This window comes from Pleurodeles waltl, chromosome 2_2 (genome assembly GCF_031143425.1).
Source record: "Pleurodeles waltl isolate 20211129_DDA chromosome 2_2, aPleWal1.hap1.20221129, whole genome shotgun sequence".
In the NCBI taxonomy this organism is placed as follows: domain Eukaryota; kingdom Metazoa; phylum Chordata; class Amphibia; order Caudata; family Salamandridae; genus Pleurodeles; species Pleurodeles waltl.
In genome coordinates this window covers 663,680,791-663,824,969 of record NC_090439.1, presented here as the reverse complement: position 1 = coordinate 663,824,969, position 144,179 = coordinate 663,680,791, and the positions used below count along the sequence as shown (strand labels likewise).

Below are 144,179 nucleotides of genomic sequence, written 5' to 3'. Positions count from 1 at the left end.
GGCAGAAGGCCCACCAGAGACCAGGGAAGATTTTTTTTCAAAATAAGAGGGTGGGGGTATGGCCATACCCCCATCCCAAATAAATGTGGCCAAAGTTGTTCCAGTGGGCAGATGGGGCAATTACCCCCGATCCACCCCCAGGGGGGGTAAAAAGTCTACTAGATTCCAGGGAATTATAGTGTGGTGGTGGCTACCAACCAGTATGCGCATGGTTATGCCCCCACCGCAAATAAAGGGGTGACATTCCTTTCAGCTCTCCCCCTGCTGTGCCAGGCCTATTTGGGGCAGTTCGTGCTTAGGCCCTCATAACTTTTTGTCCACATAAGCTAGCCAAGCCAAATTTGCGTCCTTTTTTGCCAACATCCTAGGGATTCTAGAGGTACCCAGACTTTGTGGGTTCCCCTGAAGGAGGCCAAGAAATTAGCCAAAATACAGTGAAAATTTCGTTTTTTTTAAAACAAATGGGAAAAAGTGGCTGCAGAAGAAGGCTTGTGTTTTTTCCCCCGAAAATGGCATCAACAAAGGGTTTGCGGTGCTAAAATCACCAGCTTCCCAGCTTTCAGGAACAGGCAGACTTGAATCTGAAAACCCAATTTTTCAACACAATTTTGGCATTTTACTGGGACATACCCCATTTTTACAATTTGTTGTGCTTTCAGCCTCCTTCCAGTCAGTGACAGAAATGGGCATGAAACCAATGCTGGATCCCAGAAACCTAAACATTTCTGAAAAGTAGATAAAATTCTGAATTCAGCAAGGGGTCATTTGTGTAGATCCTACAACGGTTTCCTACAGAAACTAACAACTGAAAAAGAAAAATATTGAAATTGAGGTGAAAAAAACAGCAATTTTTCTCTACGTTTTACTCTGTAACTTTTTCCTGCAATGTCAGAATTTCGAAAGCAATATACCGTTACGTCTGCTGGACTCCTCTGGTTGCGGGGATATATAGGGCTTGTAGGTTCATCAAGAACCCTAGGTACCCAGAGCCAATAAATGAGCTGCACCCTGCACCTTTGTATTTCCAAAATGGGCGCAAGATAAGGTGTTGAGGAGCAGTGGTTATTTGCACATCTCTGAATTCCGGGGTGACCATACTAGCATGTGAATTACAGGGCATTTCTCAAATAGACGTCTTTTTTACACACTCTCTTATATTTGGAAGGAAATAATGAAGGAAAGACAAGGGGCAATAACACTTGTTTTGCTATTCTATGTTCCCCCAAGTCTCCCGATAAAAATGATACCTCACTTGTGTGGGTAGGTGTAGCGCCCGCGACAGGAAGTACCCCTAAACACAACGTGGACACATCACAATTTTTGGCAGAAAACAGAGGTATTTTTTGCAAAGTGCCTACCTGTAGATTTTGGCCTCTAGCTCAGCCGGCACCTAGGGAAACCTTCCAAACCTGTGCATTTTTTTAAACTAGAGACCTAGGGGAATCCAAGATGGGGTGACTTGTGGGGCTCTGACCAGGTTCTGTTACCCAGAATCCTTTGCAAACCTCAAAATTTGGCTAAAAAAACACTTTTTCCTCACATTTCGGTGACAGAAAGTTCTGGAATCTGAGAGGAGCCACACATTTCCTTCCACCCAGCGTTCCCCCAAGTCTCCCGATGAAAATGATACCTCACTTGTGTGGGTAGGCCTAGCGCCCGCGACAGGAAATGCCCCAAAACACAACGTGGACACATCACATTTTTTCATAGAAAACAGTGCCTACCTGTGGATTTTGGCCTCTAGCTCAGCCAGCACCCGGGGAAACCTAGCAAACCAGCGCATTTTTGAAAACTAGAAACCCAGGGGAATCCGAGATGGGGTGACTCGTGGGGCTCTGACCAGGTTCTGTTACCCAGAATCCTTTGCAAACATCAAAATTTGGCCAAAAAAAACACTTTTTCCTCTCATTTCGGTGACAGAAAGTTCTGGAATCTGAGAGGAGCCACTAATTTCCTTCCACACAGCGTTCCCCCAAGTCTCACGCTAAAAATGGTACCTCTCTTGTGTGGGTAGGCCTAGCGCACACAAAAGGAAATGGCCCAAAACACAACGTGGACACATCACATTTTTTCACAGAAAACAGAGGTGTTTTTTTGCAAAGTGCCTACCTGCGGATTTTGGCCTCTAGCTCAGCCGGCCCCAGGGGGGGGGGGGGGGGGGGGGGGGGGCAGAAATGGCCTAAAATAAATTTGCCCCCCCACACCCCCCAACCCCTCCCCGGGAGCGACCCTTGCCTACGGGGTCGCACCCCTTGCGTGACATTGGCACAAAAAAAAAAAATCCCCAGTGCCTAGTGGTTTCTGCCCCCTTGGGGGCAGACTGACCGAAAATCAGCCAATCTGCCCCCAAGGAGGGCAGAAATGGTCTAAATACAATTTGCCCCCCAGGGGAGCGACCCTTGCCTAATGGGTCGCTCCCCACCTCTAAAAAAAAAAAAAAAAAAAAAAAAAAAAAAACACAAAAATAACATTTGCCCTGGCACCTAGAGGTTTCTGCCGCCCCCCCCGGGAGCAGATTGGCCTAATAACAATAGGCCGATCTGCCCCCAAGGGGGGCAGAAATAGTTTAAATACAATTTGTCCCCCCAGGGGAGCGACCCTTGCCTAATGGGTCGCTCCCCATCTCTAAATAAAAACAAACAAACAAAAAAAAAAAATTGCCCTGGCGTCTAGAGGTTTCTGCCCCCCCCTAATAATAGGCCGATGGGGCAGATATGGCCTAAAATAAATTTGCCCCCCGACACCCCCCCCCCCCGCCTGGGAGCGACCCTTGCCTACGGGGTCGCTCCCCCTGCGTGACATTGGCGCAAAAAAAAAAAATCCCCGGTGCCTAGTGGTTTCTGCCCCCCTTGGGGGCAGATTGGCGTAGCAAAAATCGGCCGATCTTCCCCCAAAGGGGGCAGAAATGGCCTAAACACAATTTTCCCCTCCAGGGGAGTCGCTCACCATCTGTAAAACAAAAAAAAAAAAAAAAATCCCCGGTGCCTAGTGGACCGCCTAATCAAAATAGGCTGATGGCCTAAAATAAATTTTCCCCCCAGGGGAGCGACCCTTGCCTTTGGGGTCGCTCCCCTTGCGTGAAATTCACGTAAAAAAAACAACAACTCCCTGGTGTATAGTGGTTTCTGTCCCCCTTGGGGGCAGATTGGCCTCATCAAAATAGGCCAATCTGCCCCCAAGGGGGGCAGAAATGGCCTAAATATAATTGCCTAAGGGGTCGCTCCCCACCTAAAAAAAAAAAGATCCCTGAAGCCTAGAAAAGGCCTTCCAAAAAAATGCCCCCCCTGGGAGCGACCCTTGCCCAAGGGGTCGCTCACCTTATGTCCATTTCAAAAAAAAAAAAAAAAAAATCCCCGGTGTCAAGTTTGGTTTCAAAAGCCGGATTGCAAGCAATCCGGCTTTTGAAACGCTCAGAGAGACTTCAAAGGGAAGGAAATACATTTCCTTCCCTTTGAAGCCTCTCTGGGCCTCCCCCACGTGATCGAAAGAGAAATGCAAAGCATTTCTCTTTCGATCGCGCTGGGGGGGGAGGCCCTGTGACAAATCAGCGCGCGCTTGCGCGCTGACGTCACACGGGGGTGGGAGGGCTTCCCCTTCCATCCCTGCCTTGGGGGGGGTGGGTGGGGAGCACAGGGGGGGGAGCGCTAGCGCTCCCCCCAGGTAAAACAGCAAGTGATGGTGCACCGTGAGCTATGGTATAGATTGCAGTACAGACTGCAGAGACTGTACCCCATGCGGCACAGTCATCCATGGAGGGTACCATCCCACGTGGCAAGCACATTGTGAGAATTCTATGTTTATCTTGGGGTCCTGTGTGTTAAAACACTGCTTCACACTGGTTTGTCTTTTGAGCAGTCCAGAACGGAACTTCCTCCCATCTGGTTGGTACTTTTCCCATATTATTATTAATGGCCACAGGGTTAATGCCAGGCGTAGGCAACTACGGTTGGTTAGCCGCAGCAGGCCTCACTGGGGCAGCTGTTAATGTATGCATAAAAAACTGCATAAAATAATTGATTAGATAAAGACATAAATCACCCACAGCTAAACTCTGTATGTTAGGATATGGTGTTTAGTCAGCTAAAACTAAATGGTGATATGGTCTGTATTGGTACATTGGCTGCTGTATGTGTGTGATATGTGTTTGTGATAGCATCAATTGAAGGAAAAGTGAACCATGAGTAAAATACTTCAGGTTTGTATGCATCATGTGCTTCAACCACGAAGGTAACCTCTCCACACCCATTCGGCAGCCCATGTAATTTTAAATGTGCTGTACCACTATGCCTACAGTTAGTAGGAATATTAAGTGGATTGGCCATTTTAATATATCAAATGCAGAATGGGAATTACTAAAATGGGGTATCTTTTTAAAGATTCAAGCTTGAACAACCTACAGACAAATATAGGTGCTTCCTATACTACTGCGGAGGATTTGATCCCCAACACCACCGATGTCTTCATTTTTGGGTGAATACGGCACACAAGAGAAACTATTCAGGAGACCAGTTCAATAAGTACCCTGTATATATGTTGGAGGCACAGTGTTATATGGTTCCTACTAAGATAATAGGACTGTGTATTAGGACAACAGAACTTCAGAATGTAGGGGACTGAGTCCTTCCACACCATCAGAGTCTGTCGGACCAATTCCTGGCCAGCTCACATTTTCTCACCCAAACTCCTAACCTTACCAGGGTGGAAGGTGATTTCGGCAACCTAAACATGACGCTCTGAGTCCCAAGGAAGTAGTTGAAGCAGATCTCACCCTTACGTTGTTTCACTCAGGCATGCCCAGGTGAAAACACAAGATATACAAAATATGTTTTCAATACATTTATTGAAATAATCATCAGCTTGCATAGAGAGAATGAGCTGTGATGATTAAGCAGATGAAACAGCAAAGTTACCAGCCTTATGAATATGGTAAACATAATGATAATAAAACTATGGTAAATGATTTGTAAGGGTTCCTACCTAACCCTAAATCTATACCAAGAGCACAGCGGATGTACCCCCAGCCTTTGCCTGATCTAACAGATTAGCCTTAGCCCTATACCTGGAAACTGCATCAGCAGTCAGCCTGTAGTGTGGATGGCAATCCTTGCGGGAAGCTGGAAGATCAGTGCCAGCAGAACTGCATATTGAACACAGCATTTGTCCTAGGATGGCCACAGCTGGAGTGCCCCTCTGACCTTCTGGGTCAGTCTACCATTTATGTAATAAAAGCAATACTGTGTTAGAAGCACAGCTGTGATGCAATGTTAAGGTGTTATAAGCTGTCTCCTGAATGGGGAACGCAAGCACTAGGATGTCATGTACTGTGTTCCTAGTCTTGAACAGAACTTGTACTGATTATATAATATATAAAAGGCAAACTAAAACAAACAACTCATACAGTATATTCCTAGAATCATATCATGCGAACAGGTGTGTAAAATGTCACTTCGAAAAGCTGTGCTTAAAAGCAATGCAGCTAAAACTTGTAGAATGTAAAATAAAAAAGAACCTAAAATAGACAACAAATGTGAGGCCAAGAGAGCCTTATTACAGGAGGTTATTTAGTAAAGTTAAGAGATTTTTGATTCGAGCCAGAGTCGTCTAGGGAGGTCAATCTGCAGCACTATACAATAAAAACAGATGCTTACAGGGTAACATTTTCCATTTGTCCCATGTGTTGGTGTAGATACACATGCTCTATATATACTGCAAAGCAATACTATAAGTGACAGCTAGCATGTGGATAATGCCGACATCTGAAATAAGGTCCTAAGGACCTTCTGGCCAACCATGCCCTGCTTGGCTAGGATTCACAGAATAGTGTTTAGTGAATGTGTTGTTTTGACAGGGTAGCTGCTTTACATCTGCCAGTCAGTGAAATATTTCCCAAGAAAGTCATAATTGCAATCCTTTTCGGTGCAGAGTGACCCCTGGTGCGGCAGGGAGCACTTGCTTGGCTTCATGATAGCAAGTACTTGATTATCCATCTATTAACGCCGGATTTATATTATGAGGCTTAGCTGGTCTGCTATGCTCTGTCGAGTACTGTTTAACATCTAGGGTGTGGATAACGCACTCTCTCTGCAGCCAAGTCTGGTTACTGAAAGAATCCTATCAGCTCTATTGTTTGATTAAGGTAAAACAAAAAGGCATATCACTTTAGGGAGGAACATAGGTTAGTTATAAGTCCTACACTGTCCTTGTGAACCTGAATGAAGGGTTCCTGTAGTATGAGGGTTTGCAACGCATTAATGCATCTAAAAGAAGTTATTGCAACAGGGAAAACCACTTTCTATGAGAGGTGCTGGATAATGCAAGAGTCTAAAGGCTCAAAACGGCGACCTGTAAGACTAGTGAGGGCATTGTTAAGATTCCACACCTGGATATGGTGGACCCTGGTAGAAATGACCCTCTGAGTCCTTTACATAAAGGCTTTAACTACAGGTAGGCAGAAGAGGGAGAAACATTCCCTGTTTTGCATGTAACTTGTTATGACTGCTTCATGGGGCCATATGGAGGTGGAGGCTAGGCCTGACTTTTGAAGACAGACCAAGTAGCAGATTGTATCCTGGACTACATGTCTTAGGAGATCTGGGTGCTTGGCGATGTAGTAGTGGACAAATCTTTTCCACTCTGTAGCATAGACTGCTTTGGTGTTTAGTTTGTTGCATTCTTGTAGGCTGTCTATGCATTACTGTGAGAGACACAGGCAACCAAACTCTACGACTTCAGGTGTCAAATAATTAGATTCAGCTGTTCTGATCTGGTCTTGGGTTCTGATTAGAATGCCCAGCCTGCACTGACAGAGATCTTGAGAAGTGCTGTGTGCTAGGGCCCCCTTGTCAAGGGAGGGGGGGGGGCTACGAGGATAAGACGTTTACTGCACCTTCCACACCACAAAGGGAAGGAGCTGGAGAGGTAGAAAACCATAAGCAAAGATCCATGATCAGTTCATCTATAGTGTGGAACCCATGGAAAGTGGGTGTGGCTACCTGGAGGCAAATCTTGCACATTTTACACTCTGGATGGCAAAGAGGTTGATGTGTGGAGTGTCCCAACATTGAAAGTAGTAGAGCAGGACCTGTGGGTGGAATTCTCACTTGTGGGCTTGTTGATATTTCTTGGTGAGCAAGTCCACCAGGTCATTGTGTGCCCACAGGAGGTACTCCGCCATCAAATGGATGTGATGACAAAGCACCAAATGCCAGATGGTTTGTGCTAGCAGGGAGAGAGATGGAGTGCAGCTCTGCTTTTGTAGGGAATACTAGACGGTCATGCTGGTTGTTCTGTGTAGGACTATCGTGTCTTCAATGAGTGATCAAAAGACCTTGAAAGCCAGGCAAATTGCCAAGAGCACGAGGTAGTTGATGTCGTACCCTGCTGATGGGAGGGTCACACTCCTTGTAATGTGGTCTGATTGACACGAGCCTCCCAACCATGATGAGAAATATCCGTGGTAATGGGGACTTGCAGAATGGGGTCTAGAAAAGGCCTGCTCTTGCTGTTCTTCCATTGTGCAAAGCAATGTGCACTAGCGTTTACCAGCAATAGATCCTCCATCTGACCCTTGTCTATGACAATTGTGCTGAGAGGTAATGCTACAGCGCACACTCGTGTAGCTGGTCTTGGGACACAGTAGCGATGAAAGAGGCCAGCTTGCCTAGGAGGCTCATTACATTTGTGACAGAGATGACTGTGGCTGAAAAGGAGGTATGAGCTACTAAAATGCAAGACTCTGTGGGCTGGGATAGACTGCCTGTAACCTAATTCAGTACCGCCCCTAAAAAGGGTTGGATTTGAAGGGGTTGTTGGTGGAATTTAGTGGCATGTATTGTAAACTTGAGGCTGTGAATAAACCAGATGGTTGCTTTGGTGTGCGCTAGGCTCTGAAGCCTGCTTGTCCTCTTGATTAGCCACCTCTCTTGGAAAGAGAAGACGTCAATGCCTACCCTTCCTTAAGTGGTGAAAACACTTCGGGCAGTGGCGACGCCAAACATGAGTACTTTAAACTGGAAATCACAACCACTCACCATGAAGGGTAGGCAGCTTCAATGGACAGGATTGAAGGAGCACTTGGACATCTTTTTCATGAAAGCAGAAAGGTTTCCAACAGATAATGTGACTGTGGGTAGGATGTTTGGTGGGGGGGTTGAGACATTCTAGGCAGCAGGCATGGCAGATCACTGCTAAGACCCACCTGTCTGATGTGATATTGTGCCAGCAAGGAAGGGAATTTTGCACCCTATCCTGAATGGGTGTTATTTATGTGCACAGGGAAGGGGAAGAGAGTCAATGTTTGGAGGTGGAGGCACTTTACCAGACCCTCCATGATGTTGTTTGCTCTGGAGCACCATGGTGTACTCTCTTGGTTACTACTGTTGATAGGTCTGCTGCTTCCTCGGTAGGATGCAGTAGAGTATGGGGCAGTGGTCTTGGAGCTTGCCCTATACACGCGTTTCTGACTGGAGTCTTCAGGAATTGAGGTCTGAGGATACCCAAAGCTTTTGTGGTGTCTGTGTCATCTTCTCATGCATATGGTCAACCTATGGGCCAAAGATGTTTTTGCAAATGAAAGGCAGTTTGAGAAGATGTTGAAATGTGGAAGGTCTAATAAGTACATTAGTGTTAACCCCTCGGGACATAGTGTTAGCCATGCCTACAGTGCAGCAGATGGTGGCACTGGAGATGGTCTTTACTTCTGCCACCCACTCTCCCCTTTTCTTATTTTCATCTGGGAGATGCTTAATCAGCTCCTGCATTTTATCCCAATATGCTCTTTAGTATCAGAAGTGCAAGTCGGCAGAGTTGGCAATCCTCTGGAAAGTGGTAGCCCTACCTTGACCCTCTATCCAGCAGCGGATAGCTTCGTGCTCTTCTGTCTGGCAGGGAAGCACCACCCATGGCCCGAGCATTGGTGTGAAAAACCACAACGGAATCAGGAGGGAAGTGGCCCTTGATTTAAGGTGGGTAATTGGGGGAGGGTTTATATTTTTTCTCCTCCTAAGAAGTTAACACTCTTACCTTGAACAGTTCCCTCAAGGTGTCTGTGTTGGACTTTAACATACCCTTCTACATAGAGAGGAACTAGAGTGTCTTCACCAAGAAGCAATCTTCCTCATGGAGGGTGTGCAGGTCAACCATATGAAGTGTAGCTACTCTCCTATTCGGATAGTAATTCAGGTCAGGATGAACATCGTAATCGCACGGTTCATTGGTGGGTACCGGATCAAGCAGTGCATTATAAGGGTCATAAATGTTCGGGCAAAGATAATAATGGACATATGCTACCAGTGCCCAGCCAGGTTGATACCTAAAACTCAATATCATTTTGCTAGTAGGGAATAATTGCAAAAACAAAAATGTCACAAACAGACATACAATTTCCAAAAATGATATTTCGTTATGGCTTATCAAAAGTTTTATCTTAACATTCGTATTTCATATCATGGCATGAATATTTTGCAATTAAATCAACAGTAGCCATAATTACGAGAACTTTCAGCCAACTCAATTCAGTTAGCAGCTGTCCAGTTCAGTATAGTGAGCAGCTCTCAGGATTAGAAAAACTTTCAGCCAGCACGTGTTTTGCATTGACACAGGCCGCTTCTTCTTACTAATATATTCCTTTGTATTATCATATTTTCGATAGGCATTTGTATATTCTCTACTTAGTGATTACGCAGCCATTTATTCTGCTGTTTGCAGACATTACAAAATTACAAATTATAACGGTCTCATACCAAGTAAAGACCCATTAGAAGTATATAGACTTATTATTCCAAAGAAAAAACATTTGACATATTTATATTAGTGGAACAAACACATTTTTTTAAACAAAAACATTCATAAAACCCAGCACTACACACCCGCCTTTATTATGTATGATCCAAGTTCTTGCAACACTTAAAAGTATAGCACTGACTAATAATTAGATAATTCAAAAGTTACCAACTTCTAATGTGGTGAATTGATCCGTTTAATCTATATTATTAGATTATTTACTAAATACTGTCCCTACTCGCTTTTTTCTTAGTCAAACTTAAGGTGATGTATAGTTGCAAACATGATCCTCTGCTAACTGTGTAGGTAAGGATCCCTAAAATAGTTCACAATTTCTTGATTCTTGTGCTCTTGATTTCTTGAGCGTTCCCTACAGCTTGAACTTTTTATCTTCTGTATACAACGATTACATTCTAAATTATTCAAGTAAAAAAAAAAAAACACACACAATTAACAGTTTTTCTTACTTTGTCCCATAAGTATCTCAAATATTTAACCAATACACCCATAGCTTCCCAATTCCAGATAGATGCATTCCACTGATTATACGACCATGCTGTGACCATCAACCCTTTCACAAAAATACACCATTTCAAATGTTGTTGAGTTATGTACTTATATACTTGAATAGAAAGCACAAACACTGTAATTCAAAATTTCAAAGTAAGAGTAATTATTTTAAATTCCTGAGATATTCTCTCATACAAACACAAAGAGCTAATGAAAGTAAAAAAAATATCATGCTATTATACCATGAGAAGTAAGTAAAGGACAGCCTTCCACATTGCATATTATTTGATTTACATTTAGCCATGCGGATCCTCTATATTAACAAATCTATAGAACTTTAATAGGTGCTAAGTTTGCTCCCTCGTATGTCAACCTATTCATGGATTTGTAGGAGAGGAAGCATGCATGGAATGAGGGGACCTATTATGGATACCAATGTGGCCCTATGGGTCAGATATATAGATTACATATTGACTGTATGGACAGAAGAGAAGGACAACTTGAGTCCTATCACAAATACCTGAATTCCAATAAAATCAATGTTGAACTGTCCTTGCAATACAGCAAATCTTCAATTACCCTCAGAAATAACACATTACATACATTATTGTTTCACAAGAGTACAGTCAGTAATTGCATTTAACACTATGGATTATGACATCCCTTGAACTAGAAAAATAATATTCCCTATGGGGAACTTATTACATTTCAAAGGAATTGTTCCAATGTGAGGAGTAGAACACTGAGAAGTCTAAAAAGACTAACGGCAAGGGGTTATCCTCGAACTACTCCGATATAATCAGTGAATAGAGCAAAGAAGGTCTCAAGAGAATCTTTACTTGAATTAACTGATTAATTTTTTTTTATTCATCAACAAGTCAGATTTATCACCAAAGTTTGTGCTGAAAACGGCAACATGGACATCCTCAAAAAAACATTGGGACATTTTGAAAGTGGACAAAGATCTGAATAACATTATTAGCCAGTATCATCTGGTAAGCTTTAGGAAAGCAGAAACCCTGAAAACTATTTTGAGTTCAAGTGACACACACAGATTTGTTTAAAAAAAAGCCCAGTGAACTGGTTAAGAGAAAAACATGGTGGATAATTCTGTTGCAAAAGTTTTTGTAGGTTGCAAGTTCATATTAGATAAAATGAAAGAGTTTGCTAATCACGGTAGGAACAGGAATTTCACAATCAACTCTTATCAATGGCAATACTACCTTCTGTGTCTACATGACCACGTGTCTATCAAAAACAATATGTGGGCTCTACCATTCGCCCTGTGAAGGAGAGAATTAAGGAACACAAATGGCATAATAAAGTGTGATGAAAGATACCCTCTAGGCAAACATTTTAAAGAACTATGTGATGTGTAATAAGATCACGAACTGTGGCTGTGTATAAGTGGTGCCCACTTCCAACGTATGCGCTCAGTGTTGGATTCGAAAAGTGATTCGTTTCAAGAGTCCATTAGATGTTCGAGAGAGTGCCCAAACGGTTTAAACACCTAGCCACAAGGTGTTGTGACTGTGAGCCAGAGCGGTCCACAGTTATTTAAACAGCAAAGACAAAACCACTGCACATCCTGGTTTCCATATTAGTGTCTTTTAATTCTCCATGGTAAGTCAAAAATGGACGTTCAAATAAATGTAGTATCAGTAAGTTTATTGTCGAGAAAGACGTCGCCAAGTTGAGACAATTCGTAGAATCAAAACATCGAGAGTCAAACAATTTGTAGAATCAAACATCGACAGCCGACACGTGTTTCGTCATTACATTACTTTTTCAAGGCTAAAACGTATTTGCTTGTATAAGGCTCAGATCCAGGATGGGCCTCCACAAACAGGACTTCTTTCTGATGAGGAAGAACAGAGAATAAAAAACGCTTCCTCGTTGCAAAGAGGGGACTACCTCTCTCGCCCCTTTGGATAACATACCCTCTATCTCAGGGGGGAGATGATGTAGATATTGTTGATGCTCCCGGGAAGGTAGAGTTTCGGGAGGCTTGCAAATGAACTCTAGCAGGTGACCATAAGTTATGATATCCAGAACCCACTTGTCGCTTGAGATCTGCCTCCAACGTTGCAGGTGACAAGTCAAGGAGGGAGAGGTAGCTGGCCCCTGGAGGTTGTCGTTGCCTACGCGAGGCGTCCTTAGACTGTCGTCCAGATCTTCCTCTAGACTGAGGTTTGCTGTATGCCGCCGCTGGAGGCTGTCTTTGATGGTATTGGGGTCTGGATGATTGGTACTGGGAGGAGTAGGCTGGATACCGAAACGATTGGTAGCCACCTCGAAAGTGCGCTTATACTGTAGGGACCCCAAAGACATGGCAGTATCAGTATCAGCTTTAATCGCCTCAAGAGCATCGTTGACATGCTTGCCGAACAGGTCTTGGCCAATCGTACGGAGGTCCAGGATCTTGGTTTGGCCATCCGGTCTGAAATTTGTGGCTTTAAGCCATCCCTGGCGCCTTAGAACGGCTGAACCAGCCAGAAGCCGAAATCCCATGGCTGCAATGTCCAGCTTGCAGTCAATCACCTCTGCAGAGGTCCGCTGACCCTCAATAAGGATCTTTTTTGCTTCCGACTTGCTGGAATCCTGAAGATCATCCACAGAGTGCGCAATGTCGGACCACAGCTGCCTGTCGTACCTGCCCTGTAGCACCAAGGAATTTGCAGCACGGACTACAATTGCAGACACAGATGAGAACCTCTTTCTGATGTTGTCCAGGCGCCTTCCGTTTTTGTCTGGAGGAGCCGATAAAGGCGATGAAGGGTTCTTGGGAGCGTCCCTGGGCAGCTTGGGAAACCACCAAGTCTGGCTTTGGGTGACCCACCAGGTACGCAGGAGCGTCCTCAGTCGCCTTATATTTTTTGTCAAGCTAACACCGATGGCACGGTCGCTGGGTTCTTCATTATCTTAAGCCCTTGATCACAGACATGGCCAATGATCGGTATAGCCCTGACCAATTTTCTGTGCGGCTCTTTGAAATCATATAGAAAGCAGTCCTGCTGCGTAGATGGCATCTGCAGCTCAAACATCGCTGCAGCTTTTTCCAAGAGGTTATGGAAAGAGCCAATATCCTCAGGAGGAGACCAGACTGCCAAAGGCTCCGGAGAAGGGGGTGCTGGAAGTACATACTCATTCCATTCATACTGGTCTGAGGGAACGTCCCCTTCCTCTGCTGCCTCATCCGAAGAGGCCTGGACTTGGGGACTCTGTGGAGTCTGATGAGGAATTTGTGGAGTCGCAGGAAAAACTGGCAGAGGTGCCGGAGTACCTGGTGCAGTCACTGCTGGCATGGGGTCCTTCCCCAGCTGAGGGTAGAAGCGCTCTATAATCTACCAGCATAGCTTGGAGATCGGACACAAGACCGGAAGGCAAAGATATCGTTCCCTGTTGTTGTGGTACTGGGTGATAATACTGTTGACCATAATATAAATCTGCATCAGAGTACTCCTGGCATTTGACGTGCAGCTGCGAAGGACTCCTAGCCACTCCATACATGGCATCCTGATCCGAGTCCTCATCATCATCATCCAAAAACCTAGATGGCAAGAACCTTGAAACCTTGCTTGGTGACGTGATGGAAGGTGTCAAACGAGCCTTTGAGAGCCTTTTGAGAGTAGTATGCTGCGCAGATTGACTCAAAGGAAATGTAAATCGTCTTTGCCTCTTTGTTGGAATTTTTTTTTCAGTTGAAGACAAGAAACCAGCTGTCGTCGACGGGGGCGTTGACGATATTGTTGTCACTGGAAACATTGTAGCCGACGACAGTTGTGTCGACAAGAGCGTCGTCAACGGAGGCGTTGTCGGAATCATCGTCGGAGATGTCGTCGACGAGAGCACTGTTGATGGGGGCGCAGTCGACAGGAGTGTGGTAAGATCAATCGTTGCCGGGAGTGTCATCGGCGAGAAAAGCGTAGATGAGATGGGGCACCCTGTCGACGAGGATGATAATGTCGATAATGAGGATGACAGCCGCAGCTGTCGACATGGAGATAGTTACCACCACCGGTGTCACCGATGAAACAATCGTCAACGAGGGTACCTACGACGATGGCGTCGGCGGCGGTGCTGAGCTAGGCTTCTTAAACTTGTGAAGCACTTTAGGAGGAGGAGCCAGTTCTGAAGCAGTTTTCTTTGCTTTCTTGAGGTATTCTGCGCCCACTTTCTTTTTCTGCGGAGAGCCATGACTTCTAGCAGAGGCCCCTGCGGTCTTTTGCGCCATTTTTCTAGGTAGCTCTTGAACCTCAGAGCTTTCCTGTTTTCTCATCACAGGTGTTTTAGGGGCAGAAATAGAAGAAGAGGCACTGTCCTCATCAGAGCCAGAGTGTCCAGTCTTACCTCTTTGAAGCCACAACAAAAGGCGATCCTCCCTGTCCTTGAGGGTCTTTGTAGAAAATTTCTTGCTGATTTTGCAGTCCTTAGTCTTGTGGCTGGGGTACAGGCAATAAATACACTCCTCGTGTGGATCCTCTACATATAACCTTTTCTTTAAACATTAGGCACAGGATCTGAAAAGGCCTTTCTTTGGTGTCTGACATGGCAGCCAGTTTGAACCACCAGAGTAGACTGAAGTGTCCAAAAGCTGTAGAATGAAAATGTCACTTACCCAGTGTACATCTGTTCGTGGCATCAGTCGCAGTAGATTCGCATGTTCTGCAATAGCTCGCCATCTGGTGTTGGGCCGGAGTGTTACAAGTTGTTTTTGTTCGAAGAAGTCTTTCGAGTCACGGGACCGAGTGACTCCTCCTTTTGTCTCCATTGCGCATGGGCGTCGACTCCATCTTCGATTGTTTTTCCCCGCAGAGGGTGAGGTAGGAGTTGAATTGTAGTAATAGTGCCCATGCAATGGAGTGACTAAGTATGCACCTATTTAAGGTTGAGATGATACATATATAAATAATTGAAGGTAACTTCCAAACTGCTACAGGCTCCCGGGGAGGCGGGTGGGCACATGCGAATCTACTGCGACTGATGCCACGAACAGATGTACACTGGGTAAGTGACATTTTCAGTTCGATGGCATCTGTCGCTGTAGATACGCATGTTCTGCATAGACTAGTAAGCAGTTATTTCCCCAAAAGCGGTGGATCAGCCTGTAGGAGTGGAAGTAGTCTGAAATAATGTTCTTAATACGGCTTGACCTACTGTGGCTTGTTGTGCGGATAACACGTCTACACAGTAGTGCTTGGTGAATGTGTGAGGCGTAGACCATGTGGCTGCCTTACATATTTCTTGCATTGGGATGTTTCCTAGAAAGGCCATGGTAGCATCTTTCTTTCTGGTTGAGTGTGCCCTTGGTGTAATGGGCAGCTGTCGTTTAGCTTTAAGGTAGCAGATTTGGATGCATTTAACTATCCATCTGGCTATACCTTGTTTTGATATTGGGTTTCCTGCATGAGGTTTTTGAAATGCAATAAATAGTTGTTTAGTCTTTCTGATGTTTTTTGTTCTGTCAATGTAATACATCAATGCTCTTTTGACATCTAATGTATGTAGTGCCCTTTCAGCTACGGTATCTGGCTGTGGAAAAAACACTGGAAGTTCCACTGTTTGATTTAGATGGAACTGTGAAATAACCTTTGGCAAAAATTTAGGATTGGTCCTTAGGACGACTTTATTTTTGTGTAGTTGTATAAAAGGTTCCTGTATTGTAAACGCCTGAATCTCGCTTACTCTTCTTAGGGAAGTAATGGCGATGAGAAATGCCACCTTCCAGGTTAGGAATTGTATGTCGCAGGAGTGCATGGGTTCAAAAGGTGGACCCTTAAGTCTAGTTAGGACAACATTTAGGTTCCATGAAGGAACAGGTGGTGTTCTTGGTGGTATAATTCTCCTAAGGCCCTCCATGAATGCTTTAATGACTGGTATCTTATTTAGGGAAGTTGAATAGGTAGTCTGCAGGTATGCAGATATTGCTGCAAGGTGTATTTTAATGGAAGAGAAAGCCAGGTTAGATTTTTGTAAGTGAAGCAAGTAACCCACTACATGTTCTGGAGTTGTGTGTAATGGTTGTATTTGATTAATATGGCAGTAGCAAACAAACCTCTTCCATTTACTTGCATAGCAGTGCCTGGTGGATGGCCTTCTGGCTTGTTTTATGACTTCCATACATTCTTGGGTAAGTTGTAAGTGCCCGAATTCTAGGATTTCAGGAGCCAGATTGCTAGATTCAGCGATGCTGGATCTGGGTGTCTGATCTTTTGGTTGTGCTGTGTCAACAGATCTGGCCTGTTGGGCAATTTGATGCAGGGTACCACTGATAGGTCTAGCAGCGTTGTGTACCAGGGTTGCCTTGCCCAAGTTGGTGCTATCAATATGAGTTTGAGTTTGCTTTGACTGAGTTTGTTTACCAGGTAAGGAAGGAGAGGGAGAGGAGGAAAAGCGTAAGCAAATATCCCTGACCAGTTCATCCATAGGGCATTGCCTTGGGATTGTTCGTGTGGGTATCTGGATGCGAAGTTTTGGCATTTTGCGTTCTCCCTTGTCGCAAACAAGTCTATCTGAGGTGTTCCCCAGAGTTTGAAATAAGTGTTCAGAATTTGGGGGTGAATTTCCCATTCGTGGACCTGTTGGTGATCTCGAGAGAGATTGTCTGCGAGTTGATTTTGGATCCCTGGTATAAATTGTGCTATTAGGCGAATTTGGTTGTGAATTGCCCAACGCCAAATCTTTTGTGCTAGCAGGCTTAACTGCGTGGAGTGCGTCCCCCCCTGCTTGTTTAGATAATACATTGTTGTCATGTTGTCTGTTTTGACGAGAATGTATTTGTGAACTATTATTGGTTGGAAAGCTTTTAGTGCTTGAAAAACTGCTAGAAGTTCTAGGTGATTGATATGCAGTTTTGTTTGATGTACGTTCCATTGTCCTTGTATGCTGTGTTGATCGAGGTGTGCTCCCCACTCTGTCATGGAAGCATCTGTTGTTATTACGTATTGTGGCACTGGGTCTTGGAAAGGCCGCCCCTTGTTTAAATTTATGTTGTTCCACCACAGAAGCGAGAGGTAAGTTTGGCGGTCTATTAACACCAGATCTAGAAGGTGACCCTGTGCTTGAGACCACTGTGATGCTAGGCATTGTTGTAAGGGCCTCATGTGCAGTCTTGCGTTTGGGACAATGGCTATGCATGAAGACATCATGCCTAGGAGTTGTAATACCATCTTTGCTTGTATCTTTTGTGTTGGATACATGCGTTGTATGATGGTGTTGAAATTTAGAATTCTTTGTGGACTTGGAGTGGCTACTCCCTTTGATGTGTCTATTATGGCTCCTAGGTATTGTTGTACCTTGCGCGGCAGAATGTTGGATTTTGTAAAGTTGACGGTGAACCCGAGTTTGAAGAGGGTTTGTATGATCTGATTTGTGTGATTTGAGCACTCTATGAACGAATGGGCCTTGATTAGCCAGTCGTCCAAATATGGGAACACATGTATTTGCTGCCTTCTTATGTGTGCAGCGACTACCGCTAGACATTTGGTAAAGACTCTTGGTGCGGTTGTTAATCCGAAAGGCAGTACCTTGAATTGGTAATGTATTCCTTTGAATACAAACCTTAGGTATTTCCTGTGCGATGGGTGTATTGGTATATGGAAATAAGCATCCTTGAGGTCTAAAGTTGCCATGTAGTCGTGTAGTTTTAGCAATGGCAATACTTCTTGTAGTGTGACCATGTGGAAGTGGTCTGATTTGATGAAAGTGTTCACTACTCTGAGGTCTAGGATTGGTCTCAGCGTTTTGTCCTTCTTTGGTATCAGAAAGTACAGTGAGTAAACTCCTGTGTTTATTTGTGTGTTTGGCACTAATTCGATTGCATTCTTTTGCAATAGTGCCTGCACTTCTATCTCCAGGAGATTGGAATGGTGTGTTGTTAAATTTTGTGCTTTTGGTGGTATGTTTGGAGGGAATTGTAGAAATTCTATGCAATAACCATGTTGGATAATTGCTAGAACCCAAGTGTCTGTAGTGATTTCCTCCCATGCTTTGTAATAATGACCTATTCTTACCCCCACTGGTGTTGTGTGGAGGGGGTGAGTGACATGTGAGTCACTGTTTAGTAGTAGGGGTTTTGGGGCTCTGAAATCTTCCTCTATTTCTAGGGAATTGCCCTCCTCTATATTGTCCCCGAAAACCTCCTCTATACTGTCCCTGGTAACTGGACGGTGTTGCTTGTGAGGTGCTGGCTTGTGTGCTTTGACCCCGAAACCCCCCTCGAAAGGGCGTTTTATGGAATGTGCTGTAATTCCCTCTGCTCTGCGGGGAGTAGAGTGCGCCCATGGCTTTGGCAGTGTCCGTATCTTTTTTGAGTTTCTCAATCGCTGTGTCCACTTCTGGACCGAACAGTTCTTTTTCATTAAAAGGCATATTGAGAACTGCTTGTTGAATCTCTGGTTTAAATCCAGACGTTCGGAGCCATGCATGCCTTCTGATAGTTCCAGATGTATTAATTGTCCGTGCAGCTGTATCTGCAGCGTCCATGGAGGAGCGGATCTGGTTGTTGGAAATGGTCTGTCCCTCCTCAACCACTTGTTTTGCCCTATTTTGTAAGTCCTTGGGCAGATGTTCAATGAGATGTTGCATCTCGTCCCAGTGGGCTCTGTCATAGCGCGCAAGTAGTGCCTGGGAGTTCGCGATGCGCCACTGGTTTGCAGCTTGTGCTGCGACTCTTTTACCAGCTGCATCGAACTTGCGGCTTTCTTTATCTGGGGGTGGTGCATCTCCAGATGTGTGAGAGTTGGCCCTTTTCCTAGCTGCTCCTACAACGACAGAGTCTGGTGGCAGCTGTGTAGTGATGAAAACCGGGTCTGTAGGAGGCGCCTTATACTTTTTTTCCACCCTTGGTGTGATTGCCCTACTTTTGACCGGCTCCTTAAAGATGTCTTTTGCGTGCCGGAGCATACCAGGGAGCATAGGCAGGCTTTGGTATGAGCTGTGGGTGGAGGAGAGTGTATTGAATAAAAAATCATCCTCGACCTGTTCTGAGTGGAGGCTTACGTTGTGAAATTGTGCTGCTCTAGCCACCACTTGAGAATACGCGGTGCTGTCTTCTGGTGGAGATGGCTTCGTAGGGTATGCCTCCGGACTGTTATCTGACACTGGGGCGTCGAATAGGTCCCATGCGTCCTGATCTTGGTCACCCTGGCTCATGGTGGTGTGAGCTGGGGAGTGTGATGGAGTTTGTGCTGGTGAGACGTTAATCACGGGCGGAGGAGAGGGTGGTGGGGTAACTCTTTTCACCACTTTTGGTTGTGGTGTCTGTTCAGTCTGGAACTCCAACCTTCTCTTTCTCCTAATGGGGGGAAGGGTGCTTATTTTTCCTGTCCCCTGCTGTATGAAGATACGCTTTTGCGTATGGTCCACATCAGTTGCTTGTAGCTCTTCCTCAAACCTATGCTTTTGCATTTGGGAGGTTAGCGAGTGCTCTTCTGTATAAGAGCCTGAAGCTGGGTCGCTTGCAGTTTGTTTCGGCATCGAAACCCTGTCTGCGTGTTTTTTCGGCTCCGAGGTGACTTTTTTCTTTTTCGGGGCCGAAACCTCTCGGTGTCGATCTGCTTCGGTGCCGCTGTCTCGGCGTCGAGCCGTGTCCACACCGGCATCTCGGTGTCGAGGCTTGTCTCCAGCACTTTCTCGGTCCCGAGAAGGCTGCGTGCCGGTGTCTCGACCGGAGTCGGACGACCTCGGCACTGTTTGGGCCTTTTTCGGTGCCGACGGTCGGTCACCGAATTTATGGGTGGAGCCATGGCCGGATGGCAGTGGCGTCCCCTGGGCCTTGTAAATGTTTCTCTGTGTGGTTTTCGACGTCTTACTCACGGTTTGTGTATCGTCGAATCCTTCGGAGTCTGAGTCTTGGATCGAGAAGGTACCTTCCTCTTCCTGTTCCTCGAACTCCCGTTGGGCTGTCGGTGCGGACGCCATCTGAAGTCTTCTGGCTCGACGGTCTCGGAGTGTTTTTCGGGACCGGAACGCACGACAGGCCTCGCAGGTGTCTTCGCTGTGCTCAGGTGACAGGCACAGGTTGCAGACCAAGTGTTGGTCTGTGTAGGGGTATTTATTGTGGCATTTGGGGCAGAAACGGAACGGGGTCCGTTCCATCGGCGTTCTTCAGCACGCGGTCGGGCCGACCAGGCCCCGACGGGGGATCGAAAAACTACCCCGAAGGGCACCGGAGCTCTTCGATCTTCGATGCGGTGTGGAATCTAAGTACGCCGATCCCGAACGCAACAATACCGACGAAAATCTTCCGAAATTAGCTAATTTTCCGTTCCGAAACTCGGAGCGACAGGAACACGTCCGAACCCGATGGCGGAAAAAAAACAATCGAAGATGGAGTCGACGCCCATGCGCAATGGAGACAAAAGGAGGAGTCACTCGGTCCCGTGACTCGAAAGACTTCTTCGAACAAAAACAACTTGTAACACTCCGGCCCAACACCAGATGGCGAGCTATTGCAGAACATGCGTATCTACAGCGACAGATGCCATCGAACACAGATCTTCTGAGAGAAAATCTTGAGCAGAGCTCAAAGGAGACTCCTCAGCACCACGTGCGGTGGAAAATCTGAGGGAAGCCAGCTCCTCACAGGAGGTTCTAAAGGGGTGAGGCAATCGGACTGGTTCGAGTTTGGGTCTGTTTTACAAAACGACTATTATAGGTTATTGTATTAAGTCCTATTCCATGTATTGTGTGCATACATTTTCAGGCCTGATTTTATATTCCACCGGGGACTCCCATCTCGATGACTGGGAAGTATACAAGCATATGAATCTATGAAAGTTCCAATACTGGAGTAAAAGCACTGCACAGGTAAATTTAACAGTGAATCCTGGGGGTCCCCTTGGAGTGGGGGACCCTTAGGGTACTGTTGGTTCTTCAGTGCAGAGCGAATCAGTAAGCCAGGAGCTGGCACAAGAATGCCCTCAGGAGCAGGAGGTAAGTTGGTTCAAGAGTATGTTGCAGGGGTACTCTGGTGTGAGGTCCAGGTTGCTTCTGAAGTCCCTTGATTGGGGCTTTCTCTGGGTCCTTTTGCAACCCCAGATGGGCTGTTTTTCTTGGTGTTCAACTTGGACTGAGCAATACTCAAGGTATTGGCACAGTTTAGCCGCTAGAGGACGCAGTGCCACCAAACTTGGCACACTGGCAGGCTTTGGGTGCAGTTTGGTCCGGCTGCGACGTCCGGTTCTGGACTTAGTGGCTGGTCAGTGAAGGGACCCTCACTGGTTTGTTGGTTTATTGTGGGTTTAGATTTGGACCTCCACTCTGGAGAGAATTCTCAGGCAATTTACGAAGCCTGGAGGTCCTCTGGGGTTTTTGTAGACTTGTCCAGTAGCTCCTCAGTGGCGATTGTCCGGTCCTGGGTGCAGCAGGCAGAGTTTGGTGTCTTTTCTTTGCTGCAGCAGGTCCACAGTTCTCATGCTTCAGTGCTTCTTGGTGGTGGTCTTCTTTTGACTGTCAAATAAGATTTCTGGGTCTATGGATGTCCACTAAATACAGTATTTAGTCAGTGTTTTAGGGGGAACCTGGTAGTGACCAATTGGTCATCTACCTTAGAGTGGCTACACCCACTAAGTGACCACTTCCTGCGGGTAGGGGATTACTTCCCTTCACCCAATTGCTTATTTTCCTTCCATCCAAAATGGAGGATGAATGAAATGGAGCGTCCACCCCGCATGCAACACCTAACGGGTGGTGCATGACAGGTAGGGCCACTCCCCCTACCCTTTGTTTGAATTTCCCTCTGTTGCTTCTGCCAAAAGTGAGGGGTCTGCAACAGGGCAGCCATCTGCTGCTATCAGCAGGCCTGGAAGTAGAGTATCAAAGGCGGTAAGCCCTATGAAGCTTGCCAACAGGGCAGTGCACATACCTGAGGGTGGGGGTGTTAGCACCTCCATACAAGAAGGGCTTTGTTCTACATCCCAGAGGGCAGAGGCCCTCACCCCAGGGGAGAAGAATTGTGTCTTGAGGTGGCAGGGTCGAAGTGACCGGCCAGCAACAATGCCAGGGTAGTTAGCTTTTGCAGGGGGCACCTCTAAGGTGACCCCCTGGGTACATTTGGTACTAAATCCAATACTGGTACCAGTTTGGATGTATAATTCTGAGTTGTTTGATACCAAACAACCCAGGGTTTAGAGCGGCCATCATGTAGCTGTGAAACTCGTATTGACCAGTGTCCAGCACCTGTATAAAAATGGCTATTCTGTTCACTCACTATGTCCGAGGTTTGGCAAGGACACAGTGGGGGCATATTGCTCATGCACCTATGCCCTCAGATACAGTATAGTGCACCCTGCCTTAGGCCTGCCAGAGGAGTGTCTTACCCGTGATGCATGCAGTTGATAGTGGACAGGGCATACAGGCAGTGCACCATGTCGAGTTTGCATTTTAGGTTTGCATCTGGACACTCAGCCTGCAGTGGCAGTGCTGGGTGCAACTGAATGCATGGACCTGGAGGGTGGCACAATCAGTACTGATGCCCTCAGGGGCCTACATTTAGTATCTCCTGCCCTGGGTACCCAAGTACCATTTACTAGGGACTTAATGGGGGTAGCTAAAGGTGTCTCCAATTGTGCCAAGGCATCAGAACAGTTTAGGAAAAGAGTTCTGGCCTAGGGAACCTGGTTAGCAGGGGCCCTGGGCACTAACAACTTCTAGGCTACATGATACACCAGTCAAAAAGCGGGGGCTAACAATGTAAAAAAGAGACCTTTTCTCACAACTGTGTGCTGTGCTAATGGAATTTCCTGATTGTGCACGGTGATCTTGGAGCCCGATTCGGAGTCTGCAATAGAAAAGGCCTCTTCCTCTGCCACGGAAGTCACATGAAGCTCCTCCTGAAGTTCGATGTCTTGGAGACTGAAGATCTCCGGTGTCTCTTCCAACTCCTTGCACTGCAATTCTTCTCTATGCGCCAGACGAGCCTGCAATGTTTTCTTTGATCAAAACAATCAACAGGCGTCACAGCTCTCCTAGTCGTGTTCAGGAGATAAATAGAGGTTGCTAACTGAATGGAGGTCTGCGCGCAGGTACTTCGCGTGGCAGCTATGACAAAATCGGAATGGTGTCTGTTCCATCAGCAGCACATTCTTTACCTGTACCCATACTGTGAAAATAAAGAGAAGCCTGACCGGTCAAGGCCTAAAGGCCGGGAGTGAAACTTGAATTGATGAAGAGGGATTTTCTTCCTATTCTCGATGTATGTGAATGGAATGTGCATGAAAACAATACCAACAAGTGTGGAGATGTATAATGATCTGAAGGGAGCCTGAAATTGTCTCAAACCGGAGCACTTAAGAACATGTCCGAACCAGAAGGCGGAAAGAAAACAATCTAACAATGGAGTCGATACCCATGCGCAATATCACCAAGAGGAGAGGACACTTTACCTCGTGACTCTAGCTGCTTCTTCAAAGAAAAACAACTTGCCCACATCCGGACCCAACACTAGATGGCTTAACTATGCAGGGCATCTGTATTTACAGCCACACATGCCATCTGTTTTCATCAGCAAATAGGAGGTGATACAAATCCCCATCTTCCCGATTATCGCCTCCATATGGCTGACTCTGGTCAGAGTCTGAGCTAAAAAGTTGGTGCAGCAGAGCCCTAAGTGGGTTTGTGGGGCACAGACAGCACAGATAATTAATTTGCCAGCATTAACCTGACTAGAAGCCCCTGTGGATCCTTGGGGCCCAAAGCACACCAGAACTATGCCAAAGATGTGCAGCATAGCCTCCCTGAAAAAGGCTTTGATCTGGTGCATTGTCATCAATAGGCCCAGAAGGTAAGGGGTCAGCTCCTTCATGGAATGGGACCAAGGCAATGTAGTATGGTAACACCCTAAGACCTTCTCAGGTCATCAAGAGTGGCAGAATGGGGCAGAGTCCTGCTTGGAATTAAGTTTTTTCTTGGACTTACCCAAAGGCTTTGATCGCGATGAACATGTGGCGGAAATGTCAACACAAAATTGACCATGAGTGGGCCTGCGAGGAGTCTTGAAGTGTTTTGCTACGTAGAGCTTCGCTCTGCAATCTCGGATGGCCTTCGGTTCAATCGGCTATAGCCCTCGCAGGCCTTAGAGTCATGTGTCTTATCCAAACAGAGGCAAAACCTCGTGGGGGATCTGCGACAGGCATCTGTTTGGTCCAAACCCTATAGTTTTAGGAGGCAAAATTATTTTGCACACTGGCAGATGAGCCAGATGAGAAAAAGAAATCTCTTCACCCTGCCCTTTTATAAGCAAAGGAAGACACTTCATCACACATCTCATCAACACCTTAATATCACACAACTGACCACCTATCTACAATCACACTCCTTCCACAACATACCACCAATTTTTAAAGCTTCCCTCCAGTGTACATCTGGCTATTTGATTTAGATCCACACTACAAAGTACACGCATACAATGTGGGGAAAAGACTATGACTATACTTTAGCAATAACAGTCACTCATCCTTCTCTTAATGGCAGAAGTGTGGTATGAAGTACTAGATATTATCTGTATGTTTCCTGTTAAAGTAAACTTTTCACCAGCTGGTGAGACCCCCCTAAAGAACAAAGGAAATGGCCTATGAAATTGCAAGATCTACTTTAATTAACTAAGCACTAATAGCTGGTTAGGTTTTAAATAGCTTGTTATGTTATTTCCGAAAACTTGCATAATGATGTGTATCTGAATTCAGAATTTAATACCAAATGTAATAATTTTTAAACTCTGCTAATAAAGTAAAAATGAAGCTTAAGCTGAATATTGAGTATTTTTATAGAAACATTCACATACAGATTACACTATATTAGGCTACAGTTTAACACTTGATTGGCTCAAGCTATCAAATGATAGAGGTTTGTTACGCAAAATATGATAACAAAATGGCATTATAATAAGACAACAACAAAATTCTACTTAAATGATAAAACATGATTGAAATATGAAAACCAAGATAATACTGACTTCACAATAATTCTGCTGTTCAAGTTTTCAGCTAGTGATCCAAGAGCTGTTGAATGCTATTTGGGATGTATATAATTAAGGTGCTTTTCATTCTAAATAAAGTTTAAAATGTCAGTCCCAGTGGGTGTGGAAAGAACATTCACACAACTACACACTGGAATAACACCACCATTATTTCAGAGTATGGAATGATTGGCTTCTCAGAGAATGAGACTAGGCCAGGAAATTGAAAATGTTTGTGGGTGTCTTGTTTCACCAGACGCACATTTTTTTTCAATAATATACAGTGGATAAGTCACAACAATATACTTTTATAACCAAGTCAAGACAAGACCTCTTTGAAAATGTCCAAAACAATCTCATGTGCCACATATGAAGTATTAGAAGAACAATTACATTTTAAAAATGACAATGTGCCAAGATCTTCAACCATTCGTTATCTGAGTGAATCTCACAAGTCCGCTCTGGCTACATACAGCCCATTACAGCCAGATCAGCATCTTCCAAGTTCCAGTTTTTATGGCTTGAAATTACTTCTTTTTGTGTGTTGTAAGAGTTGACAATCATAGGAATGTTTACATTTTTACAGTATCATATAACAACAATCATTTTTTGTACCCATCAGGTACATAAATGCAAAATGTATGCGCAACTTATCACAATGATTTGCGGTGAATCAGTACAAAAATGCATGCTGTAGACTGGTCACTGCAAAACAGTGCTGCGTGGCTAAGACTGAGTAACACTGGTAGGTTAATTGAATTAAACTGTAATAATTCCACCATCTATACATTGCAAATACCATCATGCAACTCTTTATGTTACAACAAACTAGTTGTATCCATGAGCCAAATATCAAGAGACATGGAAAAAGTCCACAGGATTAAACTTCTGCAACACTATGATCCATCAGATTCTTCATAATGCTGGAAGCCATTCTATGAAATAAGAGACTATAATTAGTACTCTAGACATAAGCTTGAAAAAACAATATTTTAAATATTGCGGTCTAAATGCACAATAAATGTACAATCAACTAAATTGGTATTTATGCACAACTACTAATAATAATAATCAAAGATCCAAAATCAAGTAAACTCCATCTTGCATGGAATGCTGGCTCAAGAGATCTTAAAGCACACAAAAGGTGGAGGTAATTCAGACAATGCGTACATCTTGTTACTTGGTTAGTGCTCAATCTCACCAAGTAATGCTTGAGAAGAGTGAAGATCAGGTTCCAAGTCAACAAGAGATACAGGATATAAGGGGTGGGGAAAGAGTGTAATGCCACCCAGACAACCTGCCCATTAATTCTATAAACAGAGCTGCTTCAGTGTTCACATAAAGCGAAGAGGTCAAGTCACAGCTCCAAAGAGCTCTACTAAAAAAAACTTGAAATGAATAACCCCAGCACCACACAGGCTTAGTTGACCAACATGACCAATTTACCTTATCCAAAACTTAATTTGTAACAAACTATCAGCTCTCATCAAGTATAAAAAATCCATTGGGCAGAGATTTCATACAGCAGTGGAAATGAATAGTCAAAATGATTTCAAGTTCACATGATCATTTCAAACAAAATTTGGATGGCGAATGCCAACATTTAAACGGTACAAACAAATATTGGTTAAAACCTTAGAAATTTGAGTTAGCTAAACACCACCTTTTCTATGTAAATCATACCAAACAAGTCATTTTAGCTTTCCCTTTTTCTCGGATGTCTGCGATGTTCCGACAAGGTGACAAAAATGGGCGGAGGAGAGGCTTCCAAACGACCTGGCCAACTCCCAGTTAACAGAGTACACTACACAAAAAGGAAGGATACTTCCCACATGACCTATTCGGATATAGTGGTTAGTGTTAGGAAGGGGCTGGTCCTGGGTAGCCTGCCAGAATAAGCAGAAGACACTCCTCTATAGTGGAAAAGCTGGACAATTGGGATGTGACATTAAATGGTGCCGTCTATGTTTCAGGCAAGTGGGAAAACCCTGGAAGAGACCTAAATCCTTTTCAGGCAAGAGGAATGAAGGAGAATCTGATGGTCTGTTGGGATGTGCCACTAGTTGTCTTCTATATTTTGGGTGGATGGAAACTTCCTTCAAAAACACAGCCAGGGCGTAACCAAATACAGAGCAATCTTCTTTCCTTTCCACCAAAAGGATGAGGAATTTATTTGTTTACATTGTTATGCCCACTGGCACTGAGAGAAGGGTGCCATGTGAAGTGTGGTGGATAAATAAATAACATGTTACCCAGTTTGTAGCTCCTAGCGCTGTCAATTCACATGATCCTCATACTCTTGCCATCTAGTACTGGGTGTGGACATGTGCAAATTGTTTGTATTCAAAGCTGCATCCGAGCCACAAGACCAGTTTGGTCATCACTTAGTCGACAATGCACCTCAAAGACTCCACATAGGATTATTTTCCAGTCAGCAAATAAGTAGCATTAAAGAGATTGGTAAGTACTGTACATTGTGAGAAGAAAGGGTTGAGAGCATCTGATCACTATTTGCTTCTGGGGAGGAGAAAAGTCACGTGACTCGAAAGTACTACGAGCTACCAACAGATGTTAAGTAACATTCGCTTTTGTAGCATGTGTGTCTATAGATGCACATGCTCTGTCCAGACTGCAAAGTAGTTCCTCTCTTGCATGGTGGTTAGAGAGCAAATGTTTGAAATAAATTTCACAATACCTTCTAGCCAACTAAAGCCTGATGGGCGTGGATGTCCACAATTTAGCGTTTGGTGAACTATGTGGTATAGACCATGTAACAGCTTTACAGAAGTCTTGTAAAAGGAATATTTCCCAAGAAAGTTAGAGTGGCTGCTTTCTTATATGTGGAATGCACTGTGCGCTTGGCATTCACATTTCAAGTCCATATGCATGTAAAAATCCATCTGGCAATGCATTCCTTGGAAATAGGATAACATAAGCATGGCTTAGCAAAGGCAACTAACAGTTGCACTGTTGTGAGAATACGTTTGGTTCAGTCAAGGTAGCACGAGTTCCCCTTTTAACATATATAACACTAATTTCTCTACAGTCTCTGGCTGCAGGAAGATGATGGGCAACTTAACAGTTTGGTTGATATAAATTTGGGCTAGCCACCTTTGGTAGGCATTTTAGGTTAGTTCTCAGGCCTACCGTATATTCATGAACTAGAATAAAATGTTTTTGTATAGTTAAGGTCTGCAACTCATTAATTTGTTTAAGGGAGGTGATAGGAACTTAAATGTAGTACTTTTTGTGGCAAACAGGTGCTTAAGGTGTCCTTAGAGAGAGGGATCTTTTGTGTCCTTGCAAGAAGATACTAATGACAGGGCGCTAAATATTCCATATTTTGCAGGTAGGCTACAACTGCACCCAGATGCAGATAATGTCTTGCACAGATTTTTAAGAGTTTCCATGTGCAGGCTAATGCAGTAGTGGACAAACGGTTTACATTTGGCAGCATAGCAGGTGTGCATGTGAGGGAAGGTGGAATCTTTGTCCTGGTGCATTGTAGACTATGTCGAGCCACAACAGGTCTTGTGACTGGAAAACAACTTTGAACAAAAACATCTCTCAAATGTCCACAGCCAAGACTAGATGGCAGGACTTACAAACGTTTATCTGGATGTTTGAGGTAACCAAACTCTTTAAGACCTCAGGTGCCAGATCACTAGAATAAGTTGCTTGATGTCTGAATGCCTGAGCTGACCAGTGTGTGGGATAGAAAATATGGCCCAAAGGAATGTTTTCGTGTGCATGAACTGACCACTCTAGAAACATGGAGTGCCATTATTACATCCATGTTGTTGCCACCAGAATGAGGGTCACGGACACTTGCCGCATTATCGTGGCCAAACGGTGAATTAGGGGAAGTATAGAAAAAGGATAGACAAATACCCATGACCAGCAGACAGCAGAGCCCATGGACTGTGGGTGGGGGTTTAGGTACCGGGGGGTCGAAGTTTTGACATTTTGAGTTTTTTGCTGGCACGAGCAGACCTATGGTGGGAGTATCCGCGTCGGAAAGCACAGTCCAAAAACCTGGGGATTCATTACCCACCCATGAATTTGTGATGTATCCTAGTAGTAGGCCCACAAAGTTGCTGTCCTCTCTTGGAAGATATTCGGTTAGAAGCAGAATCGAATTGGAAATGGTCCAGTGACATATATTCTGCACCCACACATAGGGGAGGTGTGTTCCTCATTTCTGGATATAGTACATTGTTGTCATGCTGTCTGCCTGTATGGGAATTATTTTGCCTTAAAATAGCTTACATAAAGCTCCAAGCGCCAGAGGGATGCCAAGAGTTCCAAGTGATTGATATGGAAATCCTGTTGTTGTGGTATCCAGGTCCCATGTGCAGTGCAGTCATGTCATGGAGATGTGCCCCTCCAACCAAAAAGCGAAGCATTCATGGTAATGTTTACTTGAGGAACTGGATTAAGAAAAGACTACACCAGGACCAAGTTCCTGCTGTTCCACCATAAGGGAGAGTGTTGCATTTTGGCTGTTAGCAACACTAGATCACTAGATCCTCCTAATGACCCTCCACTTATGACCATTGTCTCATTAGGCACTCTTGCAAAGGACCCATGTGCAGTTTGGTGTGTGATACTACTGCGATGCTTGAGTCGTTATCCTAAAAAATCTCATCACAGTCTGTACAGTGAGAAGAAGCCCTATCTCAAAAATAGGCATAAGGTTTTGGAATGTCAACAACCTCTCCTGGCTGCTAGCTGGGGTAGGGTTTTCCTGTGACATTGCTAAAGATCAACACCAAAAAGTGCTAGATCTGCTGGAGCTGAATGTGGGGACATTTTGGTATTGATGGTGAATATTTGCATTGTGGCGCAAAGATACTGATGTTGGAGTGTTTGAGCTAGGCAACATTGTCTGCTGCAACTCTTGACCAGCCAGTAATGCAGATACAGGCAGACATAAGAAAAATGTTACTTAGCGCAGCGTAGTATAGTAAGATGTCCATGCTAAACGAATGTGTGGTAACCTATAAAATTAACTGTAACGCACAGGTGCCCAGTGAGGAGGGTGGGCGCATGTGAATCTACAGCACTACATGTGCCACAAACAGATGCCTACTGGGTAAGTAACATTTTCCCTTCGAGGCACGTGTGGCTGTAGGTATACATGCAAAGCAGTGATTAACCTGTGGGAGTTACAGTTGTTTGAAATAGTGTATGTAGAACCGCTTGGCCAACATTAGCTTTTTGTCTGGCCAGCACATCTACACAGTAACGTTTGGTAAATGTATGTGGTATAGGCCATGTAGCTGCCTCACACGTCAGCTATAGGTATGTTTCCTTAAAAGGCCACTGAAGATCCTTGTTTACGAGTGGAGTGAGCTCCAGGTGGGATAGGTAAATTTCTTTTAGCTTTAGCATAACATGCTTGAATACATTTGTTAATCGAACATGTAATGCCCGATTTAGAAATGGCCTTTCCTCTGTGTGATTTTGAAAGGCAACAGAGTTTGATCAATCAATATATTACACAAGGGCTAGTTTGAAATCTAAGGTATATAGAGCTCTTCCCATAACTGACTCAGGTTGGGGAAAAATACTGGCAGTTCAATAGACCGATTTAGGTGGAATTGAGACACCACCTTTGGAAGAAATCTGAGATTGGTATGTAGTACCACCATATCTCTGTGTAGTTGGAAGAAGGGTTAATGTCTGAAGCTCACGGATATGTCTGAGTGAAGTGGTATCAACTCAAAATTATAATTTCCAGGATTAAAACTGGAGGAGGCAGGAGTGGCGGGGCTCAAATGGAGGTCCCATTAATCTTGTTAGTACAATATTTAGATTACAAGTAGGGGCAGGAAGCACTCTATGAGGAATAACTCTTGTAAGCCTTTTTAGGAAAGCTTTAATGACAGGAATCCTGAATAGAGAAGTGCGCTGTCTTATGTAGGTAAGCAGCTACCGCTGCTAGGTGTAGCCTTATGGATGTAAAAGCTAGACCAGTGTATGCAAATGGAATATATAACAGACTTAGGGCCTGATTACAACTTTGGCGGAGGGTGTTAATCCGTCCCAAATGTGACGGATATCCCGCCCACCGTATTACGAGTTTCATAGGATATAATGGACTCGTAATACGGTGGGTGGGATATCTGTCACATTTGGGATGGATTAACCCCCTCCGCCAAAGTTGTAATCAAGCCCAATGTCCTTAACATTGGGGGTTAAAGGGTGTAGTTGTTTGGAATGACAGTAGTAGGCAAATCTATTCCACTTTGCTGCATAACAAACTGCATGTAGTTTGTCTACATGACTCTAAGATATCCATACAGGGTTGTGGTACGTTCAAATAACCAAACTCTAATGCTTCAGGAGCCAGATCCCAAGGTTGAGGGATCTGGGGTCAGCGTGTCTGATTTTTCCATGATTCTGTGTTAGAAGGTCCTGCCTAGTAGGAGAACTGCTGAGAATGCTAGCAGGTTGGTGAACCATGGTTACCATGCCCATGTGGGAGTTAAAAGGGTGAGGGTTAGAGTTGTCTGCCAAAGTTTGTGAACCACAAACTGCAGTAATAGGAGAGGTGGAAAAGCATAAGCAAACATCCCTGACCAACTACTCATCCATAGTGTGTTGCCCTTTGACTGTGTGTGTGAGTATCTGGAGGCGGAATTTGGACGTTTTGCGTTTTCTACTACGGACAAAAGTAGATTTCTTGGTGACCCAAAACATCGGAAGCATGGGAGGAGGACTAGTGGGTGGAGCTCCCATTTGTTGACTTGCTGACACCTTCTCCTGAGGAGATCTCCAAACTTGTTGCCCGCTCCTAGAAAGTACTCTGGAACAAGTGAACTGTGTATCTGAGAGCCCATCTCCAAATGGTTTGGGCTACGTGAGAGAGCTGGGGTGGGGAGGGGGGAAATGTAATGCCCCCCTGCTTTCAGAGGTAGTAAATAGCAGTCATGTTGTCTGTTTTGACGAGGAACACCTTGTTGATCAGTTGAGGAAGGAAGGTTTTTAGCACTAGATGAAAAACTAGAAACTCCAAGTAAGTGATATGGAGATGTTTCAGGCTGAGCACCCAGTGTCCCTGCACAGTAAGATCTTGTGAACACGCTCCCCAGCACTCAAGGGAGACACCAGTTATGGTTCTCTGCTGAACTGGGTCCATGAAAAGCCATCCCTTTAAGAGATTGTTGGTGTTCCATCGCTGCAGAGAGTGTTAAACCAGAGGGCTGACCAACACTAAATCCTCCATCTGACCCTCTACCCAAGACTATTGGAGCGCTAAGCACTCATGTTGAGTGCAGTATGAGGTACTATGACTATGCATGAAGCGATCACACCAATGAGACGTCCTCACTGCTATCTGCTGAAGAGGTTGAAAAAGGTGATAAGCCTTTGGAAGGACTGAATCCTGGCAGCAAAGGCGTAAGCTATATCTCGTTGTGCATCGAGGATTGCTCCTTGGTAGGGTTGTATTTGGAGAGGCTGCACATGGGATTTGACTGCACGGATGATATGCCTAGTTGATTAAGCAAATGTATGGTGGCTTGAGTGTGTTGGAAACACTGTTGACTAGCAGCGCTGCAAGGCATTTGGTGAAGACCCTGGGGGGCAGTTGTGTAGGTTAGCGCCTTTATAGGAAAGTGCCACTGTTGCCATGGTTACCCACCCTTCTTTTTGCCTAGTGTTGATGGCAATTTTGATTGCAAGTGTGCTGGGATCATGCTGACCAGGCCCCAGCACCAGTGTTCTTTCCAAAAATCTGTATCTTTTTTTCCACAACTGGCACAACCCTGGCACACAGTTATGTCCCATGTAAAAGGTACCAATGGTACCAAGGGCCCTGTGGCCAGGGAAGGTCTCCAAGGGCTGCAGCATAGATTATGCCACCCTAGGGGACCCCTCACCAAGCACATGTACTCTTCCCTTGCAGCTTGCGTGTACTGGTAGAGAGAAAAAGGCAAAGTCGACATGGCACCCGTCTCAGGGTTTCATGCCCCCAAACCAATGCCTGTGGCATACCTCTCTAGCAGGCCTTACAGCCCTAAGGCAGCGTACACTATAGGGCAGGTGAGGGCATAGCTGCATGAGCAATACAGGGAGTGCAGAATTATTAGGCAAATGAGTATTTTGACCACATCATCCTCTTTATGCATGTTGTCTTACTCCAAGCTGTATAGGCTCGAAAGCCTACTACCAATTAAGCATATTAGGTGATGTGCATCTCTGTAATGAGAAGGGGTGTGGTCTAATGACATCACCACCCTATATCAGGTGTGCATAATTATTACGCAACTTCCTTTCCTTTGGCAAAATGGGTCAAAAGAAGGACATGACAGGCTCAGAAAAGTCAAAAATAGTGAGATATCTTGCAGAGGGATGCAGCACTCTTAAAATTGCAAAGCTTCTGAAGCGTGATCATCGAACAATCAAGCGTTTCATTCAAAATAGTCAACAGGGTCGCAAGAAGCGTGTGGAAAAACCAAGGCGCAAAATAACTGCCCATGAACTGAGAAAAGTCAAGCGTGCAGCTGCCACGATGCCACTTGCCACCAGTTTGGCCATATTTCAGAGCTGCAACATCACTGGAGTGCCCAAAAGCACAAGGTGTGCAATACTCAGAGACATGGCCAAGGTAAGAAAGGCTGAAAGACGACCACCACTGAACAAGACACACAAGCTGAAACGTCAAGACTGGGCCAAGAAATATCTCAAGACTGATTTTCTAAGGTTTTATGGACTGATGAAATGAGAGTGAGTCTTGATGGGCCAGATGGATGGGCCCGTGGCTGGATTGGTAAAGGGCAGAGAGCTCCAGTCCGACTCAGACGCCAGCAAGGTGGAGGTGGAGTACTGGTTTGGGCTGGTATCATCAAAGATGAGCTTGTGGGGCCTTTTCGGGTTGAGGATGGAGTCAAGCTCAACTCCCAGTCCTACTGCCAGTTCCTGGTAGACACCTTCTTCAAGCAGTGGTACAGGAAGAAGTCTGCATCCTTCAAGAAAAACATGATTTTCATGCAGGACAATGCTCCATCACACGCGTCCAAGTACTCCACAGCGTGGCTGGCAAGAAAGGGTATAAAAGAAGGAAATCTAATGACATAGCCTCCTTGTTCACCTGATCTGAACCCCATTGAGAACCTGTGGTCCATCATCAAATGTGAGATTTACAAGGAGGGAAAACAGTACACCTCTCTGAACAGTGTCTGGGAGGCTGTGGTTGCTGCTGCACGCAATGTTGATGGTGAACAGATCAAAACACTGACAGAATCCATGGATGGCAGGCTTTTGAGTGTCCTTGCAAAGAAAGGTGGCTATATTGGTCACTGATTTGTTTTTGTTTTGTTTTTGAATGTCAGACATGTATATTTGTGAATGTTGAGATGTTATATTGGTTTCACTGGTAATAATAAATAATTGAAATGGGTATATATTTGTTTTTTGTTACGTTGCCTAATAATTATGCACAGTAATAGTCACCTGCACACACAGATATCCCCCTAACATAGCTAAAACTAAAAACAAACTAAAAACTACTTCCAAAAATATTCAGCTTTGATATTAATGAGTTTTTTGGGTTCATTGAGAACATGGTTGTTGTTCAATAATAAAATTAATCCTCAAAAATACAACTTGCCTAATAATTCTGCACTCCCTGTATGCCCCTACAGTGTCTAAGTCCATACTTAGACATTGTAAGTGCAGTGTAGCCATATTGAGTATATGGTCTGGGAGTTTGTCATTACGAACTCAACAGCTCCATAATGGATTCACTCAATACTGAGAAGTCTGATATCAAACTTCTTAGCACATTAAACCCCCACTGATGCCAGTGTAGGATTTATTTAAACATGCACACAGAAGGCATCTTAGAGATGCCCCCTGTGTGTTAGCCAAAATGCTAGTATAGGAGTGACCAGTCTGTGCCAGCCTGCCACTTTCAGACAAGTTTCTTACCACATGGGGTAAGAGCTTTTGTGCTCTCGGTGGTCAGAAACAAAGCCTGTCCTGGGTGGAGGTGCTTCAGACCTCCCCCTATAGGAACTGTAACACCTGGGAGTGAACCTCAAAGGCTCAAGCCTCGGATTAAAGTGCCCCAGAGCACTCCAGCTAGTGGAGTTGCCCGGCCCCCGGACAAAGCCACACTTTTGGCAGCAAATCCGGCAGGAAAATTAGGGAAAACAAGTGAGGAGTGACCACCCCAATCACAACCACCCCTAAGGTGTCCAAAGCTGAGGTGATCTCCTCCCTGCAGAATCCTCCATCTTGGTTTGGAAGACAGAGACCAATAGGATTAGGTTTGTGCCCTCCTTCCCAAAAGGAGTGGGAACATGGGAGGGTGCAGCCACCCTCAGGGACAGTAGCCACTGGCTACTCCCCTCTGACCCCTAAACTCTAGGATTTAAGTGCCTCACTGAACCCAGCTCACCAGATTCCTGGTGACCTGACAAGAAGAATGACTGCTCAGCTGAAACCCCTGAAAGAGAAGAAGGAAGACAACTGCTTTGGCTCCAGCTCTATGGGCCTGTCTCCTGCTTCAAAGAACCAGCAAAAGAACAGCGACGCATCCAGCGGGACCATCGACCTCTGCCAAGCTCCAGAGGACTGCCCTGCATTCAAAAGGACGAAGAACTCCTGTGGACAGCGGCCCTATCCAGTTGCATTTATAACTGGAATGCAAAAACACAATCTGCACGTTTCACTAAAGTGATTAATCTTCAATATACTATTCTAGAATGCATTGAAACATGCAATTAGTTTTTAACCTGTGCTCTAATACAGTCAAGTATAGCTCAATGGATAGCAAAAAAATTATCAGACCTACAAACTGTGTCCAAATGGAATTCACTTCACACCCTCAAACATACCTCTTTATCATATGCTCGTAAATGAAGGAAGGCATTATTGTAATGGTCACCACATTCCCGGCTGTTGCCAGTATGTCTGCTGTTTGAGAGTCCTGTTAAAACAAAAGAAACATAGGTGGGGCTAAAAACTGCATTCTATTTGAAAAAGTGCACATTGACAGGTACCATTCTTCGATTTCTAAATGATTGGGTATTTTTGAATACCATACATTTACCCTACTATGTGTGAAAGTTGTCATCACCATTTATATGAAACAGATGGCACTAGCCTTTAACTTTGTGGCAGATCAGACAGAGATACTGACATAGATCAGGTAATCTACAGACACCATCTCAATTTTCAGAATATAAACCAGTTTTTCATGCAGCATAATAAACTAAAATGAAAACAAACAGGCTGCCCAAGTGGCTGAGATGTGTTCATTCTGGCCATTAAAAGTACTTCAATTCTAAAGATGAGGTAATTCAAACAAAAGGCATATCAAATGTAAGATCATGGCAGACAAAATAATACAGTCCATGGAAAACAACTGGGAAAAACTTTCCAAAAGACAGAGAATATCATCCATTATACTCCCGACAAAGGTCATGGCTTCATGGTAGGTAGTAGACTGAAGGAGCTGAAACTGTTACTTACCCAGTAACCATCTGTTCGTGGCATGTAGGTGCTGTAGATTCACATGCTCTGCACACTTCTGCCATCTAGTGTTGTGTCTAGAGTGTTGCAAGGTGTTTTTCTTGGAAGAAGCATTTTCTAGTCACCGGATCGCGTGACTCTTCCTTCTCGGTGGTACTGTGCATGAGCATTGACTTCTTTGGTAGACTGTTTTCTCACATGTGGGTGAGAAAAGGAGTGTAGAAGAAGTAAAGAAAAAGAGATGTCCACACAATTGTAATTACATATGTAGAGAAATATACAAATGTAAACTAACTGGAGTGGCCACAGGCGTCCGGGTAGGAGGGAAGGGACATGTGGATCTACAGCACAACATGTCATGAACAGATTCTTAAGGGTAAGTGACATTTTCTGTTCAATGGCATGTGTGTCTGTAGATACACATGAAATAAACAAGATGAAGGGGACCAGGATATTTAATAAGGTCCAGTGTACAATCTCCCAAATCACAAAGACATAAAAAAAAGGTACACTGTTCCTAGGAAAAGTTGTGTGGACACAGGTTCAACTCCGGTACTCATAATATTTAAGAATGCAAGCCCTCACACATCCATTGGATGTCATGCTTAATCATAGGGCCCGCACCACGCCAGACCAGCACTGCAATATCTGGCGGGCCCCCCAAAAAAGGGGACACTCAGCCGGAGATCTTCAGTGACAGCGTATGCCAAAAACCAGGGTTGGGAAAGTATTCTGTAAAGCTGTCTATCCATAAAAGCAGTGGCTTGCCGGTGGGAGTTGTAGTTGATTGGAAAAGTTGTCCTAGAACAGCTTGACCTATACTGGCTTGTTGACATGCTAGTACATCCACACATTAATGCTTTGTAAATGTATGTGGTGCAGACCACGTAACAGCCTTACAAATTTCAGCTATAGGTATGTATCCAAGAAAAGCCATAGTGGCCCTTTTCTTCCTATTAGAAAGTGCTCTAGGAGCAACAGGTAACTGTTGCGTTGCTTTAGCAAAGCAGGTTTGTATACATTTTGCTATTCATCTAGCTATGCTGTTTTTGGATATTGGACTTCCCTGTCAATGTAAAACATAAGTGTAGGAAAGTGTCCCTTTCGGCATGGTTAACCCCCACTTTTTCTCTGATATCTGATGCTAACTTGACTGAGTGTGAGCTAAGATCCTGCTAACCAGGCCCCAGCACCAGCGTTCTTTCCCTAAACTGTACCATTAATTCCACAATTCCCACACAGCTAAGTCCCCTGTGTCCAGGGAAGGTCCCTAAGGGCTGCAGCATGTATTATGCCACCCTAAGGGACCCCTCACCAACACATGCACACTTCCATTGCAGCTTGTGTGTGCTGATGGAGAGAAAAAGGTAAAGTCGAAAAGCTATCCCCCCGGGGTGCCATGCCCACAAAACACAGCCTGTTGCGTAGGTAAGTCACCCCTCTAGCAGGCCTTACAGCACTAAGGCAGGGAGCACTATACCACAAGTGAGGGCATAGCTGCATGAGCCATACATCCCTACAGTGTCTAAATCCATTCTTAGTCATTGTAAGTGCAGTGTGGCTATATAGAGTACATCAGCTGGGGGTCTGCCATTACAAACTCCACAGCTCCATGATGGCTTTCCTGAAGACTGGGAAGATTGGTATTAAACTTCTCAGCGTAATAAACCCACACTGAAGCCAGTGTTGGATTTATGGAAAAATGTACTCAGAGGGCATCTTAGAGATGTCCCCTGTATTTCACACAATAGTCTAGTGTAGGGCTGAACGGTCTGTGCCAGCCTGCCACTAAAATACAAGTTTCTGACCCCACAGGGTGACAGCCTTTGTGCTCTCTGGGGTCAGTAACAAAGCCTGCTCTGTTACACTGCCCCAGGGCACTTCAGCTAGTGGAGATGTCCTCCTAGCACCCTGACCAGGCCTGATTTTTGGCAGCAGGAAAATTAGTAAACACCAGGAGGAGTGCCCATCCCCTAGGGTGCCCAGAGCGGAGGTGAGCCCCTCCAGGCAGAATCCTCTATCTTGCTTGGCAGGGTATTAGCCAATAGGGTTAGGAATGTGCCCCTCCCCAAAGGTAGTGGGCACAGGAAGGGTGTAACCACCATGAAGGACAGTAGCAATTGGAATTTAGGGGCACCCCTGAACCTTGCACTTCATGATTTCTGGCGACCTAAAGAAGAAAAAGGACTGAAGAACTGCACCATGAGAGAAGACTCCAGACAACAACTGAATTGGTCTCAGACCTACCAGCATCTCTGCAGCTTCAAGACTCCTGCTACAAAAAGACGACTCGTCCTGCAGGACCAGAGACCTCTACAAACTCCCAGAGGACTGCCTGCCTACCTAAGGACCAAGATCGCCAGGGAACAGCGGCCCTGTCCACAAAGAAACCTCCAAGAAGGACTCCAGAACCTTCAGGGATCTTCTAGTCCTACACCCACTGGACCACTGGGCCAGAGAACGCCTGTGGTAGGTTGAGCAGTGAGGGTAATTCTATGCAAGAGTTCTGATGTCACACATGATGTCAGATGAGAGTGTTGGTGGGAGAGAATTCTGAGGGTGACTATTTGGGCCACAAAATATCATCGTGTGGTGTGCATCCAAAGAAGGATCTGGTGGAAAACATTCTGAAGCTGAGAGATCCAGAAAAGAAAGAAGAACTTTTGTCTTTTCTTGGGATGATAGAATTTCATGCCAAATTTTTACCAAACTTGGCATCTAAAACTATACACATGCGTAACTTACTTAAGAAGAGGTGTGAATATATGTGTGGAGTGATGCTTGTAAAGAAGAATTTGAAGATCTCAAGAGAGAGTTATCAAATGCTGAGTGTTTGAAATCCTTTGATCCAAGAAGGACAGTGTTGTAATGACTGATGCTAGCATGAAAGGTCTTGGTGCTGTCCTGTTGCAGGAAACAAAGGAGGGAATGCTTGAACCCATCGTTTATTGTTCTAGAACATTACGAGGAGCAGAAATCAACTACTCTACTACAGAAAAGGAAGCCTTGAGTGTTCATTGGACGATTAACAAACTAAAAAAAATTCTGTGGGGAAGGTGGTTTCGCATTATAAATTAGGTTTTAAAAAATATATATATTGTTTTAATATTATTTTGTATAGACTTGTATTCTTTATGTAAATTCAAAGTTTTTGGTTCATTTTCAAGGTAGAGTTGCTCTTGTTGGTATAATAGGTCCATTACACTTTTCTCCTGTCACATCAACCAGGAAGATCAGGTCTGAAATTCTTCTTTTTATCTACTTATATTTTATTTACAGTTTTCCACAAGTTTAATTAAAAATGCTCTAGTTGGACGGACAGGGTTTGTTTTGAAGAACGCGATAGTTAAAAACTACTTAATCGCGCTAACGCGTTGTTATTTTCATAGTATACAGCGTTACACAAGAAACTTCCTTAGTGCGAGTTTGTTTATACGTAAAAAAAATTGGCAATAAATTAAGCAACGCGTGTCACTTCAAAGCGCGAGTTAGAAAGAACACAACTCAGACTGCACGAGCTTACACCATTGAATTTTAAATCAATATACGCTAAGTTGCCCAGACGTGTTTAATACGAAAGTTTCCAAGACTCGTTTAATACGAGTTACTTCTTCTTGAACCCGCGTTTGTTTACACTTCAGACAGAAGTGGCAATAAATTCAACAGCGCAAGTTAGATTTGAACAACACACTGCAGACTGCACGCGCTAGCAGCGTTGAATTAAGACAAGACGTGTTTAACACGGATTACTTCTTTATCGCTTGTTTGTTTACACTTCAGACAGAAGTGACAATAAATTCAACAGCGCCTCAAAGCGAGAGTTGGATCTGAACATCACACTGCAGACTACACGCGCTAGTAGTATTGAATTTTGAAAGTACACGGAGCAGTTTGACATTGAAGACAAATTATAAACACTAGATAAACAAGTCAAATTCTTACTCAGTGCTTCAGGAGTACGAAGAAATGGTTGTCAGATTAGATTCACCACAATGTTAATCTTCAGTTTTAAATCCATTACATGAAAAACGAGGTAGCCATACGAAGTAGATGTTTCAAATATAAAACTTCTTACATCCCATCCTCGTCGCCAAATGTAATAAGGATGAAGTCCAAAAGCTTGAAAGTAGGTTCTTTATTGGAAGTACCTTATCCACAACACAGCAAAACAGCTTCTCTCCAACAGCCCTTCTCCACCCTCAGAAATCTCTCCTACCAACACTCTCATCTGACATCATGTGTGACATCAGAACTCTTGCATAGAATTACCCTCACTGCTCAACCTAACACAACGCACCCACCTTCCGACCTCAAATCCACCCTGGGATTACCTCTCCTGACTGCAACCGGGTCCGGTGAAGATTTCCCGATGCCTAAAGGTAACATTTGCACCTGTTCCACTGAGGGTGTGTTTGGTGCTAACCTGTGAACCCCCCCAGGGGTGCTGATCTGAACCTCCCCAGTCTGTGCCCCAAAGTCAGGGGGGACTTACCTGCAAGCCATTTCTTTCTAAGTGCCCTCTGCCACAATAGGATTCCACATTGGGTGCCCAACACCAACTCTGACCTCTGCACCCAGCCAGCCCCTTGTTGCTGGTGGTGCACCCTTGGTGTCTTCCTAAACTTTGCCCTGTGGGCAACTTAACCCCCGAAGACTGGGATTGTAAGTCAAGTACTTACCTGCAATTTGTGTTACGTTTCCTTCCTGTAGGAAGTTGGCTCTGTATGTGCTATTTCAAAGTAAGGAATAGCATGCACAGAGTCCAAGGGTTCCCCTTAGAGGTAAAATAGTGGTAAAAATAGATAATACTAATGCTCTATTTTGTGGTAGTGTGGTCGAGCAGTAGGCTTATCCAAGGAGTAGTGTTAAGCATTTGTTGTACATACACATAGACAATAAATGAGGTACACACACTCAGAGACAAATCCAGCCAATAGGTTTTTGTATAGAAAAATATATTTTCTTAGTTTATTTTAAGAACCACAGGTTCAAATTCTACATGTAATATCTCATTTGAAAGGTATTGCAGGTAAGTACTTTAGGAAATTCAAATCATCAAAATTGCATGTATACTTTTCAAGTTATTCACAAATAGCTGTTTTAAAAGTGGACACTTAGTGCAATTTTCACAGTTCCTAGGAGAGGTAAGTATTTGTTAGGTTAACCAGGTAAGTAAGACACTTACAGGGCTTAGTTCTTGGTCCAAGGTAGCCCACCGTTGGGGGTTCAGAGCAACCCCAAAGTCACCACACCAGCAGCTCAGGGCCGGTCAGGTGCAGAGTTCAAAGTGGTGCCCAAAACACATAGGCTAGAATGGAGAGAAGGGGGTGCCCCGGTTCCGGTCTGCTTGCAGGTAAGTACCCGCGTCTTCGGAGGGCAGACCAGGGGGGTTTTGTAGGGCACCGGGGGGGACACAAGCCCACACAGAAATTTCACCCTCAGCAGCGCGGGGGCGGCCGGGTGCAGTGTAGAAACAAGCGTCGGGTTTGTAATGGAAGTCAATGGGAGATCTAGGGATCTCTTCAGCGCTGCAGGCAGGCAAGGGGGGGGTTCCTCGGGGAAACCTCCACTTGGGCAAGGGAGAGGGACTCCTGGGGGTCACTTCTCCAGTGAAAGTCCGGTCCTTCAGGTCCTGGGGGCTGCGGGTGCAGGGTCTCTCCCAGGTGTCGGGACTTAGGATTCAAAGACTCGCGGTCAGGGGAAGCCTCGGGATTCCCTCTGCAGGCGGCGCTGTGGGGGCTCAGGGGGGACAGGTTTTTGTACTCACAGTCTTAGAGTAGTCCTGGGGTCCCTCCTGAGGTGTTGGATCGCCACCAGCCGAGTCAAGGTCGCCGGGTGCAGTGTTGCAAGTCTCACGCTTCTTGCGGGGAGCTTGCAGGGTTTTTTAAAGCTGCTGGAAACAAAGTTGCAGCTTTTCTTGGAGCAGGTCCGCTGTCCTCGGGAGTTTCTTGTCTTTTCGAAGCAGGGCAGTCCTCAGAGGATGTCGAGGTCGCTGGTCCCTTTGGAAGGCGTCGCTGGAGTAGGATCTTTGGAAGGCAGGAGACAGGCCGGTGAGTTTCTGGAGCCAAGGCAGTTGTCGTCTTCTGGTCTTCCTCTGCAGGGGTTTTCAGCTAGGCAGTCCTTCTTCTTGTAGTTGCAGGAATCTAATTTTCTAGGGTTCAGGGTAGCCCTTAAATACTAAATTTAAGGGCGTGTTTAGGTCTGGGGGGTTAGTAGCCAATGGCTACTAGCCCTGAGGGTGGGTACACCCTCTTTGTGCCTCCTCCCAAGGGGAGGGGGTCACAATCCTAACCCTATTGGGGGAATCCTCCATCTGCAAGATGGAGGATTTCTAAAAGTTAGAGTCACTTCAGCTCAGGACACCTTAGGGGCTGTCCTGACTGGCCAGTGACTCCTCCTTGTTGCTTTCTTTGTTCCCTCCAGCCTTGCCGCCAAAAGTGGGGGCCGTGGCCGGAGGGGGCGGGCAACTCCACTAAGCTGGAGTGCCCTGCTGGGCTGTGACAAAGGGGGGAGCCTTTGAGGCTCACCGCCAGGTGTCACAGCTCCTGCCTGGGGGAGGTGTTAGCATCTCCACCCAGTGCAGGCTTTGTTACTGGCCTCAGAGTGACAAAGGCACTCTCCCCATGGGGCCAGCAACATGTCTCTGGTGTGGCAGGCTGCTGGAACTAGTCAGCCTACACAGACAGTCGGTTAAGTTTCGGGGGGCACCTCTAAGGTGCCCTCTGTGGGGTATTTTACAATAAAATGTACACTGGCATCAGTGTGCATTTATTGTGCTGAGAAGTTTGATACCAAACTTCCCAGTTTTCAGTGTAGCCATTATGGTGCTGTGGAGTTCGTGTTTGACAGACTCCCAGACCATATACTCTTATGGCTACCCTGCACTTACAATGTCTAAGGTTTTGTTTAGACACTGTAGGGGTACCATGCTCATGCACTGGTACCCTCACCTATGGTATAGTGCACCCTGCCTTAGGGCTGTAAGGCCTGCTAGAGGGGTGTCTTACCTATACTGCATAGGCAGTGAGAGGCTGGCATGGCACCCTGAGGGGAGTGCCATGTCGACTTACTCGTTTTGTCCTCACTAGCACACACAAGCTGGCAAGCAGTGTGTCTGTGCTGAGTGAGAGGTCTCCAGGGTGGCATAAGACATGCTGCAGCCCTTAGAGACCTTCCTTGGCATCAGGGCCCTTGGTACTAGAAGTACCAGTTACAAGGGACTTATCTGGATGCCAGGGTCTGCCAATTGTGGATACAAAAGTACAGGTTAGGGAAAGAACACTGGTGCTGGGGCCTGGTTAGCAGGCCTCAGCACACTTTCAATTGTAAACATAGCATCAGCAAAGGCAAAAAGTCAGGGGGCAACCATGCCAAGGAGGCATTTCCTTACACTTCCCTAGGACTGCATTGCTTTCTGTGAGAAATTGCACTGTCTACTTTTGAAATTGAAAAGTATTACTTATTGTAGGAGGCTGGCCTGGCTTGTAGTGGGTACCAGAGGTACTTACACCTTGTGCCAGGTCCAGTTATCCCTTAGTTGTGTAGAAGAGGTGTTTCTAGCAGCTTAGGCTGATATAAGGTAGCTATGGCAAAGCAGCTCAGGCTGAACTACGAGACATGCAAAGCTCCTACTATACCACTTATATCATATGCACAATATCACAAGAAAACACAATACACAGAGTTACTAAAAATAAAGGTACTTTATTTTTATGACAATATGCCAAAAGTATCTCAGTGAATACCATCAGTAAGAAGGTAAGTTATATACACAAGTTATATGTACACAAACCCAAATCAGGTAAGTAAGAGCAAGAAAACTAATGCAAACAGTGTAGAACTACAATAGGTTGCAATAGGAGCACATAGGTATAGGGGCAACACAAACCATATACTCCAAAAGTGGAATGCGAACCACGAATGGACCCCAGACCTATGTGAGCTTGTAGAGGGTTGCTGGGACTGTAAGAAAACAGTGACGGTTAGAAAAATACCCCACCCCAAGACCCTGAAAAGTAGGAGTAAAGTACACCTACTACCCCCAGAGAGCACAGAAGACGTGATAGGGGGATTCTGCAGGAAGAACAAACACCAGCAGTGCACTGACAACGGATTTACGGACCTGAGTACCTGTAAGACAAGGGGACCAAGTCCAATAGTCGCGACAGTGTCCAGGGGGGCAGGAGCCCAGGAAACCCCAGCTGAAGGTGCAAGGAAGCTGCCACGGTTGGAAGAAGCTTGGAGTTCTGCAAGAAAGAAGAGGACTAGGAACTTCTCCTTTGGAAGACGGATGACCCACGTCGCGATGAAGCTTGCAGAGGTCTTCCCACGCAGAAAGACCGCAAACAAGCCTTGCTAGCTGCAAGGGTCACAGTAGAGGTTTTTGGGTGCTGCTGAGGACCAGGATGTCATCTTTTGGAGGAAGAGAAAGAGGGGGCGCTCAGCAACTCAGAGAGCCCTCACCGAAGCAGGCAGCACCCGCAGAAGTACCCCAACAGGCACTTAGAAGAAGAGTGAACCGGAGTCCACGCGAAGTTACAAAAGTGAGTCCCACAATGTCGAAGGACAACTCAGAAGGATGTGCACTGCAGGACGGAGTGCTGGGGACCCAGGCTTGGCTGTGCACGAAGGAAATCCTGGAAGAGTGCACAGGAGCCAGAGCAGCTGCAGTCTTTTGGTGTCTGCGTTAGCAGGGGGAAGATTCCGTCGACCCACAGATTTCTTCTGAGTTTCTGGTGCAGGGTGAAGGCAGGCTACCCCCAGAGCATGCACCACCAGGAAACAGTTGAGAAAGCCGGCAGGATTAGGCGCTACAATGTTGGTGGTAGTCGTTGTAAGGAAATGCCTCCTTGGCATAGTTATCCCCTGACGCCAAGTTATGATTTGAAAATGTGCTGAGGCCTGCTAACCAGGCTCCAGCACCAGTGTTCTTTCCCTAAAACTGTACTTTTATCTCCACAATTGGCACACCCTGGCATCCAGCTAAGTCCCTTGTAACTGGTACCCCTGGTACCAAGGGCCCTGATGCCAGGGAAGGTCTCGAAGGGCTGCAGCATGACTTATGCCACCCTGAGGACCCCTCACTCAGCACAGACACACTGCTTGCCAGCTTGTGTGTGCTGGTGGGGAGAAAATGACTAAGTCGACATGGCACTCCCCTCAGGGTGCCATGCCAACCTCACACTGCCTATGGCATAGATAAGTCACCCCTAAAGCAGGCCTTACAGCCCTAAGGCAGAGTGCACTATACCACAGGTGAGTGCAAAGGTGCATGAGCACTATGCCCCTACAGTGTAGTGTCTAAGCAAAACTTTAGACATTGTAAGTGCAGGGTAGCCATAATAGTATATGGTCTGGGAGTCGGTCATACACAAACTCCACAGCACCATAATGGCTACACTGAAAACTGGGAAGTTTGGTATAAAACTTCTCAACACAATAAATGCACACTGATGCCAGTGTACATTTTATTGTGAAATACACCAAGAGGGCATCTTAGAGATGCCCCCTGAAAACATACCCGACTTCCAGTGTGGGCTGACTAGTTTCTGCCAGCCTGCCACACACCAGACATGTTGCTGGCCACATGGGGAGAGTGCCGTTGTCACTTTGTGGCTAGTAACAAAGCCTGTACCGGGTGGAGGTGCTTCACCTCCCCCTGCAGGAACTGTAACACCTGGCGGGGAGCCTCAAAGCTCACCCCCCTTGTTACAGCGCCACACGGCATCCCAGCTAGCGGAGATGCCCGCCCCCTCCATCCACTGCCCCACTTTTGGCGGCAAGGTCGGAGGAGATAATTAGATAAACAAGGAGGAGTCACTGGCCAGTCAGGACAACCCCTAAGGTGTCCTGAGCTGAGGTGACTGACTTCTAGAGCTGAGGTGACTCTGACTTTTAGGATTAGGGTTGTTCCCCCCTCCCCCAGGGAGGATACACAAAGAGGGTGTAGCCAACCTCAGGGCTAGTAGCCATTGGCTACTAACCTCCCAGACCTAAACACACCCCTAAATTCAGTATTTAGGGGCCCCCAGAACCAAGCAAGATAGAGTCCTGCAACCTGAAGATGAAGAAGGACTGCTGACCTGAAGCCCTGCAGAGAAGACGGAGACACCAACTGCTTTGGCCCTAGCCCTACCGGCCTGTCTCCCCACTTTGAGAAAAACTGCAACAGCGACGCGCCCCCCAGGGTCCAGCGACCTCTGAAGCCTCAGAGGACTACCCTGCATCTAAAAGGTCCAAGAAACTCCAGAGGACAGCGGCCCTGTTTCACAAAGACTGCAACTTTGCAACAAAGAAGCAACTTTTAAAGACCACGCGTTTCCCGCCGGAAGCGTGAGACTTTCCACTCTGCACCAGACACCCCCGGCTCGACCTCTAAACTAACTCTACAGGGAGGACCCCCCGGCGACTGCGAGCCTGTGAGTAGCCAGAGTTGCCCCCCCCCCCCCCCAAGCCCCCACAGCAAAGCCTGCAGAGGGAATTCAGAGGTTCCTCCTGACCGCGACTGCCTGCTTCAAAGAACCCGACGCCTGGTAAATCCACTGCACCCGCAGCCCCCAGGACCTGAAGGATCCGACCTCCAGTGCAGGAGCGACCCCCAGGCGGCCCTCTTCCTAGCCCAGGTGGTGGCTACCCCGAGGAGCCCCCCCCCCTTGCCTGAATCGCTGAAGAGACCCCGGGTCTCACATTGAAACCTATTGCAAACCAGACGTCTGTTTGCACTCTGCACCCGGCCGCCCCTGTGCCGCTGAGGGTGTCTTTTTGTGTTGACTTGTGCCCCCCTGGTGCCCTAAAAATCCCCCTGGTCTGCCCTCCGAAGTCGCGGGTACTTACCTGCTGGCAGACTGGAAGCGGGGCACCCCCTTCTCCATTGAAGCCCATGCATTTTGGGCACCACATTGACCTCTGCACCTGACCGGCCCTGAGCTGCTGGTGTGGTAACTTTGGGGTTGCCCTGAACCCCCAACGATGGGCTACCTTGGACCCAACTTTGAACCCTGTAAGTGCTTTACTTACCTGAAAAACTAACAAATACTTACCTCCCCCAGGAACTGTTGATTTTTGCACTGTGTCCATTTTTAAAATAGCTTATAGCCATTTTTGCCAAAACTGTACATGCTATTGTGAAGATTCAAAGTTCCTAAGATACCTGAGTGAAATACCTTTCATTTAAAGTATTGTTTGTAAATCTTGAACCTGTGGTTCTTAAAATAAACTAAGAAAATATATTTTTCGATATAAAAACCTATTGGCTTGGAATTGTCTTTGAGTGTGTGTTCCTCATTTAGTGCCTGTGTGTGTACAACAAATGCTTAACACTACCCTCTGATAAACCTACTGCTCGACCACACTACCACAAAACAGAGCATTAGAATTATCTCTTTTTGCCACTATCTTACCTCTAAGGGGAACCCTTGTACTCTGTGCATGCTATTTCTTACTTTGAAATAGTACATACAGAGCCAACTTCCTACAGTCGTCTTGCTACTTTGTTGTGGTTTTGCAGGCGTCCTGGAGCAGTCAGCGGTCGACCCTTGGTAGAAGAGGGAGATGCAGAGGAACTCTGGTGAGCTCTTCCATTCGTTATCTGAAGAATTCCCCAAAGCAGAGACCCTAAATAGCCAGAAAAGGAGGTTTGGCTACCAAGTTAGGAGGATCGGCTACCAAGAGAGGTAAGAGCCTATCAGAAGGAGCCTCTGACGTCATCTGCTGGCACTGGCCACTCAGAGCAGTCCAGTGTGCCCCCAACACCTCTGTTTCCAAGATGGCAGAGGTCTGGGACACACTGGAGGAGCTCTGGGCACCTCCCCTGGGAGGTACTGGTCAGGGAAGTGGTCACTCCCCTTTCCTTTGTCCAGTTTCACGCCAGAGCAGGGCTGGGGGATCCCTGAACCGGTGTAGACTGGCTTATCCAGAGATGGGCATCACCTGTGCCCATCAAAGCATTTCCAGAGGCTGGGGGAGGCTACTCCTCCCCAGCCCTTCACACCCATTTCCAAAGGGAGAGGGTGTAACACCCTCTTTCAGAGGAAATCCCTTGGGACATCTGAGTCCTGGATGGAGAAGGCCTCCTTTTGTTCTGGCTCCTCCTGGTTGTGCGCCTCCCTAAAGATGTCTGGGATGTCATCAGGAGTCTTGTGCGCCATCTCCAACCGACAAGCTCTTTTGTCTCGAAGGGTCTTCTTTGACCAGAAGGATTTGCAGGCATCTCAGGTAGGTTCCTGGTGATCAGGGGGAGAGGCACAAATTACACATCAGATGTTGGATGTGTGGGGGAATTTTGAGTGGGACCGAGGACAGAAATGAAACAGTATCTGTTCAATTAGCTCAGCATATTCTTCGGTGCTATGTGGTGAGGTAGGCCTGAAACGAGCTATGTCTCCCCGGAGGGTGCGCTGTTGGTGCCCGGAACGAGTGAAAACGAACACAAAGATGGAAATATGTGATCGAGAAAACAATATCGAATATGAAGGAAAACCAAAGGAAAATTTAGAACTGGGGAGACACACGTCCAAACCAGACGGAGGAGAGAAAACAATATAACAAAGGAGTCGATGCCCATGAACAGTATCAACGAGATAAACAACTCGCAATATTCCAGATCCAACACTAGATGGCAGGAGCATGCAGAGCATGTGTATATACAGCCACACATGCCATGAAACACATAATTACCTTCAATCCAATTACATTCTGCCCATTAACTTCGCAGATGTTGTGCTCAGTCAGAAGACCATTTCTAGCAGCAGAACTGTCTTTGACTATTGAGGTTATCTTTCCATTTTTGAAAATAAATCCAACGTGTCCTGTGCTGTCTTTGTGCATGGTGATGGTTCGCTCAAAAGGCCTGTAAAAAAAACAGAAGAAATAATTCATGTCTGAAATAACCATCTACTGTTTAATCTCAAAACGTATATTTACTAAAACATCAAGCTATAAAAGTTGCTCTCTCAGACAACGTGCCAGCTTTATACAAATTATAATTATAGAAAATGAATGGTTTGAGTTATTATTTCAGTCAATGGCCTGATTTGGAAAAGGCAAAATCCATGACAACAACAGGCTAAAAAAGCATGGCAGCATTCAAGACTTCAAAACAGCAATTTAACTATACTTCCCAACAACGGTCAGTATTAGTATGACCAGCGTGGTGTTCTTCAAACGATTAATGAAATCCTTCTCGTTATTACACGGTCACAGGGTTTACAACAAATTTCAGGATATTGTTCCAAAGTCTTTGAAAAAGCATGCTCCACTCGGGTTTCTGGTTATTGGTTGCAGAAAAAAACATGTATACCATATATGCTTGTACCCTGTTCATTTTGAAAACGATCGTCACAATATAAAATGGGTAGTGGGGCCTTTTCTCCGTGAGTCCTACTACTCTTGCAAAATTTCTGCTGTTAATGTTGTCCTTAAAAGTGATATAATAAATCTTGTATTCAACAGAACGATACAGGGGTCCTACTTTAACAGCTGTCTTCTTCTGATCATGCATCAGCGCACAGCAGAATTCAAACGTTGGTGATATTCATGAGATTGCCGGTTTCTAAAGTGATATCATGAAAACTGAAATAATATTTAGAACCCAATGTCAGGAGCTTGATCAGGAGTGTACTATTCTTGAATAAAATCTAAACAAGTGGAGGCATAACCAATGAAAGAACAGGTCTGTTCTTTAGGCCAACAGTGCCTACCTCAAAGAAAGCGGTTGCTGCTTCTAGAGTATACCAATGAGACTTGTAAGAACATTTTAACAACGGCTGAAGATTTCACAAAGCAACTGAGGGTAGCTCTTCTTCGGATCTCCGGATCTGTGCGTAGGCTGGCGCGGAAAGAAAAAAATGACGTCATCACACTGGGGTGATGATTATGTACGACCCCCGTTGTCCTATCCGGTGACCATGACGCCACTGACGGACGTAGAGTCAACCAATGACACCTGACAATGTGCAGAGGTACTGTTCGAAGAAAAGTCTCTGCCTCCAGACTGACGCTTTGGGCAAATTCTGAGGTAGGGCAACAGCAACTAGAAGTCTCTATCAGATGAGAGGATATTTCGTACAGGCTGCTTAATTCTGTGCATTTAAAAGCTTTTCTTTTCTGAAATCAAAACACAAATGTTACTGTGGTCTTTCCCCTGATGGGATGTGCCATTCATGCATTTGTAGTATCATAAACCTTTCTCCTGTCGTTTCTTTCCAAAATGTACAGAAGATTAGTTTGTCTTTCAGTGTAACATGATGCTATTATATGATAAATCCTGTGGGATAAAAGACTGTGCAAGTACTGTGACTTGTTTGAGAAAACTGACAAAGCCACATTCCATTATCTTTCCTCGACTTTAAAAATAGCACCACATTCGACGATGGGGTTAGAAACGTGACTATTCTGTTATTTGGGTAATGACTACTGATGTTCTCAACTTTTTTTTAATGTTAATTTCTCTAATTAATTTGACATTTTTTGTATTTTCTTTACTTGGTTTGATATTTTTTTCAGAATCTATCTTTGGGATTTCCAATGTGTACATGGCTTTCCAAATGCAGAGATCGTTTATAATATTTAAGCTGAAACAAAATATAAAAGTACAAAATAAACGAAGGTGGAAGTTCTGAATACGTATGCCGACCCAGTTTTACAGCATAACTCAATGATTTCTTTACTTTCGAGGGCTCTAATTTCTCATCCTGTTCACTGAAGCGGTCCGTTTCAACTTCTACTATCCTGTAGATATCACACAGTCCTTTATGTACCTCATGGCTCGTTCAATTCAAAATTATGTCCCTAGTGCACTGAAGTGTCTGTTTTTGCACCTGCCTGAACAACAGTGTACGCTCACTGAATTGAGCAGGAAACAGTGGTTGATGGTAAATGCCTTTCTATGCAAGTCTATAGAAATATTAAAACATAAAACTGCTTATTCTCCATTTTCAGTTACATTGCTTGCTCACGAACCTTTAGCGTGAACATACCAATGACAGTCTATGCACAATTTAAGAAGAGTTACTTTTTGGGGGGCATAAGGGCACAGGGTGTTTGTTACCGTTACCTTTTATTTCACTGACTGCACCACTCTGCATGTTCGGTCTGCTATATTACTTAATAGTTTTAAACTAAGTGAAAGATTTTATAGCGCCTGAAGAAAGAACTTCACAGGTTATCTTTCTCCTGCTGGAAAAATATATTTGAGAGGAATACTGACCTGGTCTATGAAATAATTCATAACACTTGGATGAAGTTATTAAATAAATTATATGTTAATGGAGGCGCGATTTGCAGCTTTGAAGAAACTTCCTTAATAATGCAATGTTAAAAGTAAAACTAACCCAGGCAAAAACATTGACCATTCTTTAATGCACAGAAAAGTCTTAGCACTGCTTTTAGTAGACCGACATCTTACCTATCACGTACCACCATGGTAATTTTATCTCCGGCAGCCTGTGCAAGTATTTTGTGAGACTTGTCAGAACTCCACCCAGCACAGTTTTCACCATTTATTTGTAAAACCTGATCACCAAACTTCATACCGACTAAAGATGCCGGGGAGTTAGCTTGCACCAATTGAACAAATATTCCCTGTTCAAAAGGCAAAAAAAATGCAGTTAATACACTTTACGTAAGTACATAAAAAAAAAAATTGTGTCAATCATCATAGATACATCCAAAACTAATTTGACAATATATATGTCCCACAGGTTGTCTCATAAAATCAAGTATGACAAATAAAAAGGACGTAAAAAAATAAAAATAAAAAAATAAATACATTTCTAAATCTATATACACGTTTAGAATCAAGGTAGACTTTTTCCATCGTGTTTGACTTAATGCAGGGGTTTCTTGACAAAACTGCAAACTTCTATCCAATAGCATGCACACAAATAACTGCGCAATAAAGACGAGTCAGTCAGAGAAAAGATGTCAACGTTTGGCCTATCCTATTAAGAGGTAATTCAGGAATGTATACAGGCCACTTCTTAGCCTATCCCATAAGGGTTTGGGGGAGGGGCTTTTATACGCGCATGCATGATCGGGAAGATACAGTTAGGTGTATTGAGTGTTTGCTTGGAAGAGGAGGGGACGGTAGATTATTGATAGTTAACTGCAGCTGTGAGGAGCCCAGCCCGGGGGGCTGCGCGTGTCTGTGTGTGCGCGTGTCACCACAGATGCGTAGTAATGCAGAATGCCAGATTCCATTATGTTGGTCACAAAGAATGCGTGTGGCCTCAATTAATTTATTAAGCGGTACAGGGCCCACACTTTCATTAGGTGACGCAATGTCCGCATCGATTTCCCCCACGAGACACACTGATGAACAGGGGGACACATAAATTGGGCAAGAAGTGGTGAGGACACGCTATTCTCCACATACTCAAGTTATGTCAGGGGCATTGCTACGTGGATAGCACCCGGGGTCCCCTTTTGGCTCGCCTATTGCAAGGCACCCTCGCGGTGCTGGTGTTGCCGATATTCCCATCAAGTGAACTTGTCAAGTTGAACCCGCAGAGCCACTGGAGTAGCAGGTATAGAGTTTTATCCTAGACATGGGATTTAGCAGGGACCTGATCTCACAAGTTGTAGTACATGGTCCTCAAATTGAAGCGGCATACGGAACCGATGCGCGCTGTCTATGGGACTCTGACCTCGATAGCCCACTGAATGACTGAGAATGGGATAGAGCGTGGCCACATTGAGAGTAGTAGCGATCACTGCTCAGTTTAAACTTAACCCATTTCACTACCTACACCGCATGTATTTAATACCTCAGAGATTATACAGAATCTTCCCTGCGCGCAGTGAGGGATGCCCTGGATGTGCTGGTAGTCCAGCGACTTTCCTCCACATGACCTTGGACTGCCTTTCGCTGGGAAAACACTTGCAAGCTGCTCTTAACCCTTTGGGTGCGGGTCACGACCAGTGGCCGACACCAGGGAGGGGGTTAATAAATCCTCAGGTGTGATTTTTCTTTTTTTTTTTTTAAAACCCCGGGAGACACAGAAGCTTTTCCGTGTCTACCCCCACCCGCCCCTTTGTGACATCAGCGCGCTGAGAGTTGCGCTGACGTCACTTTGTGGATTTCCCCATCGGAGCAGGAAGCGGCCTTTTGGCCAATGGGGAAAACGGCCCCAAACGATCGCGCCCCCCGAGGGGCTAAATTTTATTTTTTTTAAATAAAATAAAATAAAAAGAAATGGACAGGGGGTCGCCCGTGGGAAGGGCAACCCCCTGTGGGGGCAATATTTTTTTTTAGTTATTGTAGGGTTTCCCTGGGGGCCATTTTGGCCCCCAAGGAAACCATACAAGTACAAAAAAATAAAATATAGATCTATATCTATATATATAAAAAATATTTATCTACATGGATATATCTATAGAGATTATATATAAAAAAAAACAATCACTTTTGTCAAACCAGACCCACATATAAAAGTGATCTATATTATTTATATATATATGTATTATATATATATATATATATATATATATATATTTTTTTTTTTTGTTTTTTTGCCACCAGTTGTCTTGCAGTTGCAGCTTGTGTCTTCAAAGCAATGCACATACTTCAACGGACGCATTTCAACTGTAGCTTTTAGGCAGCAATAAAAAAGTAAAGTAAGTATTGTGATTATGTTTCTGCTACAAAAGTGTCAGACTTTTGTCTAGTGGCAGTTTTAGTGCCATAAAGAAGCGCAGAAGGTTTATATGCCTACTGCAAAGAGCAAATCTGTATTTTATGTAAATAGCTGAGTACATTAGTAAAGTCAGCCATTACCTGCGCTATAATACAAATGAAATGTATGTGCGGGGTGGAGGGCGGCTATGGAGAGATGAAGGGCACTTTTGCTGGGTGGTAATGAAGGAATCCGAGGAGGAGGGAGTGGGAGCACCAATAATGATTGTTGGACTGGGCGCAGGAGGTGCTAAAGACTGTGACGAATGGTATGTGAAAAAGTGTTTTTTGAGTGTCTTGAAAGAACGTGCTGATTGAGGGAAGAAGCGCAGGTAAGGTGGCCTCTACTGTTGCACGTATCTCACACACACCATCGATTTTGTGACTGTCTACGTAGGCTAGTGTTTTAGAGCAACAGTTTAGCCAATAGCAGAGATGGCATCTTGATGAATGACTGCTGCAGTCACTCGGGTTACAGAGGACAGCTCTGACATAGGATCAGAGACATCAGATACTGAGACAGCATCTGAGGGATAGGACAATGGCGCAGACTCTGTGAGTGATTTTTCAGTCGGAGGAGTCCTATTCAATAACTCCTCTTCCAGTAAATTATGAAGGAGGTCAGTCCTGCAGTCCCTTTGCAAGCACAGTCTGTGCAACGGGGTAATAGTGGGTTAGCCCAACCCAGAGAGCAGGAGAAGGGGGGGGGGGGGAAAAGAGGAAAGAGGAAAGAGGAAAGAGGAAAGAGGAAAGAGAGAGAGAGATATATATATATATATATATATATATATATATATATATATATCCCCAATTTAGTTCAGCCCCAAATTCCACCGCCCAAATCGTATTGTGGAGACATCAAAATTATCTATCACAAAACAAACTGGTTTTGTAAGGCAGGCACCTGTGTTTTTGGTCCTGGGTTCGGCAGCCATATAGAGAAACATACTAAACCCAAACATTTCTGGAAACTAGACATTCAGGGTAGTCCACAGAGGTGTGACTTGTGTGGATTCCCCAAAGTTTTCTTACCCAGAATACCCTGCAAAGCTGAAATGTTGAATAAAAACTCAATTTTTCTCGCATTTCTGTCACACAAACTACAGGAATATGCTGAGATCCACAAAATTCCTACCACCCTGTGATTCCTCACCTGTCCTGATAAAAACACTACCCCACTTGAGTGCCTACACCTAGTGCCTGTGTCAGGAATGGATCACCCCAGGGTCAACAGCTGCCTCATGTAAGGACCAACATTGACCGTTGTGTGATCTATTCCTGTCGCGGGCACCAGGCCTACCCACACAAATGAGGTACCATTTTTATCGGGAGACTTGGGGGAGCGCTGGATGGAAGGAAATTTGTGGCTCCTCTCAGATTCCAGAACTTTCTTTCACCGAAATGTGAGGAAAAGGTGTTTTTTAGCCACATTTTGAGGTTTGCAAAGGATTCTGGGTAACAGAACCTGGTCAGAGCCCCACAAGTCACCCCATCTTGGATTCCCCTAGGTCTCTAGTTTAAAAAAATGCACAGGTTTGGTAGGTTTCCGTAGGTGCCGGCTGAGCTAGAGGCCAAAATCTACAGCTAGACACTTTGCAAAAAACATGTCAGATTTCAATATAAAAATGTGATGTGTCCATGTTGGTTTCCTGTCGTAAGCATTAGGCCTACCCACGCAAGTGAGGTACCATTTTTATCGGGAGACTTGGGGGGAACACAGAATAGCAAAACAAGTGTTATTGCCCCTTGTCTTGCTCTACATTTTTTTCTTCCAAATGTAAAACAGTGTGTAAAAATGACGTCTATTTGAGAAATGGCCTGTAATTTACATGCTAGTATGGGCACCAAGGAATTCAGAGATGTGCAAATAACCACTGCTTCTCAACACCTTATCTTATGCCCATTTTGGAAATACAAAGGTTTTCTAGATACCTATTTTTCACTCTTTATATTTCAGCAAATGAATTGCTGTATACCCGGTATAGAATGAAAACCCATTGCAAGGTGCACCTCATTTATTGGCTCTGGGTACCTAGGGATCTTGATGAACCTACAAACCCTATATATCCTCGCAACCGGAAGAGTCCAGCACATGTAACAGTATATTGCTTTAAAAAATCTGACATTGCAGGAAAAAGTTAGAGTAAAACGTGGAGAAACATGGCTGTTTTTTTTCAGCTCACTTTCAATATTTTTTTTATTTCAGCTGTTATTTTCTGTAGGAAACCCTTGTAGGATCTACACAAATGACCCCTTGCTGAATTCAGAATTTTGTCTACTTTTCAGAAATGTTTAGCTTTCCGGGATCCAGCATTGGTTTCACACCGATTCCCGTCACTTACTGGAAGGAGGCTGAAAGCACCAAAAATAGTAAAAATGGGGTATGTCCCAGTAAAATGCCAAAATTGTGTTGAAAAATGTGGTTTTCTGATTCAAGTCTGACCGTTCCTGAAAGGTGGGAAGATGGTGATTTTAGCACCAGAAACCCTTTGTTGATGCCATTTTCAGGGGAAAAAAAAACACAATCCTTCTGCGACAGCCCTTTTTTCCCCATTTTTTTTGAAAAAAAACACGAAATTTTCACTGTATTTTGGCTAATTTCTTGGTCTCCTCCAGGGGAAACCACAAACTCTGGGTACCATTAGAATCCCTAGGATGTTGGGAAAAAAAGGACACAAATTTGGCGTGGATAGCTTATGTGGACAAAAAGTTATGAAGGCCTAAGCGTGAACTACCCCAAATAGTCAAAAAAGGGCTCAGCACTGGAGGGGGGGGGGGGGGGGGGAAGGCCCAGCAGCTAAGAGGTTAAGGAGCTTCGTGGAATGACTATCCTGCGGTTGGACACCTGTTTCAGACACTACTTACTTGGCCTCATTCCGACCCCTCGCGCTAAAACAAAGGTATGCGGCTAGTGCTGGCCAGCCGGTGAATAGCAATCCACTGGATGGCAGCCGCATTGCCCTTGCTAGGCAAGTGGCGGAAGGACTTATGGGAGTGGGCCCTGGCAGAGGTGATTCAGCTGTGAATGGTCAGAAGTGATGGATGTGGAAAGAGACCGTGGGTGGTGGCCGGAGATGGTCAATCAGCTGACTGCAATGGCGCCAGACAATATCCCCCCCTGCCTCCCCCCCAGAGGGGGTACACCCCTGGGGGTAATACTGGGGAATATCCATGATGGGGAAAGGGTTGAGAGATTAAAAGCTGGGGATGGATGTGTGCCCGAGGAGCCATGGACAGGGATCGGGTGTGGTTACAGCCTCGTTTCTTGCCTGGACTGGAGGTGTGGGCCCCCGAGGCTGATGTTCAAGCAATGTGTGCATCTCTCTCCCCCCACTGCGCTGGCTGGACTCTTATATTAACAATGTTTATTGTTTCGGTACAATTCTTAATGCCTGTTAACAATGGATTGGCCAACAGTGCTCGCCCCACCTGTGGGCAGATGGACACACTGCATGCTCCGTGTAGGTGCCCTTATTTTGGTCCTGAGAGCGTTATGTAATTATGCCTGTCATGATGTACGCTATAAAGCATTAAAAGAAAACAGGTTCAATAAGTTTTATTGTATAGAAAATTATAATTCCAATGCTTCAATTATCATAAATAACATTATCTTGCAATAAGGTATATTATGTAAAGTCCCATCCACGCTCCTTTAGCATAATTTCAAGGTTGCTGTGGCCATAATGCACGCAAGGAAAGAACAAGCATTGGCAAAGCCAATAGGTTTCGCCTACGAGAGAGCTACTAGCTTCGCCAAGGTCTTTAAAACATGTTTCAGTGCAATATAGCTCAAAGTTAGAATAAAAGCGCTGTATCAAGGGTGCCATCATGTCAGAGCATGGCATGCATCATGGAATTCTTGGAAAAACTCCCAAGATTTTACTGCTTGTAAAAAGGCCACCGATGTGAGAGTCAATGATTAGTCTGTTTGGATGAGAAGAGTTCTTCGACGGCAGTAAATGCACTAATCCCAGGGATAAGAGCCACACACTGGCTAACCAGTGGGGCGGGTTAAACAGCAGCAGAGGGATTTGGGGTCCTGAGACGATTGGAATGCAGATATTTCTCACGTAGATTATATCATAATCATGCCTACAGGCAAGGTTGTTTTCTAAGGGACTGTGTGGCCAAAAATTATTTGTGTTTTTATAAATTTGGGGAGAATACACTTTGACATGGTAAACTATGGACGGGCAATAAGCCCACTGTATGTAAACAAAATTCCTCACACATACAGCTGGCAAAGTTTGGTGTGCTCCCTGTGTGCAGATAAAGTGGTGCAATGAGACAGCCTCAATAATGTTCTTTAAGTGTGGCCGTGATATGCATCACCGGCACGAGAGCTGTAACTGCGTGCGGTAATTCACATCAGTGCACTGAGTCAAGCCAGTGTCTGTAGCGATGTCGGTCCATGCGTGCCACGACATACAGCAGTTGTAGTGAGTTACACTTGCTCAGCGCAGTTGCGTGGGGTATTTTGCTGGACGTATGTGCAGTGACATGTATCAGAGTGTTAGCAACGCTGAGGGCGGGATTAAGAGGGTCCAGTGGTATTGGAGGAGTCCGTAAGTCTTTTAAAAATAAAAATAAAAGTAAAAGTATCTCCAAACACGGCAGCAGTGGAAGGGCACAAATAGTTGGTCCGTGTTCCTGCAGAGGGCCAGATACATGAGGACAGCATGACGCCCACATGTCTCAACCTGGAAAGAAGCAGTCAGTGTACCTGGAAGGGCCAGATACATGAGGCAGGCACAACACCTGCATGCCATGACAAACTGGACGTAGCAAATGAGAGCAACACTGAGCTAACCAATAGTGAAGTATGGGTGGGCTGTAAGCCCACTGTATGTAAACAAAATGTCTTGCAGAGACAGCGCATATACTATCTAAGTGGAACCTTAAAATGGGAACCCCATCACAATGAACTGGCAGCATCCAGTGCCTTTATCAATCATGTTATTATAGTCTACTTGGAGGAAAACAATCAGAAGGTAACACTTTTTCATCTCATGAACCCTAACGAGTCAGTACAACCACTTGATAGAACTTAAATAACTCATTAACTTCACCAACACCAACCTCAAAGAGCTCTTATATAGGCACACAAGCACACAGTTTAGCGAGCCCAAGAGGAAAATAGCATTTGCCTACTATCAAATTGGCATGGAAAGTCAATAGGACTAGGACATAGCTGGCCAACGCTAGGCAACGTCATAACACAAAGTATCCATAGCCTTGGAAAAGCACATTTATTTTATGATGCCTAAAATTCTCATTTAATTATACAGTGAATTCATTCCGTTGAAGCCATTTGGCTGAAAATATCAAACCGGAATGTAGCAATGATCTGTCAAACAGTGCACAAATAGCACTAAGCAACTCAAAATGTTCAGAAAAGCAGCAGATTCTTACATACAAGTATTTTCTCAGCTGCAATGTCAGTCATGCTCTGCTAGAATGAGACTAATTTATCTCAAGGCCAACTGGCTTTTTAGAGACACTGACACGGTTGGAAATGTATTGTTCCTCTCTTTTTTGCTATCATAACTGACCAACAGCAATCAATTTGGTGGTAGGCTGGTGTAAGAAATAGAACACAACCAGCCAAATGCCACAGGTCAACGTTTCTCAAAAGCTGCATGCTCAGCTTTAGTTACATGATAATAATTTATTAATGCCCCAGTCCCACTGTACTTTAATAGTAACTAACTACCCTGTAAGGAGTGCAGTGACTTTCTGGTAGGACCTCCCATTTCTGACACCATTTTGTACATACTGAATGTGGCATATGCCCAGACTGAACACATGACCAAATGTTGTCTATTCTAAGATAAATCCTGAAGGGCTGGGACAGTCATGTACCAAGTTGATTGACTGTCCCATCTTACATTAATTTCAGAAGAAGTGACGGTACTGGCAGGAAATCGATGCATCCCTCGAGGCCAATTTACCTGCCTCAGACCAGATTGTACATGCTTGTATACTGTGTCAGACACAGACAGACTGAATGAATACTAAGGTAAATAGAAGAGGCCAACTGTCTTACAGGAACCTAAACAAATTTTATGCCAGTTTGCCTGTTACCTATTGGCAGGCTGGTGCGATTGTTAATTGACCAAAAAAAATAGCATGTATCACTGCAATACAAAATATGTTGTTCCCTAAATATGGCCCAACATGCTTTCAATTATAATTTTACATGTTCATTTTTTTAAAATAAAAAACAGTGAAGTGGTTCTTTTATTACAGATGTTTTTTTAAAATAACAAGCCTTCCAATCTGCTCCATGCACTTTTTAGGAGTTTTGTTGTGACAACACTAAATAAATCAAAACCTAACCAAGCACTCAAATCTCTCGCAGCTGCAAAGTTGTGTGCCATGTCCCCTAACACTGCATGCAATATATGTAAGTCACCATTCTAGCAGGCCACACAGTCCTAAGGCAGGGTGCATTATATTACATGTGAGGGCATATCTGCACAAGCAGATATGCCCCTGCTAGGTCTTTGTCAATCTTCAGACATATTAAGTTACCTGGGAAGCCATTTTAAATGCATGTGCTTGACTGGTCAACACGAGTTCCCCAGCTACAAAATGGCTTCACTGAAGAGAGAAGATGTTTGATAACAAATGTCCCTATTAGTGAACCCACACTGAAACCAGTGTTGGATTGACCAATACATGCACCTAGAGGTACCCCATGAAACCCTACAATCCTCTGGTGTGCTCACTCACCAGTTTCTGCCAGCCTGCCACCTGAGACACCATTCTGGACACCCTAAGGTCAGAGCCTTCTGCTCTTAGGAGGCCCAGAACAAAAGCCTGTGCAGGTAGTGGGTGTAACACCCCCTCCCACAGGATGACCTGTCGATTAGCCTTCCTAAAGCAGCAAGCCTCTAAGGGCTGCCGCCTTTGAAATGCCAATCTAGCTCCCCTCACAGGAGAGGAAGCCACCCCTACGCCCGTACAGAGCCCATTTGGCACCTGCAAAGGCAGGAAAATGAGCTAGTCAGGTAGGCAAGCCACCCCAGGCTACTACCACCCCCAAGGTGTGCTACTGCGAGGTGAACATGACTTTTCAGAAGTAGCCATCTTTGTAATGGCTAACTTAGGAATTCTGGGATAGGGTTATGCCCACTTCCCACAGGAAGTGGTTATATAGGGTGTGTAGTGACCAAGGGTCAGTAGCCCATTGGCTACAACCCTACACACCCCTAAATTCAGTATTTAGATGAGCCCCTGTCACCAGAGAAGCAGATCCCTCCTGACCTGACAGACACTGCAGAGACACAAAAGGCAAGAACTGAAGATCCGTGATGGACTTTGCACCAACCCTGCCTGTAGACTTTGATAACTGCGAGAAAGACACCTTGCCCTCCAGCTGCTGAAACTTCCAAAATCCAGGGAAGACAGCCAGCATTCAACCCAGCACAAGGAACTCCTGTGGAGGTGCTCCTTTGCAGGCACCCAAGAACAACTGAAGAGGACTCCAGACTGTCAAACCCGTCGCCAGACAGCACCATAGAATCTGATCTCCATAGGAACGCATTTGGTACACAACATTAATTGCACTCTGCACCTGGCCTCCCCCCTGTTGCTGAGGGTGTACTGAGAGTGCTGCCTTGGACTGCGCCCACTACTCACAATAACCGCAGGAGATTGGTCTCGTAAGTCGCTGTACTCCTGACTGCAGAACTCTCACCCCACCTCTAACAGAATAACATTGCAGAACTAAGAACTTGCACTGGGTCTACTTTTTTTTTTTAAAGTGAAAAGAATTTCTGTTTAAAAACATACTTACCTGAATGATTTTTCTCCGATGCCTAACCATATATAAATATGCTTACTATTTTCATAAATTGGTGTTGATCTCCTTCTTGAGTCGTGTGCCTCAGTTATTGACTAATGTGTGTATTTGTAGGTGTCTTGCACTCCTCTGTGTTAAGCGTAAAACAGCTCGAGCACAATACCTCCAAGTAGGGCACTTTGGGATTGCAAGGCAGGCCCTGTCCACTCACTAGGGGAACCACTGGACTCTTTACACGGTAACCACATAAAGGGCCAGCTTCTGCCATTGGTAGTGCAGTGGTTGGGATACAATACTTGACATCTACTGTACCACTTGGTTGATAAGTGACTCCACAGAGGAGTCTAAAAATTGTCCTTAGTCAAGTATTTTTTTCATTTTTTTCTAACTTATTTTAAAATAGCTGTAGGGCCTTGGTTAAGTCCCTGTGTAAAACGGTTTAGAACTTACTTTACTATTTTAAGTTACATCATATAGTAAAGTACTTAGCATTCTTTTTTAAGTCCTTTAAAAAGTCCCCCAACTACTTTAAACACCACGTCTGAGCAAGGGCCTTCCCAAGAACTCAACCTGGCACCCTTATCAGCACCTTCAGGTACCCCAACTTACAGAGCTCTGTGAACCATGGACATTTGCCAGAGGGCATAAACACACAAAAGCCCATCTGCAGAAGTTGCTGGCAGAGAATGATAAGACCTTGACAAGTAAAAATACCCCCACTGGAGATAATGAGGAAAATGCAGACGTGGATGAGGTAGACATTGACTTCATCTCTACCCCCTTAGACAATACCTCCACTGACAACACTTCTAGTAGTGTCTCAGAAGATATAGATACTAAAGATGCAGACCTTCAGAAGCTAGCTAAGAGGATACATAGTCTTCAAGGCTAAACTCAGCTATAGAAAAAGAAAGAGCTGAGATGGACCCAAGACCGGTCTTTGGATGCAGCAAAATCATAACTAGGGGGAAAACGTGTGACCCTAAAATCCAAAAAAGGGATTGTCCCAAATACTCAGAAGGTGATGATATCACCAAATGGTTCACAGCCTTTGAGAGAGCCTGTAGAGCCAGGAAGGTCAGCCAGATGTATTGGCCTTCTCGGGTAAATGCAGGGATATACTCCTGACATTGATTAAGGTAGATGCAGAGTCCTATGACCTTATGAAGGATACCCTGATTGAGGGCTTTTGGACTCACCATGAACAATACAGGATCAGGTTCAGGGAGACTTGAAAAAACGCAGAGTCAGACCTGGGTAGATTTTGTAGACTTTTCAGTGAAAACACTGGGGTAACAGGGTGCATGAATATGAAGGGCTTTATGAATTAATTATGGAAGAGCTTCTGTTAAGTAATTGTTTTAAAGAGAAGTCACATCAGTACCTGGGAGATCTAGGACCACTTTCTCCTCAAGAGTTGGGGAAGAAGGCATACCATTGACTCAAATTAAAGGTGACCCGGGGAGGGTGACCATAAGAAAGAGGCCAAAAAGCCCTGTCAAGAGAAAGATGGTGACCAAACAAAGGATAAAAACAGAGACTCCTAAAGGCCCCATAAATCTTCCTAGGATGGTGGGCCCTCAGACTCTTCCCAATCCAAGAGTGGGTACAAAGGTAAAAACTGGGATTCCAAAAGGGCTTGGTGTCATGACTTCAAGGCTACTGGACACTGAACCGGAGACCCTACTTGTTCCCACAAAAATAATGCCTCTAGTGCACCTGCAGTAAATGCAGTGGCAAGTCTCAGAGCTAGATTCCAGGTGGGCCCTGACCATGTCCGTAAATCCACTGAGGCAACTCTAGTTTCAGAGGGTGGGATGGATGTAGTTGCCCTGGCTGTCTGGCCCAGTAATATGGAGAAATACAGACAACAGCCACATATCAATGGAGTCAGAGGTGAAGCCCATAGGGACACTGGTGCTAGTATCACCATGGTGACCAAGGCAACTGGTGTCTTCAGATCAATACTTGAATGGTGGGACATGTACAATCCTTAATGTGATGTGGGGTTATTTTAGCATTTACACAGGCACATTATTTTTGCTCTGGGCCTGCGGCCTGTGTCCTTTCACATAGTCACATTTCATTGTATTCCTCTTATTATTTTAGCACAGCTTTGTTTTAGTGGAGATGTTTTATTATTGTTTTACCAGTTGCCCTTTTGCGCAGAATGTGTTAATCATTTCTTTGCGTGACTTTTGCATCCTGTGCTTATCCCAAGGCTGCACACAATAGTTTAGCAGGTATTACCGGTATAAAGAGTACAATGTCTACCCTACTCAGGACAAATGTGTTGTCACATCTGGGCAGCTCTTGGAACAGCAGATGTTTTAGTATAAAACACCACACTGACCCTCCCACCACCTTAGAGTGAACCTTCCAGCCAGCCTGCCATCTCATGCTGCACGCTGTTTCTGCTGAAACTCTGCATCTTCTCTTCATTCATGTGGAAGGACTCCCAGCAGACCAATAGACCTCTTCTCTACCCATAGCACTGGTATGGGGATTGGGTTTCCTTCAGGGGACTAGATGGGCAGATTGGGCCTAACCCTGCTATTGCTCTCATGTAGAATCTTAGTAGTGCAGGTAGGGATTTTAGAATAACTATTGTGACAGTATGGTGGGACTTTTTCCTCTGTTTCACTCTCCTAGTCACAGCTCTAATGGTGTTCTGTTTCATTATCCTAATAATCACAATTCATGCCTTTTTACATAAAATGCAGTTGCTGCAATAAACTTAGTGAACCAAATCCAGCTTCAGTTTGTCTTTGCTTGTATGAGACCTGAATAACTGAGAGAAAGGGGTAAAATCTGTTCCACTACAACTTCCCTAAGGATTCCTAGAGCGTCATGCGATAGGCTGTCACAAATCACCTTTATTCTCGGTTTCTGGTGAGGTGCTGCTAGCTAGCCGAAAGGGTTAGGTTGACAGCTGTCAAATGGTGTGGGATCAGACTCAGTCCCCTACGCTCATGGTAGTGCCTCCCGACATTCAGCAGTCTCCTTACAACGAGAGTCCTACAACATGGCGCCACCAACGTTGGTTAGGCACTAGCTTTACGGATCTCCTAAGTATGTCTCATTATATTCAAAGATACCCTAATTACCGTATACGGAGACGTCTGTGGTATTAGGTAAGATCCTCCTCGGATAGATAGGTAGCACATATTTGATGCTGTAGGTTGTTAAAGCTTGAACTCTTAAAAGGATTTGCCCAATTGGTGTTTATCTCTGAACAATACTATCTTAAATATTGTGGAGCAACAACAGATCATAATTGCAGAAAACACGAGACTCCACCTCATAACACATTTAAGAAATAACGGCCTTACAGATGAGGGAGAAGGAGTTACATTTGTTGTTGAGGCTCACACAGCATACAGAACTGGACGTTTCTATTCTTGGGTCACCTTTCCAGCAGCAGATGGGAAACACATACACACACATTTCACTACTACACTCCAGAAAATGAACCTGCACAATACGAACCATATACGTATTTAGAAATAGCAATATCCTAAGAACACCAAAATTGGCTGGATGGCGCCCTACCTTAAGTTCCATAGAATGTTAGATTAGGTCCTCTAAGTAACGACGGTCACAATGAGTGCCCAGTACCAGAAAGTAGGCGCGGTTCAATAATCAATCCAATTTATAAGGGCGAGATAGAACAAACCCTGCTAATTAAAGGCTTATAGCCCTTCTTACATTAGAAGCCAATTATGCCTTGCTGCTTGTGGCTGACTTAGTAGACTGGACCACTCATCACAACACTTTACCAGCAAATCAAGCTGGTTTGAAGGGTGCGCGTACAACAACAAACATACTAGTGACTGCGTTTTTGGCGAAGCGGAGCAAGCGTCAAAAGAGAAAATTATATGTTGCTTTCATGGACTTCAAAGCTGCCTTTGATTAGGTACATAGATAACTGCTCAGGAGCAAGTTAAAGTGGTGGGCTCTGCCCAACGCACTGCTGAAGGCAATAATTTTGTTATACACAAATACATGGGTGCAAGTCAACAAAAGTATGAGTATGAGTTGGTGATGGGTGCGAATGGTGGCTTTGAGGGTGGAGAAGTTGGTTGTAGAGGGTTCTTGTTTCCATATTTTCTCCGCTTGGCGGCATTTGCGATTGGAGTCTTGGAGTTCGGGGGTTGAACCATGGGACGTTCTTGATGTTGCAGGTGGTGATGTGTTTTCTGAGGGGGGAGTGTGTCTGCGCAGGTGGTGATCCATTTCGAGAGGCTGTGGGCTCCTGTGTTGGGGTTGTTGGTGTGGGGGCAGGGGGGTTGTGAGCCAGTTGGGAGTTCAGGCGTTCTGAGGGGATCTTGTCCCACATGCAGTAGGGTGTGGTGTGTTGATGGTGGTGTGTGGGGGGTTTGGCGAAGGAGAAGTGGGCGCAGTGGTGGTCAGTCCAGAGGAGTTCGGTGGTGTGGGTGTAGGCTGTTTGTTGGCTTGAGGTGAAAATTGCGTCAAGCGTGTGTCCTGCTGAGTAGGTGGATGCGGTGACCACCATGTCAGGCATTCTATGGCACTAGGGAGAGCTTTACCCACTATGTGCTACCCTGGTCCCTTCGATTATGCTCAACTCTGCTGCTGCAAGTAGCTCAACTTAAATGATCGCTTCAAACAGTGAAGCAGTGGAAGGCAGGAGCTGAGAGTAACTGGACCAGTAACTTGAATGTGCATTCCTGTTTCAGCTAGGACCACCTGGCCTTCCACAAATCATTGAAAACCTATCTATTCTGCAGAGCACATGCTTCTGAACTATATACTGCCAGATGGACCTTTTTAGCATCAACAAGCCTTTTGATCTGCAAGTGCTAATATAAGCAATCAATCTTTTCTTTAAAGCGGTCACATTTGAAAGAGATACAAGGCAAGAAGGCTGTACAAAAAAAAGACTTCCGAATACAAGAATGTTGCTTTACAGATTACAAAATCCCACAAACTATTAGTAAAAGGCAGCAGCAGGGAGCCAGCTAGCTTCATTAACATGAAGAGCATGACTTGTGCTTAACTCTAAATAAATGTGACCCTGCAACTTTGCAAACCACTGAAAATCTTTAACAAAAAACGTGGTAAAGGTTTTTTTCATCTACAGATCAATGAAGATTAAGGTACTAATTTCGATAAATCACAAGAGGTTAATAGATTCTCCAATGATCTGCCTAGAATCCTAGTGCAAGACTCCTCATTCTGGCATTCAAATGAAAGCCCTGCCCTTGCAAGTAGAGTTTAAAAATGGTGTGTGGGTTGCTCCAAAAGAGGATTTTGTCTGTAGAAGCTAGATCAGTACCATGAAAATCTTAAAATTTGATCAGATTTTCTGCAAATTATAAATTGAAAAGGAGTGGTTCACTTTCACCATTTGTGTAAAGTGCCACGGAAGTATATATTTAATTAAGACAGCTAGATCTTGACATTTAAACTGCTTGTACTTGAATACTGTGTCTTTTAAGTTTAAGTAGTATGTCTTTTGAGGCTTTTACAAAGCATGTTGTAACATGGTCTGGTTACTGTTTGATATAAGGAGGAACTCCAAGACGTTATAAATTATAATGTTGGTGAGACTGAGAAATGTTTTGTTTGCACTTATATGATTTCTTTGAAGATCACAGTGAAGTGTCAAGACATTATTTGAAAGGCATCGATATGGTAATCTGTATGAAATGTTTAGATTTCTGGTCTTCACCTAACTTTAGCCTTCCCTTTTGACAGCATAAGGCACAACTGAAGTATGCATACATTTTACCAACATAATTTTTTTTTTTTAAATGAATACTTACATTATCGACAGATTTAAGTCGAAGACCAATTTTGCCATCTTGATCTTTACACAAGATTACTTCTCGAACACCTTGCTTGATTTCTGCTCTCCGAATCCCAACATCATTTGCGGTTATAGGAGCTACCATGTAATTAATTGAGGAAGGCCTTGTTGCAAGTTGTTGCTAATTAGAACAAATGAAAATACATTAAAACTAATGGAAAACAAATACCCCTAAATAAAAAAACAATACTTACGCAAGAAACAAGAGCTGTGAGAAAATAAAAACAGCAATGTGTGAAATACATATTTAAACTAGAATTTCAAGGTGGTTACCCCCAAAACGCTGTTTGAATGACATAGTAGATACTAAGTGGTTGCAGAAGGAAGCAATGCCCAGATATATTAAGAAATGAATAATGGTACTATGCTCAATGCTTGAAACTGAAAATGTTTGACAGATACTAGTAAGGCCAATCCTCTGAAAAGATATTTTGTTTTTATCTTCAAGAAGAAAAGAAAAAACTACAGTCTGAAATTTTGCAGTACGAAACAAAAATGCAAATTTCTTTGAAATACAAAGCTGTGGGTTTAGCATAGTAAAATGTACAATTTCTAGGAAAATTAATTTTCATACCCCTTGCGACGGTACCATAGCCAGATTTCTATGTATTTCTTCTTCATTAAGACTTAATCCCATGTACTGAGCAAGTTCAGGGTATAATTTGGGATACAATTCTACAAAGAAACAAAGGAATATATATTTTAATAAATCAACATTAAAGTCTTCAAAAGCAGTTTATCACAAAGTACTTCCCAGAGCCAGCTTTTTTGCTGTATGTCAATAGCAGATTCCTAGGCAACAAATACTGTCTCTGTAGATGCAGAAATCCAAATCATACACCTTGAATTACGGAGAGGCGTCAACACATGTGGCGTGTCAGGAGAAGCGCCTCCAAGAGTTTTGCGTGCAGCAAAGCAAACAGAACCTGGACTTTTACTACGGACAACATCTAGGTAGGGGACAACCTGCATGGTATGCCGAGGGTTCATTGCACACAAGCAAAAAGGCATAGTATGCGGAGAAACCCTTTCCCAAAGATGCAGGTATTTCCTACAAGTTAAGGAAAGGGGATATGAACCTCCGAAAATAGTGCCCCCTCTAATTCTGGAACAAAAACATACAGGCTTCTTTTTCACCGCAAAACAATCTTGTTTGAGCTTTACTTGTTGAAAGCCAATCCTGAAAATAACATTACAAAGCAATGGCAGGTCTCCACTTACAAATTCACACTCAGCAAATGATTTATTCTCATTGTGCATCATTCGCACTCTGTCACCTCCTCAGAAAAGGGTTATGTTGCTTGGCATGTGTTTGCAAAGTGTAGTGCCTATAGATTCACATGTCCTGCATACTCCTGCCATCTAGTGTTGGGTGTGTATGTTTGCAACTTGTCTTTCTTCAAAAAGGTCTTTAAAGTCAAGAAGTATATTGTGACTCCTTCCTTAATTAGTGATAAACATGGGCACCAGCTCCATTGTTAAGATTGTTTTTAGGTCAGTGTGTGAGCGTATAGATGGAGAAGGAAGTAGAAATAGTATGATGACCATGCATGATCAGGTGTACAAATAATTGGGAGTTAGGACTGAGAAGGAAAATATCTGAAATAACCACTGGCTGCCAGGGAGGCGGGGGGATGCATAAATATACAGCACTACATGCTACCAACAGTTGCTTACGAGTTAAGTAACTTATTCTGTTTGTAGTATGTATGCTCTACACAGACTGTAAAGCAGAACTGCCGTCAGCAAGTGGATGGTGAGGATCACTGAAACAGTCTTAAGAATGGTTTGGCCAACCCTAACTTGTTGGGCACCAGGACATCCATAGAATAGTGTTTGGTAAAAGTGTGTGCAGAGTTTGCCATGTAGCTGCCTTACAAATATCAGCTATGGGGATGTTCCCGAGGAAAACCATGGTGGCCCCCCTTTGAGGTAGCAGGTCTGGATGCACTTGACAATCCACCTGGCTAAGCCTACTATTGATATAGAATGGCCGTCCTGAGGTTTAAAAGCAACATGAGACTTGCAAAAAAAAAAAAGGCTTAGCCCCATCAATGTAGTACGTGATGGCATGTTTACCATCATGTGTGTAGAAAGTTTATAAAGACCTTCCAGGTTCAGAGGCTGGTTGGGGGTGTTGGGAGTAACATAGTGAGTTTTATAGGTTAAAGGTGAAAAGGACATAACTCTTTTGGTGAAAACCTGGGATTAATTCTAAGAACGACCCTGTCATTGTGGACTTGGAGGAAAGACTTCTCTAGAGTGACCTGTAGTTCGCTAATGTGCCTTAAGGATGTAATAGCGTTTACGAAGGCAACTTTCCTAAAAAAAGGAAATGTAGGGGCATGAGTGTACTGGTTCAAAAGGAGGGCCCTTAAATCTAGTCGACTACATTAGGGTTTCATACTGGGGCAGGTGGACAGCTTGGTGGGATGACTGGAGACCTTCCTTAAAGGCCTTCATGGCAGGGAGTCTGAATAGTGAAGAGTGTTCTCCGTTCTGCATGTATGCTGCAATAGCGGGCAAGTGAAAGCGTATAAAAATGTAGGTAAGCTCTGACTTTTTTGCAAGTGAAGGAGGTAACAGACAATGTTCTGGACCCTGGACTTAAGCGGGTCCAAGTAGTTTGCAATGCAATAATGGACAAATCTTTCCCATTTAACAGCATATCAAGCTTGCATAGTGGGTCTGCGTCCTTCAGTTAGGTGGATCATGCATTCCTGGGGTAGACTGACAAGCCCAAATTCTAGGGTTTCAAGAGCCATTTGGCTAGGTTGAGCTGACCGAGTGCCTGACTGCCTTGGCTCTTTGTGAGAAGGTCCAGTTTGTTGGGGGAAGATTCTTGTGCGAGACAACTTACATTTTGAGAGTTGTTGAGGGCCAGGGCTGTTGGGCCCAAGTAGGAACCACAAGGGTAAGGGATGTTTGCCGAAGGTTCCTGACCATATATGGGAGAAGTGGGCGAGGAGGAAAAGCATAGGCAAATATCTTACCATTTTATCCCTAGAGCACTGCCCAACAACTAAGGGTGTGGAAATCTGGAAGTACATTTTTGGCACTTTGCCTCTGTTAGAGTGGCAAAGAGGTCTATGATGGTGAAACCCCAATGGCAGAAGTACAGTTGTAGGGCATGCGGGTGGAATTCCCATTCATGGACTTGTTTCGTCCCGCTGAGAAGGTCTGTTACATGGAAGTCTACTTCAGGAAGTACTCTGCTAAGAGGTGTTTTAGTTAGTGAATCACCCAATACTAAATGTGCTATGCCAATGTGGACAGATGAGGGGAGTGTGGCCACCCTGCTTGTGGAGATAGTCCATAGTGGACATGTTGTGGGTTCTTATGGCTGCTTAGCCCGGAATGTTCTGGAAGACTACTTTGAGGGCTAGATGATGCAGAAACCTATTTGCTGAGTCGGCTACGTATCTTGAACTGTGATGTCTTGGAGATGTGCCCTTCAGCCCGTAAGTGAAGCATCCATAGTAATAGTGACTTGTGGAATGATGTTCATAAAGTGCCTACCTCCCCCAATGCACAGAGCAATAGGAGCTGACCAATATCAACACTAGATCTTATCTCTGCTTGTGGCCACTGTGCTGAGAGGCACCCCTCTGGGCTGGCCTGGCCTGGGAACTATGGCTATACCAGAGACCTTCATTCCCAAGAGACACATCACTGTTCTGACAATGTGGCTGAAAAAGAAGAAATAGCTTCTGGAATACTTGTACCATTTGCTTACTGAGGTAGGCTTTGGCAGTTACTGTGTTAAGGATGGAGCCATAAGAAGGGTTAAACCTGAAGAGAGTGGAGATGGATGTGGTAGCATTTATGGTTTAGGCCAAGCTGTACAGAAGGGAGATGGTGGCTTGGATGCGAGTTAGGCATTGCTGCCTGTGCTCTTATTTAGTCAATCGTCAAAACAGGGGAAAAAATGACTGCTTCCCCTTCTGAGGTGTGCGGCTTCCATAGCTAAGCATTTGGTGAACACGGTGGGTGTTGCGGAGACCGCAAACATTAGCCTTGCTGCAGCAGCAGAATGGCATTCTGCAAATTGTTCAAGAGGATGAACTCATTGAGGAGCCTGAGGTCTAATACTGGTCTTAGGGAGCATCCATTTTGGGAAAAAGGAAGTATAGGGAGAACACCCCTTTGCTTTGGTGCTGCAGAGGAACTAGTTCTACAGCCCTTTTAAATAGGAGAACTTGAACCTGGTCTTTTAAAAGGAGCAGGTATTCCAGGCTGACAGGAAATGTGGTAGGGATGATGTCAGCTTGAGGCAGTAGCTATGCTCAATGATAGATAGAACCCACCAATCGGAGGTGATCTCACACTTTCCAGCAGGGATGAAACCCTTGAAGCCTACCCCACAGATATTGTGTGATTGCGTGAAAGATAGAGCAAGTCAATGTTAGGAGTAAGATGCTCACTTTCCAGAATTTCCTCTGCATCTTCCCTTGGAGTTGTTGCTCCGGAAGTTACCTCACGTGCATCCTCACTGCTGGAGGTAAGCTTGCTGCTGCCACTGATATTATGGGGTTTGGTCAGGAGAGACTATGTGAATAGAATAGAGTCCTGTCTGGGTTGGAATCTTTCAGTGCAGCTTATCTGGATGATTTAGCTGCATTTAGTTCCACCTGGGAGGACCACCTGGTCCACCTGAAGGAAGTGCTTCAGGCCCTGCTTCAAGCAGGCCTGACTATCAAGGCAAGCAAGTGCCAGATAGGGCAAAGCTCAGTTGTGTACCAGGGCCACCTTGTTGGTGGAGGCCATGTACAACCTCTCCAGCCCAAGATCCAGACTATCCTGGATTGGGAGGCTCCTAAAACCCAGACTCAGGTCAGGGCCTTTCTTTGCCTGACTGGGTACTACAGGAGGTTTGTTCAGAATCATGGGACCATAGTGGCCCCGCTGACTGAGCTTACCTCCAAGAAACAACCCAAGAAGGTAATTTGGACCCCAGAGTGTCAGAAAGCTTTTGACACCCTAAAACAGGCTATGTGTTCAGCACTAGTATTACTGGCCCCTGACTATAGCAAGGAGTTTATAGTGCAAACAGATGCTTCAGAGGAAGGGATTGGGGCAGTGTTAGCACAAGTTAATGAAGAGGGCCAAGATCAACCAGTTGCCTTGATCAGCAGGCAACTACTCCCCAGAGAGAAAAGATGGAGTGCCATTGAGAGGGAGGCCTTTGCTGTGGTCTGGTCCCTGAAGAAGTTGAGGCCATACTTGTTTGGCACTCACTTCCGTGTACAAACTGACCATAGACCTCTCAGGTGGCTGATGCAGATGAGGGGGAGAATCCAAAACTGTTAAGGTGGTCCATTTCCCTACAGGGGATGGACTTCACAGTAGAGCACATAACTGGGACTGCCTATGCCAATGCAGATGGCCTTTCCAGGTTTTTCCACTTAGCTGATGAGGACTACCAGGGTATAGGTTAGTACCCATCACCTTTCATTGGGAGAGAGGGGGGGGGGGGGGGGGGGACGACAGTGTAGGAATGTCCTCCTTTTTGCCCTGGTCAGCCCCACACTTTTTGGAAAGGTACTGGTGGTTACTGACTCTTGGCTGTGCCCTGGGTACTGCTTACCAGTCCCAGGGCCAGTGCTCTGTGTAAAGTGGATATGCAAATTAGGCTAATTATAATTGGCTAAGTTAACCTCCCTATAAGTCCCTAGTATATGGTAGGGCATGTAGGTTTAGGGACCACAGCATAGGTAGGGCACCCATAGGAACACTGCTGAGGTGCTCAGTGTCATTTTAAAGGCAGGCCTGGCTTGCTGGCTGCTTTTAAATTAAAGTTATATGCCAATTCGATTTTGGAATTAAAAGTAGTTCCAGAGTCTTATACTACCTTATTTTTACATATATATCACCCCTAAGGTGTGCCCTATGTGCCCCTAGGGCTGGGTGCCATTAACTATAAGCAGGTACCTTATACAAATAGTTTTATAAGCCCATGTGAGGTAAAACAGCCAAATTCGTTTTCCCCTCATTGTAGTAAATGGCCTTCATAGGCTAGAATTGGGAGACTTTATTTTAATTTTTAAAGTCCCCTTAAGTAATGGATACCAAGTGTTTGGTATCAAATTAATCATTATAATAAATCCCACAACTTCCAGTTGTGGGATTTAATATAAACTTGTTCAGGTAAAGAGTTTTAAACTTTACCTGAAAAGTTGACAATTTCAGCCCTGCATTGTTTTTGCTGCTGTGCCCTGATTGGTCAGGCTGCCTTGATGAGGTGTGAAGTGGCCTGGCTTCATACAAAGAGATGTGCCTGTGGGAGGGAATTTCCCCTCAGCAGATGGTGAGGCAGGAAGGGGGACGGCTGCCAAGCTGGTCTTCAAAGGCAGAGAAGGACATTTGGAACAACCCAGCAACACCCCCACATCCTGCAACCCCAGACAACTAGGTGCCCCCTTGATTAGATTAGGAGAGGGCAGGAGAGGGGTGTGTATGATTTTCAGCCACACCAGTGGGTGGGCTCAGCCAGATGTAACCTCCAAAAATCAGATTCTGCCATGATGGATTTTTGAAGAATGTTGCCTCCAGGGATTGATTTTTGGCACACTTCCCAGGAAGTAGTCATCACAGGGGGAAGGACCCTGCACTTGATTGGAGAATCAGGACCCCCCTGTTTTTCACCCAGGAGCAAGGATAAAACTGGCAGACCTGCACCCACACCTCAGATCCCCATCAGATTCCAACAAGGAAGAACCAAAGGAGAAGGTCTGCCCTGCTGGACCCCTGGCCTGCACCTGGAACCTGCACTCAGGACTGCACCAGCTGCACACTTGGGCTTCACCACAAGAAGGACTTTGCCTGGCTTCAACTGGTTCAAGGAAGGACTGCCGGTTTGCTACAGGTGAAAAATTGCTAACCAGAGCCCTCTTCACCAACTCCTGAAGAAAGCAACCAGCTGACCACTGCCCAGTGGCCAAATAAATGTTTGCGCCAGGTGCATTCTGGGAGTTGTAGCCCGCACCCCCAAGGATCACCTCAGAGCTTCTGGACCCTTGGGGTGAGCTGTGGAACCCAAAATAACCTTAAAAGAACATCTGGGAGAAGCCCCAGAAGTTTGGAGAACTTTTGAAAAAAAAGCTCCATAGAGGGACCGACCCACCGTGGCACCTCTAGCCGGCTTGCCTCAACCGCGACCAGGCCTGATTTGCAGGTTCGTCCCGTAAAGAAAATCTTCAAAAAAGAGACGAAGTTCGAAGGTAAAAAGTTGACCGGGACCTCCCAGCCAGTGTATCTGAGGAGGGCCCCAGGGACGTCGGATCAAGATCCAGGTTTACCCCGGTCGAAGGATTTTCACTACGAAAAAACGACTAAGTCCGAAGGTAAAAATCTCCACCGAGGATTCCTGTGAAGCGTATCCGGATAAGGGCTCCAGGAGGTCGGATTGGACTGGCAGGTTCATCCCGCTGAAGAAAATCTTAAGAAAAGACTAAGTGTGAAGGTAAACTTTTAATTGAGGCCTCCCGCGGCCTGTAAGTGAGCAGGGCTCCATTGCGGTCGGCCTTAAACTTTGACTTTGTCCTGGTCCAGGTGCAACCAGATGACCCGATTGGCGACAACAATTCTTTCAAAATTCATATCTCCGGTTCCCCTTATCCGATTTTATTTGTTTTTGTGTAATTTTAAAGATAAAAATATAATCTATTTTTATAAATTGTTTTTGGATTTTTAAACTGTTTCCTGTGTTTTATTTAATTACTGTTTTGGGATATTTGAATGCTTTACACTCTGTCTTGTAAGTTAAGCCTTGTCGCTCGTTGCCAAGCTACCAAGGGTTGAGCTGGGTTTAATTTACTGAGACCTAACTGGAGGTTAGTGGCCTATTGCTAAGTGCAGGTACATACCTGCCCTTACCAATAACCCATTTTCCAACACCAGTCATCAGTGCTAGTAATGGCAGAGCCTTGGTGACATTACTGGGGTTAGCTCAGCTCTAGTCCATTTAGCCATGCTCCTGTATTAGAGGCTTTATTAGTCTTCCAATGAATGGCTAAGTTTTGTTTTGAGAGTACAAGAGCTAGGTCTATAAACCTACAAAGCTGGTTAGTATTCTTCATCTGAGGGTTTGAGCCTAGTAACAAAGTATAAGGGCATATTCTATATGCTAGTCATGAGTTGTGTTATTTCACCCAGTATTTCCACCCAGAACCAGGCATAGCCGCACCATGAGACAGATGTCGGCTTTGGCCCCTGATACCTCAGACAGAAATCTGATGCTCCTTGATGTACATGTGCTAATCTAAGGGATAGGTAGGTTTGGTGGTGGTAGTTGAACTGATTATACTGGAACCTAGAGCTCCTGCATATGGATTTTGTGTATTCCATGATCTTATCCCATTCTTCATCTGCAATTGATGTCTCTTTGTTCTTCCCACCGCCCTTTAACCAGGATGAGGGTTGTGTACATCACCGGGGGCCACCCTCAAGTGCAAAATAATGACTGCATGTTTGCAGATGTCGTATGTTAATCAGAGGGGCAGTAGTTCAGAGCGGGAGTGGATCATTTTGGTATCTCGCTCCAAGTCACTTGGCCACCTTTACTACAACATTATTTAGCAGCAGTCCCTTACAACAACAGGAGTTGTCCTATCGGGATTCTATACTCTTCTGCCAAAGAATCACATGTATGCATAGCAGTAGGAAGCTGGCCTGGTGTGTGGTGGGTACCTATGATCCTTACACCTTATACCAGGTCCAGGTATTCCCTCTTAGTGAATTGTAGTCAGTGTCTAGAAGCCAGGCTCTCTATACGTAGCTGTGAATGACCAGCCAAGGCTTACCTAGGAGACATGCAAAGCACATGCAAAGTCACACACATGAAAGAAAAAGCATCAGTTGTACAAAAAAACAGTAATAACCAATAGTGACCCTAGGGGGAGCACAAACCATATATTTAAAAAAAATGGAATGCGAACAAGGTACCCCCACATAGGTAAGTAAGAGGTGTGGAGGGGAACTAGGAGTACTAGAAAACCACAGAGGTAAGTAACAGCCCCCACCCCCCACCGACCAGGAATGCAGTAGTAAAACACTGGATTTTCTCCAAACCACCCAAAGGGAGAAAAAGAACAAAAAGACACCCAGCGAAGACTTTAAGAAAACCAGCAGTGGATTCCTGAAGAAAGATGACCTGTGGAGAGAGGGGACCAATTCCAAGAGTCACAGTGAAGTCCAGGAGGTACTATCCACCCAGCTGTGGATGCAGGAGTTGGTCGACGGTACTGAAGAACAGGTCAGCACTGCTGCTCAGAAGCCAGAGAAGAGTTCCTGATGGATGCAGAAGATGTCCCACGCTGAAAGGAAGACTGCAGATGGGTGTCGATGCAGTATTTCCACCAACAAGCCTCACAAAGGCAAACTCGGTTAGTGGGAAAGAGGTGCTGCCGGGGACCAGCAAGGCCCTGGAGGACTCAGCCCAGGAGGGGGAAGTCACAGGGGACCCTCAACGTCACAGAGTTCCACAGGAGCAGAGGCAGCACCAACAGGATGGAGACACAGGAGTCGCAGAAGGAGCCCACACTGATCCCACGCCACAGGAGAACCACGCAGGAGGCTGTGCTTTGCAGGATGGAGTGCTGGGGGCTGGAGTTACACGTCGCCTGAAGATCCCTTGGGGAAGATGCAAACAAGCCTCAGTAGCTGCAAGAGACAGTGCACGGGTTTGCTGTCCTGTGTGGGAAGGCAAAGGCTTACCACCACCAAAGTTGGAAAACTGGCAGAGAGGACCAAGAGGACTACTCTGGACGGCCACCTTTGATGTAGGATCCATGCAGCTCAGCAGGAGAAGGGATCGACGCAGCCAGTCGACGCTTTTTGTAGGTGCCTGTCGTTACCGGGGAGTGACTCCTTCACTCCAAGGGAGATTCTTTCTTCTTCAGGCTAAAGAGCTGCAGTCTTCTGAGGATGCACAGAGAGGGAACTGTTGCAAAGCTGGCAACAGCCCTGGGCACAATGTTGCTGAAGCGTTCTTCTTGGAAGCAGCTTGTCGGGTCCTGGAAGTTTCAGTTGCGGTCCCAGGAGCTAGAAGTCGAAGCAGAGGTTGCAGAAGAGTCCTGCTGACTTCTTGCAAGCCGAATCTGAGGACCAACCCAAGAGAGACCCTAATTAGCCCTTAAAGGGCAATGGTCACCTAACCAGGTAAGCACCTATCAGGAGGGGGCTTTGACGTCACCTGCCTGGCTTGGCCACTCTGATACTCCCAGAGTTCCCTGCCAACCTTGGAAACAAGATGGCAGAATCCAGGGACCCTCTGCAGGAGCTCTGGGCACCACCCCTGGGGCGTTGATGAACACAGGAGTGGTCACTCCCCTTTCCATTGTCCAGTTTCGGGCTGGAGCAGGGACTGAGGGTCCCTGAACTGGTGTGGACTGGTGTATGCACAGAGGGCACTAAATGTGCCCTTCAAAGCAAACCAGTGGCTTGGAGAGGCTACCCTTCTCAAGCCAGTCACACCTATTCCCAGAGGGAGAGGGTGTTACCTCCCTCTCCCAAAAGGTAATCCTTTGTTCTGCCTTCCTGGGCTTGGTCAGATCAAGCAGCCGCAGGGCAGAAACCTGTCTGAGGGGTGGCAGCAGCTGGGCTGCCCGGAAAACCCTGTAAGACTGGTGGTAGCAACTCTGGGGATCCTCTGCAGAGCCCCCAGGGTGATTGGAATCATACTTACAATACTTGCAACAGTATTGGGTATGATTCTGACATGTTTGATGCCAAACATGCCCAGGTTCAGAATCACCATTATGTAGCTAGACCTAAGTAGAGGTTTCCATTTTGATAGTATATACCACATCAGAGGCAATCCATATCAGAGTGTCCCTGTAGAAAGCAGAAACTGTGGTGCCTTCGACCTGACCTCCCTCCAACGTTTCTTCACTGCCAATATCTGTCTGGATCATGTGCGTCTCATGAAGGCATAGTAATTGCATTCATCTGCATTTCGGGTAAGAAGACATTTTAAAGTGTTTGATGTGAAAGCCTAGACCTCTCAAGTTCCAAATGAGAGGGTTATATTGGACAGGCATCATATGTGATTATGTCCTAGCCTTTACTCCCATGTAATCTTCCCACCACCCACCAGCATTGAGGACCAGGTCCTCCATATGCCTTACATGTGTTACCATTAGGTATGCACAGTTAGAAACATAGGTATGACTGAGTGAATTTTAGATAAATTGTGTAATTTGGGAGATGACGCAATGTCTGCCCCAAGAACGGCACTTTCAGTCGAAGCTTGAAAAACTGCCTTGCCACTATAAAGAAAGAACATCAAACAAACAATTCAGAGCTGTGCAATTCTTGTGTGGTGAGTCCCTAGCCTGAACAACCATCGAATACATGGAGAAGGGTCCAGAAGGGTTCTGCCATTAGGAATGTTCATGCATTTTGCACTTGGTATGATTTGCCCCAATAGGTGGCCCGCTTCCCTCAGAAGCATCTCAACCATTTCACATAATATCTTTTAGTTTGATAGGGCATGAGAGGTATTATGAACTAAATAAATTTGCCCACATGATCAGCAGCCTTCACAGAGATTTGCTCCAACATCTCATTGTGAAAGTTGACCTCCGATACAACGTCTTCAATGGATGACTCGTGCTCAACGTGTGTAGTCACAGTCAGGGCATCCAGATATTGTGTAGTGGAGAAGTGTGGCTCAATGGTTAGAGCGGCAGACCCTGAAGCAGAGATCTGGCTCAAGACCAGGGTTCAAGTCCCGCTTCGGCAGGTCTTGGGCTCAATTCCCCTTGACCAGATAATTCTCGCCTCGGTGCCTAATCTAATTCATGGGTCCCACTTTGCAACTCTGGGCAATAGCTTGCTTAATCTCCACAACGGCCCCAACAGCGCTTAGATGCCTGGCTTCACCCTGGGGGTGCTCAGGAGTGGGCGCCTCACAGGGAAAAGCCAGGAGGGGTTCCATAGCGGTATGAGTACAGCGCCTTGAGACCCTAACGGGTGAGTAGTGCGCTATACAAGTGCTAATTTTTTATGTCTTTCACTAAACAGGCTTGAACCTTTGCAATTTTTTCTTTTGGGGGCCGCCCCAGGGTCAGGGCCCATCTCCTTGAATTCGCTCACCATTTCGCAGGCGTCGCCGATATCCTTTGCACTTCCACCGGGGGTCACCAGGCCCTTAAATTTTAACCACTTCCAGGCATCATCAGGGTCACAAAGAAATGGGAGGTATCAATCACCAGACTGAGTTTGGCAGAATACAGGCAGGAGTACTGGATGTCTTGCAGCACAGATCATGCTTGAGAGCCACAAAAAAAAAAAAAATGAAGAGTTGCTGCTGCACTTAAGCCGTGTACTCAAGGAATATGTTCACTTGCCGGTTGTCTTCTCCACGGGCTATGTTCCCTTGTCACTAGTAATATTTTGTCTCCATCATTGAAGTCAAGGACACAAGCCATCATTGGACTGGGAGGGGCCCCGTGCTCAGAGGGCTGGCCCCTTTTCCCATGTGCATATTCGGCAGCAAAAATTATTATGTGTCCTAAATCATGATTCAAGAAATTTAGCTTCATTTTTTCCTCGTATCATCGTATTCCCACCAGCCGCACGTTATTGCGGCACAAGCGTCCCTTGGTTCTTCTGCCATTCACTGAATGCTTTAACCCAACCCTGGAGCTCAATGACTATGGGATTCAGTGCGGTGAAAGTGTGCTTGTTGTTAGTCACCCTGGCTAAGAGTTTTTTCCGATCTGCTCAGAAAAGGTTGACCTCCAATGTGATATTAAACTTTAGTTTCGAGTGCAGTCTTGGCGTCTCAGATGGGCTGTAGTATAGCATACTATTTCTCCACCTGGCCGTCTAATGTAGTGCCAATGGTCTTTAGTAAGTCTGTGTTCTCTGCAGATCCAGGTGCCTGTGCTTCACTGGCTTCTGGTGCCTTTAAGCTTTACAATTCCCTCTCTAAGGAGAGGCATTCATTCCCAACAGTCATTCATGCACAGTGTGTCAAATAATGCATCTGGTGGTCCATGCCAACTAACTCCACATACTGCAGGGGGCTCAACACTTTGAGCTTGAGCTCTACCTGACTGTCGCCGCCTGTCTGTTAGGCTTTGCAGCGTAAGCCAAGCAGCGAGCCCCCCCCACCCGCCGCCATCGCCCATCCCAGGTCACAATGAACTCTACACTCCACTTTCTGCCGCTGCTAGATCAGAGGACCCTCACGGGCCACTGCAGTGCCAAGCGCAGGCAACCAGGATACTCTGACTGTGATCAATACTTCACCTCTCAGTTTTCATGGGTTGTGGGTGCCATTTTGGATCCTAATGCCACTCCGGCCCTCAAGCTTCTTTGGCTCCTCATGAGCTCCAAGTTGCCAGATCCACCCCTCCGTTAAGCCTCCTCTACACCAGTTCCTGGTGGGGCCCAGAGTGGTGAGAGCCAACTTCCCCTTGAGTTGACCAGGATTGGCCTCTGTGCAGGTTTCTGCAACAAAGCCTTGCTCACTTGCGTCGTACTCCATAGCGAGCCAGGCCACAGCCCACAAAGCTTTATCCTTGACCTTTTAGTGGTCAAGGGGTTCAGAAGAGAATTCAGCTTTGGAGTGTTCTTAAAGGTCAGTCCCTTCTTAGGCAAAGTCTGTCTGGGGGGGGGGGGGGAAATCAGGGAGATGTTGTGAACAGGGTGTGTGGATAATGATCTAGCTTTGCCTTTTGTTAGTCTCCTGCTGAAGCTGCTCAAGAACTAAAATGGTGGTCAAGGGAGCCATAATATGAGGCAGGACTCACATTGGGATCGACAGGTGAAGGTCAAATGGGTACTGTGTAGTTCACAAATCCCCGTTATGATATGAAGTGTTCTGGCACAAAGTATATGGCCTCCTGCAACACCCAACCTGTATTAGTTATCAACAGTTCCTCTGCAGCTTCGACTGGATTTCTTCACAGAACTGACAGTTACTCACATGATCAAAGTGAATTAAACGGAAAGGTCAACATTGATAAGGATCAGCTGAGATGAAGAATCCACCAAATCCTACATACAGCTTGAACCAAGTCTTTATCAAAATGGAGAAAGAAGGGAGTTTTTTTCCGTCTTATTGAAGGAGGAAAGATGAAACCAAAATCCACCATTTTGAGAAGGAAATGTGCACCTGAGATAAATACCTAAAGTGATGGGACACGAGGAGAAGCCATACCTTAGGCCCTGCCAACAGGCAGAGAAACCAGGTTGACTTGTGTGGGAAGGGAAGAGAAGTGAGATGATTGTTTGCTGTAGGTTCCACACAAAAAAAATGTCAAATAAAGACATCTATTGGATACCTCTTTTTCAAACACTGTAATCAACTCCTGTTTTTCTCAGTGTGGTAAAATGTAATGGATCCAGACAGATTTCAGCCTCCCCCTTCCCAACCCTTCAAATTTACCTTCACAGTAAGATCTGTATGGAAAACTGAAAAGTTTTTTTTCTTAGGTGCAAAACTCTGTAGGAAAATATGCCTGGTCACTTGGTCTTCCAAGTGCATGGGCTTGAACCCTAAAACCTAGCAAGTGAATTGACTAACCCTAATTGGTTTGTCTGACTTTTAGGTAAGGCCACAGTAAAAAAAAAAAAAAGAAACGGAGTGCCATAAAAGTCAAATGTGGGCTGCAGTATAGACTTTAGAAATATTGTATCAGGACCACCACTGTAAGCCTTAAACTGTTATGGGCCTAGGCTGCAGTAGGCACATATTGAAAGAAACCATCTTGACAGGTTTAAAAGCCTACTTCAAACATTGAATCAACTGTAAAAGGTGGTTAGGAGTTCACAAAACCTGGATGGGATTATATGTAGAAAAGAGACATGTTAAGTGTGCATATTAAAATATCTACAAATTTGAATTGGAAGCACGGAAGCACACTGGTAGCATGTGCAGTTAATAACAGTCAGCAAATTCAACTTTGTGGATAATTGCTAGTTATTAAAAATTCAATTCATTGGTGAACTTACAGATAACCAAACTGTCTAAAAATCCTTAAACTAAATATCAGTTTGTGTCATGGCAGCTCCCTTAATGGATTGCCCCAGGCTCCCCCTCTCTCCACTGCAAACACAGTAAATGGATTTCCTCAATGTGGCATGCATTAGGTGTGAATGACCGCATCATTAACTTCCTAGAGAAGGGCCACTTGGGACAGGAAATCTGCTGGATGATTCCTGGCGGAATAGCAGGGATGATATTTACAGGATCATCAACAGGGATGTGGAATTCCTATCGCCCGACGCCCGGGACATCTTGTTTGGGGTCAAGGGCAACAAGTTTTAATGTTTACTTTGTCCTTGGGACAAGTAGGCCCAACCCTCTGCAGCACAAACCCTTTGGCTGCCTGTTTACAGAGAGTGGAACTCTCTGCAGTTGAGGTAATGTGTTTCCAAAAGATAATGCTGTTCGAACTTGTATTTATGGTTCATTATTTGAAAGCCTTGATTATTAGGGTGAGTGCTGTAAATAAATGTTTTAAGGTCACACTTCACTACTGACGTTGGTTCCAGTACAAAAAAAACAGCTGTGTATAGTATGTTCGAAAACATTAGGCTATGAGGCTAAGTATAATGCTCCCAGAATGCTCTCTGATTAGATGCAAATGAAGTGTCATTTAGTAAAATGTGTTGATGCATGCTAGTATTTCCCAAAAATATTTCTAATGGAAAATCAGTGTAACAATTTTCAACACGAATATGGGAAGCATGAAAATAAACAAACACTGACAAAGCCAACTGATCTGACATATTTTTATAAGTCTTTTAGTTTCATCAATCCGTGTCTTGTTTTGACATGGCTTTTGGAACACTTTATTGTTGTGGGAGCTACCAGGCCCTCAACATTGTAACAAACACTGCCAAAAAAAAAAACCAAATTTTTTGAACTCTAAAAGCACATGTTGCCACCAGTGGCATAACAAAGGCCCCGCAGCCGCCCTCCAGGGGGCCCCTTTAGCACAGCACCTGCCCTGAGTGAGTCTGGAGAGGGGGCTCCTCCATGTTCTTTGCAAAGGGGCAACCTCCAGTTTCGTTACGTCACTGATTGCCACTGTAGTTCCTGACACTGAACAAAACTACTTTGTGTGCCAATATGCTCCTTGTGGAAGAGCAGAATGCAATCACTCACAGTAAAGCCAGCCAAAAGAGAGAGAAATAGAAGTTTTTATTAAACAAAATGTCTTTGTTAACACCAGACCTAATTAGGGACCAAGACCCACATGTAGGTAGCTTTTTGCATGTCACAAACAGCGACTTTCGCTGTTTGCGACGTGCAAAAAGCACATTGCGATGCACAAACCCAGTTTTGCGATTCAGTAACCTGGTTACCGAATCGCAAAACGGGTTTGCGAGTCGCAATTAGGAAGGGGTGTTCCCTTCCTAATTGCGACTCGCAGTGCAATGTAGGATTGTTTTGTGACCGCGAACGCGGGAGCAAACCAATCGCAGTTTGCACCCATTACAAATGGGTGCTAACACTTTCGCAAAAGGGAAGGGGTCCCCATGGGACCCCTTCCCCATTGTGAATGTCACTGTAAAAAAAAATTCAGAGCAGGCAGTGGTCCTGCCGACCACTGCCTGCTCTGAAAAAATGAAACAAAAACGTTTCATTTTTCGTTTTTGTAATGCATCACGTTTTCCTTTAAGGAAGCAGTCACAGACATGGTGGTCTGCTGTCTCCAGCAGGCCACCATCCCTGTGAGGGCGCTATTCGCAAGGGGGTCGCAAATTGCGACCCACCTCATGATTATTCACTAGGTGGGCATTTGCGAAGCCCTTGCGAATCACAGATGGTGTCAGGGACACCATCCTACATTCGGATTTGCGACTCGCAATTTGCGGGTCGCAAATCTGAACCTACCTACATGTGGCCCCAAATTCTTAAAGAAAGTCACAAAAGTGCACCCATGGTATATGTCGTACCCCTATAAAATATTTGTGAACTGTATTTTAGCATGGGTAAATACGCATGTGTAGATTTGCTCATGTGAAAATCTATTGAGCATCTGCAAGTTCATTTTCCCTCCGGCCACTTTCTTCCCAACCCTGGAAGAATTTCTAATTCTGCCATTGTCCGGAGTAAATGTCCAACCTTTCTTATCATGGGAAAATATTAGAGAGAAGCTGGTGAAAATCTTTAAAACATGCAGGTTAGTAGGTTTGCAGACTCAAAGGCATTCCAGCACTGGAACTATTGCTTACTGCTTCCTCCAGCCCCAGTATGCAGATCTGCAGAAAGGTGGCAAAATAAGGAAATTGCTACAGTAAGGATTGAAACTGCAAGTATTCAAGCCCTATTATGGTAGTAGCCCTGGCATAATCAGAGAGGCTATTATCAGAGCTCTTACATAATGAGATTGCTGCCATAATTTGTCGCAACACTACATGGCACCAAAGGGACAAGTAGATCTTTTTCCAGGACAAGTAGATTTGAGAAGCAACCTGTCCCCTGGACAAGTAGATATTTTAATAAATTCCACACCCCTGCATCAACCTACACTTATCTGAGGCACGTGAATGAATAGGAAAGATTATGATTCAATACCACATGCGTGATAGAGATATAGTACGGGTTTACTGTTAAAGCTGGCCTGTTCCGACCTCTCCTCACCCCTGAAAAGTACCAGAAAAATAGGCATAGTTTGAGTGGGAGTTTAAATGGCTAGAGGAGGAAAGTTCAGTTTAAACAGTCTTCTGCCATCTTGCATAACTCATAAAATAGGATTTTCTGGGAGTTATTAAGCAATATGTTGCAAGAACTGACAAGTGGGCAAAGGTCTGGTGAGGAAACTTGATGACGATAAGCACAGTGTTATGATGTCTTCACTTTTGCTGTACCCTAAATGTTAGCTGGATCTAGAACTCTGTGCACTTTACCCCTGTTAACCAGCAATAAAGTGCCTACGCTTCCCCTTTATACCAAGTCTAGTGGCATATCCTTAATTGGTATATTTCACTTGCCCTTAAGTACCTAGTATATGGCACAAAGTGTGACCAGGGGCTGGAGGTTAATGTCATCAGCAGACTGCAGCAGTTATTGTGCAATTCACTATAGTGGCATTGAAAACACGGCTTTAAGCATCCCCTTTGTAGCTTGACTATATCAATGTAAAAACTGAAATGAAACCTTTTGATATAAAACCTTTTTACAAGTCAAAATCTCCCTTTATATAAAAATGGCATCCCTATGTATGCCTTGAAGCCCACAAGGCGGGGTGCCTGGAATTTCAAAGTATGATATGTAGAAATGCAATATTAACATGACCTTACAGTGACTAGAGCTAAAACGCTATTTTTCAATGTGGCAGGTTAGTTGCCCTGTGTAGGAAACCAGAATGCATATTAAATCCTAATGGTGTATCGCAGGACTGGGACACTGTAGAAAAATAACTATTTTGTATACTTGGGTTTTTAACAAATATATAGAAAAAAGTAACTTTTATAAAGTTAACTTTTCACTTCCTGGAGTCCCTGAAGACAAACTTCTGGTTAGGGCATTACCCAGGAATCATTCCCACACCCTAGCTCTTGCCACGCATAAATGTGGCACGCCACTTCAAAACACTTTCTGGAACAGAGGACCTGCTGTTAATGAGCTGAAAGGAGCCTTGAGAAACTGGACCTGCTCCCTCTTGTACCCAGAACAAAGAAGTGGGCACCAAGAGCCCCAAGGCTTCCCTCCTGTTTAAGCTACAGGGATACAACAAGGTCCAGCAGACCAGTCGCAACTGGACCTGAACAAAACCCTGCTGCTGGCCTCTGCATGACACCCTGTAAATCTCCAAGTGCCTCACCTGAGGTCCTATGGTGCTTTAGAAGTGTACTTCAGGGCTGGTTTGCAACTTACAGACTAAACTAAGGAGGACAAATAATTGAGCAGAATGAACCGGGTTGGTTTAGTCAACCCATGATCCACCGCAGTCAGCGTCAAATTGAACACAGGTCCCCTGTCTACCATGACCACCGACTATCTTTGGCACTTTAGGTTTCTTGGAGCTATTTCTACTTAAAACTTTAACTATATCTCTGGTTTCCCTTATTAGATTTTTTTGCTTATTACATGTTGCACTATTTTCTAACTTGGTTTGGGATTGTTAATGTTTTGTATTTTGAGTTTATTACTGTTTTGATGCAATGTGTAAAGTATTTATGCAGTAACGAGAGCCAGTCTGCTCTGTGCCGTAGCTTCCAGGGAGTTGAGCTCAGGTTAATTCAGTGACTGAGCCCTCACCCTGACAAGAGTTGCAAATTTTCTTTGAAGTGGGTAGTTGTCCCCCACCAAATAACCCAGTTACTCACAGTGTACTTGAAGGAGTCAGCACATGTAGTGGAACTGGACATCTGGCTGTTGCCATAAGGAAGCAGGGACAGACATACATGTCTCATCCATGGATCTGTCTTCCAGGAAAGGTCCTTAATGTTTAGAGGCATTCAGCTGGAACTTTTAACAAAGTCTGGACAGAGATTGTTTTTTGACCTGTGGAAGACTAGGTGCTGAGACTACTTGATAAAGTGTGACCTAGAAGGTCACTGGGTTACTTAACTGCATGAGGTATTGTATTTATATTCCTCTAGATAAAAAGCTTGTTTCTCACATTCTTCTTCTGACTATTATGAGAGATTTTGGAAATTCACACATTTTTCAGAAGAACCCAGACAGTTGACAGAAACCATTACAAATAATGGATCTCTATAAAAGCCTCTCTTAGAAATGTGAATATACAACCCCCACCCATCCCTTGAAAAACGTTATAACAAATGTATGTTCAAACCTATAGTCGGTGTCCTTTTTCTTCAAATAAAACAGACCAGCAGAAAACCAAATTGGTGCAAACGTTATGTTTGCGTATTACTATAAACTTAAGCTCTAAGGCCTACTGCCTTATCTCATTCTGAATAATCTTGGAGCGCTTCCTTAAGAAAAATATTATCACTAAGCAGGCATGGATCATACAAAGCCTGGAGTGCCTCACCCTTTCACCAAAAAAATAGGATTTAAAAAAGCCCAAGGTCACTTACAAATAAAGATAGGTATGAAGCTCCATATAAGTCGTCAACAAGAACGGGAAAAGGAATAATTATTCCATGTAAGGTTTATCACTAAACATCCATATCCAGAGACCAAATAGTCTGGAAATCGCCTGTAAAGTCATTTCTACATGTGAGGAAAACAAGTAGTTATAAAAAATAAATACAACCCAGAACAAACATGCACACCAAACGCGGTTCAGGAAGCAGGGATGCAAGGACCCAGAACAAGGAATAACAAAGCCTTGCAGACATGAAATTTTACTTTTCCGCTTTATACTGCTTTACCCATGAACACTACATTCACAATAACATATAGACAAATTAGATAAGCTTTCGTTGACTACTACAACACTTACCTCCATCATGAGGTACTGGAGCTGAAGCTTCAGATAGAATTGCTGGGTTGGCAGGATTGACCGAAAATGCAGTTTGAGCCTATATAATAGCAGAAAATAACTTAAAACATTTTTTCACATCTATAAAATTAAAGGCACAGTGATATTTAGTTTTTATGAGAAATTATTAGAAAATTGATACACTGCAAAAACAAAATTGGGTGCCCTACTTTATCAGGACGACAGTCCAGAAGTTACAATAGTCACTAAAGTGTTCTTTCTTTTTTTTAGCAGAAGGTCACATCAATTAGGGTTGGATATTAGTTATTACGCAAAATTACTCAAGATTATAGAGAATTAACACGAGGAGTGTAACCCAGCAATAACCACTATTTTCTCAGTACATAATGCACCTTCACGTTCAAAATGGACCCCAAGATTGCATTTTGCACTACGAAAATTGTGCTAAATGCAACAGAACACAACAGCGGCCAGCAGCCACTCTCCAAGTTTGTTATGCCTGTAGCAACATTTTTGTGCCAAATTCCTAACAATTATGTCAACGGGAGTACTCATGTAATTTTCAGTAATTGTTTTGTTAAAAGAGCAATGCAAAATTACTTCGATGAAATTAACATTTCACCCAGGCCAATGTCAATACCACAGCATCAAATGGAATGCTAGTGCCACCTGCTTCTCATACCATTAATCCAAAATAGGACTGTCAAGTAATAATTGTAAGCATTTGTACATATGAAAACAAAAAAAAAATCTGTGTTAAACTGCTTAAGTTCAGTTGAACAGTCAAGACAACAAAAAGGTACTCATTCAGGTGCATAAAGTTTTTTCTTTTTCTCAGACAAAAGCTACCCCTTTTTATTCATCATATTGACAAGTTTTACCATTACTGTAAAAGTTATAAATAAATCCTATACCATGTTCCAAAGAACCTACTTTGATTCCTCGTTCACTCTAAAAAGGAGGTCTAGCCAAGATATATACCCAACCATCACGATGGTGAGTTGTGCACCCAGACACAGAGCCAAGTGGTGTCTGACAGTGCATTATAGTCCCCAGAGGGCTACCCGGTGACCCAGGTGAAGAAGGCTGCTGTTGTCCTTATCCATCCAAGTGTTTCATATAGGTTTGAGTCACAAACTGTGTTCAACAGCTGGTGTACACATTGCTCAAGACGGTGGGTTCACTGCAGTTTGACACTCCACAATGAACCAAATACTGTGACTGTACTCTTTTTATAGTCCCATTCCAGCAATTGGAGCCGACTTATAAGCAGCAAGAGAATCTCCACCCTCTTCCACTGTAGGGGTCACTGCTTCAGAAAGATGACCAATCATTTCCCTTTGCTGTGATGCCAGCTGTCACGTGACAGTCAAGGCTACTATACTCCATTTGGACTTTCTTTTGTTTCCCCTCCTTCTGTGCTATTCATTTACTATTTTTGTTGTTTTCGGAATCCCCATTGTTAGGTTAAGCGGGAAGGCGCTCTGACGTGTTGTAATTTCGGAGGACTTTTAGCCACGCCCACCACACATCCATCACTATCACTCGTTCATAGGCTTGCCTTTCAAAAATCCTTTGTTATCATTGGTAAATGCTTCAAGTTTGTTTCTCCTTGGGGCAGTTTTGTTATTGCCTTGGTCAGCAAGCCTGTTACATTGATAATTGCATGCCTGCCAACACGTTTGACTGCGAGCAAACTCCTTTTTCCTTTTGTGTGTCTCCTTCTCACTCATGGGGGCTGTGGCGCTTTGAATCATCTTACTAATGTCAACTGTTTTACTTTTCATTTTCAATTTATGTGGCAAAAAAAGTCCAGTTAGGAATTTACAACGCTACTAGCTCTAACTCGAGCAAAGGCGAGACCCATTGCATTGCAATATTTTTTTTTCTAATTCCAAATTTCATCAGATTTTTGCTAACATTTTCTATTCTCCTTCACACCTAACACTCTGGGATGTTCCTGTAAGACCCTTGTGCCACTACAAATATAACAACTGCCCGTTATGCTCCAGTCCTTTTTTGGGGGGGTGAATGCTGGCGGTCCTTTCCTTATTTCTATTTACTGGCCTGTTGCAACAACACCGGTTATTTCCACAGAGTGCTCCTAAACCATGGGTAAGGTATGCCTTTTTTCATTACTATGAATCTTTCCCTTGCTTTTTTAGTCTAAATTACCGCCTAGAAAGACCTCCTATTTAGTTTTACTCTGTTTGAACCTTAGGGGGTCCTACTGTTTTTTTGTGATGCGTATCACTGTGTTCACCCCAGTTATACTACCACGTCAGGCTACAACCTCACAAGGGTATGGTTGCTGTCCTACACATGTATTTATCCACACTTATCTTCCCCATGCATTGATAACATCCCCAGAGGGACTCAATTACGCGAGTCCTGGTTAGTAATTAGAACCAACTCAATTTGGGCTGTTTTACTCTCCCATTTAAAACTGCTTGTACATTAACATTCAAGCAATATCACCACTGTCTTCTGTTTCCAATGTTTTTTTCCTGACACAAGTCCTGTGTCCTTTTTCCAGAGCCACTAGACATGAGGGATTTTATTTTTGTGACAATTTGAAAAAAGGGGAGGGACCCCTTAGGCAAGGGTCGCTCCCCTGTTGTGACAAATGTATTTCTGCCCCCCCTTAGGGGACAAAGTTGTTCTGCCCACTGGTGGGCAGATGGGGCAAAAGCCTACTAGATGCCAGGGAATTAAAAAAAATATACATATATAGTGAGGTGGTGGCTACCAACCAGTATGCGCATGGTTATGCCCCCAACCCAAATGAAGGGGGTAACAGTCTTTCATCCCTTCTCACGAACACTAAAAGATCTTAACCCAACGGCAAGCAAGAGGACATTTGATTATTTGGGGCTTTGGTTTTACATTTGGGCCATGAGCTTGGCTAACTCTCAAAATGGTCCCACTTGGAATGTTGAGGGCTGCACTTTTTGGACTTTGGGACGCTGCCATGTTGAAAAATCTACGAGATCCAGAAATTTAAAAACTAAACATCTGGGTGAGACCAGAGTGGTGTGCTTCACATGCACCCTGCACCATTTTCTTACCTACAATGCCCTGCAAACCTCCAACTTTGCTTGAAATCACAGTTTCCCCACATTTTTTGTGATGGATCCTTGCGGACTCTGCAGGAATCCACAAAATTCCTACCACCCAGCATTGTCGCATCTATACTGGTAAAAATTCTGTCCCACTTGTCAGCCTAAAAACCTTCTTTTCCAAACTGCCCTTTTGGGCCCGCTTTGGTTCCCCCTCAATTTCGACATGTTTTTGGCTCTCCCGCTCTCACAGGCACTTGGTCCACCTACACAAGTGCTGAATAATTATCAGAAGACTGAGGGGAATGTTGGGTGGTAGGTAATTTGTGCCGGTGCAGTGATCCTACACAGAAATGTGGGAAACATATGATTTTTTTTTAGCTAAATCTGAGGTTTGCTGAGGATTCTGGGTAAGAAAACACTGGGAGATCCACGCAAGTCTCACCTCCCTGGACTCCCTTTGGTGTCTAGTTTTCAGAAATGTCTGGGTTTGGTAGGTTTCCTAGATGGCTGCCGAGCCCAGGATCAAAAACGTAGGTGCCATGCCCCCTCGCCACAAAAACAGGTAGCTTCGTACTTGATCATTTTTATGTGTCCACATAGTGTTTTGGGGCATTTCCTGTTGCGGGCACTAGCCCTACCCACACAAGTGAGGTACCATTTTTATCGGGAGACTTGGGGGAATGCAGGGTGAAAGCAAATTTGTGGCTCCTCTCAGATTCCAGAACTTTCTATCACCGAAATGTGAGGAAAAAGGGTTTTTTAGCCAAATTTTGAGATTTGCAAAGGATTCTGGGTAACAGGACCTGGTGACAGTGCCACAAGTTACCCCATCCTGGGTTCATTAGGTGTCTAGTTTTCAAAAATGCACAAGTTTGGTAGGTTTTCCTAGGTGCTAGAGACCAAAATCCACAGCTAGGCACTTTCCAAAACACAGGTCAGTTTTCTTTGGGAAAATGTGATGTGTCCACGTTGTGTTTTGGGGCATTTCCTGTCACGGGCACTAGGCCTACCCATGCAACGGAGGTACCATTTTTATTGTGAGACTTGGGAGAGCACAGAATAGAAGAACAAGTGTTATTGCCCCTTGTTTTTCTCTACATTTTTTCCTTCCAAATGTTAGACCGTGTGTAAAAAAGACGTCTATTTGAGAAATGCCCTGTAATTCACATGCTAGTATGGGGACCCCAGAATGCAGAGATGTGCAAATAACCACTGCTTCTCAACACTTTATCTTGTGCCCATTTTGGCAATACAAAGGTTTTCTTGATACCTATTTTTCACTCTTTATATTTCACCAAATGAGTTGCTGTATACCCAGTATGTAATGAAAACCCACTGCAAGGTGCAGCTCATTTATTGGCTCTGGGTACCTAGGGTTCTTGATCAACCTACAAGTCCTATATATCCCAGCAACCAGAGTCCAGCAGACGTAATGGTATATTGCTTTAAAAAAATCTGCTGAAAAAAGTTATAGAAGAAAACGTGGACACAAATTGCACTTTTTTCACCTCAATTTGAATATTTTTTTATTTTAGCTGTTACTGTCTGTAGGAAAACTTGAAGGATACAAAACTCGCTGAATTCAAAATGTTGTCTACTTTTCAGAAATGTTTAGCTGTCTGGGAGACAGCATTGGTTTCACACCCGTTTCAATCACTAACTGGAAGGAGGCTGAAAGCACAAAAACAATAGTAAAAATGTGGTTTATCCCAGTAAAATGACAAAGTTGTGTTGAAAAATGTGGTATTCTGTTTCAAGTGCCTGTTCCTGAAAGCTGGGAAGATGGTGATTTTAGCACCACAAACCCTTTGTTGATGCCATTTTCATGGGGAAAAAAAAACACAAGCTTTCTTCTACAGCCTCCCCCCTAAACTAAATTTTAGCTGTATGGCTAATTTCTTGGTCTCCTGCAGGAGAACCCCCAAACTCTGAGTACCTCTAGAATCCTTCGGATGTTGGGAAAAAAAAAAAAAAAAAGGGACGCAAATTTGGCCTGGGTAGCTTATGTGGACATAAAGTTATGAGGGCCTAAGTGCAAACTGCCCCAAATAGCCAAAAAACAGGCCTGGCGCCTGAGGGGGAAAAGGCCTGGCAGCGAAGGGGTTAAACAGTTTATAATGTTGTTATGACTGATACTACTAAAACGGTCCAGAAACAAATTAACTAAAATTGCTTTGCTTCCCTTTTCACCTGTCCTTTTTCTGGTTTCTATAGCAATACATTGACAATCATAAACAACTATGACAGGGTCCTCTATGAACAAATAATCTTTTTAGTTTTAACATTACTGGGTTTTCTATTTACTACTTTTTCTCAGATATTCGACCCCCATCTCTTGACAATGGCAACTGTATATATTTGCTTGCCATGGGCAGTCTTGTCTTCCTTTTTGTTTTGTTCTCTGTTCGCTCATGGCTTAAGCTTTCTTTTATCACTTTGAACTATGGATCCTAACATGGGAGCACATCTATCCTTCCTACATACAGGCCACCCTCTCCTATTTCACGGGTTGCACAAAAAAATATTGTCAAATAGGCTCTCATTATTCTAATGAGACTACTGGATTTTGAGCGGCAGAATCACCAGCGGTGTGGGAAGACTAAGTCTAACCCACTGCAGGTGACACCTGTCGCTCCAATCCGGGTTTTGCTCCAGCTAACTAGCAGTGCCTCATCTCTACCCAAGGGCAGGGATGACTAGGCAGCCGAGCGCAAGACATTACTGGTTTCTCAGGGAAGCCTCGATCACTCATGTCTCACCCGTTTCTCTCAATTACAATAGTCTCATATAGAAAATGACAAACAGAGGCAGTAAATGTTTCAATAACGATTTTAATATAATGACTGCATCTTAGATAGCGAAGCGTGAGCTGCAATAACCAGAATGACACAGCATGTCAGTATTAAAATTGTGAAAAGGAAAATGAAGCATAAGAATAACGTCACCACACTGAATAATTGCTGCATAGATCGCAATAGAGCACAGCCTGTAAAGCTTGAATTCTGCCCTTCAGGTTCCCCTGGGAAGACATCATCCCCCATATCTGAGCAAAGGCCCGAAGTCTGCATTAGCATCTGTAGCGAAGCCTTCAGCAATCAGTATACAGTTATGGTTCTCTAGCTGGAATCTCCCTCTAACGTTTAAGGGACAGGCAATAGTTTTTATAATAAAACAGCTGATGTTCTGAGAAAATGTCCCTACGTAAGGATGTGTGTTTTCTACGAATGTCAGAGACTAAACTTCTACCACGTTCACTGGCAATGTACCTTGCTGTAGCCCTGGAAGAAGCACAGAGTGAGCAAGAATGTCTTGTTTGAGAACAGAGTGCTGGCCTAGGCAAAACAGTTAAATAGATAGAAAATGAAACAAGACCGTAAAAGTGGCTATTGTAACAATAATAAAAAAAAGTCAAATAAAATATATCTAGGTTAGAGTGCACAGCGGCTGACCTAGTGTGCTAATATAACGTACATGGAGCTATAGCTAAAATGGCTACACAACATTATCAACCATTCTTCCACAATAACAACATAAGTATGACCACCTGCGATGTAGAAAAAAATAAGATTCAAACTGATGCACTGAACTGCATGCCTATCATACACTTCATGATTACATGTGCTCTAACCTTCCTCCCCCCTCAAACTTTGATGTATGGCTGGACACTCCGCCACTTGACAGTGAATGCATTTTTTTTACTCACTTGTTGATAGGCTTCAAACAGGCTACACTAATACCTAATCAATATAGTAACTGTTCGCTTGCCAGTGAACTCTGACCATTTGTAATCCTCACCGAGCCTATCCTGCTAGTGGTTGAAGTGAGGTAGAGTAGAAATCTCTCTATACAATCATAGGGTCTAAAGTATTATCGCCTCAAGACCTGGCCTTCAAAAAGACGACGAGATACAGTCCTGTAACAGCCTATTTTCTGAAAATGAGTGGTCCACTGGCAGTTTGTGCGTGGAATGGGGGCATTCATGGCACTAGTGCATTGAGAATGTACTAAGACAGCTTATGGTGCCAGGAACTAAGAAACCCAACTGAGACGGACATGCAAGATTTGGAGAGAAATAGATTGTGAACTTCTTTTGTATGTATAATATAAAGCAGTGTCGCTCAAACATTCACATGTAGCACACATAAAAAAACAAAAAACAACACTAAGCAGAATCTGACAGCAGGCTTTAGGGACACTTCACAATTCCCTCCCATCCTCCAGGTACTCAGCCGCCAAATAAAGGAAGAAATGGAGCATGCCCACACCGGCAGACAAGATGGCCGTTTACTGTGTAGCTCTAAGCCCATGCACTAACAACTGGGCGCGTTTAGGTTTTGAACCAGTGATATAGGCACCGCTGGGCCTAGGACATTGGTTGTAATGGTGAAATCTGACTGCAGGGATTGCTCAGCAGCTGGAGAGACAAGCATGTGAAACTGATCATCTGCGACCCCAGGGTGACAGGAACCACTGGAGATCCTGACGCCAGTACCACAGACTACCTGCCAAGAGGGAAAGTCACAGGTATCTGGTGCTTCATCCGTTTGCTGTGTGGCTGTTCCGTGCCCATGCACGGTCCTGTACATACATCCATCAGCCTGGGCTGTAAGAGGGCGGGCGTACTCTTAGGTAGCCTACCGAGTCAGAATTGGTATATATTTGCAACTAAATGCAACAAATGTTTAAAAGCAGATGGCACTGCCCAGGTTCACAGTGAGAAAAGTTAACAGCAAATTGGAAGGGGGATTCCTGTATGCGTTTCAGCAAACCTCAATAAAGGCAAATGAGCAAAGTGAGCAAAATGAGAAAGGAAGCATGCTTAATTATGTTGATGGCCCTAGCTTCTGGAGCTGTGGAATAGGTCAATGGACAGGCCGACTTAATTCAACACAGCACTAACATTGTTTTACCCGAAAAAGTGGCAAATTCTCCACCCAAATCCAGAACCATTACACCCGACGGACGATCTGCTGAATATTTAGAATCCTTAGGTTTAGACATTCCAGAAAAATGCAGGATGATATTGAAAGCAGTAAGAGCTCCTGCATCATAAAAGGTATATGCTCTCAAACAGACCACATTTCTTAACTGAACCAAGCGAAAGAAACATCATCCTCTGAGAATAGTGCAGAATTAATCTTTGCCTTACTTACTAACCTTAGCTAAATCAGGTCAAAAATATCCCTTGATAAGGGTGCACTTACCTGCGATAACTAAATATTTGAGGAGACCAGGTACTCCTTTGCTTTACTTCCCTAGAATAATTAAAGAATTTATGAAAGGTCATTCAGACTTTCACACTGGTCAGAAGACCACCTCCAGTTTGTAAAGTGTATTTGTATTAGCCGAGCTAATGAAGAACCCTTTCAAGTCAATATATGCTTCAATCATTCAACATTTATCCTGGCAATAAGCTTTACAGCTAGTCAAAAATTGGCTAGAAGAATTAGGAAGGCTTAGGGTCATTCGTACTGTCTCTCTCCATCACCCTAATAAAAAGAGAAAAAAAACAGAAACATCGTATACCACCCATTATCTGGGATTTTCAAAGTTAACTTTGAACTTCTTAGTGATGAATGACAGAACAAATGACATTTCGCATAACCCCTACTGTTGACAGGATGGACTGAAAATATGACTGACGCTTGTAAATAATATTTCTTCCATTTAACCTGAAAAAACAAAGCCATCACCATACACTCACGTGGTGGGGGCAAAGAGAGCTCCTAGTAAGCTAAGGAGCAAAGAATTGTGTGTGTGTGTGTGTGTGTGTGTCTGTGTTTGTGTGTGTGTGTGTCTGTGTGAGAAATGGGGTTTCTTGTTGGCTAGGGTAAGCACCTCAGCCAGACAGAACCCAGCAGCACCCTAGTGAGGGTGGTACATTACACACCAAGGATAACCTCGCTCATCCCGGTAGCTTGACACAGAGCAGTCAGGCTTATCCCCAGAGGTCATGTATAGAGCATTTGTGTAACACACTCACCCCAGTGACACAATAAATACACCACAATAGTGTATGTGTGTATATATATATATATATATTGAAATTTGAGCTATTTTTCTAAATTTTTACAAATCCTGCTAGGGCCTTGTGTTAGTCCCTGTTAGCATGTTTAGAGTTTAAAAGTTTTGTAAAAGTTTGGATTAAGTTCTAGAGATAGTTTTAGATTCTTAAAAAGTATCCCAACTTTTAGAGAAATAATGTCTACTGCAGTAGAGATGGTGGTGGAGCTCAACCTCACCCTTACCTGCATCTTAGGATGTCAGAGTTAAGGACTCTCTGCAAAATCAAAAAGATAAAAACTAGATCAAACCCTACCAAAGTACAGCTCCAGGAGCTCTTGGCAGAGTTTGCTACAAAGAACCCCTCTGAAGATACCCTTACAGAGGGAGAAGCTAGTGATGGGGAGAAATTCCCACCTCCACTCCTAGTTAGGGAGAACAGGGCTCCACCAACCCTGACTCCACAAGTGATAGTCCGAGATGCTGCTTCTCCCACATGGAAGTCCAACAACTCTGGAAGCATTGAGGGCAGCCTCAATGAAGATGACCTCCTGTTAGCCAGGATGGCCAAAAGATTGGCTTTGGAGAGACAGCTCCTAGCCATAGAAAGGGAAAGACAAGAGATGGGCTTAGCTCCCATCAATGGTGGCAGCAATTTAAATAGGGTCAGTGATACTCTTGACATGCTAAAAATCCCCAAAGGGATTGTAACAAAATATGAAGATGGTGATGACATCACCAAATGGTTCACAGCTTTTGAGAGGGCTTGTGCAACCAGAAAAGTAAACAAATCTCACTGGGGTGCTCTCCTTCGGGGAATGTTCACTGGACAGTGTAGGGGTAGACTCATCACACTCTGGAAAAGATGCAGAATCCTATGACCTCATGAAGGCTACCCTGATTGAGGGCTTTGGATTCTCAACTGAGGAGTACAGGATTAGGTTCAGGGGGGCTCAAAAATCCTCGAGCCACACCTGGGTTGATTTTGTTGACTTCTCAGTCAAAACACTGGATGGTTGGATTAATGGCAGTGGTGTAAATGATTATGATGGGCTGTTCAATCTGTTTATGAAAGAACACCTTTTAAGTAATTGTTTCAATGATAAACTGCATCAGCATCTGGTAGACCTAGGTCCAATTTCTCCCCAAGAATTGGGAAAGAAGGCAGACCATTGGGTCAAGACTAGGGTGGCCAAGACTTCCACAGGGGGTGACCAAAAGAAAGGGGTCACAAAGACTCCCCAGGGGAAGAGTGTTGAGACATCCAAGGGTAAAAGTAAAGAGTCTTCTACAGGGCCCCAAAAACCTGCTCAGGAGGGAGGGTCCAAAGCCTCTTCACAATCCAATTTTGGGTACAAGGGTAAAAACTTTGATCCCAAAAAGGCCTGGTGTCGTAGCTGTAATCAGCAGGGACACCAAACTGGAGACAAGGCCTGTCCCAAGAAAGGTTCCACTTCAACTACTACTCCAGTTAGCACTGGAATAGCCAGTCTCCAGGTGGGATCAACAGTGTGCCCAGAGCAAATCAGGGTTCACACTGAAGCTACATTAGTTTCTGAGGGTTGGGTGGACTTAGCCACACTTGCTGCCTGGCCCCCTAATATGCAAAAATACAGGCAGCAACTCTTGATTAATGGGACAAGTGTAGAAGGCCTGAGGGATACAGGTGCCAGTGTCACAATGGTGACAGAGAAACTAGTTTCCCCAGGACAATACCTGATTGGACAAACGTATCCAGTCACCAACGCGGACAATCAGACTAAAGTACATCCCATGGCTATGGTAACTTTAGAATGGGGAGGGGTCAATGGCCTGAAACAGGTGGTAGTCTCCTCTAATATCCCTGTAGACTGTTTGCTTGGAAACGACCTGGAGTCCTCAGCATGGGCTGAGGTAGAACTCAAAACCCATGCAAGGCTCAGGGTGAAAAAGTGGTGTTGGAGCCTGGAATAATGGCCTAACCCTCCAAGAGAAAAGGAAAGAAGACTGGGGAACCAGCTTCAACACAGCAAAAGAAAAATAACCTCTCTTCCCAGGAAGAAGTTCTGCCCTCTGAGGGAACTGAGCCCATGGAGTTGGAACCTTATCAGGTTGAACTCTTAGGCCCAGGGGGGCCCACAAGGGAGCAGCTGTGTAAGGGGCAAGAAACCTGTCCCTCGCTTGAAGGCCTTAGGCAGCAAGCTGCTGAAGAGGCCAAAGGAAAAAAATCAGTGTTACACATAGGGTCTATTGGGAAGATGGACTCCTTTACACTGAGGCAAGAGATCACAAACCTGGTGCCACTAGGAGAGTGGTAGTGCCTCAGGAGTTGAGAGAGTTCATCCTGACCTTAGCCCATGATATTCCACTTGCTGGGCATTTGGGACAAACCAAGACTTGGGAGAGGTTAGTCAACCATTTCTATTGGCCCAACATGTCCCAGAAAGTAAAGGTGTTTTGTGTCTCCTGTGCCACCTGTCAAGCCAGTGGTAAGACAGGTGGCCATCCAAAGGCCCCCCTCATTCCATTTCCAGTGGTCGGGGGTCCCCTTTGAAAGAGTGGGCATAGTGGGTCCTCTTGAACCTCCCACAGCCTCAGGGAATCAGTATATCCTAGTAGTAGTGGATCATGCCGCTAGGTACCCTGAAGCAATTCCCCTTAGGTCCACTACTGCCCCAGAAGTAGCTAAAGCACTCATTGGTATCTTTACCAGAGTGGGATTTCCTAAGCAGGTGGTGTCTGACAGGGGACCAACTTCATGTCAGCATACCTGAAGCACATGTGGAATGAGTGTGGGGTGACTTACAAATTCACCACACCATACCATCCACAAACCAATGGTCTTGTGAAAAGATTCAACAAGACATTGAAGGGCGTGATCATGGGGCTCCCTGAAAAGCTCAAAAGGAGATGGCATGTCCTCTTACCATGTCTGCTTTTCGCCTACAGAGAGGTGCCTCAGAAGGGAGTAGGGTTTTCCCCCCTTTGAACTCACTCAGCACATGCACACTGCTTGCCAGCTTGTGTGTGCTGGTGGGGAGAAAATGACTAAGTCATGGCACTCCCCTCAGGGTACCATGCCAACCTCACACTGCCTATGGCATAGATAAGTCACCCCTCTAGCAGGTCTTATAGCCCTAAGGCAGGGTGCACTATACCACAGGTGAGGGCATAGGTTCATGAGCACTATGCCCCTACAGTGTCTAAGCAAAACCTTAGACATTGTAAGTGCAGGGTAGCCATAAGAGTATATGGTCCGGGAGTCTGTCAAACACGAACTCCACAGCACCATAATGGCTACACTGAAAACTGGGAAGTTTGGTATCAAACTTCTCAGCACAATAAATGCACACTGATGCCAGTGTACACTTTATTGTAAAAATACACCCAGAGGGCATCTTAGAGATGCCCCGTGAAAACATACCCGACTTCCAGTGTGGGCTGACTAGTTTTTGCCAGCCTGCCACACACCAGACATGTTGCTGGCCATATGGGGAGAGTGCCTTTGTCACTCTGTGGCCAGGAACAAAGCCTGTACTGGGTGGAGGTGCTTCTCACCTCTCCCTGCAGGAACTGTAACACCTGGCGGTGAGCCTCAAAGGCTCACCCCCTTTGTTACAGTGCCACAGGGCATCCCAGCTAGTGGAGATGCCCTTCGGCCACTGTCCCCACTTTTGGTGGCAAGGCTGGAGGAGATAACGAGAAAAACAAGAAGGAGTCACTCCCCAGTCAGGACAGCCCCTAAGGTGTCCTGATCTGAGGTGAATGACTTAGAAATCCTCCATCTTGCAGATGGAGGATTCCCCCAATAGGATTAGGGATGTGACCCCCTCCCCACATGGAGGAGGCACAAAGAGAGTGTAGCCACCCTCAGGGCTAGTAGCCATTGGCTACTAACCTCCCAGACCTAAACACACCCCTAAATTGAGTATTTAGGGGCGCCCAGAACCGAGGAAGATAGATTCCTGCAACCTGAAGAGGAAGAAGGACTGCTGACCTGAAGCCCTGCAGAGAAGACGGAGACACTAACTGCTTTGGCCCCAGCCCTACCGGCTTGTCTCCCCACTTCAAGAAAAACTGCAACAGCGACGCATCCCCCAGGGTCGAGCGACCTCTGAGCCTCAGAGGACTACCCTGCATCTAAAAGGACCAAGAAGCTCCCGAGAACAGCTGACCTGTTCAACAAACCTGCAACTTTGCAACAAAGAAGTAACTTTTAAAGACCACATGTTTCCCGCCGGAAGCGTGAGACTTTCCACTCTGCACCCGACGCCCCCGGCTCGACCTGCGGAAAACTAACTCTACAGGGAGGCCTCCCCGGCGACTGCGAGCCCGTGAGTAGCCAGAGTTGACCCCCCCTGAGCCCCCACAGCGACGCCTGCAGAGGAAATCCAGAGGCTCCCCCTGACCGCGACTGCCTGCTTTAAGGAACCCAACGCCTGGAAACCACACTGCACCCGCAGCCCCCAGGACCTGAAGGAACCTAACTCCAGTGCAGGAGCGACCCCCAGGCGACCCTCTACCTAGCCCAGGTGGTGGCTACCCAGAGGAGCCCCCCCGTGCCTGCCTGCATCGTTGAAGAGACCCCCGGGTCTCCCCATTGAATCCTATTGAAAACCCGACACCTGTTTGCACTCTGCACCCGGCCACCCCAGTCCCGCTGAGGGTGTACTTTCTGTGCCTACTTGTGTCCCCCCTGGTGCCCTACAAAATCCCCCTGGTCTGCCCTCCAAAGTCGCAGGTACTTACCTGCTGGCAGACTGGAACCGGGGCACCCCTATTTCCATTGAGGCCTATGTGTTTTGGGCACCACTTTGACCTCTGCACCTGACCGACCCTGAGCTGCTGGTGTGGTAACTTTGGAGTTGCCTTGAACCCCCAACGGTGGGCTACCTTGGACCCAACTTTGAACCCTGTAAGTGTTTTACTTACCTGTGAACGTAACCTCTGCTTACCTCCCCCAGGAACTGTTGATTTCTGCACTGTGTCCACTTTTAAAATAGCTTATTGCCATTTTTGCCAAAACTGTACATGCTATTGTGATTATTCAAAGTTCCTAAGATACCGGAGTGAAATACCTTTCATTTAAAGTTTTGTTTGTAAATCTTGAACCTGTGGTTCTTAAAATAAACTAAGAAAATATATTTTTCTATATAAAACCTATTGGCTTGGAATTGTCTTTGAGTGTGTGTTCCTCATTTATTGCCTGTGTGTGTACAACAAATGCTTAACACTACCCTCCGATAAGCCTACTGCTCGACCACACTACCACAAAATAGAGCATTAGAATTATCTCTTTTTACCACTAGCTTACCTCTAAGGGGAACCCTTGGACTCTGTGCATGCTATTTCTTACTTTGAAATAGTACATACAGAGCCAACTTCCGATATATGACCAACTCATTTAACATCACTGAATTTATATATGCCTATCTGTAACTTAACACCAGAACCTGTATGTTGCATTATAGCTCTGAGCCAGAGGACATAATTGTCACCATATAATTCCCAAAAACACTTGCAAGGGGGCAGTGGCTAAAATACACTAATCCCCCAAAGGTTAGCATACGTAATGAGCAGGCCCTTGTAGATACATACAAACACACTAACTGAGCGCTAGATCATCTGCGCTCCTACCAGGTCAATTACAGTAGTTTTCACGTCCTGCAAGAAGCATTGGTATCTCAAGCTGCAGATGTAGAGGACATGGGGCCTGCACTCCTTGTAGATGACTTACTGGAGGTGGACGGGCTTGTTCGGCTTTCTCCAAGCACGGCTGACACCGCAATGAAAGACAGAACAGGTGCCCTGTGTAATGCTATCTGTATTTAACAGATTCCATCTTGATCACCGACTCCAATTTGTGCTTAGATTAGCTTCAACTGCTGTCACATCAGTAGCGCAGGTATTTTTCCCCACGCACAGCTTAACACCCTACATTTGAACGTGTTTTCGCTTTTCTCACCAGGGAAGGGAACATAACATGGGGGATGCAACGCTGATAAAAGTGCAAGGATGAGAATGTTTATAGCAGAGAAAGGTATGACTCTGTCTTGGAAATGCACACTGGGTTCTGGCCAATCCTTTTGTGTGTCTTCAACACTGACCAAGTACATCCAGCGTTTGAATTTCAACCTTACTTGAAGGGAGGAGGTTACCAGAAGCTTTCTTTTAAGTTTAAGGTATATAAGGTGGGGAAACTTGGCGCAGAGGCAGAAGGAACTCATTTATGAGGGTGGATGCACTGCTCAGAAAAATCAGAGTCCCTGAACAATGCCGCTAAGGGTTCAATCACAACCGCAAATAGCAGGGCGACAGAGGGCACCCCTGTTGAGTGCCTTGCATCACTGGGAACCACTATGCGCCCACACCCAATTGCACTCTAACCTCAAGGTTGGACGACAAGAGCTGAACGTAACCTATAAATTTAGGGCAGAATCCCACTCTAGATAGAAGACCAAACAAGTAATCCCAGTCAACAGAGTAGAAGGCCTTCTGAAGATTGAGGGACAGTAGGGCTCTATGCTACCCTGTTGGTCCACTTCATGCAAGTGCATTGTGCACCTGTCTTCGGTTGTATTGAGTGGCCCAGTGGGGCATAAACCCGGACTTCAATGCAATGTTCTTATTAAAAAAATGCACTGCTGAGGTGGAAACGAAATGGAGAGTGGAAAAGCTTGCGATGGAAACATTTTACACTGAAACAGTGGAGGAGGCTGGTGAGGACTTTTAGTTGGTCCTCCATATTCCCACTGTGAAAGGAAATACACTACAATGTGCAGTACGGTTCGCACTAAACTCCCTGCAGACTCCATGACATGTATCACATTGCATCCCCCAGATCCTAGAGTGGTTGTGGCTTGCAGGGGAGGTGCTGCATATTCGATGGTCAACCCCTTTTCGCAGAGGGTGTCAAACTTATTCAGGTTCACACTAGGCTATCTGATACTCTTGACATCGCAAGTGAAGCACTTGGGACTAACACCTGTGGATTTTAAGGCAATGGGGGCTGCTAAACCAACTATAGCCCATATTTGGAAACAGCTGGACTGCCCCATCACTCAGTGGTACCTCACTCACTATGGAGCAGCTGGTTAGCCATATGAATGGTACCTATTTACTTTATGAATCCAAATGGAAGCCAGTATATGCCAAACTAAGCAAGGGCTCACAAATCTCACTGCTTCCTCCTCGATGCAGGCCTTAGGCTTATTTCACTAATGTGAATGAGAGTTTTATGTTTTTCTTTGACTACTTGTATGCGTATGCTTTACGGACACTAACGTGACAGGACGCTTGTGGGAAGGGGAATTTTTCCTTTCTGAAGTTGGGGTTTGCAAAATGGAAGTGGGTGGGGCCACAGAGGGGATAAGTGGGGGCCAAGAGAGGTCCCAGCCTATTTCAATCAACATATGCCTTTTACTGACCGAATTATGCGAAGACTGTAACCACCATTAGCTCAAGTTTTTTATGTTTTTTGATAATGTCTCTCACTACCTGTAGATTTGGCTGGTCTGTCTCAGCTGCTCAGATCCTGAAACTCCAATAAAAGATTTTCACAACACATAGAAAAACAAAAGTGGTGTCCCAGGCTGGTAAATAGTCCTCTAAAAATATCGGACAGTTTAAAGTCTTTTACATACACATTCAAGAAATAAAATATCTGGTTCCACTTACCTGGATTACTTTGTCGACCTTCAGGTCTTCCAGGGAAGGATACAAGGACATGGTGGAAGAGGATACCTCTGAAAAACAGTGGGGCATTGTTAAACTCAATACAAACATTTTCCATGAAGCATGTTTTACCTTAGGCTGCACAGGTGAATGATTTGCAGATCACAGTATAAATGCTCAATTACTGTCTTTAATATTTTTAAACAGACACGCTTTAAAAAAGTAGGATGCAAGTCTTAACCATGAAAACAAATACAAACGAGCCATGACAAATTCAAAAGCTTGTGTATAATGAAAGGCATGGTCAGTTGGGCTAAGAATGGTTTAGAATGGGCACAGTGTCAGTTTTACAAGCAGAACCAGGTTTATTGTGGCTATTTTTCGCGAACTTTAAACACAGCGAAGGCTGATAATGTTATACTAGTCAAACTCGAAGATTCAATTAAAAAGCATTGTCCTAGCAAGAAGTTAATATGGCAAAAGCATGAAGATTATGGGCACACATGCCAGGTGGAGGCAAGAAGTGGATGGTGCAGAAGACCACGTAAATACATGAATGCTCTGGCTTAATGAAAGATGACTTCTTGGTACTATGAACACTTGATATTTCACTCAGCTTGCACCTGCAATGCTCTTTCGCTGTTTGTGGTGTCGGTACCAGAGTTGGAGGTCTTTATATAAAGGGATGCAGAGGGAGGCAGGAGAAAGGGACAGAAGATCCCTGGATTTGGGCACCTCCAGAGACTGATGCAGCCTGGGGTTTCACGTTGATGCCCCGCTGTTGTGAGCCTTAGGGAAAAGAAGAGGAAGCTGTTGCGTCTGGGCTGCTTATGTATGGGGTCACAACAGCTTCATCTCTACTGAGGAAGAAGGAGACTTTAAAAATGAGAGCCAAGTCTATTAGCAAGTTCCCACTGGGCTGCTTTATGGCTGGGCAGCCACAGAAGCCATGGGGCAGAAAGGGAGTGTTGTAGGACAGAAGCGGGTTAGGCGCTGCATGATATAGAGAAGGACTGCTGAAGATCTCTCTCTCAAAATTGAGAAGCCGGGCCTGTTCGCTACAGAAACACTGACAATCTGTTCTAAAACAAAATGCATTAACATTTTAATAAGCCATAAAAGGGTGTTCAGTTAGCAGGGATGTGGAATTCCTATCGCCCGACAAACTGAGTGGACAAAAAAATTTAATGTATGCAGATTTATGCACTGTAGTTATTATACTATACCCCAAACAAATGTAAATATTAGTAATAATTGCCCAACATGTGGTGGAGTAACGACATAAGTGCACATGATTTTGAATTGCCCGATGAATAAGGTGTTTTTCGGTCAATGTATTTTCTTTTTTTTTTTTTTAACTCTATTGGCAGTGCTTAATTTGTAAAAAGAATTAGTCTAATGGAACGTGGATTTGTAGAGCCCTGCTCATTACCTTAGAGCAGGGATGTGGCATTCATATCGCCCGACGCCCAGGACATATTATTGGGGGTCAAGGGCAACAAGTTTTCATGTTTATTTTGTCCTTGGGACAAGTAGGCCCAACTCCCTGCAGCACAAACCCTTTGGCTGCCAGTTTACAGAGAAGGAAACTGTCTGCAGTTGAGGGAATGTGTGTCCATGTGTTAATGCTGTTCAACTTTGTATTTATGGTTCATTAATGAAAAGCCCTCATTATTAGGGAGAACGCTGTAAATAAACATTTTAGAGTCACAATGCACTACGGTCAGTGGCTCCAGTAAAAAAAAAAAATCATAATAATTAAATGTGTTGATGCATGCTAGTATTTCCCAAAAATATTCCTAATGGAAAATCAGTGCAACCATTTTGAACAAGATAACGGGAAGGATGAAAATAAACAAGCACTGGCAAAGCCAACCTTTTTGTGAGTCTTTTGGTTTTGTCAATGCGAGTCTTGTTTTGACATGGCTTTTGTAACACTTTATTGTTTTGGGAGCTGCCAGGCCCTCACCATTGCAACAAACACTGGCAAAAAAAATATTTCAAAAATAAACAAATTAAAAAAAACCTATTTGGTCTCAAAAAGCACATGATGCCAACAGTGGCATAACAAAGGCCCCACAGCCCCCCTCAGCACTGCACCCGTCTTGAGTGAGTCTGGAGAAGGGGGCCTCCATGTTCTTTGCAGGGGAGTCCCCTCCAGTTTCGTTACACCAGTAATTGCCACAGTAGTTCCTGGCACGTGACATAACTACTTTGTGTGCCAATATGCTCCTTGTAGAAGAGCAGAATGAGATCGCTCACGGTAAAGCCAGGCAAATAGAAGTTTAATAAAAATAAAATGTATTTGTTAACGCCAGGCCTCAACAGGGACCCAATTTTTTAAGAAAGTCACTAAAATTCACCCATGGTATATGTCTTTGAGTAAGTGGTTTTCATGAAATCACATGAACTTACAGAAGCAGACCAGGAATTCGTACTCTTGTAAAAATATTTGTGAACTGTAATTTAGCACAAGCAAATATGCATGTGTGTATTTGCTCAAGTGAAAATCTATTGCACGTTTACAAGTTCACTTTCCCTTAAACCGTTTTTTTCCACAACCCTGGAAGAACTGCTTCTGCCACGGTCAGGAGTAAATTTCCAACATTTCTCATTATGGGAAAAGGTTAGAGAATCGCTGATGAAAATCCTTACAACATACAGACTCAAAGGCATTCCTGCCCTGGAACTACTGCTTACTGCTTCTTCTAGCCCCAGTATGTAGAAAAGGGGAGAAAATAAGGAAATTGGTCTAGTAGTTAAAATTACAAGTATTCAAACCCTACTATAATAGTAGCCGTGGCATAATCATAGAGGCTATTATCAGAGTTCTTACATAATGTGATTTCTGTCATAATTTGTTGCATCCCTACATGGCACCAAAGGGACAAGCAGATGTTTTTTACAGGACAAGTAGATTTAAGAAGCTACCTGTCCCATGGACAAGTAGATATTTTATTAAATTCCACCCCCCCTCTTTCCGATTTAGGCATAAAACCAAAGACAGTAAATGAGATATAGGAATGATCAAACAGGTTATGCTTATCCAACATAATTATTTTGATCATGGTCAAAGTAAAGAGAAGGATTTTGCTTTAGAGGCAGAAAATATTTATGTCATCAATCAGCAGAGCGTGTGCCAGTTTAAACCAGTTCAGATTTGTGCTGGCCATTAAACTGAGATATTATGGCCTGTAAAACAAACAAACAAAAAAATACCAAAGAAAAAGTCAATTTGCCAGGTTGGAAGGTGCAGAGAAAACTCTTGGGGACTGGCAGCTGTAATCTTGGATGAAGATGTGTGGACTAGATGAAGGAGTGAAGCTTTGTATGAGTTAATGTTTTCAGGTAGGAGCCTGCAGCTGTCTGGTTGCAAATAACTAATTTGTGCATGCTGAAAAAGCACCTAGTAATACATTCAGCCATTTCTTACCGTTGGCTTTGTGTTTTGTAACTCCACATTGATTGCTTTCTATTCACTGGATTCATTTGTTTTAGGCCCTGTAACATATGTCTTTGTCCCTCCCGTGGAGCATAGTTTGTTTATTACCTCTCTGATGGACTATTTTTTCATGAGTGGTCGCTTTCTGGGAACTCTTTCTTTTTTGTGCAGCACTCTCTAAGAGTGGACGTGACTTCAGCTGTCTCCCTTGTATGTTAGTTCAGGAAGACATAAACGTGTTGTATTTCTACTGATTTCAGGCACTACCTGTTCATCAAGCACGCATGCCAGCGAGGAACAATGTTCTGTATGCCAGCGTTGTAATTTAGTTCAGTGCTCTTTACCAACAGCATATCCTAAACAATCATCTTCCTTAATTTCACGCCCATCCCATAGGTGCTAGAATTAGAGGAGGTAGGATGGTGGGGGGAGGGGTGGGGGGGAAGGAAATGGGGAGGCTGAAGCACCACCCCCCCCCCAAAAAAAACATAAGAACGCCGACATTCAGAGGTGGAATGAGCAATAAAGAGGCCTTTCATTTTTTTTTTTTTATCTTATCACATTTTCTGTGCAAAAGACTGGTCAAATGTCAGGCTCCGTCTTCTAACAAATGGCTGTTAAATCTTTTAAAATATAGCTGCTGACCAGTGCTAAAGTGCAAGTTCTCCCTGTGTAAATGGTATTTGTGATTGTTTTTCTCCACGATTGGCATAGGTGATTTACTATTAAGTCCCTAGTGAAGTGCATTATGTGTTCCCTAGGCCTCTAAATCTAATGCTACTAGTGGGTCTGCAGCACTGTCTGTGCAACCCATATGAGTAGCTCTGGAAACATGTCTTAGACCTGCCACTGCAGTGGCAGTGTGGGCAGTTTTGAACTGCCGGTACGACCTAGCAAGTACCTCCACTTGCCAGGCCCACACCTTCCCTTTTACTACATGTAGGTAACCCCTAAGGTATTCAAAAGATAGGCTCATACTGGTGCGTTTTGCATGTCCCGATAGTGAAATACTGCTAAATTCGTTTTTCGCTATTGCAAGGCCCATCTCTCCCACAGGTTAGCACGGGACTGCCTTCAAATCTCTTAAGTGTAATTTCCTATTGGGAGCAGATAGAGGTGTGGTGTTTGGGGTCTCTGAACTCACAATTTAAAAATACATCTTTTGGTGAAGTTGTTTTTTAGATTGTAAGTTTGAAAACGCCACTTTTTGAAAGTGGGCATTTTCATGCTCAACCATTCTGTGTCTCTGTCTGCTGGAATACACGTCTGGGTCAGGAAGACAGTTGGGCTGTTTGTGAATTCACTTGTAACAGTCGCACAAAGGGAGCTGCATATCCTGGTGGGCCTTCCTTGGCTAGAGTGGTGGAAGGAGATGACACTTGCACCTGAATAGGGCTGTGCCTGCCCTTACACAAAACAGTTTCCAACCCCCTTTAGTGTGTCTGGGGCTAGGGCAGTAAAGGCAAGGTCTTGTGCACTACAAAGACTTTCCTTTGAAGTTTGTCTATTTCAAAAGCAGAAACAAGTAAAAGTATTGGACCGCTGAGACAACAACTTCGAAACACTTCTGGACTGACGAAATTCTGCCAGGAAGAAGAGCTGGATGCTGTAGGACGGACTGACACTGACTGTTGCACTGGCCTGCCTCTTCTGTCCTGGGAGTGACAAGACTGGACTTTGCTTTCCAAACCCTGCTTTTGCAAAGGCTTGAACTAAGTTCGCCTCCTGTTAAGAGTGTCAGGGACATCAAATACTTCATCTACCAGCGCCTGGGCTCTTCTGCTGAGAATCCTGACTTGCCAAGTTATGCTAAATCCAGTCCCTGGGCCCTTGAAAGTTGAAACTGGTGTCCTGAGGAAGGAAATCCAAGCATCGGAACGCTGCAGCTGAAAATCGAAACGTTGCCTGACTTGCGGCAGAAGAATCGACGCAGCACTTGCCTTGCAGTGGAAGAATCAACAAGTGCCTGTAGGATCGATGCCGCGCCTGTTCCACCACGGCTCTATCATAACCATGCACCTGGATTTTCCCTTGCATTGTCCCTGGGTGTCATTTTCGCATTGACCCCGTACCGCAGTAAGGTAAAGAGGATATGTGACGGGAAACTGACACATGACCTCCCCTGCGGGGAAAGAACCGACGCATCACTTCCCCTGCCAGTAAGGAACCAACACATCGCTTTGCTTTTCCGATGCATCACCTCCCTCGAGTCATCTTTGTTTTTGATGCATCCCTGGTACTGTGTGTTAAAAGGATACAACCATTGATTCCTATGCATTAAGACTCATTTAAACCTTTAAAAAGTGATACCTTTACTTGTCTATGTTGGATTTTTGTCTTGTTTTATTCAGATAAATATTGGCTATTTGTCTAAAATGGTGTGGAGTACTACAGTGGCGGTGGGTGAAAATCCTTTATGCATTGCTGCTATGATAAGCCTGACTGCTTGTGCCAAGCTACCAAGGAGGAAGCAGGGGTTATCATAGCTGCGTGGCTCTCCCTTACCCTAACTAGAGTGAGAATCCCCACTTGGACAGGGTGCAAACCACTGCCAACTAGAGACCCCAGAGCGCTGTAATTTAAATAGCATTTGCTCAAATATTCTGTGTGCACTTTGAAGCTTTTACTTCAGTATTGATTGTTAATGAAAAAGTGCTGAAAAACACTAGTCTCCATCAGTGAGCCATACAGACTGATTACTGTATTGTTTGCAATACACATCTCAAAACAATATAATAGATTTTAACGGGATCCATGGGCGCTAGACCAGGGACACAGTCAGAGGACTTTCCGCAAGAGTCTGACAATACAATAATATTACTTATCAACAGCTGTAAATACGTGTGTACACAGACATTACAAAGGACAATTAGAACAACCACCCAATACGGTTCTTTTATCAGCAACACTTATAGAGCAAGTCTCAACAATGCATGGAGGTTTTATAGCATTTGCTACCTTAACTGGGACGGTTTCCAACCATTTCTAATGTTTACAGAGATTAAAGGAATAAGGGGATGGTGAGCCAAAGATTCCATTTCATTCTGGTTCATTAAAATTAAGTTACTTCCTTTGCACACTTGACACGCTAAAGGTAGTGATAGGTGGCAAAAGCAGCTTAGCCCAGGGTGTGGTAGACAGACAGTGACCCAGATACAGGAGAGCACAGTATTGTCAATTATGTGTCTTTTATAGAGACTAGGGGCATAATTTAGAGGGCAGTATGAAATGAAATCCTCAAAGTAACTCTACAAGATGTACGTCCTTCATTTCACCTAACTTACAACCACCTGTTTCCTGATCCCCACCCTGCTGGCACCAACACAGCCCTCAGACGCAACACAGACCATACTTTTTGGCTCCTAGGAAAATGTCTGCAAGCATCTATAATGTATAATATCAGTAGAACCATTAACTAACCCAATTGGGCCCCAAGGCGAGAAATGTTAACTTTGCCGTTGCTTGTAGTTTGTAAAAACATTTGTGTGATAGTGAAAGAGTTTGCAAGATTTATCACTCCTGGCAGTACGTATCTGCAACTACAGCAGGCTGCATTGTGTGATCCCAGCAATTCAGGGGCTGGAAAAGGAGTTATGGAACTGGTGAAATGCCATAAAGAGTGAGCGAAACCAGGTAATTTTTTCCAGGAAAATGTTTTATGAAATTATACCTTTAAGATTAAATATGATTTGTCAGTATTTAGCTGGCTATTTAGCTTCAACCCTGCCTGACAGTGCAGCTGTCTGCTTGCAGAAGTCTTATTTGGGACAGGCCAAGCAACTTCACCCACTGCTTTCCACTGGCAGTATGTTTTGTCACTCTTATTTTCTTGCTTTCTTTTCAATGGTCTAATTTGCTTACGTACATCCATCTCGTCTTTGTCCCTCCCGTGAAGTATAGTCTGTTTAGCAACTCTCCAAATGGCTCGTTTTATCCTTCCATAAGTATCCGCTTTGTGGGAACTTTTTTTTAAAATCATTTTCTATAAACACTCTACGAACGTTTCCCCGTTATCTCTATTTTACCATTTCTCTCAGCACATTTCATAACATTTAAAAAAATTAATTTGGTTTGGTTCACCGACCCAATTCGGATCAGCAAACAGAAAAAAATATTGTTCAGGTCATTTTGTAGGCGTGCGCCTACAAAATGATGCAGCCTCTATGCATGGCTAAACCAAGTCACAAAGCCAATAGGTCCCAAAAGTGAAAGGTGTAGCTTTACCAATGCTCATTTTTCATTTCAGTGCACAGTTAGTCTCGCTGATAGCAGGAGACCGGGATCAAGCAAAAAAAGTCTCTTGGCAACATATTTTCCACAGGAAAAAAAAAGACTTGCATGCAAACAAAAACAAAAAAAATAAAACAAACAAAAAAACACAAACAATCAATGCAAAAATTCTAATTCAGAAATTACATGAATTCCGCCTGCATAATTAAAAGTATTTATTAGTATAAATAAAGGGTCTCAGGGCGCTGGTGCTACTGCTTGAACAGCCAGGTCTTGAGAAGTTTCCTGAAGGTAAGGAGGTCTTTGGTCTGGCGCAGGTGGGTGGGAAGAGTTTTCCACTTTTTGGTGATGAGGTGCGAGAATGATCTACCACCGGTTATAGTTCTGCGGATGCATGGGACGGTTGAGAGGGCGAGGTCATCGGAGCGGAGATGCCGGGTCGGGGTGTAGGAGGAGAGCCGCCTGTTGAGGTATTCTGGTCCGGTGTTGTGCAGTGCTTTGTGAGCGTGGGTGAGGAGTATGAAGGTGATACTCTTGTTGACTGGGAGCCAGTGCAGGTTTCTAAGGGTGGTCTGTGATGTGGTAGTGGATGTCCAGGATGAGGCGTTCTGGATGCGTTGCAGCCTCTTCTGCAGTTTGGCCATGGTTCCTGCGTAGAGGGCATTGCCGTAGTCCAGTTTGCGGCTTAGAAGGGCTTGGGTGACTGTTCTACTGGTTTCAGTGGGTATCCATTTGTAGATCTTTCGGAGCATGCGGAGAGTGTTGAAGCAGGAGAAGAAGATTGCATTGACTTGCTGGGTCACGGATAATGAGGAGTCCAAGATGAATCCTAGGTTGCGTGCGTGGTCGGTGGGAGTTGGAGCGGCTCCAATAGTGGCAGGCCACCAGGAGTCATCCCATGCAGAGGGGGTGGAGCCGAAGATGAGGACTTCCGTCTTGTCGAAATTGAGTTTGAGGCAGCTGCTCTTCATCCATTCAGCGATGGCCTTCATTCCTTCGTGGAGGTAGGTCTTGGCGGAGTCCTTGGTGAGGGAAAGGATCAGCAGGGTGTCTTTGGCGTATGAGATGATGTTGAGGTTCTGAGATCAGGCGATGTTAGGGAGCAGGGCCATGTAGACGTTGAAGAGGGTCGGGCTGTGGGACAAACCCTGGGGTACACTGCAGATGATTTTGGTGGCCTCTGAGCGGAAATGGGGGGTGGGGGGGAAGGCGGACTCTCTGGGTTCTGCCGGTGAGATAGGAGGTGACCCAGTCCAGGGCTCTGTTGCGGATTCCTGAACTGCAGAGGCGTGAGCGTAGGGTGTGGTGGGAGACGTGTAGAACGTGGCCAAGAGGTGCAGGAAGATGAGGGCCGCAGTTTTGCCGCTGTCCAGTACGGTTCTGATGTCGGAGGCGGCGAGGAGGGCGGTTTCGGTACTGTGGTTGCTGCGGAATCCGGTTTGGGAGGGGTCCAGGGTGCAGTTCTCCTCGAGCAAGCGGGTTAGTTGTCTGTTGACAGCCTTCGATTACTTTTGCCGGGAAGAGGAGCAGGGAGATGAGCCAGAAGTTCTTGAGGTCCTTTGGGTCAGCCTTGTTTTTTTTTTTTGAGGAGGGCGTTGATCTCTGCGTGTTTCCAGCTCTCCGGGAAGGTGGCGGACTCCAAGGAGCTGTTGATGTTCTTCCGTAGTTGGGGTGCGATGACAGAGCTTGCTCTGTTGAGGGCAGGGGTCAGATGGAGAGCCAGAGTGGATGGTGTTCATGATTTCGATGGTGTCATTGTCGGGGGTACAGGAGAGCAGGAGGTTGGCCGGAGGTGAATCTGTGGTGTTGGCGGTTGCCGGGGTGGGGTCTGGGTGCTGAAGCTGTCGTGGATGTCTGCAATCTTGCTTGGAAGTAGGAGGCTAGGGAGTCGCGGAGGTCTTGGGATGGCAGGATGTTGTGGCGTTGGAGAGTTCCTTCATGACGTTGAAGAGCTCTTGGTGCCTATGTGCATTTTTGTTGATTCGGTCTTTGGAGGCGGTTCTCTTGGCGGCTCGGATGAGTTGGTGGTGTCTGCGGATGGCGTTTTTGAAGGTTGTGTGGTTGTACAGAGTCTGATCTTGGCTCCACTTTCTTTCAAGTTTTCTGCAGGTTTGCTTAGATTTGTGGAGGTCAGCGGTAAACCAGACGGCCTTTCTGTCAGTGCGTCTGTTGGAGGGATTCTTGACTGAGGCGAGAGTATTGGCACAGGTGTCGACCCATCGCCTGAAGTTGCGGGCAGCTGCATCAGTGGCGGTGGTGTCGATGGGTAGGTTCTGGGAGAGGGTTGCGAAAGGTTGGTCTTCGGTGACCTTGTTACAACTGCGGTGGGGGATCCGTTGTGGGTGGTGGTTTATTGAAGGAGATGTGGATGCAGCGGTGGTCTGTCCAGTGGAGTTCGGTGGTGTGGCTGAAGGAGAAGTGATTGCTGGTGGAGAAAAGAGAGTGTGTCCTGCGGAGTGGGTCGGTGTTGTGACAAGCTGTTTGAGGCTGAGGTTGGAGAGGTTGTCGAGCAGGGTGGCAGTGTTGTTGTCGCTGGTGTTTTCGTGGTGGAAGTTTAAGTCCTCAAGGAGTATGTAATCAGTTGATGCAAGAGTGGGCGTGCTGATGACGTCGGTAATGGAGTCGCTGAACTTCTGTTGGGGGCCGGGGTGCCTGTAGAAGAGGGTCCCTCGGAGGGTGGTGTTTGGGTCAGTGTGGATCTGGAAGTGCATGTGTTCGGCGGTGCTGAGGGTGTCTTTGGTGCTGGTCATGATCCGGTGGGTGTTCTTGTGGATGATGGCGATGCCTCCTCCTGGTTTGTTGGAGCGGTCCCTGCGGGTGATCTTGTAGCCATCCGGGATGGCTATGGCGATGTCAGGCGCTGAGGAGGGGTTCGTCCAGGTCTTGGTCAGGAAGGCGATGTCTTGGGAGGCTGAGTCGAGTAGATTCCATAGCTCTACTTCGTGCTTGTGGACGGAGCGGGTGTTGAGGAGGATACATCCAAGATGGTTGCGTCCTGCTTGGTGGGTGGGTGGGTCGTTGGCGTGGAGGCTGGTGAAGGTGAAGTTCCGGCAGGAGAAGAGTTCACGGGTGGTCTGCGTGGAGGCTTGAAGGCAGGAGAGCAGCTGGTGTTGAGGGCGCAGAGGGCGGCTGCATCATAGTGAAGATGTGCAAGGCAGCCAGGGGGGGAGAAACAGGAGCCAGAGGTCTGGCACTGGACATGGTCCAGGTGCGAACGGGCACAGATGGGCTTACCATTGGTACGGCCACCATTAAGTAGGGAGGTGGGGGGAGGAGAGGACAGCTAGGAGGCGGGAGAGGGGGCAGTAGCAAGTGGGGGGGGAGCAAAAGTGAGAGAAAAACGAGGAAGAGAGTAGGGAAGCAAAAGGAGCATAAAAGGGACAGAAAAGAAGCTGAGCAGAGAGCGAAAGGAGGAGAGAGGCAGACGGTAGCCTCGTAGGAAAGCAGAGCTCTCCCACTAGACACCAGGAATGAGGTACAGGCAGAAGCCTGCGGGTGGAGGAGGGCCTCAAACTCCTGACAGGGGTCAGGAGTTCAGAGAAGCCAGGGAAAGGGCTCTACTTCTAAGGTGGAGCCACGGGAGGCAAAGCAGTGCAATGACCAGGTCATTAGGGCAGCATAACTCTTTTTGCTGGAATGAACAAAAATGTAATTAATACATTTAAGCCAATGGAAATTTATATCATCAGATGTAAATTTTTATTAATTTTGTAGGGAAACTGCAACAGATGTGCAATGGCAATGTTTCTCCTTCATGTCCTCTGATCCAGTTAAAACCTAAAAATTTTACAGCTGACCACTTCAAACAGAAATGCCAGTGTTTGCAGAAGTGTTCCTGCAAGGACAGTTTGGTACACTACTATCAGAGATATGGGGAGACAGATGTTGTTAACTGAGGAAACTCCGAAGTGCTAAAATCAGAGATAAAGGCACTGCCAACTCTTTTATTGGAAAGTAAGATGATAGTAACTTGTCTGGAAAACAAGTTCTGTGCTATAACTTATTAACGTCGTTTCACTGATCAGAGAGTGATAAATGACGTCAACATAAACCTTGTTGAACAGGCATGCCAGCACAGGTGACAAGTTGGTTGGGATAGGATTGCTTTAAAGGCAAGGGTTAGATAACCAGAAGTAATGTTTTTCGCTGTTCCTCCTGGCAAGAATCATGAGATACTGATCTGGAAAGAATTTTAGACAATTCTTAATTAAATTATGGCAGTACATATGTGAGAGAACAGAACTTCCTGCGGTGATGGAGGGGGGGGGGGGGGCGGTCGAAGCACAGATTACCAAATGTGTTTACGGGTCACAGCAATTGATGACGTTACCCTTCCTGCCCAGCCCATAAAGATTTAAAGGAAAACAAGAAACATTCTTCCAGTTTCTTCTTACCTGGCTCTGAGGATTAGATGGATCTGAGGAAGCCGAGAGCGCGTACTACTGAACTGCAATTTTATCGGGTACCCGTGACGTGCGCGCTCACATACCCACAGGAAGCAATGTTGAGAAGAGATTGGCAGGGATTCCCCATCCAATCAAAAGACAGCGTACAGTCTCCAAGCCACTGCAGCCAATGAATAACTTGACCACAAAAAACGCTTGGCCAATCCTACCACAAGTATTCGACAACCAATCCATGGTTAATACCCTTTCCAGACAGGAATGTAATATGTATACACGTACATGATTGGTTGTTATCCAGGTGGGTGCAGACGATAAACCTCCAGACTCCTACTTCGCTTTTTGATTATGGTATAATTACCGCATATGGTGTTTCTTTCCGTGACGGAACGATTACGACACAAACGATACTTTTCTGCTTCGTTTAATGAACTGCTACGGAAAATGATGCAGAGGTTTTAGTCGTCTGTTTCTTTCCGCAGTGTTTTTCCTTCTGTGAGGGGCGACATATTCAAGGTGGATGGTAAACGAACCTTTCCGATGGGGTAGCTTCTCACAGTTCACACCAGCGCCATAATCTACTTTAAACCTTCCAAAATGTAGGGCCACTCATCTTGCTAATTTTATTGAGTTGTTACTCCGTGTTGGGTTCCACTTTTAGTGGATCTGAGTGCGTGTGGAGTCCTTAAAGAAAGAGCCGGTTAGTGAGGCTATGGGAGTGAGGATGTGGGCTTTGCTAAGTTAGATGAACAGCTTTTGGAGTTGTGTGACATAGCGGCTAATTGGTCTCTTTTCCCAGTTCTAGCTTTTACATAAACAATACTGGGGCTTGATTTTTTGGCTCCAACATTATTAGAGCTCAAGCATCACAGGCTGCAAAGTGGCAGGGATTCCCAATATCCTCAAAAAAGCGGGTAATTTTGCATACATCAAATAATGCTTACAATATTGCATCAACTGATTTAATTCCCGGCACACATTAACTTAGAAACACAATTAGTTACGCGCTAAGAGGTAGCCCCATGCCTTGCGTTACACCTTCAGCCAGTCGGTTGTGTGTCAATAACTTTACAAAAGATGCTACGTTCAGTTTTGCGTTTATGGCTTAAACAGGGAAAAAAGGGAGAACAAGCATGCTAAATGCCACTGGCCGAACTTGTTAGGCACAACACAGGGCTACTTCCTATGTCCAATTGGTGAATACCAAAAGAGCGCAAGATGTTGCAACAAAAAGTTTCAGACTGTAGGGCTCAGGAAGGTCTTGTGCGGTGACTGTACTCTGGCTGCTATCTGGGGGGCCAGTTTATCTATTTGGAGACACTGTCCTTATTAGGAATGCCTTTGGTGTCCGCTGTTATATATGTGGTGCGCGTACTCTTGCTAGCGAGTCTGACTTTATAAGTAAACGTACAAGGGGATGCGAATAGGTCGATGAACCTTTTGACTCGCAATTAAGATGTTCTTACCATAGATCCAGTACATAATCAATAATCAATACACAATAATCATTAGTAATCAATAATCAATGGAGTCAGTAATTGTAACACACCATGACCTTTCAGTCATGAATAACCACACCTTTAGAAATGTTTAGAATGTTTATTTCCCTAAATTAACAATGCTAAGGTCATGTAGATTAATCTCAACATCAAATGAAACACATACAGGAATAACAATGGTTTTCCAAAGCGGCGGAAGAAATGTAATATAATCAAAGCTTGAACTACAACACATTATAAAGTTACAGTGCAAATCAGTAATAAAGTAAACTGGGTCAATGTTATAACATACATGTAATTCAGCAGAGAAGTTCATAAAGTATTAGTCCCTGTTATCGTAAGTCATAAGTGAGAATCAGTCTTCGTCCTCAAGACATCAGTCGATCAGCAAAGCATCAGGATCCAGCTTCAGAATTTAAAAGGGCAAAGTCATTAAGCATTAAAGTTAAGGATGTCTCTTGTCAAGACGAATAAGAAAGTAGTAAGCTTTCGGTCAGGAAAAATGGGCAATAAGCTGTCTTCCCTCAGAATTACTCTCTCCCCTCTGTGCAGTGTCATTAAGTCAAAGTTACCTAAACTACCCCAAATGCCTATTGGTCAGTTAATCGTATGTTGACACTCTGTCCAATAAAACTAATATCCCAAATCTATGAATTCTAATATTTCTTCGTTCACATATTGTTGATTGGTTCGTCTTGCGATGTCCTCATCATCCGGCTTGTCAGGTAACAATATGGTTGCAGCTTCTACTCTAGTCAGTATCTTCATTGTTCTTGTCCTGGGAAAGTCAGTCTCACACACATTACACATAAAATGTTGCATTAGCAGGAACATCATTTCCTAGCAGTCGGTTCACAAGAGAAGCTTCATTTATGAGCACATTTAAACAATATAATAGAGATTCACAGTTTAACTCACTTGTTCAGCTATTTAATTAAACGCTAAGAAATACAGCTTTTACATGAGGCCTGGCAACTAAGCCAAGACATTTGCTAAGTTAAGGCCTACAATTAACAAAGCTAAAGCTTAATTGATAACCCTTAATATGACATATTACTGCATTAGTCTAACATGTATTCAACATTTCATGTTATTAAATCATTGATTAGTACATTTCGTTAACATTGGTGGCCATTCTTCATAATCACATTTTCAAATGTGTGCATTATTTTTCTACGTTATCATTTTTTCTACATAAACATATTATTCAAAATACATAAACACTCATTAATAATTTTTATTAAGACACCTGCGCTAGCACTCTCGGGGCAAAGGGGCAATATAGACCACTGAATGTGAAAACGTTGAGTCTGTTACAAATGGGTCTCACCGGAGTTGCAGTCCTAAACCTGCTTCTTGTTCTACACAATTATTGTATGTCTTCAAGAGGTTTGCCATCCTGTTGCAACTACTATTCTCCCATCAGTGACAATCAATAGGCTTAGGAGCCGTTGTTGAGGGTTTTTATTACACGATAGTGCTAGCGCGCCTTGTCCTTAGTAAGTAAACTTAAAAGGGGACGCGTATTGGTCGATGAATCTTTTGGATCACATAGGGTATCCTAGTCAAGTACAGCGAGTAAAAGACAGTTACAACAAATCAATCCAATCAACTTAAAATACCATGAACTAATCTTATCAGAAAAAACACCATCACTCATATGAAAGTTAGTTCTGTTTATTCCCTATTAGTTACAACTCTAATCAGAAAACCTTTATTCAACAATATCATGATTTCCAATTTTTATTATCAACATGAGCAATGAATTCTCAGCAACATTGATTAATATGCAACCAACGTTAAACAAAGCATAGCAATTCATGATCAATTGAACAATTCTGTAATATAAGTCTGTCAGTTTAAGTCACCCTAAGTCACCCTTGTCAGCCTACCTATCTCCAAATTAGCATCAGCATGTGGGTCTTCATGCGAAAAGAATTTAGTCAAAATCATTAATTTGAAAAAATCTATCTAAAAGAGAAAAACATTAAAAAAAGGTCAGTTGGTACCTAGAAAGAAAATGCATTCATTAGTTAGTCAGGTTATAGCTACCTATCCAAGATAGATCAGCAACGAGTCAGTCTTCGTCTCCAGGTCATCCGTCATCAATAAGACTCTCGGACAGCGTCTCCTGACACCATCAACTTTCGCCTCTCCGTTCTGATTCTTCCCCTCATGTCATGACTTTTTATTAGGGTCTCTCAGTCCGTCCCACAATTTGCCCATTGGTCAACCTTATCAGGGGTTATGACTCTAACCTATAAATTTTGTTTACCACTTGTCTGCGTTATTTTGAGAGTCAAGTTCCATTAACATGATTGGTCCTCTTGTCGATGAGTACATCATCCGGTTCTTTGGGTAACGAAATTGTTTCTCCCAACTCTCAGTCTGTAGCCCTATTGTTCGAATCCTGGGAAAGTACATTTAGCCTACTCTACACATAATTGTATCAATTTGTTCTGATCGTCTCCTGTCCGCTGGTGAGTTTGCAGATTTTTCTAGTGGCGTTTCGTGGTGAACTCTGTGCAGTTCAAGGTCTCTTTTCTCCATCTCCAATCTGCGGCAGCTCATCGCGTCTACACATTTAAGCAAGCAAGGCCCAGTGCTGACTAGGCCTCTGATATAGCTAAGTTAAGGATATGAAGCATCATAACATACATTTATATCTCTCATTATAACACATTAGTACAATTATTAAGCATTTTCACATTATTTTAGTACTGTTAACACAGATGGTGACCACTCCCCGTGGGCACATTTTGCACATTACACGTTATTTTCAATTACTGTTAATCAAATGTCAAATGTTCTCATTAGTCATTATATGCAACTTATTTGCATATTATATTAGCATATCTGCTGCAACAGTCCCTCTTCTGATTACTAAATATGTCATCACCACACCCTTCCTTATCAAACATTACAAATTACTTTCAGTTACATTTTGATTTCTTCTGTTTCCATTTTCCCTATAGATTCTTCTTCTGGGTGGTTCTTCCCTCCTCTGATTGTTCTTAGCTCTTTGTAATTGAATTTTGTGCCATAATTTGCATGCCCCTTATAATCCTAATATGATAAAGATCACAATTAATATTCTTTGAACGATTTTCCACAATATTCCGCCCCAAATTTGACTAAACCAATTTCCTAGCGTCGCAAATCCCTTTCCCACTTTTTCCCAAACTCCTGGTTCTTTCAACTCTTTTAAATCCTTACTTGCATTAGTTAAATTAGTAAGCAATTCTTTTACTTCTTTCTCATTTGCAGGGATATAAGAACAGCAGTGCTTTTCGTTAATCATTTTGCAGACTCCTCCGTTTTTCGCTAAAATTATGTCTAAAGTAAGCCTGTTTTGAAGCGTCATAGCTCCATCCGCAGCTAACTCAGTGTTTAGTAATAATATAGCTCCTGTAAAATGAGTTAATATATTATCTACTATAGTTGACAATTTTGGTATCTTGTTTGCATTTAATATAACTCCGACTGAAGGAATTACTGCTCCAAAAATATCCCCTGCTATTGCAGAGGCTGTTTCTCTTCTTTGTCTCATTCGGTGTAACTCATTTTCGGTATCTTTTTCAAATAATCTATTTGATAGATTTTAGGGAATACTATTCCCAAATAACATGTCCCATACCATTCCTTAGGGAGTTGGTACTAAGCATTAAGTCCACAAATGTAATAGATTCCAGGAATCACAGGGTCAGCACCATTTAGCATGAACGTCCATTTACTCTGAAACAAAAACACATCCCTACATTCACTCGTTCCCACAAATAAAGTGTCAGTGCATGATTTTGGCCTATATATACAAAGCTTCTCTACGTGTAATGCATCTAAAGCTAGCTTCCCTTGTGTTTTAATAGCAGTGTAAGCATAATCATTTTTGTAAGTCCTTTTCTCTAACCCTTTTTCTAATTTTTCTTTTAATGATTTTCTCCTATCGTCGGAATGCCCAATAAAGCTCTTCTCCATGGGAGTTAATAAGCAAGTCAAATTATTACGATGCACATAAGCTGTGCCAAATGTTAGTGTAGGCTCAAAGAATCCTCTAACTAATACTATATCATGCTCTTTAGCTATCTTACTTAAGTATCTAATTATAGGAATGAAAGAAAATACCTTAATCAACACATCCTGTAGCATATTGTACTGTGGAAGCTTTGGAAACTCAACATTTGGCTTCAAAGTGATTTTAATTGGCTCCACATCCTTGATCAAACCCACTTCTTTCCCTGTCAAATCCCAAACCTTCTCCTTCACTGTTCCCTGTAAATCTGCATGCAATTTCTTCAAAGTGTATATTTGGAAAACCTCAATCAAGGGATATTCTTCAAATGCTCCATTAAGAACCATGGCTGATGCTGGCTCTTCCTCATCATCACTGTTTGTCTGGACTTCTATTCCTGCATCTGTACAATTTATGGAACATTTGGTCTTGCATAATAAGTCTCTGCCTAACAAGGATACATGACTTGAGTCGCACACTACAAATCTATGCAGTCCTGTATAGTTCCCAATTTCAATCTGTACTGGTTCCGTGATAGGATTAGTTAATTGCCTATTCTCTACTCCCACAACCTGCACTGTTCTTCCTGAAAGGGGCAAATCTGGTACTTCTATACTCCTTTTTCTGGAGCGCGTGGCTCCAGTGTCAACCAAAACTGACACTTTATGTCCCATTACCTTTCCCTTCACAAAAGGCTCTCTCTGATCTACTTCTAGGGATGTGGCAAGAATACAGGCTCCTTCATCCGAACTGTCACTCATCCATTCATCGTTTATTTCATCCTCACTGTGAAATGGGAATTGGTGTACTGTATTGTTACTGTTATCTAATCTCTGACCATTGACCTGCTGAGTAAGCATAACTTGTTGCTGCTCCATCGCGGCTTGAGGTATGTGCATTTGCTGTCTAGGCACCATAGAAATCTGCTGCAGTACCGGTGCCAAAGGAGTAAATTGTGCTTGTGGCACCTGCATCTGTTGAACTGGTAAAAAGTTCTGACCTCGAGTTTGAACATTCGGGACTTGGCCCCTCACTCTTGGGACTCTCACTGTTTGTACTGCACTGACATCACCTTGCTGAATCATTCCTTCCTGTACCATCAACGGGCACTCCCGCTTCCAGTGTCCCACGTTTCCGCACAGGTGACATGGCAACATTCGTTTCATCCCCTGCATGACATTCAGAACAACCATTGTATACAGTTCTGGACCACGCATCACATCCATACCACGTCCTCTACCCCTCACTTGAGGCTGAAACGTGATAGCTCTCTGTTGCGGCGGCATCAGCGGCACTAAAGCTCCTTGCACTCCTGATTGTGCTGCCTTAATCTGCATCACCATCGCTTTTTCCTTCAACTTCTTTTGCTTTAGTTCAATCTCATCACTACAATATTTTGCATTCTGCAACACCTCATCAATCGGCTTTGCCTGCCAACAAATCAAATGATTCTTAATCATCTGGCCTACTTCAGGTCCCAACCCTTCAACGCATCTAAACACAAAATGCAACATGTCCTTTGGTTCGACTGCTTCCTTGCCACTGTACTCCTTGAAAGCCTTTAACAATCTTTCATAATAGGTATGTATTGACTCTTTGGTTTCCTGAACCGTCCTGTCAATTCTCTGCCAATCAATTCGGAGAAATCCTAGTTTTCAAAGGTTTTCAATCACCTTGTAATAATTTTTCATTACCTCAGGCGACGGTGCGCCTGTAATTTTGTGCCTCTCAGATTCACTCGTTGGCCAATCTACTGCTCTTTTGCACTCAACCCATAAGTCAGCTGGCACAACTATCTCAAACAAAGTGTGTAGATCTTCCCACAAACATTTGCAGAGTTTCACGAACCTCTCAGTCTGTTGATACCATTCAACTGGCTTTTCTTTCAATTTAGGATAATCTTTGGTAAAAGACAGTATGTCACTTCGATGCCAAGGAACATGAACAAACTGTCCTCCTGGAATTTCTCTCATCGGTAACATCTTGACTGCTTCTCCTTTTTCTACTCCCTCTGTTTCCCCTTCTGAATCTCGTTTTCGTTGATCTTTTCTTTTCGCCCATCTGCCTTCCCACTTCTCTAATGCTCCCCAAATCTGTGCCCTCTGCAGCAAATCTCTCAAATGTGCCTTCATTCCGGCTGACCTCATATGTTCAAAATCCTTTGCTTCAAAATCTAATCTTTAGCTTTGTCTCAAATGTTTTGTTGCCTTAAGATCAATGTCATGTTTTTCTGCTACTTCTGCTAATTTCTGGTGTATTTTTCCCACTTCCTTTGTAATCCTCGGAAACAAATACCTCAGCTCTTCTTCAGTATAGGATTCTAACCTGTTCAATCCCATTGTTCCCTCAACCAATTCATTTACCTCAATATTAAGTCCTACTCGATTCAGTTGTTCTTCCCCCTTTGAGACACCTTGCGAAGAACTCAAACTGTCCAGCCAACTATTTAACTGCTGTGCTGTCAACCCTTGTAATGAAATGTTACTCGCACTAACCACTGGCAACTGTTGTACCCCCGTCCCCACTGCTTGTGGTGTCAAAAGCCTCATACTCTGATTCGCCACTGGTAATGCCACTAGAGGACTAAATCCCACAGGAGATTTGAGCTCACTCGGACAAATACTTGAGGATGCTGTCATCGGTGCTGTGTCTCCCGCTCCCCTTTTCCCTAAGTTCTGTGATATCTCAGTTTGTCCCCCTGCTTCTGATTTCTTCTGAGCATATAAGGGTACCGCTGGACCAACAGTAATCGGTAACGATATTGCATCTGGAGCCGTACTAGAGTCTGCGCTTGTTGTAAGTGGTACTCCCATTGCCTGATTCATAACTGTTGCGAGATCCACTGATGTCCCAGTTAACTGATTAGGCCTTGGCATATTCTGTATCTGTGCTGGCGGCAGTAACATTGGTTTTGGGTCTGTCTGAACTAGTATTGGCTGCGGATGCGCCTGCTCCCTCGGCACCAAAATATTTGAAACAGTCTCAAGTGTTGGTACATTTGGGTAAATCACTGGTCACGAAGGTGTAGGTACCTGCACTTGAGCTTCCCTCTCGTTCCTGCAGCTGGCGTACTCTGCACTATGGTATCTGTCCTCCTTCTGTTTGTATAGCACCCACGGCTCCCTGGGATGTTCCAGGAGTAGCAGGAGGGGTTGTAGCAATATTTCCTGGACCCCCTGCATAAGTTGTCATAGGTGGAGGTCTATCCCTAAGCAACTGCGTAATGTAAGCTTCTACATCAGAATCGTTATTGTCTACATAAGACTTTTTCCCTTTTCTCTTCTCCTCATTCTCCCTTTCCTTGTTATCGTCTCCCTTGTCTGAATCATCACCTTCCGTGATTGCAGGGAACATCTTAATCTCCTTCATGGTTGCCATTCTCTATCTTTTTTGTTCCCAATCCCACCTAGCTTTGGTTAGTGATTTATCTATCTTCTTTATCCTTCTATTGGTCTTTAGCTCGTGCTGCTGTCTAGCCACTAGCTCCCAAACTGCTAAAGCCTCGAACTGTGCTGGTCTCGGTAACGGTCTCATGTCATACAATGATAATCGCAACTGGTCTAGAACCCTTAAATTAAACGTTCCATGCTCTGGAAATGCTAAGGCTCCTTGATTCTTAGTCAATGTGCTCCATTGCTTTAACCAAAGACAAGAAGCTATGCCGTTTTCTGTCATTATGAGTTGTGCTGGACTATCCTCCGGGGGGGTTGGTTCCCCCACTGAAGCCTTAATGTAAGATTCACCCTTAATCGCACTCCTAAAAGCCTTGAAAAACTTAATCTTGCCTGTTTTATGTATTACAGTTCAATAAGTGAAATGACTTTTACTCCCAAGATTCTCTTCACCCGTTCGCTCAACCAATTGCCTCTCACGGACGGCTGCCTATCCAGTCGCGGCTCTTCTCAGTAACCGACCTATCCCAGCGCGGCACACACTGACATCACACTAACACACAGTGGCTGACAAAGTCTTGCGGCTTCGCTCTCCTCAACTCAAATTCATTAGACTAATGCAATTATTGCGAGCATCTTCACCAAATAATAACTAAAACAAATCCGCTAGTTTACTACAGGAAGGGACACAGTCGCTTCAGGGACCTTACAGATTTTCACTAAAAGGCACTCTCAGGGACCTTAGCTATTCCTCTTTCTCAGTCCCCCACGTTCGCAAGTAAAATTTGACCCGCAAACTTTACTCTCAACTGATCCTTGGGTCTGTCCTGGTGCACATAGGACTCGCCAAATCTCAGTCGAAGCTTCTTTTATTCAACGTACATTCATTCAGACTTGTTGACCACGCCCGATCAACCTACTAAACCAGACAGATTACAACATATACCCAAGTGTCTCCTACATTTGTCAATATACTCCGGAGTCTTAGACTACGCAGGGTCCGTACATCACTAAGAAGCACATGGAAAATTTCATTTGTTTTTTTAGCACAAAGCGCCACACACATATGAAGTTCGACGACTTCCCTATTCGCACACCATCTAGGATTACGCACACTCCTACTAACTCTAAACTGGAGTACGCAAACTCCCTACTGTTTACCTCACATACATCACAGTTCATCTGCGGTCTGCTTAAGCTTAGGCAAGCGCAATTCTACCGCGCTCATACTATCTCAAATACGCCAGGAACATACCTAACCTTACTCACGGGATCCAGGATCTGGGAAAGTCATTTCTGGGCTTAAGGGAACATCATCTTTGCTACCATTATCAATTCAGAAAAACAAAATCCAAACTTCATGAAATCAAAACAACTATATTCAATTTTTAAACTACCACCAAAACCTTTACTCGTTACTTAACTAGTTCCCTAAGGAAACTAACCATCCTCTGCTACCAAAAACTGCTAGCGCGCTTTGTCCTTAGTAAGTAAACTTACAAGGGGATGCGTATAGGTCGATGAATCTTTTGTATCGCATAGGGTATCCTAGCGAGTAAAAGACAGTTACAACAAATCAATTCAATCAACTTAAAATACCATGAACTAATCTAATCAGAAAAAAACACCATCACTCATATGAAAGTTAGTTCTGTTTATTCCCTATTAGTTACAACTGTAATCAGAAAACCTTTATTCAACAACATCATGATTTCCAATTTTTATTATCAACATAAGCAATGAATTCTCAACAAAATGTATTAATATGCAACCAACGTTAAACAAAGCATAGCAATTCATGAGCAATCGAACAATTCAGCAATATGTCAGTCAGTTCAAGTCACCCTAAGTCACCCTTGTCAGCCTACCTATCTCCAAATTAGAATCAGCATGTGGGTTTTCATGCGAATTTGTTTTAGTCAAAATCATTAATTTGGAAAAATCTATCTAAAAGAGAAAAACATTTAAAACAGCGCAGTTGGTACCTAGAAAGAAAAATAATTCATTAGTCAGTCAGTATGTAGCTACCTATCCAAGATAGATCAGCAACTCGTCAGTCTTCGTCTCCAGGTCATCAATCATCAATAAGACTCGGGCTCACAGGAAGCAAGCCCAAGTTTCAGCACTTCGGACAGCGTCTCCTGACGCCATCAACTTTCGCCTCTCCGTTCTGATTCTTCCCCTCATGTCATGACTTTTTATTAGGGTCTCTCAGTCCGTCCCACAATTTGCCCATTGGTCAACCTTATCAGGGGTTATGACTCTAACCTATAAATTTTGTTTACCACTTGTCTACGTTATTTTGAGAGTCAAGTTCCATTAACACGATTGGTCCCCTTGTCGATGAGTACATCATCCGGTTCTTCGGGTAACAAAATTGTTTCTCCCAACTCTCAGTCTGTAGCCTTATTGTTCGAATCCTGGGAAAGTACATTTAGCCTACTCTACACATAATTGTATCAATTTGTTCTGATCGTCTCCTGTCCGAGGGGAGTTTGCAGATTTTTCTAGTGGCGTTTCGTGGTGAACTCTGTGCAGTTCAAGGTCTCTTTTCTTCAGTTCCAGTCTGCGGCAGCTCATCGCGCCTCCACGTTTAAGCAAGCAAGGCCCAGTTCCGACTAGGCCTCTGATATAGCTAAGTTAAGGATATGAAGCATCATAACATAAATTTATATCTCTCATTATAACACATTAGTACAATTATTAAGCATTTTCACATTATTTAACACAGATGGTGACCACTCCCCGTGGGCACATTTAGCACATTACACGTTATTTTCAATTACTGTTAATCAAATGTCAAATTTTCTCATTAGTCATTATACACAACTCATTTGCATATTCTCATATTAGCATATCTGCTGCAACAATAGCATCACTAAAATTGTCATAATGCTTCCTTTGTTTCTGCTTATAATTCTGAATTAAAGAGACATTCAGCTATTTCCTAAAACGCTCATAACCAGAGTTCGTCGTACGTGAGTATCTTATTTAGGCCTGCATTTTTCTGTGTGTTCTGGAATTAGCAGTCCTCATTTACCATAGGGACATACAGGACTGCACTTTTCATAATGTAAAAAAACATCTAAACTGGTTGGGTTACGCATGGAACCTGGAAACGCAAGAGCGCTACACCGCTCTTCCAGTGATCTGCACTTTACTCACTCACATCTCGAATTGAACCTGCAGCCATAATAATGTTAATTGACTCTCTTGTACTGTCTCGGAGCAGCCAACCATGCAGACTTTCAACAGGAACAAGAACAGACGTTACTATATGACAAAGTATGTGAATGCTAGTAGAGATGCAGGGGTTATGATGTAGAGGAATATTATTGCTACCTTTGATGTCACAATAATCTTCTATATCTGACAGAGATTGCATTTTTTTATTTGAAGTTCTAGCATATTAACGATAAAGTGGTGCACTAAAAGCCTATGTAGAGTCTATTCACTGTAGAATAGTGATTTTAAGTGATGTGGAATAGCCATTAAACTTTTTACATAGTTAATTAATTTGATTTTATATGTTTCTTTATGATGTTAATTAATAGTCTGCCCTAAAACGATAATGGATTTCTAGAAGGTAAATCTTTTAAATGTTACATGAAAATGATGGAAAATGTGGTGCTGCTTTATACCTAATGAGATGTATTAACATAGTTATTTCATTTTAAATCTACTGTAACATGAACACTGACAGATTATTAATGATAAATTCATAATTCTGAATGTTATATGTGCCTTGATTGATATGCATTAATGTGCCCTTTTAATTCAGTTTAGTTAGCATATGTGAGGCCTGCATGGCCCAGTTTCATTAGATGTGTAAAAAAATGTCTAGTCATTCTTGCTTGCTAATGTGTCATTCTTTCAGGTTCCGTTCCCATGAAACGCTGGCTTGGAAATCGATGTCCAGTTGTTTTACCCAAAGATGAGCCTGAGAAAGTAACCTCTCTTAACATACCCTTCTTGTCCAATGCTTTGCTGAGACTTGGAGTTTGCCTGGACTTTGAGAGGTACAGACCTCTCTACCCGTACCCTTCTTGTCCAATGCTTTGCTGAGACTTGATATTTTCCCTTGACCCAAGAAAAAGATTTGTGACTGAGCTTCTGAAATGCTGATGCCTTCCCTTTTTACCTATTTTTTGCCTACTTTGGTTAGTCATATTTTTTCCCCAGGTGTCTATTGTCCAAATTTGTTTACTCCTCTATTTTCATTTTACTTTTTGCCCTTGTGTTTTAGCCCAGCACATGCTAATGATAACGCGTCCTTATTCACTCTGGGACTCGTTTTAGGCCGATGAATCTTTTGACCCTGATTGAAGACACCTTAAGATGAGATAACTAAACAACATGTCTATCAATAAGTCAATAACGTCATCAATAATCACCATAACAAATCAATTCAATGTCATTAATGAGAATTGGGACACACCATGACCTTTCAGTCATGAATAACCACACCAGATTTGAGCAAGTTTGTGATGTTTATTCCCTATTAATTACATTCTACTAGCAAGTTTATTAGTCTCAAAACCAAGAAGCACATCAGCATTGTCATAATATGGCAACTCAAATAAGATTTAATCAAAGCAAAGATTATGAATATTAGAACATAGCACGACGTCAACATTGATTAACTTTTAGCAGAGTATTATTAGCCCATTATTCAACAAAGCATAGATTCAGTCATTTGTCTATTTGCGTCCGTTTAATGAACCCCTTAACTAACCTCGAATTAGCATTGGCATGTTGGGCTTCATGCAAAACAATTTTGGTAACACAAATTTAGGAAACATCTAGCTAGGTCTCTGTCAAAAGAAGCAGTTGGTACCTAGAAAGGAAAGGCAAACAGACAATTACAATTCCATCATCATATAGTTACCCTCCGTAATGGGTCAGCATACAGAGTCAGTCTTCGTCCTCAGGACATCAGTTGATTCGCCATCAGCCAGGAAACACAGCAAAGTTCAGCAAGACGGGGTAAGTAGGGACCCTTTCCTCATGAGGAGAAGTATAGAACGGGCAAGGTAAGGGTGAGGATGGGTTGAAGAGTCAAACAACAAAGTTTTTAAGCAGAGTGACAAAGTGGCTGGGTAACAGCAAGAATAGTTCGCAATGGCATCTCTAATGGCTCCTCGTATTAAAGGGTCTCATCCCTTTTCTGTTGTACAGTCCCCTAATTTCCAATTGGGCAGGTTTGGCGCACCACTGTCTCCATCCAATAGTTTTCTGCTCATCCTATCAAAATTGTCACCTCATAACAGTTCTCACATAATTCATTGATTCTTGTGATTGACGTCTCCAACGGGTAATATGTCCGGTATGATTTCATATTATCGTGGTCCTCTCGCATCCCCAGTCAGTAGTTCCATTGTCTATACCGGTTTAGGCGACCTTGTACCTGTTGAAAGTCTACACTGTTGCATTCAGCAGGAATGTTTCCTTGAGCAAGTTGAGTTTCATGAGAACAGATCTACTACAGTTACACTCATCTTCTAGCTTCTGGAAAAATACGATTACATGTCCTTCAGCAAGTCAGCACTCTGTGCGTTAGAAAAACACAGTTAATATGCACCTGGGCAGCTAGGCCCTGACTCATGCTAACGAAGGCCTAGTGAATTAACTAGAAAAACCATAACATATAACCCTTAATACTAATACAAAATCATACATTAATACATTATCGATTCATTATTAGTAAATTTTATTAATCCCTGTATATATTGACGGCCACTCCCCGTGGGCACATTTCAAACGCACGTTAAGTAAAACATAGCAATATTTTCTATGCATCATTATTATGCATTAGTTCACAAACATTTAATGTTAATTTTCATTATAGGAGCTACGCTCCAACACTATCGTAAAACTTGCCAGTTTGTACTTTTGTCCTAACTAGTTAACCTAGATGACTCTTAGATTGCCTTCATATTTAAAAGAGCTGAACAACACTTGTTCTCAAATCATCAGATAATTCTGTTGATGTTCTGTATTGCTATTGTTGAGTGCCTGGTCCTTTTCATGTTAGTTCATCTAAACTTCTTTAGGTGCATTGGTCAACCCATGGTTATTCTGTATCTTTAAAGCCTTGTTTTGTAAATAATTTAATATCGACCCTGTTACACAGTTAATTGCACTTTTGCCGGTTAAGTATATAATTGCACTTTTGCCGATAGGTTTCATTATGAGTGAACTGTAACAGCGCGATTGCGCTGTTTTTTTCTTTTAACGTGTTTTTTCTTGTTCTTTAGTCACCGCCTGGATTTTTCGCCTTCTTAAGCCTTCTAGTTAAATAAAAACGAAACACCTCACTGCTGGTGGTGTGCACATAATAAATGCCTAGTCACACTTAGCATTGAGTCACTAATAGCCTTTTTGTTTCCACTGCAGTCTCTGTGGTTGACTTTTGAGTCTGCTGCAATAAATCCAGTCCTCAATGCCAAACTGTAAACTGAGCCAATGTGCATGATTGTATTTATAATTCACTTGGGTCTCCAAAGAGAGCCTGTGAAAAAGAAGCAGTTAATCCCAGCGTGCTCCAGCTTCTTTGTCACCTAGTAGAAAGTTCACTGAAGATTTAGAGACTAGCACTACCACTGCAAGAGCTAGTTGCTTCAGAGCCGGATGTGAGGGTGCTACCCTGCTGCAGGGTTGCATAAATTATAATAATCCGGACGCATTTGCCCAGTCTTATCTCATCAGCAGCCTGTCCCTTGATAGTACTGGTGTACCCACAGATGGTTCTTGGCTGCTTTCGTTCTGTGTGGAGCTCTGTAGTCCACCTCTGCCAATTCGAATGATTCTTTTTACCATTATACTCGATTAATTAACATATTAATTCCCTTTGGAAAACCCCATATCAGTAGCTGTTAAACATCCCACTAGGAAAGGGTAGTTTAGTCGGTCATTACGTGTGGCCTGGCTGGGGATTCAATAATTATGGCATCCTTCTATATCTGACACCACGGTGATCGGAATTTAAAAGGTGCTGTCATTTTTGTCTCTTACAAATAGTGCCCGTTAAAATAAGGCATCCTATGCGGACATTGGTGCTCTGTGCAGCAGAATTCTAATTTACTGGTACTTACCCAGTATTTTCTTGGAGACAAATGCGGACATGTAGCAATTTCTACAAAACTTGTAATTCTGACCCTTATGTAAACAGTGGTTTGCAAAGAGATTTGACAAGAAAGGGTTAATGTCAAACTCACCTCCAGGAATTATAGAGGTCTAAAACAAAGGAATTTTTAGGTCGAGCGTGCAAGCACTCTGGCCTCTTCTAATCCATCCGTGGGCTTTTAACCACACCCATCACTATCACTCGTTCATGGGCTTGACTTTCAAAAATCCTTTGTTATTATTGTAAGTACTTTGCGTTTGTCCTTCCTTGGGGCAGTTTTGTTACGTCCTGGCCATCGAACCTGTTAGAGAGATAACTGCACTTTTGCCGATACATTTGATTGTGAAAAAACTTCTTTTCCCTTTTGTGTTTTTCCTTCGGGCTCACGGCGGCTGTGGCACATTCAATCGCCTCGATTTTGTCAACTGTTTTACTTTTCATTTTGAATTTATATGGCAAGAAAAGTCCAGTTAGGAATTTGCAGTGCTAATATCTCTAACTCGAGCAAATGCAAGACCCATTGCATTGCAAATGCTTGTTTTTAATTATTGTTTGAGTTTTGATGCCTAACCTTTCTTCCCCTTTATGCTGGGTGAAAAGACCCATTGACCGTGTTAAAAGCATAATTGCGAAATGCTTCACCAAACCTGGTAGCAGAGGATGGTTTCTTCCATGAAGGGGGGTGGGGGGCTGCAGCGAATAATTAGGCATAGTGTCAAGGAGGTAGGGGTTTTTGTCATGCAAATTGCCCACTCCGAAAAGATTTGTCTCATGGTTCGTTCTGAGGATTAAAGGAGTTCCAGAGTCGTTCTTTTGCAGCGGATGTGTGATTATTATTAGGGTTAGCACACACATTGGCTAAAGATTGCAGTACATTGTTCAGTGTTTTGTGGAGTTTTTGAAGTTTTTGTGTTAGTATGGCACTTTCTGAAGTTGTGTTGGTTAATGGGTCCATTGTGGCCTAAGATCCCGGGATAATGCACAAGTGTAGAAAACACTAATTTATTGTCTGCAGTATAAGGTGCTTTTCGTGAGATGTTGACAGAGCAAATAGTTTTCATTGTGTGAGTGTGGGTGGTTGGTATTAGTAAAACCTGTGCATGTGGAGGAACTGTATCAACTGCAGTGAGATCTGCTGGTCAAGTCTCATTTGTGGTTTAATTGGGAAAGCATAGTCGGAAAGCATAGGTCTGTACTGCTTTAAAGTCTTTGGTTACCTTATACTGTAGTGAGCAGACAGGTTGTTGGCTTTTGCTCACAATATTTTGCACTACTTTTGAGTGAAGAGTGATTGTGAGTGAAATTGTAAAGCAGGGTGAACTGCTGCGAGGAGTGAGATTGATGTCATTGTGTGTCACACTGGTAAACGTTGGATGGTGTAACGTTACACTGGTATTTGTGAACTATGCCACAGTGTCGCGCTGCGGTTGGTTGTTAACAACAAAGAAAGGATTGTGGGAACAGAGTTACTTCCTGATTGCAAACAAAAAACCTGAGGCAAGTACTTTGAAATGAATCCGCCTCCAAGACCCACACAATTTGACACACCTAAAACTTTGGAACATACAGCTCACCAGAAACAGTGAGATAAGTATGAGAATAGAGTAAGTATATTAATAAGGACAGTTGCAAAGGCAAAGTGGGATAATCAGCAAAAAAGCTTGGAGAGCAGACATAATTGAGGGAGTTAGGCTGTATCCAGCCATTAATAGTGAAGAAGAAGATAGCACTAAACCAAACAGCATGAAAAAGACAGGAAAGGCAGCACAGAAATCAGATCCTGAAAAGAAAGTTAAAATGTATGAGAGTGATTACGCTGATGATTTTATAAATCAGCTATTGTTAAATCGTTCTCCTTCATTCAATTCTGAGCAGATAGGAGTGACAAGTGTAGCAGCAAGAAAAGTGACTTTTGATGTGCCTACTGCACCAGTTGAACAGACCCCTAATCAGATAGTGACAGATCCAAATGTGAGTTTGGTAGGACTAACTTCCAATACAAATCAACCAGTTTAAAGCAATACCACAAATCAGTCAGTGCAGAGTTTAAACTCAAATCAACCTGTGCAGAATTTTACCCTGAAGCAGACTGGACATGGCTTGAATACTACTTTGACAGGACAAATTGTAAGAATGGCAATTTCACAGAATGAAGTGATTTACATGAACCCAGATGCATTGATAGTTGCAGTGACAGTGGGTCCAGTTGTTGCTTTGAAGGCTCCAGGCATGACTGGGAATAACCTACACATATAAAATGTCCCGAATATTCAAAATTTTCAGAAGGTCTTAAATACCGCAGTTGTCTAAAATAGTTTTGCAACAAATAGTTCAAACAGATTTGTGAGCACAAGTGGTTCAGAAATAAAGAAAATTCATTCTCTTCCGAGACCATTGACCCCCTACATGCATTTCTGATCTAACTTCAGTGACAAGTCACAGGATTTACCCCGATGTGAGATTTCCTCAGAGTCCTCACCATATTTTATATCCAGACCAGAACAGACCCCAAACATTGATTGCAGTACCACTAATCGGAGGTTTCCCTTTAACACTCCAGAAGATATATATATTGGGAATACTCCAGATCAAGCAGTTGCAGGTCCTTCAAGAACAGAAGCATTGTTGAATACTCAAATAAGTTTGCAAGGTTTTACTGCTCAGCAGTCAAATGATTGGCTCAATAATTTGAGTCCTGCAGGTGGAACAGGAGGAACGAATTGCAGTGCAAAAGCAGAACACCCCCTAGAGAGATATAGACCATTGGATATACCCAGATTCAAATTAGAATTAATTGAGATGATACTGGGAAATGTAGACACATTTCAGTTAGATGTTCACACTGAACATGAACTGTGGTTTGTGTGCAAGTACATTACAAAATGTGCAGGACAAGCCTACGAGAGATTAGCTGAAGTAACTGAGAGATATAGGTGGTCATTCCAACCTCGGCGGTAAAAGACGCTTACCGCCAGACAGAAGACCGCCATAACACCGCCGCGGTCGCGGTAAACCGCCACAGTCATTCTGACCCACAACAGGCAAACCGCCAAAATACAGACATCCACAAAAGTCCGCCACACCAAAGGGCAGCGATAAACTGGCGATGACCAAACCTCCACCGTCACGCCAACAGAAATTTGCCCATGCCATTACGACCCACGAATCCACGCGCCGGTCTTTCTACCGCGGTATTCTATTGGCAGTACACACCGCCGCGGTCGAAATACACATACTCGTACAAAACACTACCACATTGGACAATTCGAAATACCCACACCTGATACACATACACACACCACTCCCACACACCCAATACAATATAAAACACACACCCACATCACCCACAAACTTCCACTCCTAGAGATTCGTGAACACGCACCGAGAAAAGACATCCGAGCAAACAGACGCCCAGTTCACTGTCACCCAGCAATATTAGCACGCACTTCACACAACACAACAATACACATCACCACACTTAGCACCACACAATCCATCCCACACACCACCCACACCACCCCATGGCACCTCAAAGACACCCCAGGTTCTCAGATGATGAACTCAGGGTCATGGTGGAGGAAATTGTACTAGTAGAGCCACAGCTGTTCGGGACACAGGTGCAGCACACCACCATTGCCAGGAAGATGGAGCTATGGAGCAGAATAGTCGACAGGGTCAACGCTGTGGGACAGCACCCAAGAAATCGGGACGACATCAGGAAGAGGTGGAACGACCTACGGGGGAAGGTGCGTTCCATGGTATCAAGGCACAACATCGCGGTGCAGCGGACTGGCGGCGGACCCCCAACTACTCCCCCACAATTTACAACATGGGAGGAGCAGGTCTTGAACATCCTGCATCCTGAGGGCCTCGCAGGAGTAGGCGGAGGAATGGACTCTGGTAAGTCTCATCTTCACTACTTCATCCCCCCCACCCCACCTGCATACCAACTCATACCCCCACCCTCACCCCCACCCCCATCACAACTACCCCTTGCAAATGTCTCACCATCACAACCCACCCATCCCAAAACTTAGCCCTGCATGCGACCCCAAAGCATGGACACCCATCACCAAAGCATGCCCAATGCACATCCCCATCACCCCCCCCCCCCCAAAACACCGTCACAACAGCCCCCACAAAGGAATGCCAGCACTGGGGTACACGGGCACCCACCCATTGCACGCCATTGGCACACACAGAAGCAATAACCATACTTTTATACCCCTGCAGGACCCGAACGCCAGGTCACCGCGCAGGAGGGTCCACAAATGTCCACTCCACCCCCAGAAGAGGCCCACAGTGATGACAGCAGCTCTGTCTCCCTGGATCTAGATGACCAGCCCGGTCCACCGGGGACCTCGGGACAGTCGGTTCCCCTCAGACAGTCACAGGCCACAGCAGACCTTCCCCCCTCTGGGAACACCAGCACAGCACCCACCCAGCGGGCCCATACCTCTGTCCCCAGGACACGTCAATCAGCGGTGTGTCCACCACTACAGGGAACCCAGGCTAACCCACCACCCCAACAACAGCAGGGACCTGGGGGCAGTGGTAGTGGGCACACGGTCCAGGGGACAGAGGCCCAGGGAAACAGGGGAACTGGGAGGGCTGCTGTGCGACAGGGGGGGACAGGCCAAGGGAACCCACTCTCCACGAGGCCCTCTCCTCCATCATGGGAGCATACCACCGCTCCCAGGAGACGATGGCGACGGTCCTGGCCAGGTTTCAGGAGATCCAGCTTCTGCAGGAGCAACAGTATATGGGGTTCAGGGAGGAACTAAGAAACATCAGTTTCGCCATGGGTACCATCGTAGTGGCCCTGAATGAGTTAATCACCACATTGCGGAACACTGTGGCACCTCAAAGGGCCCCTGTCACTAGCATGGACCAAGAACTGGCTACTACCTCCGCCGGCGCTAGTGGACAGGAGGCCCCGACACAAGACCAACAGGCCACCAGAACCCCACCCCCTGCAGAAGGAGAACCACCCCGCAAGCGGGCCCTGAGATCCAGGAAGAAGACAGAGTAACATGTCAAGACCCCCGCCAGCAAAGGATACCGCCCTGATTGTCATCCCACTGTCCCACATTGTCACCCTGTCCAACCTTAAACTGCCCCTGCTCCACTTCCCACAGGCATTTGGACAATGCACCTGTGAACCTGATAGTCTGGACTCTGCCATGGAAAATCCTCCACCATCACCCCTCACCGATTTGCAACCACCCATCCTAATTAGAGCACTTGAATAAACACATTTATTGCACATAAACAATCTGGAGTCTGTCTGTGATTTTAACAAATGTATTAGACATGACAGTGCCAACATTTTTATTCACATTGTGATGCCAACAAACCGATGTCACACAGCTGTAGTCCATGGGGAAACAAAGCAGATGTCACCGCAGTGGGGCCCACATCTCTGAAAACGGAAGGGAAAGTCACAACACAGTTACCATACACTGGGGGAAAAAGTCAGACAGTAGAGAGGTAGGAGTCTTTAAGTAAATGTAATATGCCGGTGTGTACTCTTACCTGTGTGTCACTGAAAATATTGCTCTATTACTGTGTTCCTGTTGTCTATGTCGTCCTCTTCGGCTTCCTCTTCTTCACTCTCCACAGGCTCCCCAGCTGCTACAACACCACCATCTGGACCATCCTCCTGCAGAAAAGGCACCTGGCGGCGCAAAGCCAGGTTGTGAAGCATACAGCAGGCCACGATGATCTGCAACACCTTCTTTGGTGAGTACATTAGGGATCCACCAGTCATACGGAGGCACCTGAACCTGGCCTTCAGGAAGCCAAAGGTGCGTTCGATCACCCTCCTAGTCCGCCCATGGGCCTCATTGTAGCGTTCCTTTGCTCAGGATGTAGGCGTCATGCACTGAGCCAGGGAACTTGGCATTAACATGGGAGATGTACTGGTCTGCCAAACAGACCATCTGTACATTTATCGAATGATAACTTTTCCTGTTCCTGTACACCTGTTTACTCCTGCTGGGGGGTACCAAAGCCACATGTGTCCCATCAATGGCACCTATGATGTTGGGGATATGTCCAAGGGCATAGAAATCACCCTTCAATGTAGGCAAATCCCCCACCTCAGGGAAAACGATGTAGGTCCGCATGTGTTTGAGCAGGGCAGACAACACTCTGGACAACACCTTGGAAAACATAGGTTGAGACATCCCTGATGATATTGCCACTGTTGTTTGAAATGACCCACTTGCTAAGAAATGGAGTACTGACAGCACCTGCACTAGAGGGGGGATCCCTGTGGGTAGGCGGATGGGTGACATCAGGTCTGCCTCCAGCTGGGCACACAGTTCATGTATAGTGGCTCGGTCAAGCCTGTATGTCAGAATGACATGTTGTTCCTCCATTGTCGACAGGTCCACCAGCGGTCTGTACACGGGAAGATTCCTCCATCTCCTCGCATTGCCCAGCGGACGGTGCCTAGGAAGGACAACAGCGAGCACAGAGTCAATCAACCCACAGGTACGTTCCCACAGCTTGCACACAACACGATTCACTATGCATTGAATGGTTTGTATGAGTGTTGAGGAAAGGCCTAGGTATGTGTGACGCAGTAGAAATTAAGCCATGTGGGCCCTTGAAATGGCGGCTGCCTGACTTGTGAAGTGTGACAATGGGATGTGAGGTCAATGCGCTGGCGTGGCACACCGTGGCGGTCGAAGACCGCGGCGCAAAGCCGCATTGGTTAACATTGAACCCTATGGGTTTCACGAGCCAATGACGATGTGCGCCCGCGGTCGCGGTACGCACCGCCGCGGGCGTGACCGCCATTTTCTATCTACTTAATCACTCGATACCTGATCTTCCACAGGAGAGGACCTACACTGCAAGTGCTGCTGTGACCTCGGTCTGGAAGAGACACTGGCTGCTGCGACTGGGGAAAGGGCCCCTGCCTTCACTTCTGAAGAATTGGAGAAACTCGTGGATGGGGTCCTCCCCCAGTATGCGCTACTCTACGGTCCTCCAGACCAACAGGTAAGTACACTGGGACCATGCTTTGTGGGCAATGCCTGGGTTGAGTCGGGTGGATGAAAGATGGTGGGGAGGGGAGCGATTGAGGCATGCATCAGACGACAGATGAGAGCATTGGCCACATGGCAAGGGTGGGGATGGGGGGCCACTCACATCAAGCATGCAGAAGGTGATGATTTTTTTTCTCCCCCTGTACATGTAACATAGGTCAGCGCCCACCAGAAAGTCGCTATTTGGCGTGCCATCGTCAAGGACGTCCGGACCCTGGGGGTCCACAACAGACAGGGCACCCACTGCCGGAAGAGGTGGGAGGACATCCGACGCTGGAGCAGGAAGACGGCGGAGGCTCAGCTGGGGATGGCCTCCCAACGTAGGAGGGGTGCCAGTCGTACTTTGACCCCCCTGATGTCCCGGATCCTGTCGGTGGCCTACCCCGATTTGGATGGGCGCGTGAGGACATCACAGCAGACACAAGGGGGTGAGTACACTCTCATTCTGGTGACTTTGCACGCAGTGGAGGTGTCTGGGTGGGGAGGTGGGCTGTGGGTATCCCTAGGCCAGGGCGATTTCTGTAGGCTAGGCCCCTCCGTAAGACATGGCCCTGTGCCCCCGCCCCCCACCTCTGTAGGGTGCCAAGTACAGCTATTCATGGCCCTGTGTCATCTATGTGTGCAGTTGTCCCACTGATTGAGTAGTGGACCCCAAGTGCGCAGCGTAGTGCAGGGGGCTTCTGTGTCTGTCCTCTCCGCCAACGGTGTCGCCTATGCATGCACTCAACATGTCTTTCTTTCTCCCCCACCCTTTTTTGTGGTCTTCCTGTTCATGTGTGCATTAGCATCATCAGGCGGAGGAGAAGTGGCATCGGAGCACGAGGGAGCTGCATCCTACATGGCCCTGGAGGGCCATGCAACGGACTCTGAGTACACCAGTGGGAGGGAGGGCGAGGGGAGCTCCACAGCGGGGACTCGTGCTGATGTCAGTGGCAGCGACTCGTCCTCTGAAGGGAGCTCCCTTGTGGTGGCGGCAACATCCGTGCCCCCCGCAACAACAGGTACAGCCGCCACCCAGCGCACCAGCACCGCCCTCCCAGCAGCCCCTCAGCGTTTGCCCCGTGCCCGCTCACCCAGGAAGGTGGGCATCTCCTTCGCCCCAGGCACCTCAGGCCCTGCCCCTGTCACCCCTGCTGCCCTCAGTGAGGAGGTCATTGACCTCCTGAGGACCATCACTGTTGGGCAGCCTACCCTTTTGAATGCCATCCAGGGTGTAGAAAGGGAGGTGCATCGGAGTAATGCATACCTGGAGGGCATTCATTCGGGTCAGGCTGCCCATCAGCGATCGTTCAACGCTCTGGCCTCAGCACTGACGGCAGCAATTGTCCCTGTCTCTAGCCTCCCCCCTCCAACTTCCTCCAGCCAGACCCAATCCCCTGTACCTCTGCCTATCCCAGACACACCTACAGACCAGTCTGCACACACCTCAACACCCAAGGGAAGCTCATCCAGACATAAGCACCACACATCACACAAGCATTCACACAAGCAACATCCACATGCAGACACACCAACACCCACTGCCTCCACTGTGTACCCCTCCTCCTCGTCTCCCTCCTCCCTCCCTGTGACGTCTCCACTCACACTTGCATGCACAACATCTTCAGCCACTACGTCCATCACCAGCACACCCACCAGAACACTCCGCACACGTGCAGTCACCACCCCCACTACCATTTACACGTCCCCTGTGTCCTCTCCCAGTGTGTCTGTCACCCCCTCTTCCAAACCACACAAACGCAGGCAGCCACCCACCCAACAGCCATCCACCTCACGACAGCCTCCAGCCCAAGCACCTGCACCCAAAGACACCAGACTTCACACTCCTACAACCACATCCTCTTCCTCCACTCCCATACCCACTACACCTAGCCGTCCCTCTCTTTCCAAATTGATTTTCCTTTCCAAACTTGACCTCTTTCCAACAACTCCCACACCCCATCCATCTCATAAGACTGCAATCAGCACCTCAGCCACCACCAAACCAGGACCTATCAAGACTGTTGTCCAAGGACTGTGGAGTCCCCCACCCTCAAGGGCAACTAGTTCTGCTAGGAGCCAAGGCACGGCCAGCCCACCCCCGGAAAAGCACCCAAAGATTACCAGTGCCCGGCGCTAGAGGCCAAGGACACCAGGGACCAAAATCCCTACCCTGGCTCTGGCTGGAAGTGAGGTGCCACCTGGCACACCGCCAAAGGTGGGAAGGGCCACAGACGACCAGGGAAGGGTGGGAAGGGCAGCACACCTGACAAGTCCGGCAGCAGGCCAGCTGCCCAGGAGGGCCCCACCAGCCCCATCCCAGGTGTGCAGGAGGACACCCAGAGGCCCGGTACGGCAGCCCAGGATTGAACAGTGGGAAAGCCACCCACTGTAGAGACTTGAGAGACTGTGACTTTGCACTCCACAGGATTGGACAGTGGGCAACCCACCCACTGTAGAGACTTGTGAGACTGTGGCTTTGCACTCCCCAGGATTAAACAGTGGGTATGTGGCCCCTTCGTGGATTTGGCGTCGTGCACTCAAGCGGCTGAGGTGCCCTCCCTCCCCCCCGAGGTGCCTGTTTAGTTGCTCTCTGATGCCCCTGCAGTGTTCTCTCCGTCATGGTCGGGGATCTTGTGTGGGCCTCGCCCATACCGTGTGGTCCCAGTGTTCCACGGACTTTCTTAGTGCACTACCTGGACTACTATGCTTGGTATATATTTTGTACATGGTGTATATATATATATATATTTCTGCCTACTTGTTTTTAATATATTACAATGGTTACACTCATTTTCTATTGTCTTTGCATTCTTCCGGGGGGTGTAACTGTGATGTATTGATATGCATTAGTGTGTGTGTTGTGGGTGAGGGTGGGGGGTGGGGGTGGGGGTTTTGCGTGTGTGTGTCCCTGTTTTTTGCCTCCCCTCTCCCCTGTGTCGTATGTGCAGTACTCACGTGTGCTTTGCCACCGGCATTCGTGCTCCTGGTAGAGGAGCAGGAAGACTATTGCTGGGAGAATTTGGAGTTCCGGGTCTATGGTGTCCTCGTTCCTCGTGGGGTGTGTAGAGGTGAGCGTTTTCCCTTCGGGATTCCTGTTTCCTCCGTGTTTTTATCCACGGTGAGTCCGCCCCGGAAAAGGTGGCGGATTGTCCTGTCATAATAGTGTGGGTGGTACATTGTCTCCCGCCTGTCTGTTGGCGGTGACCGCTGCGCTGTTTGTTTGTACCGCCGTGGCGGTCGGAGTGTTAAAGTGGCTGTCTTTGTTGGCGGTTTCCGCCACGGTCGTAATTGCAGATCTTTTACTGCCGGCCTATTGGCGGTATTACCGCCGCTTTAACACCGACCGCCAGGGTTGTAATGACCACCTATGTGGGCCAGTGAATTTGTATCCAGATGTACTGCCTGAGGGGCACGTGGTCACTGTGTGTGCTGTGTCCTGATTGGCTATGTGTACCTAACTATATGTGACATCTGAGTTTATGGGGATTTGGGAATGCATGCGTCCCTCTGGCCATTTGTGCTTTATTGGGGCCATTCTCCGGGGACCATTGTAATGTTGCTGCCTATCTATGGGATCTGATCTAACCTTCTGTGTTATGCTGTCAGCTAAGTGTTACCCCACCTGTGGGCTATCAGTCATTAACCCTCAAACCTGGGATGCAGAGCCTGCCTGACCACGTACCTACATGCTGGGGTTGACAGAGAGTTCATGACGGGGGGAATCCAACAGGGGTGATGTGACTTTGTTTATATATAAGAATGCATCATTTGAGTAGAAAGGTGTCTTGTGTGTATTGATTGACCCAATGTCAACAATGCCCCAAAGAAGAAGAGGAGTGCATGCTTAGAGCTTCATTAGATGTTGATCAGCATGGTCTATATGTTGATGGTGATGTAA

At 44.8% G+C, this 144,179-nt stretch overlaps 1 protein-coding gene across 1 annotated transcript; it reads right to left on the bottom strand.

Annotated features, from left to right (window-relative positions):
• Nucleotides 1–25,036: 25,036 nt before the first annotated feature.
• SDCBP (syndecan binding protein) lies at nt 25,037–117,344 on the bottom strand. Its single transcript, XM_069220226.1, has 9 exons — nt 117,207–117,344; nt 105,144–105,211; nt 88,423–88,501; nt 68,616–68,716; nt 67,998–68,162; nt 52,134–52,309; nt 49,406–49,577; nt 36,094–36,185; nt 25,037–26,181 (listed from the first exon to the last, which is right to left on the bottom strand). The coding sequence occupies exons 2-9, from the start codon at nt 105,192–105,194 to the stop codon at nt 26,127–26,129; spliced, it is 891 nt and encodes a 296-aa protein (XP_069076327.1). The 5' UTR covers nt 105,195–105,211; nt 117,207–117,344; the 3' UTR covers nt 25,037–26,126.
• Nucleotides 117,345–144,179: the final 26,835 nt, after the last annotated feature.

Coding starts and splice junctions, on each gene's coding strand:
- SDCBP (XM_069220226.1), bottom strand. CDS start 105,194: ATGTCCTTGTATCCTTCCCTGGAAGACCTGAAGGTCGACAAAGTAATC. Junction 68,163..68,615: donor CTATGGTACCGTCGCAAGGG/GTATGAAAATTA, acceptor TGTTCTAATTAG/CAACAACTTGCAACAAGGCC. Junction 49,578..52,133: donor ACCATGGTGGTACGTGATAG/GTAAGATGTCGG, acceptor TTTTTTTTACAG/GCCTTTTGAGCGAACCATCA.